Source organism: Cyclopterus lumpus, chromosome 19, assembly GCF_009769545.1.
Source record: "Cyclopterus lumpus isolate fCycLum1 chromosome 19, fCycLum1.pri, whole genome shotgun sequence".
Taxonomy (NCBI): Eukaryota; Metazoa; Chordata; class Actinopteri; order Perciformes; family Cyclopteridae; genus Cyclopterus; species Cyclopterus lumpus.
Window position 1 is genome coordinate 12,969,482 of NC_046984.1, and position 130,272 is coordinate 13,099,753.

At 41.5% G+C, this 130,272-nt stretch overlaps 4 protein-coding genes across 6 annotated transcripts; 1 reads left to right on the forward strand and 3 right to left on the reverse strand.

Moving 5' to 3' along the window:
- Window positions 1-4,930: 4,930 nt before the first annotated feature.
- si:zfos-911d5.4 lies at window positions 4,931-20,532 on the reverse strand. The gene is made up of 7 exons (XM_034558880.1): window positions 20,350-20,532; window positions 19,919-20,049; window positions 19,247-19,347; window positions 18,230-18,378; window positions 16,797-17,025; window positions 16,006-16,226; window positions 4,931-6,351 (listed from the first exon to the last, which is right to left on the reverse strand). Exons 2-7 carry the CDS (start codon window positions 20,035-20,037, stop codon window positions 6,184-6,186), a joined length of 987 nt encoding a protein of 328 aa, XP_034414771.1. The 5' UTR covers window positions 20,038-20,049; window positions 20,350-20,532; the 3' UTR covers window positions 4,931-6,183.
- Window positions 20,533-35,722: 15,190 nt separating this feature from the next.
- LOC117748995 (G-protein coupled receptor 26-like) lies at window positions 35,723-39,676 on the forward strand. The gene is made up of 3 exons (XM_034559169.1): window positions 35,723-36,390; window positions 37,033-37,146; window positions 39,448-39,676. Exons 1-3 carry the CDS (start codon window positions 35,723-35,725, stop codon window positions 39,674-39,676), a joined length of 1,011 nt encoding a protein of 336 aa, XP_034415060.1.
- An 8,448-nt stretch (window positions 39,677-48,124) lies between these two features.
- cpxm2 (carboxypeptidase X (M14 family), member 2) lies at window positions 48,125-69,652 on the reverse strand. Its single transcript, XM_034558894.1, has 14 exons — window positions 69,388-69,652; window positions 67,791-67,892; window positions 64,199-64,308; window positions 62,569-62,708; window positions 59,103-59,187; window positions 57,953-58,103; window positions 56,033-56,121; window positions 53,650-53,773; window positions 53,145-53,341; window positions 52,112-52,291; window positions 50,828-51,125; window positions 50,386-50,525; window positions 49,771-49,870; window positions 48,125-48,375 (listed from the first exon to the last, which is right to left on the reverse strand). Exons 1-14 carry the CDS (start codon window positions 69,650-69,652, stop codon window positions 48,125-48,127), a joined length of 2,232 nt encoding a protein of 743 aa, XP_034414785.1.
- Window positions 69,653-78,847: 9,195 nt separating this feature from the next.
- On the reverse strand, window positions 78,848-108,747 carry LOC117749243 (carbohydrate sulfotransferase 15-like). 3 transcript variants are annotated; one of them, XM_034559536.1, is made up of 9 exons: window positions 108,520-108,730; window positions 103,202-103,265; window positions 90,793-91,396; window positions 89,134-89,473; window positions 85,513-85,656; window positions 82,216-82,372; window positions 81,517-81,673; window positions 80,100-80,247; window positions 78,977-79,428 (listed from the first exon to the last, which is right to left on the reverse strand). In XM_034559536.1, the coding sequence occupies exons 3-9, from the start codon at window positions 91,231-91,233 to the stop codon at window positions 79,229-79,231; spliced, it is 1,587 nt and encodes a 528-aa protein (XP_034415427.1). In that variant the 5' UTR covers window positions 91,234-91,396; window positions 103,202-103,265; window positions 108,520-108,730; the 3' UTR covers window positions 78,977-79,228. The 3 variants fall into 3 exon arrangements, with proteins under 3 accessions (XP_034415426.1, XP_034415427.1, XP_034415428.1); XM_034559535.1 differs by lacking the exon at window positions 103,202-103,265 and having other exon boundaries at window positions 78,848-79,428; window positions 108,520-108,747; XM_034559537.1 differs by lacking the exons at window positions 103,202-103,265; window positions 108,520-108,730 and adding an exon at window positions 91,491-91,536.
- Between the last annotated feature and the right edge of the window lie 21,525 nt (window positions 108,748-130,272).

A 130,272-nucleotide genomic window follows, 5' to 3' on the forward strand; every position in this document is an offset into this window, starting at 1 on the left:
AGACACTGTGCTCTCATGGCAGCACTCTCTGCTTTTGTGTAGGTCGCTGTCGGTTGAGTATTGATTGAGAACTATATGAAATATAGGCTGTAATTTGAGTTCATCTTTTTTTTAAATTACCTTAAGGAAAAGCAACTTTTCCCGCATGATATTCTGTCTTTGAATCAGGCGTTCACGATCCGAACGGACGTGCACACTCGTCTGCATTGGTGGAAAAGGAAGGCCCTCTCTGAAATGACCTTTGACCTGTGACTCCTGTCATTAGCCAGATCCTCTAAAGCCTGAAAACGGAGCAAATAGGAGACGCAAAAACCTAGTTTTTGCTTAGACCACATTCATTACAATATGCTGAAAGGCTGAACACAATGATGCCAAAAATAAACTGCCTACCATCAGCTTAATTACTATATTTATAAAACGTATCCAAAATGTATTTACAAAGACCCATGATGAATGCAGTGAAAAGGTTACATCCTCCAACGTCCCAGAAATTGCTTCATGAGAACATTGAATAGGAGAGTTCCATATTACTATTAGTTAATGTTTGTACTGGAAATGTTTGTTTAAACTCCAACCTGTGGTTAAGCAGGGAAAAATCGATGTTATTGAAATTTAAAATACATTTGTCATTTCCTAAGTGCATTCTGTCTGAGTGATCAGTGACTGCAGTGCATTACAGAGTCAAATCAATGACGCACAAAAAGAGGTGCTTTCATAAACAGCTTTTGATTATTGGACATTATTAACTTTTCTGAATTCAGTGGAGTGAAACGCTGTGCTGTCCCATCAAATGCAGATTAAACGAACTAATGTGAATACAGTGATCAATGCATTCATCTCGTGATGTTTCTGTGCGTAGAGCGGCAATGCACTGAGAAGCCCCGGCTCTAATTCATCATCGTCCACACATTATATTATTATTGATGGCCCTTGCCTTGGGCTAGTGCATTTGTTTTTCAGATTTGTGACAGGCGGCAGAATGCTGGATGGAGGTTTTATTCTGCAGCGGTGCCAGCAGCGTTGCACACAGCTCGCTCTTATTTATCTATTGATCATCATACCTCCCAATAATCTGGCGCCTGACACATTTGACAACATTATGTGGAACAGGTCAGAGGACAGTGCTAATGAAACTCAATGATGGATGTTGTTATCCGCCACATTAACCTTGCTGATGGTTGTCACGGACAGCACGTTCACGCACACTGTGACCATGCAGAGTCTGCTAAAATAAAAAGCCTTCATTGAGGCGGACCAGAGGCATGTATGCGTGAAAGAAATGAAAACTCCATATTTTTACAATTAAATATAACATTAGTTTTTCAGCCAGCATGCATGTCAAAAGATGTCTAAAATAAGGGTAGATAGCATTTAAATGTGTGAAGCAAGTCTTACAAGATGACATTGTCACTGAGAAACATTCATTTGTTTTAAAAATTGGAAAAAGGCTTTAACCTTTAAACTTCCACCTGCAAATCACCCCTTACTGGGAGGGAGCTTCTATAGTTTAAAAATAAGTCTTGGAAATGGGAAAAACTAAATTGTTTTGGGGCATGAAAAGAGCAAGAACAGGCTCCTTTTGAAATACATTTCAATATATCTTACTACAGAATTTAAGGTTAATTTGAGCTCAATAGCAAATAGTCAACAAAACAGCACAATGAAGAATTAAACCACACACGAACGTCATCTCTGCAATTCATACAAACAAGATAAAGGTGAGTGGATATTTTCCACATCTGATTTTTTGTTAAACAGTCTTAGAAAGCAGGTAGAAAATTACATTGTCAAAAAAAAAAAAAAAATCACATTCTGTGCGAGCACTGAGTGAAGTCATAAGAGAGGTCTGTAACACCGGGAGTGAAGTGAGCTGTATGACTGTGAAAGCGCTGCTCCGCTCCTCTCCACTCCATCCATCCCCGCCTGGCTAATGTATCCCTCTCAATAGCCGGGGACAAGGGAGAAAAGACTGCCTGTGTGAAGCACAAAAAGCTCCACCGCCACCACGTTCCCCACAGTAATTGGCAAGGAAGCTTCATTTCATTCACTCCTCTGTGTCTTTTGTTGTCCTGTAGGTTTTTACAAGTGTGCTGCCTTTGAGGGTTGTTTAAAGACTGGCTAATTTCTGCAGCCCCTGCCTGTTGCTACCATGTGCCCATTTAGTTATTTTTTTGTGGATATGCACAATTTAAAAAAATTGTTGGACACTGAAGTGTATTAATAACTCTGCAGCATTTAATAGAGTCTTGATGATACTTTTGAGTACCCTACTTAATTTTGAACATCTGCAAGAGAAAAACATTTAATCTCTTCTGAGTCCTGCTGCTTTCACACTCGCTTTGTTGCTGTTCAGTAAAGTAGCGGTCACAGAATAAAGGGTTTGTGGGCATTGTCTCCTTTCATCACCACATTGTAGTAGTTGTATAAAAACCCGGAAAATGGGGCTGGTAGTTATGTTTTCACCACAATTACACTTTATCCTGTCATAAAGTGCATAAAATAAAGTCCTATGTTACATCGGTGGATTTTTTCTCTTCATAAGCACTCTTAACCCTCTGATTCATCAGCTTTATATGAATACATGGTGCAAAGAAAGGTCTATTGGCTTATTCGCTTTTTCCGGTGTAATTCAGTCACTATGTAATTTTGTCACAGATCCTGTACTTATGTTACATGTTCACCGCAGTTTATACAGCTGTAACAACCACACTAGTGGTTCCCGACCTGTGCGTTTGACCTCTGAATGTAAAGTCATGTAAACCCCTTATCACAGGTTGTATATGTTGTGAGAATCGAATAGTGATGTTCACTTCTCAGTTTGTTTAATTTGAAACACTTTTGGAAGACTGAATGGGTTAAAATGTAAGTATTTTACCAATATAAAAATAATCGAAGTGAGTTAAAATAAGAGCAGTGTCCTGACCCCAGAGGTCAGTAACTGTTGGTGGGTCAACAGTCCTTGACTTTTTCTTTCTTTTTTTGTGAGATGTCTTTAAAACTATTGGATGAATTGTCATGCTACATTCATTGGGGCGTTGAGGTCTCCTTCAGGACTCAGGATGAACTGTAAATTTGTCCGTCTGGTTTATGATCAATTACCTGAAGTAATGATATTCCCATTATACTCAGCTATACTTTGTGTTAGTGCTGATTAGAAAATGTCAGCATGCTAATGAACTAAACTCAGATGGTGAGAACAGTAAACAAACCTGCTAAACATCCATAGGCCTATGTTAGTATTGTCATTGTTAGCATGTCACACCCATAGAAATAAAATAAGAGTAGAACAGACATTCCTATTCCAGGTGTAACGAGTGAAGCATTTAAGTAGGGTGGAAATAACAAGCTAACTAGCGGCTAGCTAGTCATTTCCACCATGCTTCAATGCTACACTGGTTAGAGAAGATGAGTCAAACAGCAGGTTTGTGTCACTCCTGGCTTCTCCGGAGATACAAGCTAGTTTATTAGCCGGACATCTGTCTTCGGCGCTGCGTCCGCTCTCTTTCGGGCGAGCAGCCCCACTGAGGTGTTGTCACCGTAACAACTACAATTACCATTATGTTTTGTACTCGTAAATGACCACGTAAAGCATATCTGGTCCACTCCTATTTCTATGCTAAAACTAAAGCTATCTGTACGGCTAGATACCAGGGCTTAAGGAGAAAATATTTTTTTTTTTTAAACAAATTTGGATGAACTGACCCTTTAAGCTAGAGTAATGGTGTCACAGTTCTAATAAGGATAAATATGTTTGTAAAACTTGAAGCTGCGGTAGCTGCTGTGATTGTGATTGTTAACTGCTGAATATTAATGCACTTACAGTTCGAATGCATTTTGCTGTTCTGTTCACATTGTGTTTATGTGAGGGCACAATCAGAGCCAAGAGTCATTCCTAACTGTTCCCCCACTTACAGTAAACACAACTTTTCCTGTGGGGTCAGACTCTCAGTACAACACAATCTCATCTCTAGGGCCCTTTACAGATGAAACAGGCTTGCATCTCAGACAAATATTACATTTAAAAAGAGTGTATTGACCTCCATCTGATCAGAACCTTTGAGCTAGTCAAGCTGAAGAACCAACACAAGATGGGGGCTCACATAATACGGTCATGCAGATTTTAAGCATCTGCGTTCAAGCAGGTGAAAGGAAGTGTTTCAAACCATTTTTGATGTCCTCGAGTACTGACCCGTATGAATGCAGCACTGTGGTGCAGGATTTCCAACTAAATGGCTGTGGTTGAGACGGTGGCTCGTTCCTTCGCATATGTCATTTGAGAGGGATCTGTCCTTTATACCCAGGCTGCTCTACAGTTGCATGTCCTGTACAAAGGAAAGGTCAAACCAGTCACCTGACCTGACAACCCTGTGGACCGTGCCAAACGGCGAGAGGTCAAAGTTGCACACCTGGTCTTATTGCAGGGTCAAGACATTTACTTCTTCGCTTCCTGGATGTACCAGCTCTCTAAGTCTTCCTATACGTCAAAACATGTAACTTACAGATGGTCAGAACAACTGTAGAATACATGACGCACATGTTTACTGCAAAGGAAAACATATTTACAATTGATTCTATTGTGCTATAGATTCACCAAACTCGATATCCGGGAGGATTTTCCAATTAAACAGAACCAGCATTGATTCAGTTTCCAGAGGAATTGCATCCTGGGATCACTTTACCTTGTTACCTTGTCGCACTATGTTCTGGTCTGATCACCATGTCCATTTCCGCTCTGCTTCCCCTCCCTCTCGCCACCACGCTGCCTAACAGAGTTCGCTTTGTTCCCGTGACCAGTCATCCGTTCCTAATATCCAGACTGTTACCGTGCGGGAGACGCGCTGCATGCTTTCAAAGAGCAGTGAGCTGTTGATGGATGCCAAATGAAGCTTTGAAGAAACCTCCAGTGACTTTGAATAAGGAGCATTAAATCATCAAAGATTGTTTATTATGACGCCCAGATAGTACAAATACATGTAAACATAAAAACACCTGAGGATACCATGACAACCATGCTTTATTCAATCAACTCTTCAAGTAAAAAAAATTAAATAAAAACATTCATATTAACCTGCATGAATCCACCACTCAGAATTGTATCTAGCAATATCTAAAAACCCTTCTAATCCCAGATTGTCTGATATAGTCAATATGTTTTGTGGAAAAAACAGTTCCTGAAGAACTATTAGAACTTCAATTTCAATATCCAAAGGCAATAAGCAGACCACTTTTACATTCAAACATATTGTTGACCAATATCTGAACACAACCAGAGTCAAAAAAATATGCACTTACAAATGCAAACAGAACAGTGCTGTTTGTGCAATATGTCCCTCAGGTAAAACAGTAAACAGACATTTAAAAAGCTTGAGTACAGTGTAATGATGTTTCAGGTAGAGAGATGCCATGCAACGAGATACTATCAACACAGAGAGCTCCTTCTATTGCATTAAGCTAAAGGCACTGATGCCTCGATGTAAATAACTTCATTTTGGCCGCTACCAGGCAAAGAAAATACAATTGCTAGCTGTTAGCGCAGCTGTGTAAGCCTGGTAACTGATGGAAAGTGACTCAGACAGTTATGAATGCCGCGGGGTGGCTGCGCCTGTGCGCTCTTGAATATGTTATCATCTCCTCCGTGCGGTGGAGCATATTAATAAAGCACCTCACAGTTACACTTTCTAAACAGACCGTAAATCAGTGGCCATTAAACCCATAGAGGCAGCAATCGTACTACTAGGGGCCACCAGCTTTTAACCGCCACAATTAACACATTAAACACTTCAATCCGGAACTGATGTGACACAATCAGCTAGCATAATGATTAATTAATGGCTAGTGTAAAGTGTGGGCCAGCCCTAGAAATTCAAAACAAGAGAAAGTTAATCAGTTTAATTGTCTGAAACCGTTTTCATTAACATAATATTGCCACTGAGGATCGCAGAATCAGTCAAATTGGCATCTTTCATTTATTTTTTTTCTATAAATGCTCACCTAAAAACATTCAGAACTTGTGTTTTTAGTACAATATGACAAATTGCAAACAGAGGCACTCAGTAAAAACGTGAGTGGGTTTAAGCTAAAATAGGAGTTTTCTTTCATCTGCATACTTGTAATTTAGAATGCTTCCTGTCCCCGCACAGCCACGTTGTGATGGCTTCCCTCTTTATTGACTGACACACGCCGTCAGTTGCTGAGTAAGATGCTGTGAATGGTGTTTGCTGGGATTTTGGCATCTGCTTCCTCCCCGCTGACCCTGAAGATCACAGCAGTGTTGGAGGGGATGGTTGTGGAGGCGTTCAGGGATTTACCCAGCCAGCCCTGAGATCCACGCTTGTACATTTTAACCGTTACCTGCAGAGTAGGACAGGAAGAAGTCAACAGGTGATACAGAAAATTAAGATTATAAAGTTAATTGTTATACAGAAGTGGCTAAAAAAACAGGGGGCTGTTCTTGGATATTCAGGGGTTTTGCTGGGGTCAAGACCCTGAAGGAGACCTCCTGACCTCTGCCAGGAGCTAAGCAGACGCTCATGACTTTCACATTTGACCTCTACATGGACAAGCTGTTGCTTTGTCTGTGGGCTTGTAGACTGAAGATTGGTACAAACACATTGATTGTGACTTGTTGGAACAGGGACAGGGTTTAATAATGGGTAAAATAAAAACATCTGTCAAACTAGAGGTTCATTGATTTGATGATTTTCAGGTAAAAGATGTCAAGGCATCCACAACATCACAGGACTACATTTGGTAAACACCATTTGATTACCGTTGATTTAACAGCCTTTAAATGACTAAATTACGGTATGTATTTTTGTAGGAAAATGACTCAAATGATAAGCAATTTTCTTATTTATTTGGGGGGGGTCCATTCCAGTTTAATGTACTGTATTTAGTTTTCCACCAAATGTATTACAGGTTAAAACAAATAACTTCTCCTTTTATTGGAAGATAATACTTGCACAAAGATCCTCCTGAGGAACCAATTAGACATCCATTGAAATGGATTTTGTATTTTTTTTATGTGATATTTTTCACGACGTTGCTAAAACATTGCGCAACTCTTTTGGAAAGGTGATCCAGACGTCTTTTTGAATAAGAATAAATACTAAATTAATCCTGTTCTCACTGTGAGCTTTTTTAATTCCCCTCCACATCTTGAAAGGAGTCACATATTTCTTGATTTTCTACAGGTTGTAGGCCATAATACACTTTAACATTACATCAATACTGCCTGTTATGTTTGAGCTTGACAATAGAAGCCATAACTAGATTTAGACATGCAGGTAATTGAACCACATCCATTTCAAAAAGAATGCCTCGCTGCATCTCTTGTTTGGCTGCATTTACAGGGGATAACAGAATATTACAGTGCCTTTTCACAGTTCCATTTTCTTTCACTTTAGCATTAGGCAATTTTTCAATTATTTATTTTTTTCCATGTTCTTTCATCCCCGGCTCTCCATAATGTCTGGGCCTTTTAGTTAATGGTAGCGACAGTCAGAGCCTAGTATATCGGCCCTTGTCCATTTTGCAGGTCATTGTGGAAGCCCAATAGGCCTTTTATTACACCGACATCAAAAGGCAGATAAGCATTAGAGGTGGGGAGAATACCCTGCACTAGATATGTTCCCTCTTTCCTTTGTCTGCTATTGAAAGTGATCATTTTAATAGTGAAGAGGTTGGTGAGCTTTGGGGCTGATGGGAAGTGCGACACCCCTGACGGCCTACGAATATGAGCAAGTCGATAACACAACACGAGCACACAGCACGCCCTCAACACCTGCACACTCTTGCTGCTAACCTAATTATCTGCAACAAAAGCCACGGCCATTTCAGACACACATCTTTCCACCATTTACTTACTTATTACTGCGCATTAAAACAGGGAGAAAGCGAGAAAAAAAAATGTAACAATTGTGTCTTATATTGCAGCCATGGAGCCATGGCCGAATGCCACATGGCTTGTATTACAATAGCATCAGACACTTCAGAATGAGTGTCTTTTAATTTAGGATGCATGAAAAAATAGCGTCATGACAGCTGGTGGCAGAGAGGCGCATAAACCAACACAAAGACATCACAGAGGAATTATTCTAACAAATCACAGACACACCTAATAGTTGGTAATCTGCATTTATGTCATTTAATGGAACTAAAGTTGAGTACTTCCATCTTTGTGGCACAGATAAACTACTGTTTTTGCATCATATTCAAACTATTCACTTCATATGTCAAGATCAGCACAAGAGGCTACGACACATTCATACTGTCTATGTGGGAAAGCTTCCCATAAGCTTTTACCTCCATGAAGGCTGAACAATTCTCTAAATATTAGTTTAATTAAAGAAAATGTTCTAGATCCTGATTTGCTTTGGAATATGCATCGGAGCATGCCGATTGGCTGGTGGCCCACCGTAGTATTGAGAATATTGCGTTTTTGTACAAGGATGATTTGTGGATGAATTGGATTCATCCCCATTTAAATTGATCCTTTAGCAATGGCCAAAAGGGCAGAATACAATCAAACTGCAGTTTACTACGAGCATATTACATCTCATTTAGTTACAATTGCACAATGCACTCAATAGTTACAGTTTGCACAAATGTGTAAAGAACTCCTCGTCAAAACGATATAGAATCAAAAGAAAAAAAGTATATAACATTTTTTTAGGCTGAAGTTAAGATGTAAAATGAACCAAAACATCGAATGCCAATCAGAAACGCTACAAGGAAATACCGTATAAGTTGAAATCAAAAGAATTGATCGCGCGGTGCCGCATACAGGAAGGAAGCATGCAGCTGTCTTTGGCAAAAGCTCAAAGAGGAGAGTTCTGTGTGGTCTAGACAACCTGCCTGCCAGGTGTGTCAGGTACAGTAGCTGTCACTGCATGTTAACCTCTCCGCCACTCGAGGCAAGTGTCTGAGGGTAAAGACGATACTGTATTTAAATTACAGTAGAATAACAGTGTAAAGGTGTTTTTTTTTAAAAGCCCTGCAACCTGCATCCTACACTTAAATGTAGCATGTCACAGCTGCACATCCATCAACCAGACAATAGATCAATAGTTGCTAAAAAATATTGTCTCCCTTTTGAGTGTGAAATGTCCACAAGTGTTTGAGAATCATTACCATTTCAAGCACAGACAGGCCTGAATGTGTGTGTGTGTAACACTTAATGGTGAGGACAGGACCCTTGGGGCTAAGGTTGGGTGTCACACAAAGGGCTAAGAGCTCACCTAACGGAGTCTACCCCTGATCCGCCTCTCACTTTCGGTGTCGGGGGAGTGGTGTGAATGACATCACTCCTCACATTTCAATGAGACAAACTCTGTCTTCTTATTTACCGTCTGCTAACAGTCCTAAATCCTGCCTCTGGTTCACTGCTCACCTCTTACCCTCTAGAACTCAAGACGACAGCTCCTTCGAACATCTCCTACCAAACAGCTGATAGGGGTCTCACCGGTTCATCTTCTACCTGTGGGGATGTTCACGGCACGGATTCTCAACCAATTTGGTTCCAGAAATCCCAAAAGACTTATTTTAATTAGAAAATAAAACCAATAAAACTTGCATCGTGGACTTCGTGACATTATTTGAGATTCTAGAGGTCTGACAAACGTGAATAATGTGAGGAGCTGTGTAATTGGGCAGGGACGTGTCACCACCTGTGTGTATTGCCATTCACAAAGTTCAGATTCCTCCCGTGATAAAGTCAAAGAATCCCAGCGGGGTATCAGTCAGCAGGGGCCGTTACCTGGAGCCATGGGTGCCGTGTTTCAGGTGAACTCTGAGTGAGCGTAACGCCACACCAGCTTCAGACGACGGGCTCTTTGTTCCACGCCGTGTCTCACCAGACACAGATGGGGAGGAACACCGAGCAGCACACCTCTAGCGCAGCAAACATCTTTGTCGCCGCGCCAAATGCGACGGGAGCAACCCAAAGTGGTGGTGGTGGTTTTGGATGTATTTAATGAGGCAATTAGGTAAACTACTGTGTGGTTTGGCTCACTGGGTGAATACATTAACAACCTGCTGGGAGAGGTGTGAATAACTGGATTATCCGCAATTAGATGACGATAGATTCTACAAGACAGACGTTTTTTTTCTTTCTTTTTTCAATTCAATATGATTCATGATTGTTTTATAATTGATAACTTATGCATCAGTGCAAAGAACACATTTGTGCAGCCCCTACATGCTTAAATGTGAAGAGGCGGTTTAAAAAGAAAAAATGTAATCAAAGTAAATAATAATCTTCAAATTACTTGTTTTGACCACACGATCAAAAGCAGCAGGTATTCATTTTATAATGATATAAAACAGAGAAAAACAGGAAATTCTCACATTTATGAATCTGAAACCAGCGAATGTTTGGCATTGTTCCTTGATAAAATACTTCACTGGTTAATTGGAATCAAATAACGCTGTCGAATCGTTTTCTGTTTTTATTTGTTTGTAATTTATTTATTTATCAACGAAGCGTTTCAGTGCTAGAGGAAAGTAAATTAAACCCCAGAAAGGTATCAGTCCAATGCATCTTGTTTGAAGAATCACTCCAATACCTCCTGCATGAAATACTCAAACATCAACATTGAGCTCCGGATGTGGACCATTCATTAAGATACCTAAACGTTGGTTTGGTGACATTACCGACAACGTCAATAACTACATTTGTCCAAAGTCGTGAGCGCAAAACGTTGGTTAAGTTCTGAATAGCTACGTCTCAGCTTCCAACCAACCTGCCTCAGCTAACAGGAAGCCATTAGACTGTCGGCAATAACCATTTCCATCCATTCACCCATCTCAGACTTTATTTCCATCCACATAAGTGCATTTTCTGCAAGAGGTTCAAATATGAATCCCCCTTCTTTTTCTCTTCAATGGGTCTGGTTGTCTGGCTGACTTGAGAGGGCACAATCTATGACTGATTTAATTTACTCTTTACGAACATCTCTAACAGCATTACCCCCAGAGCATACACTGACTGCCCCCATCTGACTCCATTAACTCCCAAATCAGGTTTAAAGACCATATTGATGCCGTTCGTTATTAAGGGTGATTATCAAAACAACAGACAATGGGCCAAAGTGTCTGTTAACTAGTTTATCCATAATTTCACATAACTGTAACAGATGGCAAGGCTGTCAATTACATACTGTATCTGCTGCACACACAGCGGCCACACACTGTCTGCATATGCGGCGCATTAGCCCTCACATTAAAAGAACGATAGTCTGCTCACAGGTGGTCAGAGGAAATGGAAACTGTGCTCGCAAAAGAAAACGATGATATTTTATTATCAATGAGAAAACTGTGAGAACTTGGCAATTACAAGCTGGCGTTTTTTTAGATGTCAAAAGAGGGTCTTTCTGTTTAATAATAATAAAATAGAATAAAGTCAAAGATAGAAATGTTGCCGTTCAGTCCACTTCACCACCTTTATTCTCCTCAATTAACGAGAATGGCTTTTGAAACTGTAATTAAGTGTCTCTGCTCCACTCGGCCTCTTCATTATTCATGAATCCCTATTGATCATATCTTACAACCTATACTGTGGGGACCACTGTAATATCCTGAATCCTCAAAACAAATAGCAGAGCTTCGCGAGTTAAAATTAACATCTCGGCCGGTGACCAAAGAAAAGTCTCCATTAGATACTAAATCTAGCTTTTGATGCTAAATTGGATGATGTCAGAGAATCATTAAAAAGCAAAAATCTTGTATGACACCTCTTAAATACATCATAGCAAAGGTCTGGGCAATAATTAAATATGATCCTTTATTGAGCTCCAGTGGAGCCATATTAGAAGGCTATGATCATATCATCACGGTTGCAATTAACGATTATTTCATTCCCAGTTAATCTGCACATTATTTTTTTAATTAATAGTTTTGTCAATAAAATGTTGCCCCTGTATATATTGTAAACATGCTTACTGCTGCTACCAAGAAATTTCACCGTGGCGAAAAAATAAATTATATCTAATCTAATCTAAAATAGAGAAAAAGGCATATCACAGTTTCCAAGAGCCCAAAGTGATGTCGTCAAACTGCTTGTTTTATCCAAAGAGTATGAAAAACTCAAAGATATTCAGTTTACTGTCATGTATGACAAAGAGAGGCATCTGATACTCACGTTTGACAAGATTGTACAAGAGAATATCTATTGAAAAAATATTGTACATAACTTCTTATGATATAAAATAACTTCTTATGATATCATTTCATTGACCGCAAAAAATATCTCGGTACATACATACAAGATTTATGGGCATCACAGATAATATACAGTACACTACAGTATGTATTGCACAACCACAGCTCATTCCACATTCAAATAAATTACTTTGTAATGAATATTAATGGCTTGGAGCTTTATTTTAAACATGTATTCAAATTTACTGAATCTCAATCTCCACCTGTGTTAAGTAGGAATGTGTAAAACATGAACTCTACTGGATGCTGTTTAACTAAATTAACAAAAGAGCACTTGAAGAGCCCTCAAACATGACTGGTGTTGCATGCTGGGTGATGAATTTGGAGGAAACACATCGAGTCATCTTCAAATTGACAGATGCAGAATCTCTCCACGGGACTCTTCACAGAGTCATAGTGCTCGAGTGAAAAAATAGATTTTTACCAAGTTTAATCACACGCTATTACAAGGCAGCTTTTATCATTGCCTTCCACGGTATAAGTGCTGGTGTCTTCACTAGTTTATTACGGACACTTGTGAATCTGCAGCACCCTTCTCATGTGTAATTGCATGGTTAGCTTTCCTCTGTAGCTTCCCACACACACACACACACACACACACACACACACACACTCTGGTGCAAATTATTTCCAATTCCAGTTTCCTTTCGAGAGCAATGCGGCAATTACAGAAATCTGAACATCCTGGTAATTTCGCCACAATTTTCCTTGTTGTTGAAAAAGGAGATCTTTTCTCTCTCTGAGAAATCCTTCGGGAATTATTTTCTTTCGTACAGAAATAATCGTACACCATTTGGGTCATTGTAATGAACCCGATGAACACTGAACTCTGAGGGACTGACAATCTGATAAAGTGCACCCGCTCGGTAAAACAAACTTTTAAGCATCCTTTTACTTGGTTCCCGTCTAGTAACTGAAAATACATATGTCTGTGTTGTTTCTATGGTCCAACGGGCTTTTAGAGAAATTACCGGCACTGCCACGTCCATGTAGTCATTTGTTTAGTAAATTACATTTCATACAGCATACAAAAGGATTCTGCCATAAATGTGAATGATTATTACAAATGCTTTATAAGCAACAGAAATGGGTGCTGCATATATTTTCTTTTAATGGGTAAATACTTTTTTTTTTCTCTACATCAAAAAGCTGCCGCGGCTGCCAATATGATCTGTTTAGACAGCAGAATTCGCAGGCTTTGTAAATGGCCAGCTCCTGGCCTTTTGTGTGCCTCCATTCATTATCACCACAAAGCGGTTGATGTCTCCCCTCTCTGCCTTTTCTATGCTAAGCACCGGGCGCACGGTAGACTGTCCATTACAGGCCTGTGACGCGTGCTGCCTGGGAGATGGCCAAAGGGAGAGAAATGTCAGCGTGGAGTTAAATTAACAAGCTGCATCTGTGCGGAATCTGTAGAAAGACAGAAAGACGAGATGTATCTACGGTAACCGAAGTCAGATTTTTTGTTAGCCGAGACGTTGGCAGTGAATTGGCAGCCTTTCGCCTGGTGGCTTCTCGTCTATTAATCAGCTGACATGGCGGCGTAGTCAAGTTACGCTCGTAGGAACTCAATTGTTGTTTCTCAGCTATGCAATTACGAGACACTCTATAGGCTGACCGATAGTAAGGAGACGTTTTTTTCATTAAACACGGGGGCTCAACTTCTACTCCTCCTCAATAAACTGGATTATATAAACTGGCAAAAAGAAGTCATGAAGCAGTCAAATTTCAGAAGAGGAGACGACATGAAGATGAACAACATACATAACCTGCACTTTAAATTATGGCATGGATAGATCTTTAGCACGCTCTCTCTCTCTAACACACACACGCACACGCACACGCACACACACACACACACACACACACACACACACACACACACACACACACACACAACGTAATTACCCCTCAATCCATACAAATTGAATGAAGCCAGACCCGTGGTCTAAGAATATAGACCATAATTAATAAATTACAGCCACTCTACTCAATCATTCTCCACTTTGGGGACATGTAGACATCCCATTCTCCGCAGAGTAATCGACTGAGCCCACAAAAAACACACCTAGTGCCTCCACGGTGGCTTTGTGGATGCATCTGGTGCCACCTCTTACAACCAAACAGATGCCTGAGTGAAACCGTGGCTCATATCGCAGATCTTCTGTCCTGTGTGTTTACAAGTAACAAATCAAAAGCATGCATTATTTCTGGGCTCTGAAAATACGCCTGGGGGAGATATCAAGTTTCTTTGCTACCCCCAAAGCTTCCCCTCGCAGCTGCTGCACACGAGCAGAGATACCTTCTTCTTTTTTTTTTTGTCTAAAGCGTGGGTGACAGTCATGGAGTCCAAAAGAGCAAATGTTAAGTTGTGTACTAATCCAAGGGGAAAATCTATTTCTCCTTGTGGTTATTGCAGCTAAATGCTTGGAATCTGATAACGGGAACCACATATACACGCCTGCCTGTTGTATTTGAACATGCTAAGTTGGGTAACAGAATATTCACCATATATTTATTCTCCAAGTCACATTTCTTTGTGATACATGGGGCGGGGATTCGCCTCCATTTACAAATATTTCTTTGAAAATAATATATTTAGTTGTCACCGTGTGTGTCCCCTTGGGCTGGAAAAGGGCCCGCTGGAGACTGTCTAATGATTGTTGGGTCATGTATCAAATACACAGCAGCTGGAGGCGAGAGTACATACGGTCTGGATGTTTGGGGTGGGGGTGTGAACTAAAGCCAGAGTGAAGCCTGAAAGGGAAAAACCTGGAGTGTTTTGGAGGGTGGGTGTGAAATCTGTAATGGATGCTGAGCAGGGGTCGTACCCACCGGACCCTAATAGCTCTGACCTTTGTCTGTGTAATAATTACTTCTTTCAACTAATTTGTCTAACAAGCAGCACCCTCGCACAAGCAAATACAATTCGATGGTTGTGTGTGATTTCAGGTAAAAAATAACTCTCATTTTGTGTAAATATCATCAACCACTGCAACACTTACATTTATTCCAACATTGACAGATAAGATTACCTTTCATGCCACCTGAGGAGACAACGTGTAACCAATTAGCCAAATCATTACCTTCCAATAACATAAACAATCATTATCAACCGATCATTGAATGTGAATAAGCTCCAATGATGCTTATTCACATTCAATGGCTGTGCAATTGCCTTGATTCAATCGAGTGAGCTAATGAGTACCTTGCAGGCAGGCAGAGCTTAAGGTAGTAATTAACTCGAGGAGTGTTAATTGGAAATTATCTGAGAGTGGACGAGTGTGAAACATGATTTGTAAACAGTATCAGCTTTTCCTAGATTGTTTTTTTTTCTTAAAGACCACTCCACGTCTAATTGCTTCACTTCTCAATAAATACATATCAATAGCTTGATAATTATTGAATAAAAAAAAGTGGAAAAACTTGGAACATTTTTTTAATCGAATATCTCTTGAACAAAATCGTATTGTAAACAGAAATGTAATGAGTATACAGAAATAACGTGACCATTTTTGAAATAAAAAATGCCCCTAATTGTTTTCAAATAACTAAAATTGCTGTGGTGTTCTGCAACCTTAATCAAACATGTGTTTTTCCAGTTCCCAGAACAAGAGGGGAATGCCTGAAAACTGAGTGAGACGGTCATAAAGTACTACTGCCACCTGCTGGTCTTCAGATTCTTGTCGGCCTTTACATTGATATTTGACACCGTTGACACAGCATTCAAACAAGCCCTTTACAGACTGTACCTCTGGTCCTGGAGGCTCTTCGGAGTGCACTGACCTGAGGAGCGTGTCCCAGCAGGGCCCACAGCGAATCGGCTGACAGGGTCTTGACTCTGGAAAACTCGAGCGTTTCTGTCTCCTGTCGGTTGAGAGCGATGTACTGGCAGCCCTGGAAGTCTCCTTTCAGCTGCTCGCCACAGTGCAGACTCACCACATCCCACGTCCCCACCCTCCTCAGGACTTCCCGCACGGACTCCATCTGCCTGTACGACAGACGACCTGCAGGACGAAAAAAAAGAAAAAAAAGAAAAAGCATTAAGAAAAAAGGCGACCTGTCAGAATTAAGTACATTACATACATACAGTAAAGAATGCATGAAACGTGTCACGTTGTTGAGTCCTTTTATCAATTTAAAACATTTGCAAGGTCAGTAAGATTCTTATAATTTTTGGAGTACTTTTGGGGCATTTCATGTCTTTTTAGAGAGTTGCAGGAGAGATGATAGGAAATGAGTGGAGGGAGAGATGGGATGACATCCAACAAAGATCTTCAGTCAAATTCAATTTGGGGCTGTTGCAATCAGCTCATTGGCCGTTTCAAAATCTCATTATGAAACAAGACATAATCAAGCCGACAACTGCACTAGAATAGAGAGAAACAACACTGATAATTGAATGTTTTTTTAAACAAGGGGGTAATCATTGAACACATGTTGAACTTTTCTTTATACTAGTGCAGCAGTCTGTTTCATTCAGTCTATTTTTTTAAACAAGCACTTGCAGATTTCCTCAGTTCAGATCAATTGAATCCATCCAAGTATTAATGTTTCTATTTTATAGAACCGCTCACCAGAGAGCCAGGATGGAGTCAGTGCATCTGACATCCAGGCCATGTAGCCCTCCCTTAAGGATTGGAGGAAGTCGTCTGTCTGGCCGTGAGAGATCAGCTCCCTCCTCTTCCTCAGCTCCTCATCGAGCTCGCAGTCTGGAGAGAGGAAGACAACCCTGGGGAAGAAGAGGCTTTGGCGCACAGACACTCCGCTCTTCTTCAAATGGCCGCATAAGTTAGCGGTCTTGGTCTAGAGGAGAAGGATTTAGGGATGCAAGTAGTGATAGTTAGTTTTGGATTAATCATTTAGTCCACAGTTCAGGAAACATTGAACAGGGCCATCACAATCAATATTCTTTGCAACAAATTCAAATGTGTCTGTACGTCAAGAAGTAGCGCTACTGATAGCTAGCATTGGATGTCTGGTCACATTTGTAGTCTTGTTTATTACATTTAAATGATAACTTATCCGGTTATAGACTGTATTTTGAAGGCAAAGTTTAACATTTATCATTTGAGAAGTTTTGATTATTTTTGTTGAATGTAAAGCTGGTATTTTAGAAAAAGCACGTTTTTATACTCGAAGGAAAATGTGTAAAAAAAAGCATTGTTTTGGTTTCACGCAGCCATTTGACATGTCATTGCAGGGTGAACACAGGTCATTAATAACATTAACTATGGCACTATGGCTATGTATTGTGCATCATATTAGCCTGTAGGTCTTCAAATAGCTTGTTTATCCCAACATGGATAATCAATTAATAGACAAATCAATGAATCGGTTGATGTTTCAGCATTGGGAGTTTTTTCAAAACATATGTGTCACATGTGCTAACGTTCACACAGAATCCCTCTGTGATAAACAGTTATTTAATGACATAAAAGAAACACAAATGCAGACGTCCACTTTCGATTTCTAAAAAAAGGACCCACTTAAAAGAAATTATACAAATTTAAATTGGCCCAGACGGTGAATCTATATCTGCTTTGTGTAGAATAATCAAGTTAATATGTCCGATTCAAGCTGAACTATTTGAACAATGCAGTGTGTGTTTGCCATCAGACTCTTCTGTCAAGCTCCCAGTCCAAACTGAGAATCTATAGAGATGGAAATGAATGACTCCTGACAGACCCAGGCACATAGGGTGACAGCTGTGTTTAGGCACCTGCCTGCTTTCACCCCCCTTTTCTGAACATAATTGTGGCCTTTCAAATGAAGAGCGACCACTCAGGAAGTTTGGGAAGCCCCGTTGTAGTGTTTGAAATTTCCATATAAATTGTTATGGTGACTCAGGATCTCTTCACCCCGGCTGGAGTTCAGATGAAAACAATGTCCTGGATAACTGATTGGACCTTGGACACAAGAGTGCCAGACAGTTTGACATTTAGGTTTTCATGATGGTATTTCAACATTTCAGCTAAATGTGTCTTTTTATTATTATTTATTTTTGTACCATGATAGCTTTGAGGGGATCTTCAATCTGCTCAATGCAGGTATTGGTAAAGTGTTGGTCCTCTTCCTTCACTTGCAGGTGCCAGTTCTGTTTGTGAGCGGACACTGTGCCTCTCCAGGGTTTTACATCGATGCAGAAGATCCCCTGGCCTTTCAGTAAAAAGAAGAACGCATTAGTGAAGATTTATTGAGTCAGAATAATAGTGGAATACCACAGATACTGTCGCTAACTCTGTACGCAAGACCTCAAATGGATGAAATCCTCCATCACAGTTCATTTTATAAATCACATTAGCTCTATGTATTGTGATCTAAAAAAATGTCTGTAAATGTATTTGCTAAACTATTTATGAATATATAAATACTTGTATTGTAATACCTCAAATACATAAGGGAATATATAAGATTGAGATCACTATTGGTGCTTTTGTAACACTTTCAGACAAATCTGTAATGTCAATATGAAGACATTTTGACATGTCACAGTAGGAAATAATACAACTATGGCTGACTGAATTCAATTTAGCACCTTTAGCTTGATAGTGCTGGTATTCTTCACGCTGTCTCACGGTCAGACAGGCACGGCTTACGGTCTTTGATAGGCCCTTTTCACAGCAGCCATTTTGACATGTCATCGCAGGGTAAACACAGGATTTTTTTTTTTGTCACAGCCATTTCAACTGAGCCAGCACGCACATGCAGGGCGCTGGTCCTTAAAGCCAACAGGGCCTTAATTAATGTTATTAGTTACACCTGTGTTAACCCTGCCGTGAAAAGGGCCTGGAGAAGGAAGCCATCGTTAATGTTATCAGTAACACCTGTGCGTCTCCTGCTGTGACAAGAGCAGGTCTGCAGTAACTTTGCCTTAAAGACCTGGAAAACACTGATGTTTAAGGTATAGCTCAATATTATGACAACCAACGTTGAGGTAATATTCAACCCTACTCCCAGAAATCTGTATTCAATAGACTTACTGCGCAGATTGTTCATGAAATGCCATTTTATTCTAGATGCCAACCTGTGAGGATAACAATGTTGATGTCATCTTTGGCGGTCTTAAGCTGGTCACGGATACGTAGATGGCTGTAGACGTCTTCCGTTCTCAGCCCGGTGAGTTTCCTAGAGAAAGAATTATGTATGAAAAAGTATAATAATAAAAAAAGTTCATAAAATTCCATATGAGGTATTTTGTGCAAAAGAACACTTCAGATGGTGCATGAATTGACTTCATGTTGGCCACCTGAGGGCAGTGGCGTAAGCTGCAAACACAACATTTACATAATAGAAAGTTGCTACAACGAACGTGTTTGCATGTCCAGCAGACGCAAAGAAACATAAGCATTCACTTGGAGTTGTGTTTCTGTCCATCACACTAATATAAGTCCAGTATTCATTCTCCTGTTCGCTCCATTTTAGTCTCCACCAATTCCTAAAGGTAAGCTTCTAGTTCTTTAGCTGCTAAGTGTTATCCAGCTAGTCGATTACTTTGTCCGTCTGTCGTTTGGGAAGGCGGTGTACATGCATGCAGACTTATCCGAGCTGTTTTTCGGGGAAAAAAAAAACAACTTTGAGTAGTAAAATGATGAAGTGTTGGCTGTAAAAACACACCAATGAGCTGAAAGACGCTGTAGAGCTCATAGGAACTGCAGAGTGAGGTGAACATTCTCTGTGGGGTTCATCTGTTGCGTACCTGACACGATGTATAAAGTCAGGTAGTGTTGGTGTCTGATGTGGACTTTGTCTTTGAGCATTTTCTGACGCTTTGGTGCTGAGATGAAACTGTGTCAACAGGCTTCCAAGCTGAGGCATTCTAGTCTTTATCTGGGTGGGGGAAAAAACCAAACTTTTAAACTCACGAAGCAGTTTGATTAAAAGACAACATTCAGCAAGACAACAACATTACTGAGAAATGCATTCATAGCGTCAACATTGTGGCTTCTCTCCAGAAAATGGTATCAACATGGTGTTTAGACAATACTGAACATGTTGTTCCAGCCAAATCCAACTAGTTATATATAGATATAACAAAACCAATGTAGAACACTAACTGCCACATTCAAGAGAGAACAAAGAGCAAAAATACAAGTCTGGCACGAGCTCTGAAACCAAAACAATACATACTGATTGAGTCTCGCCGTTCAAGAGGAAAAACGAAGGGATTCAGCTCGACATTTTCGAGGGGGTTAACGTCTAGTCTGCGGGTCTCTTTGCAACTGCTGAGCCACGTAACTCTATCCAAGAAAGCGGTTTCGCAATGCCACCGCCCTCTACTCTCCAGCACGTCCAAATGTTCCTGGAAGACGTAAACAACATACCACGTGGGCCACATGCAGCATCGGATTTCGCACACGGGGACATGACGTCAGGACACATCACTTAGTCCTGCAGTGTTTGCGTGATGCATTTAGGAAACCATTCCTGTTATTTTAATGTGACGTGCTTTGGACTGAGGATCTGCTGTGGTGGAAGAAATGTACAACACCACAGTGGGAAGAAAACATGTCATACTGAAATGTGTATTTACATACATTTATTAGTTATACAAGTATTTGTGATTGTACTCAAAAGTACCCTACTTAATGTGATGAAGGGGTTTAGTCATGCTGTCTGATGAAAACCTTGTATCTGCAGCTGAGAAAACAATGCAAGTTAATTTAGTAGCTGTTCTGGGGCCTTTCCATCATATCACATGATCTTCATCAGCAGATGGCGTTTTCTCAGTTGTCATGGAATTATAGAATAGTCCTTTTAGAAATTGCAATTTAATAATGAACTTTGAACCTGAGCTCAAATCAACAATATGTTTTTTTTAAAATTAAATCATTAAATCAGTGGCTCGTACAGATTGAAACAAGTCTGACGTCAAAGTGAATACAAAACTGGACAGTTGAAACCAACAGCAATAGTTAAGCTTAGAGTCTGCAACGTAACTTCGTAGCTGTCAAGTGATGGAGTATAACCTATACATTATGAGGTAAAATGTAATCGTATGCTGAAGCCAGTACCTTTTTTGAATTGTTTTTAGTCTCGTAGAGATGATGTAGGCTAGTTACCTCCCACCTGCGCTGATAACAAGTGAAAATGGAATTCATTGTGGTCCTAGCGAATATAACAAATAAGAATATAAATCCTTGGGGAACATAATGCAAGTTATGCATTCTTAGTTCCTTGCAGACGATCTGCAATGTGTGCCTCGACAAACTATTGGGACTGAAATATGGATAAGTCATATTGATGTTTCTCAGTCTGGCCTTAAAAGAGAAATGTGGAATCATTCAGAGAGCTATCCTGTAAAGTTGGATCAACATGCATTGTAATACAACAAACTAAATCCAAGGTAGATGATTATTTCTTTGGATATAGCTTTACAAAACGTACGTGAAATTAAGGAATACAGTTATTTAGAGCTAACCCTTAAGAGTACAAAGAGTATCACAATGTTGTAGAGAAGTTTATCCCAGTTGGCTGGAAAAAAAGATGTTGCCTTTCATAGCTTATGGGAGAATACTAATGAAATGTATTGCATATTGTGTTGTTTTTTCCCCCCAGCTCATAGATGCTGTATGTAAGGATTTCCTTGCACATCCTGAATGGCATGAGCCTACTGAGAGGATATTACAAAAGTGATGAAGAATATTTAATGCAGCAGTAAATACACACGGAAAATCTCAATGTGGTGATAAACAATATCCGGATAGCACAACATACCATGAAAGAGCTTAATATCAAGAGCAGATAGCCAAATCAGCTCATATGGGCTCAATGGAAGCCAATAAACAGAGGCACTCTGCCTCCTGACCTTCACTTCTGGTTGAGATCAGGGCGATAAAAGCAGGCGCAACCTCAATAAAACCCATACAATGGAGTAAAATAAATAGATATTAAATTAAAGCAGAGGCAATACTGGCTGAACTGCTGCAGGAATCTGAGAACAAAAGCTTCCTTGTGCTGTTTAATATTGTCTACAATCACCGCCTCATGATACGTTTCAAATCATTTTCATCTCTTGCCTTCACATATCAACACATATAATCAGTTTGTATTGGAACTTGCAAATGACTTGTGTGTGTTTTAGATATTAAATGTGCTTCGTGCTCCCAGTTTGGCCTTTTCGGTTGGAGTTAATATCAAATTCATAATCTGTCTCATCACTGACTGTCCACCGACGAGGAGTTCATGGTGTCAAACATGCGCACGAGGGCATGTTTGTCTGCCACAAACTTTACACTGGCTGCATGTTTTGTTCTTTTAGGCATTATGCTCATGAAAAAAACATGACGTATTTCACAGATGAATTGGCAACAGCTTATTTTCTAATTATACATACTGCTGCTGCAAGAGCCATATGGTCTTCAGCCTTTTGTCATGGGCTGAAATACAGGCCTACTTCAGGTCCACCGCATGCTTCAAGTGGCTCCCGAAGCCTTGCATCTACCATTGCGTTAATGTTGTTTTCACCTAATGCACCTGAAGAGCTCCACTGTGTGTTTGATGAGTTGCTGAGAGTTTTCAGGTCCCCTCTAAGGAGTAAATAGGCATCAGAGTTCATACTTAGTAGAAAGTAACAAGCAGGTTCTGGAGAATGATAGTGGTAGGAATTTTATGTATTTGTCAGAATTGCACTGCTAGTACAAGCAGACGATATTCAGTTTCTTGTACAGCTTAAATCTTCTTCTTTTTTTAATAGATAATTTTTCACACTGGTGATATTTCCATTTTCAATCCTTCAAATCCAATATCTCATTTGCAGAAGTAATGGCTACATGACATGGCTGATGCTCTGCTCACTAATTTTTGCTCATTTCCTTTGAATTATTAATATGAGATTCTCCATATGCTCTCAGAGGATTCTTGTCTCTTCCTTTCGGAGAGAATTAGCATTTTACAGTGAAGAGTATAAAGAGCTTAACTGCTCCAATCAAAGCGAGTGATTTAAATCCTGGCTAATCAAGAAGTGTAATAGGGGTTACAGCTGCAGATAACCTGAAGTACATGGTCTGAAAATGTTCCTGGGTCTCAATCACCTGTATAATGATGACCATTTCACCTGAAAATGCATCGGTGCTGAAAAAAGGGATTCAGAATATTACTCTGAGATAACCCATTTAGGGGTGTTTTTTGATGAATATGAAATAACTAACAAAACTGAATAACTAATAATTCCACTGATGTGGTAAAAACAGTTAACTTGGGCTCAAAAATGAAGCGTGGAAAAACGGTTTTTGTATTGACCCCGGAGAGCCTTCATTGTGACTGGCCTGCCTCAGTAATTAGCCGTGTTGTATGAAGAGGTAATTTTTATGCTAAAGTTTAATTGTTCAATTATCACTGGATGTGAGAGGAGGCCTTGATGCCATTTCATCATGTTTCAAAATAATGTTGAACCCCTCGTGCTGCATATTGTAATAGTTGGCAATTACAGAAAGAGCCCTCTAACTAAGTTGATTGATGCAGGCTGGCCCCGCTCAAAGGCCTTTGCTACCTGCCGCGTGCAGTCGTTGGCAGTCAAGAGGTGGTCCAATCCACCTGCAAAGAACCAGCCGCTGGAAGAGCGCCTCGACTTCTTGCCGATGGCATAAACACCAACTGTGTAAGTACTGAGGAGGACAACATGTTAAAACAACATTATTACAAAAGAAACTAGAGATTAGTTGAGCATTTATTGGAGGAAAATAACCTTACATTTAGGTCTTCAGGCTGTAAACGCATAGAGGAATTAGTTCACATGAATGAGCATTTTTTATGAAGTTTTCAATAACATCTTTGCTGCCTATAGTCCTCAACTTTGCATTTCACCCTGGGAAGTTTGTTAATGTTATCTGAAAGTAGTTTTTATTGAGGCTAAAATGTAGGGTTGGGTTTTGGTTCAGTTACTATATTTATGACCATAGTGACCTCTCAAGGAAAACTAACAAAAGATAAAGATGTTTGTATTGTTACTCAAAAAAAAACATTATTTCGGTGTGTCCATCTATCCATCCATACATACATCTATGCTCTTTAACAATTACTATGAAGAAGCCTAGTGTTGCCATCTACAGGCTGCAATAAAAGGCATCACTGAGTCTATCACAAAGCCTCAGAGCTCAAGAGGTGTAAAGCAGTATTAAATATTAATACCCTAATTGACTGTACAGAACAGGAGCCATAGGTAATAAAGCAACAGAAATGATAAAGAAATAATAAAATGGTTAAAGAGATATTCTGTTGGACACAGACTTGCATCTGATATATGCTGCATGTAATCTAGGCTTGACGGGAGGTATATAAATAAGAAATAAAAAGGTGTCTCTATTTGGGATGCATGTCGTAAATGTAATACATTTATCATGTAGTTACAGCTCCACAATCAGTTACTGATGACCAATGATTATGGTCCATTTCATGCTTTTCAAGGGCCCAGATGGGAATCCCGGAGACAAAAGGGGCCCCTTCACTCTCACCCGGCAGCTTTTCAAGATTCTCATTAGCGTTGTAAATTGAACCATGTGTGTCCAATTTGTAATTACAGCCTCCTAGAAAATGAGGGGCGACGCAATGCATTCAATAGAGAAAATGTCTACTCTATTAAAGGCCACTTAGTTCTCAACAACATATGAAGTGAGAGCAACAACAAATCTTATTAACGTTGCTCGTGCACAATTGTAGTTCTTTATTACATGTAAACTTAAGAGATGATAAAAAGCGGTCTTTGTGAAGATAGTTACGTAACAATACAAAGTTACGGTAAGACCAAGCAACTTTACAGAAATACAGTGCTTCAAGACTCGATGTAAAAAAATTCAACAAGCTTACACATTAATTATTGAATGGATTAATTAACCACAATGAACAACATTTAGTTTATGCGATGCCCAGGACCACGTGAACTGACTGAACCCTGCCTGCTTTGGTGGTGACGCTCGGCTAGACCCTCTTGGAGCTCATGCTAATGTGGTTGTGTGACTCAGGGGACATGTTGCGCAATCTTTGAGGTTAAAGCATCCCTTATTTTGGCAGCTCAGGTGAGGGGTGAGGATCATTTAGGAAATGTATGAGTAGCTCTACAGTGCAATTCAAAGTGCTTTACATAAGGTTAATAAATACATTAGAATATCATTTAAAAGCACAATTGGAAAAATATATATTTAAATAGAATAAACTTAGATGATTAATTTCTTCTTTATGTTTCCATTGGCCGTCTTTTCTTTTATTTGAAACATATACTTGATTTGTCTAACTCAGACTGCTGGTTATTCTCATTTTAGCATTTGGCTAAACTCAGGAATGCATTTTAACACTGAACTGCAGATTAAGTCCCTGATCACTTACATTGGAGAGATTCCTTTCCAGCCAGTATATGAATAACAATGTGAATAAATTGATCCTGTTCCAAACATCAACTAATGATCTGAGATCAGATTGAAGAGAGATAACTAATAATGAATTCATTTCCCAGGGAACAGGAGGACTTCTGTGTGAATTTATACCTCACTGGGTATTCAGATCCAGATAATTATTAAGTTATTATCAAAAAATAACTGTGTGTGATTGGTTGAGTCATACGCGTTTTCTGGTTAAATAACAGCAGTTTGAGCTCAGGGTTATATGACAATCTTTCATTTTCATTTAGGTGATGAAACACTAAACACATTCTTCTTCACATGAACAACATATGGCAGGGACAGACCCTTTGATGAGTGATTTGTAAAACCAGAGGTATAACAACAGGTATTTTCCACTCTCCCCAAACAGAAAATGTCCCTTTCATGTTCCTCCAACTTGCTACTCACAATCTGAAACAAGGGAGCAATTGTGCTTGTCACCAAACAATGGCATTTTTTCTTTCTTTCACTCTGTAAATTCCCCATATCAACCCTACACAGATGAGCAATTTGTCTGTCATGAGGTCTGGGCCATTGACCCACTCTGGCCCTATTTCCCTGACAACGCTGTTATTAGCGGTAAGCCGAGCCAGTGGCAAATGAATCCGCCCACTGTTCAGGAAGCCAGGGCCCTTTTCAGCGATTAATTTGATAAATATATTAATTATGAATCTGGATGACAGTACAATCAGATCGTCAGGCTTCCAGACTTGGCCTTTGTGATAAGTCTGCTTTGAGATTGGGTCTCCTCGGGTTTCAGGAGCTGTCATCCCCGGGGCTCAGCCTCTTATCGGCGCCTGACCCATTCACTGGGTAATTTCCTGTGTGTTGTAATTAAATGGAGGCTTTCTGATTGCAAGTGACTCTCTTTAAGAGGTGCTTCTTGGGTTTCAGGTGAAAGGGATATTCAATGGTCTGGCTGTCTCGCTTGCTCTCTGCAGGACGCGTACCTTTAATGCGTCGGCTTTAATGTCGAAATATTGTTGATTCATGCGGAAGAAGAGCCTCCTCAGATCCTGTTTGATGTCCGTCTGTCTGCGTATAATCCAACACACACATGAGTAAAACTGGTTGGTTTCATCAATATTGATTTCATTTGTTGTTTGTTGCTGGCCTGCAGGTTAACTTGGCACAAAACCATTTCAACTTTCTCTGTTTACTGGTATGCTGGGATTTTCTTGCCACTGTTGAGAAGCTGTTGACAGTAGATTATGGCTATTTATTGTAGGTGCTGACTCTGCCTGTCCATCTCTGCTTGTATACTGTTACATAACTGGCAGACGGACATCCTGAGCCCGCTGAGGGTCCTGCAGCAGCACCAAATACAGAACTGTCTGGATTTCTTTGATTTATTTTTTCCCAATGGTTCACCAATGTAGATGACAAAAATGTATTCTTATAAAGTTCTAAAGTTTCTGTTAAAGCTGTACTGTAAAGTTTGGGTCTTTTTTTATACTTTACTTCAGGAATACAGGAGTTAACACACATTTACATTTGCTTCCATAGGATGTTGCTCATACTTATAGCATTTCTACCATGTTTATTTATTTTATAGTGAAAGATTGTGGAGAACCTGATGACAATCTCATCTTTGGTCAAAATAAAACAAGTATAGGGCTATAGAGGGAAAACTCAAATGTACACACGTTAACTGTGTAATATTGTTCTATTTTAATATTAGTAAAATCCATATTCTCATGAGTTGGATCCAATAAAAGCTTGAATTAGCTCTGCTGCGCTGCCTCTGGAGGCACAAAAGGTTCCCCTGCCGCCCTTTCATTTCGAGGCCTATAATTAAAATCAAGTTTTTTCATATGCCCGCTGAGCGCCATTAATTCAGAGAGCGGGAGCCATTATGGAGCTTGTGGCTCCCGGGGTAGCACTGGAGAAGAGGTGGGGTAGTGGCTTTTCCACATTAATGGCCGATGTGTGTGCCTGCTGGTAATCTCAACAAGGAGTGAAGTGGCTTCTTCCCAGCTGCAGAAGCAGGACAATGGCTCCCAAAACACTGAAGAGATTAAATGGAGTTTTGTCTTGGGCCCTTTACTCTGACCTGTGACATTTAAAAGTGGGCTCACCTTTACTTACCATTACTTTGTCTATCAAATCAGGAATATTTGTCTATTTTAAACCACTTTTCAGAAGCAGATGCATTTTATTTTATGAAGGATCCAGTGTCTTTGTGAAAATAGGGAAAATATTGTTGTAATAATCTTCCAGCTTGTTAGACAGCACATGGCTGAAAGTCTGATCTGTAGGTCACAATATATCACAATAATTCTGATATCCATGACAAGCAGACATGCAATTTACAAATGCTACCCAAGGAGGTGTGGACTATCAATAGCAGGAATATGATAAAGTACATACAAACTGCACTGACCTTGCTTTGCCACAAGGAGGAACCACTGTTTTAATGTTGCTGCAATCGTAGTCCATTGCCCAATCATGGAATAACAGATCAACTGAGGCTTTGCGTCTGTTTGTAATACTGCCGTGTTTCAGTAGGTGGCAGGAGTGCATGGTTTAATGACTGGACATCAGTGATTTCTAAGCTGTTGAGCAGGATTTTATATACATAATAAGACTTGTAAACAAGGTGAGATAATGAGACATAATAACAAGGAAATGCAGCCTGTTCTGGTGGTAAATTTAAAAAACATGTTGTGTATTGTTAGCTCCTTCACATTCCGTTTTAGAAACTTAATACAGTTCATCGTTGAGGAATCTCAGAGCCTCATATATTTCACCATAAGAAACCTTAATGATGTTTACATCACTGCAGACTGCTGGATAGGGGTCACCGGAGGTTAATTGCAGCCTCCTGCGAGCTACTGTAGATGGAGCTTCATGCAAACAGGAAAAAAAAAGAAATACACTCTGATATTCATGAACTGTCATCATGCTTATATGAAATTAATTTTCTGATGCCAAAATCTACTGTCATCTCCTTGTTGCATTCTGTTCATGCTGGCTATGATAAGCCGGAAATAAAAGAATAATTGCGCATTAGCGTTTGTAATTAAGGTTCCTCTCAAAGGTGAATAGAACTCTAATGGACATTTTCTGGGATTTATTAAATGACTGAAATCAAATTAGAGGAGTAAATTAATCCTTGCAGTGAATTAGATCAGTGAATGAGAAAATTGACTTTTCAACACAAAGCATGGGATAAGTAGGCCGGGTTGGTACACAGTGGGTTGTTGAGCTCATACGATTAACAAGGATGGATGGAAACCACTTGTGTTTAACCAAAGATGTCCACATGTGCTACATTTACATGTAGGTGGGGGGGGGGGGGGCATCCAGAAAAAAATCCACAGGAGCAAATTATTATCATCCCTGTTTTACAGGCATTCCCACAACACGCCGAGGAAATCGTTTTGCAGTGAAGCACAAAGTAATGCATTTCAGAAAGATCCCGTTTTTCTTGAGTGCACCACAGCATGCCAGCGTACTGTTTAACATACTACTTAAGATTGATGATGATAAAGATACATCTAAAAAGAACAGATCAATATCAGTTTAAGTGCATGAGTATTTTCACTCCTTTAATTAGCGATGTTAGTTTTCTTCTTTTTTTTTTAGTTCAAGCAGCAATAGTGGAGCAGAGGCCAGCACGGACTTCGGCTCTGGAAAATATGAAACAAGTCTGGATCAGTAAACATTGTAAACCATTGTCTCCATTAGTGACAGGAAACCCATTTGACAGTGGTAGGGTCCAGATGAACAATAGTAGAACAATGTACAGGGTTTTATTTCTAACGCCGCAATTCACATTGTTTTTACATTTTTTATTTTTATTATCTTTTCAGGAAAAATCTGAGTAATCATGCTGCTGGTGTCAGTCTATGCAACATGTTTTCACCCCCATCCACCACATCCACCCCACTAGTGTCAGTTTTGGATGCGTTTCTCTGTAGTGTCTTTTCAAAATAAACCTCTGTATTAATGGGCAGCAAGACCACTTATTATGTCTAGGAAAATATCAATGCTTCATTTAGTTTTGTATGGGACATGAACAGGGGTTTCCTCAGTAAGAGTCCTGTGTTAGTTTGACTCATCCACCAGCCCTGTGTGGACTTTGTTGCTCTTTATACTTTATATGTTTGTATTTGACGAGTTGGGAGTAAGACCAGGTTGATTTATTGCATGTTATTTCTTTTCTTTTATTCAGTCAACATATCAGTATGAAGTTATGTTTTCAAGTATAATAAAGGTTCCCTGTTTGACATTAAATATTATTTTGTATTTTAAATGTGTTTTTCTTAATAACTTGTGTGCTGTCTATTCAATCTCACTGAGGCGCTCCACCCAACGGAGCAATATCTGTATTCCTGTGCAATGCTAAACTTTATGGATTCTTTGGATGCCTGCCTTTACTGTCTATGGAACAGGTTTCTGTTATAGTTCATTGGTTGCTGACTAACATAAATCACATAATCTCAGACAGTAGACACAACCGGTCTATTAGCAAACACAATTCCCCTCTTCAAATGACTGTTTTTGAATCACAAAATGATCTAACGGGTGTCGGGAAGAAAGATTTTATTTACTACTTCAGTGTAGAGGAAAAATGTAATCAAGCAAAAAAAAAAATTGTGCATTTCAATACAGTGAAAGCATGTACATTGGAAAGATTCTAAACAATTTAATCCCCCGCTATATGTTTATCTAAACGTCATTAAATCCAAACACGTCTATGTCAAGTCTGACAGGTGATACTTTGGAGGAGAATTGCTTATGAGAAGATCAAAACATTGCAGATTATGTTTGCTTTCAGCTGTTTGGTGCAAAGAACATCAGATAATGATACTGTGAACCCATCTGTGAAATAAACAGATGAAAGACAGAAAGCCTCACATTTGGGTTGCTATATGAACTGGATTTATGCCTTCAAGGGTGAATGTGCAAAAACATATTTCATATTGTAATGTGGTGCAAATCCCTCCAGTTTCAAACTCAGGGGCCCTTTTTCTTTTGTCAACATCGACCAAAAATACAGCTCTTTCCTATGAGGTTCAACAGTTTTACATAATTGCACTACATCTGACTCCATTCTACAGAAGCTGAAGAGATATATTTGCATAACACTGGCCAGCTACAGATATAATTGCATAACGATGGCCGAAGAGCAAAAATTAACTTTTTTGAGAATACTTTAGAATGCTATTTTAAGGCTAACCAATACATAATACAAAAGAAGAAGAAAAATAGTGCAGATAGGAGGTTCATCCCACTTTTCCTGGATAATTTTGCAGATAGGAGGTTTTGCGATCCAAATATTAACAAAGAGTCTAAAATATATATTTATCAGTATAAAACACTAAAATCCTGTTAAACTAAACTCCTTTGCTTTTGCACTCGAGACCGTTGCCTATTTGCAGCTTTGAGCATGTTGTCACATTGCCTTAAATTAATTCCTTAATGAAAAGGAGCTTGCACTCCATCGCCCAGTGCCTAACAGTTTTCAGATTTATTAATTACTGATGGCGAGCTCAGGCCTCGACATCACCACAGCTAATGTGAAACGACGGGGGCTTCAGACTGTTCAGGGGGGCTTCGGTGGTGGACGTCAGCCTCTCAGGGAGGCTTTTCTAACCATACTCATAGTGTTACGTTGTTACATGATGGGATTATTGTTCCTGTAGTATATTGATGTGGCTGGTCGAGGTGGAGCTAATTGGAAGTCATTCTGGATCATGCATTATAATATACAAGACGATGTGGCTTGAAAGCAAAGTCTTTATCTGTATTGTCACTATAGAGTAATATTTCTATTTAAAGGGACATCAAATGGAAATACTGCCCAAAAAGGAGTAGAAAAGTAGTGTAGTTAGGTTTAGTTTTTATTTATAAAGCACTTTTCATACAAGAGATGGAAGTGCTTAAGTCTTAAGTGCTTAAAAAAAAAAAAATGAATGCCACACATTCAAACATGGGCATTTGTTTAGAATTAAAAGAAACTGAAATGAAAAACAAACCATTAAGAATAATAAAACAATTATAGAATTAGTAAGAATAACTAATAAGAATAAGAATTAGAACAACGTTATAAGACAAATTAAATGCATATTTTTTTTAAATGTTCGTGTTTATGGTATTCCATCATTTTGGAGCATTAAAAAAAGATAAACATAAGCAGAGATGTATAATTGATACTTTTGTGCTCAGCTATGTTAGCAGACTGCTCGTGGTAGTTTAATACCAGCTTCAGAAAATGATCCATTGATCCAGCAACTTTGGACAACCTTTTTGGCACTGTATGTGGTTTTTTTACACCGACATGCGAGTGGACACACCGACTGTTCTGCATCAAACGGGTTGCCGTGGTGATGACTGAGCCAGGGGGATAAGGAAGCTGGCATTTCAGCATTAATGTTAGCAGCGTCAACATCTTCCCCTCACTTGCAGGTTGTCATTTCACTGTTTAAATATAAAGTGAGTGAGTCTTCACCTGTGTGACCTTTATGACCTTTATAAGACCGCTGGGCTTCCAGTCAGCTCATACATTATGTGTGCACTCTTCTGAGTTACATAACTTGTATTCTCAAATTACCAATTGATTTTCACCAAGTTCTAAAGTAAGTTCCTCTCCGCTCAACATACACACCGTGTGTGTCAAAACGTGAGCTAAAGCACACATCTATAGGTTTAAAATGTACGCAAGATTGCCAATCTGAGGGAGGCCAAGTGTGGAATTTGAACTGGCAGATAATTCCAATCACAGAGAAAAGGAGGAGTGCTGCAGGCTTTCTCTCATCCTGCAGTCTCTCACATTTAAATCCTGCACTTGTTAAATCTTCTGACAAGACGTATTATCGTCAAAGTGCAGTCCTGCAGATTTCGAACACAAACATTTTAGGTGGTACAACCATCCATATTTACACACTTAGGAGACGACAATCGATGGTAAGAGTCTTTCACCGTGGATTCAAATGTTGTTCAGAGGTGAGCTGTGCTGACCCCTCCCTTCCACTAGGGGTCTGGGTCCGGTTTGCTTTGTGGTTCGTCTTTCAGGCTGCTCATCAGCTGATGAGCCACAGCTCAGCTGCTATAAAGATGCAACACCTTGACTGGCTGGCTGCTCTCCTGTGGTCAACACTGCAGCTTATTGTTTTTAGTTTGTTTAAGTTAGTTGTGCTATTCTTTAAATAAATGCCTATTTATCGCTTTTAACTCGTCTGGTCTCCCATCCATGTTGCAGTCTCTGAGCCGGAGTGTGACAGAGCGATCATTGAAGGTGGAAAACGTAAATAATGAAAATATTGTTAGTTGCAGCTCTAAAGTCAACTTGTAAAGAAACAAACCGCCACCTACGACACCCACATATATACATATATCACAATATATACAAACTTTCAATGCACTTGAACGATCTAATCTCATCTCTTAAACATTTTGTGATGGACGGATGAGGAAATCAGTTAGGGGAAATGTCTATTTACCTGGATTGACTTCATTAATGTTTTCCCCCTACGTGCTCGGCCAACTTCAGACAAAGGAGATTGTAAGATTTGTTCAAAGCTCCGGGTCCCGTGGCCGCAGGAAATTCAGGATTCAATGAGTTAAAGTTTAACAATATTTAATGGAAAAGATAATTAACATGTAGCGTTCACGACCGTGGGGCCAGAAAGGAGAAACTCTCCAGCTCTCTGGGCTGTCTCGAGTCCTCCAGTCCAGTAGAACCATGTCTCCCCAGAACAAATGCTCGGTATGGTCATGCAAATGAATTCACACCTATGGGTTAGTTCTATTGGTCAGTTCAAAGGATGCCGCCGTTCTGTTCGCTAAGCTAATTAGTAAATGGGGTCAAAGTGCACACATCCGGTCAGGGACCGGAAGTTCCCCGTCACAATAAAACCTACTATCCTGCCTTCAGAATAAAAGCAACATATCAGGTTTCAATCGGCATCCATTTTAACTATTGTCTAAACAATAAAACATTAATTCTCATGCATCATACAGTTAATCATTACATTTGTCTTTAACAAACAGAATAATAAAACAGTGATCCTCTCTTATGTTTCATAATACATTCCTCCAGAATATTCCTCATAATATCCCCAATTAATTATCATAACTTTCTTTATGTATTAATTTAAAACATAACCTCTCTTATTTACATGTGCAAGTATATATAAAATTCACTACAACTCAACAAGATGCTGCGCAGTATTCATTCAAGGTGATATCACCTGAGGACAGGGGGCATCAAAGCCCATGTGTCCACCTCCAGTCAGGCCTCATTTACTGATGAGACATAATGCTCTCCTCCAATTAAGCCTCTTTCAGGTGGAATATTTTGGAGGAGGACATTTTGCATCTTTGAAAAACAACATCAAAAGCTATTTCCATACCCTTCTGTCTAATGTGGCATGCTGCTTAATGGGGATGTTTGCTTTGTTCTGACTGATGCATCTCTAACAAAAACACTTATTGTGAGGAAAACCTGCCAGCTAGAGCAACGCAATCCATCACAAGTACAATACCCTCGCCCAAACACCTCCATATCACCCAAAGATATATTTTTAGAAAATCTTTTTTCTTCTTCTCACAAACGTTATTGTCTGTGGAGCTGGCATTTGATTATTAAAAGAATAATTAAAGTGATGCCTGGCAAACAAGCTGCTCTTGTGTATGAGATCAACTGGTGGCTCTGTGCTGATAAGGCCTCTGAACTGACAGGAGAGAGCTGCACAAGCAGCTGCATGACAGTGCTCTGTGCCTTTCTCCAAAGGCTATGTAATGCTGGTGAAGGCATCCATCAGAGCCAAAGCCTCACTCTGGGCAAAGATGGTGCTGCATTTCAGCGTAATAACACCCAGCAGCAGGCAGGGTTGTCTGTGCTTCCCCTGCAGCCGCCTTCTCTTTGCATCAGGAGCAAACATTAAGCCCATATCCACAGAAACCATTACGGGATTCATTTCAATGAGCCACCGTTTTCTCTCCTGTTCCCCTTTTGCCACCTCGGAAAGAATGAAGAGAACACGGTGGCCTCCATAGTGTCACATCTCCAGTCAAAAGCAATGTGCATGCATGAAGCAGTAACAATAACTCTCCACCCACACACTCTCACTCTGACAACACCCCCCACCCCCCTTATCCTCCACCTCACCCTGCTCCAGTGCCTTCAGTGTGGCTCACGTGCAGCAGCACACTCCGATGGGCACCACGTTTCACGGGAAAGATTCTCCACACTCGAGTCCAGAGGGGCACCAGAGTGTGGGGGCGTCATCCGGCTTCCAGAAGAACGGAAGATGTTGCTCCTTATCAATCTGATGAAGCAGACTTAATTTGTAGAGATATTTGAGCACACACGAGGTTTGATTTCAAAATGAATGTCTGATTAAATACTTTTTTTTTCTCTCTTCATATTTGAATTTAAATATTTGCTTTTCAACAGGATATCACGTGACAGTTTTCTTTACCGGAATATGTTGCCTGTATGTTGTCGACTGTCATTGCAGCTTCTCCCTTGAACATAAATAAAGGAGAACATGAAAAGAATCCCTTTGAACACAACAAACAACGGTGGCATAATTGAATGCGCTTGAAATTAATGTTAACATATTAATGACAAATCGTGTTCCAAGTTAAAAAAAAGAAGAAAGTAATTTACTGTTAATTAAATCTATTTGCAAGTTCGGTTTGTGTGTGGGAATCAGTGCAATTCCCCTTTTCTAGTAGAAATCCCCACGTGTGCACGTTCTTTGTGTGCCACTGTTTCTCAGAGGAGACGGGGGAGAGATCAAGTAGCCCACACACTGTGCAGTGTGCGCGGAGGGGTGATGCCTCGGGAGCGCATCACAGGACGACAAAACCCCCACTGCAACACGCAGTGCCAGAGTAGAGCCGCTTTGGCACGATAGCTGGTTGTTGTAGGGAACACGGGGGAGCTCCTCTCTCCGAAGCGCCGCACATATACTTCTCATCATGCCGGAATCCTGCTGATCATCTTTGCTGGTTTGTAGAGGAGAGGAGAGAAAAAAAGGGGAACTCCGCCGGTGGAGAGATCTGGGGATGCATGCACACGGTTATGGGTGATTAATGCCGTTCTTCTGCAGCCGCAAAACAAGACTGGATATGCGCACAAAAAGTGGAGATAAGTGAGTTTCGGGGCCCACAGGATGGACACTGCGGAGGTGATCCTCTCTGTGTTGGTGGTTGTGATTATCATCGTGTCGTTGCTCTCCAACGTCCTGGTGCTGATCTGCTTTCTGTACAACCCGGAGATCCGCAAGCAGGTCCCCGGTCTGTTCAACCTCAACCTCACCTTCTGCAACTTGTTGCTCACCGTGTCCAACATGCCGCTCACTTTGGTGGGACTTGTCAGTGAGGCTCAGCCGGGGGGAGACGCCTTCTGCCAGATCGTGGGCTTCCTGGAGACCTTCCTGTCCACCAACTCGATGCTGAGCATGGCAGCGCTGAGCATCGACAGGTGGATCGCCGTGGTGTTCCCCCTGAGGTATCACTCCAAAATGCGCCACAAAGACGCGGTGTTGGTGCTCGGGTACACGTGGGCGCACTCCATGTCCTTCTCCACGGTGGCCACCTGCTTCTCTTGGGTGGGATACCACCGGCTTTACGCGTCCTGCACCCTGTCCAACCCGAGGGCGAGCAGTCGGACCCAGTTTGTCATCTTCACCGTCTTTTTCCACTCCTTCACATTTTTCCTATCTTTTATAGTGCTGTGTGTCACATACCTCAAAGTGCTTAAAGTGGCAAGGTTTCACTGTAAGCGGATCGACGTCATTACAATGCAAACTTTGGTGTTGCTGGTGGATATACACCCCAGGTGAGCGCCTTTATTGTTTCTATTTTTATTTCTCCGTCATACTACCCAATATCAATCTGTACTGCATCTTCACATTGTGCAGATAAGAAGATTTCAAGATGAAAGAGAGCATTTAGAAAAAAAGAACAAAGGGTACAAATCAACCCTGTGATCAAAAAGGCGAGAACAAACTATTGTCCCCCTGGAGCAGTATGAGTATAGTTGGAGCCATAGTTCCTTTTTATATTGATTTTAAAGAAATGTTACATTTAATGATGCGTTACCATCTTTGCACTGATGTGTGTCCTCAGTATTCAGAAGGAATGCAAAATCTGATTATATTGAAATGCTCTGAGGAGCAATTTATAGTGTGTGTGTGTGTGTGTGTGTGTGTGTGTGTGTGTGTGTGTGGGCAGGGGGGTTACACTGTAGATTACTGTCTATAAGGTGCATGCTGGAGCTCTTCCCTGCCTGTCTCAACTCACACTGATGACCTACATTTAATTAAATATTACTCAAAGTATGTGCGTCATTGTGACATCACAGAAGTGGGGATCCACAATAAAAACAGGAGTGCACCCACTCCTTCTGTAGCCGTCTTTTAAGATATCTCTAGAGACACTTGGTGGTCTTTCCTCAATGTGTGTCACTTGTTGTTTCCAGCGTTCGCCAGCGTTGCCTGGAGGAGCAGAAGAGGAGACGACAGAGAGCGTCAAGAAAGATCAGCACCTTCATCGGCACTTTCATGCTGTGCTTCGCTCCCTATGTGATCACAAGGTGAGAGAGAGACCCTCGCAGGCGGGAGAGGGAAACCACGCTGGCACACTGTGCCGTACGCAGCCCTTTTGTTCTGTTGGTATCCCCCAAACCTCCCTCCTCTGCTGCCACCCCCACCCACCTACCACCACTTCCTCCTCCTCCTTTCTGCCCCCTCACTCTCCTCACTGGTCAGAGTTGGAAGATGAGATTGGCTGACCTTGTGATAAGTAATATGCCCCTGCTCTGCTGTTGCTGCTGCATTAGCACGTAAAAAGAAAAATTCTCCTCAAGCTCGTCGGGTGCATCAGTTAGTCAGGTGGAATCCACGAAAATCAATCACTGAAAGGAGAAGCTGTGACATGAGGCCAATAGGGTGTGAGACACATAAGTGATGTACGACTGGACATTGTTTATAGATTCATGCAACGGATGTGAAAACATACATAATATGTAGAGGAAATAAACCTAAGAGACAACATCCAAGATACATGAAGATAACATAAGGCTGTATAAGACCTCAACTGCAGTTCTCCCCAATTACATACAAAAAATGGTTTAATGTCTAACTTTTCTTCTCATTTTTTTCACCTCGCTTCAAACAGTTTTACAAAGAATAAATAGTCCCTCAATATCCGCGGTAACAGGCACACCGTTTTCAGAAGATGTTGTTTCAATATTGTCAGCGCCTCAAAATAAATTACATTCTCCCACCATTGTATTTGAGTGGAGGCAGACATCTTAGAGAAAGGAAGGCATATCTCTAAACCTGGACTCATAAAACCAGATTAGTCTGCATGGCTGGGTACCAATAGGCAAGCAAGTTTTTGATTAAATCAAATATTGCTATGCCCTAAACCCATATTACATAGCACTTGAAAATTTAGATTACATACTATTTTGGACATTTTGAAGACAAAAAGTCAAAACACGTTGTTCAAAACAACAAAGTTGTTCAATATACTGTACTTTTGACCTCTACACTAACTCTATAATGATACCTAATACTCATCATCACAGTTATAGCAAATATTAACATGACATTGCTTTATATTAACAGGAAATGACCCAATATGTGCAACTTCAGATATCCATCGAATTACAACTTTAGATCTGGTTTTAGGATACTTTATTTTTCCCTTTTCCAGGACACACTAAAAACAGGCTTGGAATTAGTTATACTCTGGACTATTTGTTTTGTAATTTAGGTTAACTCTTTATGTAATAATGTTAAAAGATGAAGATGAAGACTGGATGACTGTAAAGTAGGATATATGAATTAATCCAAAAGTATTTTGCTCTCTGAGTTTTATCTTGTAAATATCTTTCATTAAAATGGAAGAAGCTGGAATAAAAAAATACAATAAAACCACGTTTAAATATTGAGTTTTGTATGCACTGACAATCTGTTGTGTGTGAGTAAACTGTCAGTAATGAATAACCATAACAGCACTGTACAAGCTCTCATTCTACAAATGACAGTGTACTAATTACAATCTGCATATATATTATGCCAAAAGCTCTGATGCCCATTTGTTGTCAGGGTCATCCTGTGAATAGTAAAAGCCCGCTGTGCGCCGTGGCAGCTGACTCAACCTGCTGTTTGCTCTGGTGCTGCGGAGGATATTGGCAAATGCCAATGATGGCTGCTGGCCCATATAAGGCCAGTGCTAATGTGCTGACAGAACTTGATTGTGGGCAGAGTCCTCATACACAGTGCAAGGGAAGAGGATCAGCCATTGTTATTTTTTCTTTTTACATGTTATGACACCATGTGTGGTGAAAGCACCAATTTGTTGTCTTTATGAGTCACTTTGTGATGCAGACAAAAATCAAAGCTCATTATGTAACTTTTAAAATAAAATATACAGTATTTGTAGCATTAAAGTGTACCCCCCTGGAAGAACTCACTGTCCTCTGTGCTTCATGGTTTTCTGCTTAGCCCTGTATAATACTGTATTAAATAACAATCAGAGTTAATTGGCTGCTTTCCAGACACTCGTTTCTGCAGACAGGTCTGTTTTATTGTTCCAGTGGCTCTGCCTTTCTCTTTTTCTGACATTTAAGCCGCTGGCTGCAGCTGAGAAAAAAGTAGCCTCACGCTGTTAATCCACACGCATGAGAGAAGGAGGGCGATACATGTAGTTTCACTTGACTGCTGCCTACATTTTAACTTTAACAATAACTTAAGACAGAGTCTTGCAAATGTATTTCTATTTCAGCATAACAAGAGTAGGGCATGCACGCCGTTTCAAGCGTGTTGACTTGCCTCCCCCCTGCTCTTTGCCTCTCTCACTACCCTCTCTATATGCTTGGCTGCAGGATTGTGGAGTTATTTCCAGCGGTGCCTATCAACCCCCACTGGGGAATTGTCTCCAAGTGCTTGACTTACAGCAAGGCGGCCTGCGACCCCTTCGTGTACTCCCTGCTCCGACACCAGTACAAGAAGACTTGCACCGACATCATCAACAGGCTGCTGAAGCGTAGCTCCTTGAACGCATCGGGGCGTGGGCACGAGACCCAAGTACACAGCATACCCGCTGCAGAGTGACAGGGGCCGAGTGTCGACCCGGCAACTGTCAGGGAAATATGAGGCGGATTTATCTTCAATGAAGAAGAGAACTAATATTGTTTTGTTTTTTCTTGTCCACGTCTGCTTGATTTTGGTCTGGCAAGCCAAAAAACGTGACTACAGACAAGGGCAAGTCCTTGTACAGGAATATCACTGTGCTTGCATACTGAGTTCCCAGAACAGCAGATCAGTGCAGTGAGCTTGAGAGGACAATAAGCAACGGCAGATTTCACATCCACCTGGAGAGACAGATGTGCTCACCCGAGAAGAACGGCCAGTTCCTAGCCTCAATATGGAATCTTTCAGTCTGATAAAAGATACACAGTTATTATTTGTACATTACTCTGGTTTATAGTCATATTATATTTTTTTTTTAAACAAAAAGGATAGGAAATGGCCGTATGTCTGTTTTATTCCGTGCAAAGTTTTTGCACGTGACACATGTTCATAATGTATGTAGCACTGAAAACTAACCAAAACGTGTCCGTCCCCAAATTGTATTACAGATGAAAACATACAGCAGACCTGCACATTGAGGCTCAGGTTATTTCAGACTCGATGGGGTTAAAACACACTCCCAATTTAACACATTTAAAGTCATTTTATTTTTGTATGTTTGGGGTAAAACACACTCCCAATTTAACACATTTAAAGTCATTTTATTTTTGTAGTAGAATTGCCTTTTGTAGTGTAAGAGCCATTGAAGGATAAAAAAAAAAAAGCAAAAAAAGCAAGAGTATATGTCTTTCTGTGTTTCACGTGCGTAAAAACATTGCCATCATTTTAAAGAAAGAAATATAGGCCTTCTAACCGGCTGCCTTTGCCGTCAAGTGGAGCGTGATCGACTGTACTCGGCCCGGTTTGTGCTCACGGAGAGGAGTAACTCTCTTTCTCACGGAAAAGAAAATGTTTAATTTCCTTCACTTAGCAGAGTGATCACATGGAAACTAATGGCATCATGTGATGTATGATAGCAATGAAATAGTCTCTGCCTTCTGTTATATTTACAATCTTTTTAGGAAATATGTATCCGTTTCTTTTAATGAGATGGATATCTATAATAGGATCTTACTCTCACTTTGAATAGATAGATACTATCTATGATTATTTAGTACCTGTATTGCTTGTACAGTGAAGTCCAGGTCTTTAAGAAGAAGCCCAAGAGCCCTCTTGACTGACATTGTGTGATCTGTTGTACCTATTATATTCTTTTTTTGTTCTGTATCAGAAGACAGGCAGCTCTGTATCAGAGGGCTTTAGACTGGGCTTCACTTGTTATAGAGGTGACGTTGCTGTAGAAGCCGTAGTTATGTCATGGTGGATACACAATGTCTTTAGATGGAACGTGAAGTGAGATACTGTATGTATCACACGGTACCAATCTGATCAACGATGCCCAGTGAGCCAAGTATTAGTAGCTGCAGTACATTTTTTTCTGACAAGATAAGGGAAGATAGATACAAATATTGATGTAATTAAATAATTGATGACTTTTTGCGTTTATTTTGAGTTAACAGATCTGAGGATCTATGACAATACAGAGAAGAAATGGTTGTCTTGGATATATGATGCATTGAAAAGTACTGTATGACACTCCAAGACAGCTGATGCCTTAACTTCTGTAATATATAATGGTTTGGAATGTTGTCATTCACAATGTTATATGAATATTTTGAACAATATAAATGTATAGATGGGGTTAATTATTGCCTTATTCACGTCTGTTCATCTAGAATCTGTATTTCTGTACCCTCAAGTTGCTTACCATCGTCATTCTCGCTGATGTTTTGCACTAATGTAGAGTAGTGATTTTTCTCACATGATTATTTGGTGAAAAACTAAACATGAAACAATATAGTATGTGGAGAGATTTAGATAAATGACAACGTGAAAAATATTTTTGTGTCTTTTTGATATACGTACACGTAATTTATGACGACGCTGTATCCGATTGAGTGTTACAGAATGTGCTGCTTCACATAGAAATTAAGCTTGAACTGTTGTGGATGGTCTCAGTGAATTGAGTGTAATATACCTCATTTTGTTATGGTAACTGAGTTGACTGCCGAAGTGTTTTGTTATGCATTTCCTTATTTATTAAACCACTGGCTCGATGCTGCTGCTGCTGCTGCTGCAGATGGCTGAGATGACAAACAGTTCATGGCATGATGAGGAAGACTGCTGTTTCCATCTTTGAATAAGAAGATGAGAATATTTGGTTTTGATGGTGGTGATGGACATTTTTAAAATCTTAAATTTAGACGACTTAATATGGTTTTAAGTTATGCACCTCGGGTTCTGGTAGAGCTCTAAAATGGATCACTTGAAATCAAAGTAATTCTGTGAGCAACTACATCTCACATGATGCTTTGACACCATGGAATATGTTGTTGTTGTTGTTGTTGTTGAATACTAACCAATAATTGTTTTACTTCTTTGGCTTACTTATTCTTACAATGAAGGCAGTAAGTTTGCTTTTTATCAAATCAGTGTTTCCCCTAAAAATAAATTGCGCTGGTTATTTTCACTGTAGTGCAGTAATTTATCACCCAAATTACAATGCAGTGGTGTTTTGTCTGTGTTTTTAATAGTATTTAGACAGCAGTGGAGCTATGGCACTTAATAAATTCAATACAAAAAAAAATACAGCTTAACCAGTTGGTGAAGAGTGGAAACTGCTCGCCTGCATCGCAACCAGTGATAAATCCGTGTCGCAATCACGTCTTTAAGAAACAACGGGAAGGGTTTGGCAAGAGTGTGTCAGCTTCTGTCCGCAGCAACTCGGATGGTTTCCACCTGCAATCAGTGTGAGCCAGAGGGAAGCGATGTTTCTGTTCACTCGTCGCGCAGGTGGTAATGAAACAACATCAGTGGCTGGGTGAGTTGGCCACGTCTGAGATTCTGTCTACCGCTTCACACCCTAGGAGTCTGTGATTATCTTCAGGTGGGTGGTACTGGCCGTAACGCACGGCTTAATCACGGTTGGCCTCAACCCACTCTGCCAAATGACCCCCTCTGAGTGAGAAATAAACCACAACTCCAAGTGAAAAGTGGACACCTCGCTCTTTAAAACAAGGGAATGTTTTCTCTTCATAACCTTTTTGACTTCGTAGCAGGAATCAAAAGAGCTTCAAAGCTGTGAAAGTCTGAATCTCCAGCACATTATACTTTTTCACCTGGAATCTAAAGCGATACTCCTGCTGGTTTAGTCCAGTGATGCATTGAAGATGAATTTTCCTCCCAAGTGTGTGAACGTAAAAATGACACTTTTATCCAAGTCATTGGTGAAATAGCATAGAAGAACATCTATTTTGACAGGCACAGGTAAAATGACAAAAACAGGCCATGAAAAGGCCAAAGAATGCATGTTGTGTTTGTTGGATTATTTTCTGCTGCAAACATATTACAAATAAAAGACTGAATGAAGACTATGAATGCTGATTTGTGTCATTCAAACAGCAAAAAAAAAAAACAACAGACCTCACCTTGGCTTTTGCCTCCACACATAAACATGTCGGTGAATTTGTTGAGGAATTGTGATGGAGCATCCAGCCTGACTATGTGCTACAAATACATCAATAAACAAAAAAGCATGTGGTGCTCATTATCCCATGTGTACTCTAGTTTCTCTCCCATATGTCACCATATGCTTTCTGTTTGATGCTGCTCCAAAATGTCACTATACTTCCACCAAGTAGGTTTATTTGTTTGGTTTTGTTTGTGTTTTGTTGTGTTTCACAATCTAAATGATGATCTTTTTTTGAAGTTTTCAAGGCAACATCCTACAATCCTCTGCGCAGCAGATGTAAGAGAAAGAGTTCAGGGTGCCACGTTACGAGGAAACAGCCCGTCCTGATTGAACGCCTCTCGTTGGCTCCTCTGCTGTGTTTGTGCTTTCTTTCTCCAGGGCTGAAGGCCTGATTGGGGATTAATCAGTGGCATTGGATACACCTGGGCCCGGTGTGCCCCGTGCATGAAAGCTTAAACAGCAGAAGTCTTTTGTGAATCGATCTCCTCTCGCCACATATCTGGTGTTATGGCTTTTGGTGTCGTTGCTGTGCTTTTTTTTACAGCACTACATCCACTCTCTATACGACTGAATCGACAGATTCCTCCTCACCATTCATTTGACCTGTGTTGACTTACCTTTTGGTTAATAAGTCCCTTTATTTGTTAAGTATACCTGTGTCTCAGACTGTGATAATGCACAGTGCACACAGAACAGTTAATACTTTGTGAGGAGGGGGATGCAGTAGATACTAAAAGTAAAAACAGAAGGTATGGGATTTGGAAACCAACCAGGGAGTGATTCCAAATTTGTGAAAAAAAGGGTTTACTGGTGTTTGGCAAAGACACAATAATTGCTCCCTGTCCCACTGAGCTCAAATCTAATTAGTGATGCTAACTCTAAACACCTGTGATTTGGGCAGAGAGCTAATCAGCACAGAGCGCAAACACCTGCGTGAGTGTGCAGCTAAGGCTTTTTAATACATCTGGATAGATATCCGGATTACGGTTTTCTATCTTTTGTGCCACATGTCGTGCACCTTTTCACAAAACGTGAATGACAGGCGCATACATCAGCTGTGAGGGATCCTAACAATTTGATGGTATTTCAAGATATTTGCATGTGTAATACATAATTATGCTATGAGGATAGTAATATTTAGTTTTACAACTAAATATTACCAAGACGACCTCTCATGCTGCAGCATCCAGCTGTTGCTCGTTACCGAAACCGTTTAACAGGACTGCCTCTCATCTTCCCTGTTTTTCACTCACGCTGTGCGCACACTCCTGATCTGCCTGCGTCACACCAGCAGGCAGCAACAGAGTTACTGGTGCTTTTTGTCATCACTAATGAGGATTTGTTGTAGAGTTTCATCAACCACTTGACAGGTCCACAGAGTAAGCACATACTTAGCATTTGCATCTTGATAAATGCAATTTTCACCAGTTAAAAAAAAAAGAAAAGTGTCCGGTTAACTATTTGCACGGTCCTCTCCTTAACCTTGTTCACACATATTAAAGGATAATTCTGTTTACTTCAAGTAAGCATTTGTCTCCAATCGGCATCAAGTAAGTCCAGCTACAAGTGTGGTTTTAGTGTGACGACACAGAGGCGACTGTTCTAAACAACAATACGTGCATCCCAAAGAGATTAACGTTGATTCTACAATTGCATCAGTTCTATCAGAATTGGGGAGTTTGAATTCACTGAAATAAGAGCAAAGACTGTCACTGAGGGCTTTTCTTCGATGGAAAATAGGTTTTTGACTTTGTCCTCACTGGTTTTGGCAAGACTTTGATAGACAGATGGTTTATCCAATCACCTGCAGAGTATTTCTTGAAAGCCATTTGCCCTTTTCCAAACAGTTTCTAATGACGGCTTCTCAGAGGCTTTCATGTAAACAAACCATCTGGTGTGTCAAGTTACTTAATTGTATCCACTCTAGCAGCACGGCCCTGGATATCTTAGCAACAATTGGGTGGATTGCAATGAAATGTTGTCATTTTGACATTCATGGTCCCGGGAAGATAAAGTCTTGTGACTTTAATGATCCTTAAACGTTGCCTCTAGCGCCACCATGAGGTCGACATTAGTGTTTTGTGGAATAACAACTATTAGATGGACTGCTTTGGAATGGTTGTGCTTCATTGGCAAATGCTATAGGAAGAAAAATCGAACACAGTATATTATGTTGCTAAACCTCAATAACCTTTCAACTTCAACCCTCCCCTTGCTGATCTGGTTGTCGTCTTTGATGTCCATCGAGCCAGCAGAGAGTCTAATCCGTCTCAGAGGCTTCAGAGCCGCGGAGGGGCGAGAGATTAAGAGCTGGTTTACCAACGCTGCATGGCGACTCACTGTGATGTCCAGGCCGGCACTCTCAACGCTTCAAAGGCTGGACCAACTTCTGAAGAAGCATTGGCCTTTCAACCGCTGGCAAGGTCGGCTGGTGCCTGTGTCTTCCCACACATCTTCACAGTATCACAGCTGCGGGCCACAGCGGCTATACTGCACACCCTGCCCTGCACACTGTACCCCCCCCCCCCCCCCCCCCCCCTTCTCAACCACCCCACTACGGTCCACACCCTCCGTAACTCACTGGGATTGTGTGTTAACCATATGGGAGAAGTTTGGATCGGTACAAGTTCTTACTATTAATGAACGTCACCTCTAATTAATGGTCAACCCTACATTTTGTCAGTAAATGTAGGGCTTGTTTTTACCCCCAAACAGTAAATTATTAAGATTAAGTCTTGAGTATTGACCATAGCTTACAATGTCAGACACCTTTTGAATCGTTTAAACGTCTCACATCTGGTTCCTCAAGCACGACTACAACCTCTTCTCTGCATTGCAGGGAAATTCTATATTTCACTCGTTATATTAAAATAGCTTCTGTGAAAAAGGTGTGGGAGGTCACAGGTGTGTAGCTGATCAGTGCCAGTTGCTCATCTTTTAGCTCTACAGCTTTCTAAACAGGCTGACCGGGTTATATGTTTTGAATGCTCAGTTCTCACAGCCCCCCCGTGGAAGTCAAGTCAACATCGGTGCACCATTTGAAAGTTGGAGACTTCAACCTCTGCAGCGGCCACACAGAGACTCTGATCTCCATTGTTTTTCCTCTTTTATATTTTTGTTCTGATCACTTTACTTTTAAGCCATTTAGATTGTATTTCTTTTCTCAAAATACCGTGTCTGGATCCTCTGTTTTCATGAAACCTCCGTTCTACAGTTAATACAACATATACATTTCAAGTCATTGGTTTTAACACAGAGCTGCAAAAAGCATTGTAATATTAACAAGCTCTGACATGTCATACTCCCCAGTGCTCTGAGGTGATGACAGGTGTGTGATCCTCTGATCAATAACCTTCGGAGGAGGAGATGTGAGGTTGAGGTCCTCCTATAATTGCATACTGGCCAGAGAGGAAGGAGGAAGGCTGCATGGTGTTGTTGTCAGAATAAGCCAGTGATCCATGAAAGCCCCAGCAGAGCTCAGATAATTGGAGCCTTTCCACCTCGAAAGTCCCAAGATACGATTTCACTGCAGACATCAAATGAGAGGATGCTTAAAATTCGCCACAGTGATTACAAAATGAAATGAAGTTTGTTTTCCATTTGGGATGTTCAATCAAGCAGGAGCGAATGTAAAATCACAGGTAATTTCTAAATATTAATCGTATACCATTTAATCACTCGCTAGTGCAAATGCTTCAACTTTATTCATCAATTTAGAGCCTTTGATTCCTGGTCATTTCGATGTGGAATATCACGTCCAAACGGAGAGAATTATATTTTCCCTTCTAGACCTACTGTAGATGTTCCTGTATGTGTCAGTTGATTCATTTAGTTTTACTTTTAATTTGATGTAATATTCTATTTATTTTTATTTTAAAACTCTATTTAATATTTGTCACCATTGTTTTTACAATTTCTAGACATTTTACACCGATGCTTTAGTTTATGGGCCGTAAAATATTTTCATACATTTGTTCATTTGTAATTGGAAACAATATTCTCCATATTTTTTTGCCATACATTTATAATTAATGTATTTATTTTAATTTGTTACACTTTTCTCTATAAATTGTAACAAATTCCAAAACAAATTTTACATTTAAAAATATATAGCATTACCAACCCTTTTGATATGCTTTAAGCTCCATCAAAGGTGCAAAAAGCTTGATAGATACCATGACTAAAATTCACACACTTCCACATGAGCAATTAACCAATTTCCATTTGTGCAAACATATCTTTATTTGATACATTTTCAAAAGCAAAGTGTATAAAAAAACAAATGACACACAAATGGTCACTGAGTCCACACGTTTTTTGAAAGAAACCAACAGTTGTACAAGTGCAAGGCAATAAAGCTTTTGTAATGGTTTACATAACTGTGTTACATAAGTTAATGAGTATGTACATAATGAAAGTCATAGCCATTCCTTACTGTGGTTACAATTAGATGCTAAAACAGATTCCTTATCCGTAACTTGTATTTCAGTTTTCTTATGTGATTAGATTCTGTTAGTATTTATAGTTGATGTCACAAGGAATGGTGGTAGATATCTTAATAATAATATAATATAATATATAATAATATTAATTGAAAAATGGGGTCATGAACATAAACTTAGCCTTTTACGGAGTTCAGTGGATATGAAGAAAAGTTGAGATGAGATCAGTCAAAACAGAGAGAGCTTATGCCTGGGGGGGGGGAAATAACAAACTAAAACCAAACAGAAAGACAAATAAAGCATCCCATTTAAATTAATCCACATTTTCAATCCCACTAATTCCACTGACGGCACTCTGTATCAATCTGACGGGCGTCCAAACCCAGGCTTGGAGTTGACCTCAGTTGGATCAGAGCAGATGTTTGTTTTTAAATCTTCCTCATACAGTCATTGTGTTCACAGGCGCCTCACTCTGGACCTGCGAGCTTTGAGCTGCCTGACTGGCAATCTGATTGGCTGCTTGTTGAATCTTTCCATTATTTCTTTGATTCGTGACAGGTTAGTGCGTCCGATGATGAAATCGCACCTGGTGGCGCCCATCTCGTAGCCCACCTCGCACTTCTTACTGGCGAGGCTGTAGCCTTCAGCTCTGGCTCTCACTCTGTACTCTCCCGGGTTCAGCAAGCGCCAGTAATCGCCATCAGAAGCTGAAAACACACAGAAAACAAATAATTTGGCATTTATGTGTGTAGTGACTTGTTAGTTGGGGTGTTGCATGCTCAAACTAGAAAGCTGCACTCAGTAGAGTGCATATCCAGGTGTGTCTGAGGTCACATTTAGTGGTTAGGTAGGAAGTCCAGACACCCAAAAGTATAGACACAAGCACTGAAAGAGTTTTTCGACATTATAATGATTAGTGGAGCAGCAGCAATATGCAAATGTTGTCCTACAAAGCTAAATGTTAAGCAGTGGCTTCATCTAAAGGCTCAAATAAAAGTTGGAGAGTTCTCTGTGTTCTACTTTTGTGAAGGGAGGTGCTCTACATTCCTGCCTAGATTGTTAAAAATAGCTCTGCTTTGTCATGTTGGATTTTCTTTGTCTCTTTGTGCTTGATGCTGGCTTTATGTAACCTGGGGCGTGCTTGTGGTGTATTTTTAACCTTTGACAAATTCACAAAAATGACAGCGTTGCTTTTTTCCGGTCATCCAAATACCCGCCTGACACATCTGAGACAAATGAAATATGATGGCATGTCTGTCTCTGATGCTCATCTGTACTCGATCCAAACAGTTACACGTGGACATCTACGCTCACATTGCTCACATTACTCACATACGGATGGCAGAAGGGAATCTAATTGTTTCCTGAAATGCGTCGATATAAAATGCTAATGAGCTCATTAGTTCTCAGTCTGTTAAAACGTCTTTCAGATATGAATGTGCACGAGTAGCATCCAGGCTTTCTCAGTGAATACAGTTGTTTCATCCAGATGGGAGAACAACTGATGTGCACTTTGAAGGTGTTTACACTTCCAAAGCAAATTCAAAGCAGCTGAAAAGGTAACCATTTTCAAAAATAAATAGTCGAACATCTTTCCTGACTGCAACTAAGTCTGCAAAAATTAAATAGTGGCTTGTACTTCCAGGAATAATAATGTCTAATGTCCTTTTGGACTTTCGATTTCACGCTCTAAGTACAACACTTCTCGGCTTTGAATGCTGCCCTTTTAGGCATCAGCAGAGATTGCCTGAAGGAGCCACGATCGATTGTCAAACGCAGAGCAGGAATTACTATGAATTGAGTCAGACTCCAGCCGGCTCCAGCTGCTTTAGATCAAGCAGTTTGTTCCATGTTACAATGGAATACTATCTTACTGTAAGAGTGACTCATTCCTGAGGAATAATGTGAAGAGACGGTCCTTCTGTTCTCCCACTTTAATTAAAATGTCTAGGCTTACTCACATAAAATGTAAAGAATGAAGGTAAACATATCCACATGCTGCAATAAACAACATTTCTTTTGCATTGGTTGCTCACTCGAATGAAACATTACATTAACAGTTTAAATCCTACATGAGAATCAGTTGAAATGTGATGTTGTACCTGTGCGAATATCATGACTGATGCCCTCCACAGAGATGATGGCATTAGCTATTCCGCGACCTTGCAGGTCCCTCACCACACCTTTGATCCCACGATGCACCTGCACATGAACAAGACACGGCCCATGCAGCCAGGTGTGAATCATGTTCCAAGTTGACCCCATCAAAGTCCACTTCATAATTTAATACAATGTATATTACACGACGTGATGACATGATGTATAATGGATGATCTTCAGTTCAACAGAACTGTGAAGCATGCTTTTCCTCCTCAACCAGCGTCAATATTTAAATAAAAGCTAGTGTCCAAACATAGGGCCCGATCTTCTGAAGAGAGAATATAATATATAATATATAAGTACAATGCAGCCACATTTTGGCTGAATTTGGAGGACAAACTTTTGCAACCCTCAGTATCCTCGGCTTTTACTGCACATTTCAGAGATTGTTTAAATTGTACATTAACAATTCAGTATGTGTAGACTGTGTGACCGTAAAAATACTTTAGGGAGAGGAATAACAGGAACACATTGAATTGTGTTTATGTGCGTGCGGCCTGGTTGCGTGCAGGAAGGCTTCCGTGTGTGACTTTGTGATTCGGCAGTCTGCCTCCTACCTGCTCCATGAAGACAAGAAGAGACTCGCGGTTGTTCTCCCACTCCTCAGGCAGTTCGCTCTCATGAGGGAACTTGTCGCAGCCCACAAACATCGACAACTCAAAGCAGTTGGTGTGCAAAAAGCTGAAATCGTTCATACCTGCCAAGAGAGAGAGAGAGAGAGAGAAACACATCTGAAGGACAGCGACAACTGCGGTCCACATTTTTTATTTTATTGGAAAGAGGTCGTGCTGTTATTAAAGCCTATTTTTGTTTCTCTGCCTTTTTGAATTCATACACGATGCTTCAAACTAAAACCTGGAAGCTTTAAAACCAAAGGGGGTTCAGGACTGAATATGCAAACGTGATAAAAAAAAAGCTCAGAGCTGAGCAGAGAAATCCTGCATAACACAATGTCAGCAGCATCAGTGAGAAAACACCCGGGCAGCTATGAACACTAACTGCCAGCCGCAGTGTGCCAGGACGCTCCGTTGATGGTGCCGTCCTCCTTGGCAAAATCTTTTGTGTGGCAGACCCTTTGGTTGGCGGTCGTCATCAGGCGGTGGGTGGACGCGTAGGAGAAGGCCAGCCAGCGGAAGACGTTGTCATCCGGGGTGGGGGTCTGCTCCCTGGCCACCCCTCGGGATCGAGTTTTGTCATATGGGAAGGTCACCACCAGCTCCCCTCCCTGGATGTTACCGCCCAGCACAAAGGGCATCTTCTCCATCCATGCGATCAGGGCCCGCGTCTCCACGGCAACCTACAGCGGGGACACACGGGAGAGGGGAGGATAATGTAATTCATGCAATCATCTCAGCGCGGTGATTGCTAAATGAACTCCCCTCACTGAAAACAATTTAATTTCAGTGTGCTCTCAAGAGGGAGCGATAGAGCTGTTCACACACTCCCATGCTGAGAACTGATTTCACTAATATACATTCTGAAAAGTAAACACATTTGTTGCTGCTGTTTGGACTTAAGAATTAAACCAGCCCTCCTATCTCCAAGCGCTGGCGGTGGCCATGTCAGTGAGGGCGAGCGCGGATGGGGATCCCGGCTCCGCAGCTGCAGCAGCTATTCTGCAGGTTTTCGCGTGACTCACTCGCGGCTCCCGGTAACGTCAGAGCTCCAGTGATGATGAGCTTTTAATAGATTGCTGGGTTTATTTTAGCTCGCCGCCTCTTCGTCACAAATAGCTGATGCATCTGCGTCTCCCAAAATAGATTTAGCGCTTGTATGCCCACGAGGCTGTTTCATCCTTTTCAAGATGCAGATGGCCTTTATGTGGGAAATGTGTTTGTTAAACTGGAGGAAGTGCAGGACAAGGACACGGAGTCAAGTTGTCACCTTTTCGGAGGTAAAGTCACTGGAAACTGGATGGCGTTCACATTAATAATAATAATAATAATAATGATAATAATAATAATAATGCATTGAATTTATATAGTGCTTTTCATGATACTCAAAGACACTTCACATAATTATAACATCCTAAAAGCTAAAAATAAATAAGAATAACTAAAATACAGGTAAAACAAATAGGGACTTTCTCAGTCGCTCGCATCCTAATAAATAAAAATAATAAAAACAATCACACATTATTAAAGATGAGTTTGCAGCCTACAGATTTTGGTCAGATATATGGTATTTCTCTTTGTAATCTGATAATTCCATGCAAGGAATTCCCTGTAAGGATGCTGAAATATACACATTAAAGAAGTTCAAAATACAGTGGATCGCACTCACTGAGGCATTTCTGGACAAGTACCACTCTGGGATGGGCACATGGTGGTTGAACATTTTGCGAGGGATCCACTTCTTGGCCTCGCCTTCCCACAGTATGGAGTTGAGATCGGGGAAGTTGTGGTGAATGTCTATTCCGTCACTGCTCCATCGACCCAGAGACCAGCCACTGAGCTCCGAGCCCTGGGCAGAAGAACACGAAAAAACGGACCAAATGTGAGGGAAAGACAGAGAAAATGATAGTTAGGTTATCATCACACTTTGCCTCCCTGCTATCACAACTCATCCACAAAAAGCTACTGAACTGTGTCGCTATGCAGAGTGGGTGCAGCAAGACCTTTTACATGAGAGAGTCTCAATGTACTTTTAAAAATAGCGTAATGAAGATGTATTCATCGAATTGGCCATAATAAAATGTGATTATTTAATTGTTTTATATTTTACTCGATTATCATTATTAACTTTTTTTTTGGTTCATGTGTGTTTGTTCTTGTTTTGTTGTTTTTCATTCTTGTCTTAATTGTATGTCTTTGTATTGCGTAATGTTATTACTGTTGAAAAATGTAAATAAAATAAGCAGTTAAAAAACTTAATTATTTGAACTGAAAAACATATAACAAATATGCCACTAAGAATAGTCTCATCTCTTTTAATGTACATAACAATGTCAGTACACACAAGGAGTGTGAATAGTTTGCATTCGCACATCAGTTCACTAAATTACATGATGCCATTCACAATAAAGATAACAAGCACTGTCAGATTTTTCCTTGACCTATTTTTGGTTCAGAAATATTGTGCCTTTCATCAAGCAGGCGTGCATCTGATTTACATTGTTTTAATTTTTAAAATGTTGTATTTTACAGCAAAACAGCCAGCCCATGTCCACTTATGTTCACTTATATAACACTTGCATTGTTCATCAGGGCATTTTATTTATTCCACCTGATTATTCAGACCAATTTCCCAAAAGATAGGCCGGCGCGTTATGAGGTCACTAATGGAAATAAATGGTCGCTTGGTCTTGCAGACCTACCATTTCAAAGGCCTTCTCGTACCCATCGGGGTTGATAGAAGGCAACAGATGGATTCTGGTCTCTTCCACCAGGTGACGTATCCGCTGGTTGCCAGACAGATACTCCAAACACATGAACTGCATCAGCAGGAGGAGCAGCTCTCGTCCCAGCACCTCATTACCATGGGAACCTGCTGTGTAACGAAACTCTGGTTCACCTGGTCAACAGGTTCACACGAAGAAAGAGGGGGATTATGTATGCAATTACTGCAACTACACTTACGTGAGAAAGAGGAAAACACTCAGTGGGACGTCTCTGATGTTGTTATTATTATCACCGCCAGGAGAATCGCTCGCACGTGTGAGTGTGTGTGTGTGTGTGTGTGTGTGTGTGTGTGTGTGTGTGTGTGTGTTTGTGAGTGAGTGTGCACCTCTGTGTCCGTCCACGGCTAATCTCCCTCACCCTTTCTAAAAACATGTAGCTATGGGTAAACGCACACAGCTGCCTCAGATACAGTATACTCACCAACTTCATGTTCTCCCGGGTTGTCAGAAATCTCTATGGCGTACAGCTTGAGGCCACTGTGGCTCTTTCCTATGTTATAGATCCGGGTGATGTTGGGGCACATTTCATTGACCACCTTCATAAGCTGTGGAAGGTAAATAATGAAGCATCAGCTCTTGATAAATAATACAAATCATGTTTTTGGATTCAACTGTTGGACACTCAGTGAGGATTATTTAATGTTAAAGCATCACTTCAAGGTGCAAAAGGAACATTTAGCGACTAATACTGTCCCCCTTTCCTTATGTGAAACCATGGATACAGGAACGTATTTTCCTCAATGCGCTTATTACTATGATCAATAGAGTCCTGCACGAACACACAATTTCATGACAAAGTTTGAGAAGTTTGGGTATTTTTAGGAAAAGGTGATGTCAAATACTTCCATTCACCAATCAGGATTTGAATCTGAATCTGATGATGGTTGGTGGGTTGTTTGGTTATTGTTGAATTAATAATATCGAGAGATGCTTTCTTTTTTTAACTTTTGGCTGTTGCCTATTTAATAATGAATATCACATTAAAGCTTAACACTTGATGCCAAGTTTTCAAGTATTTTAATTGGTGGACCTACTACTTGAATTGACAGGAACTTGTTATTGGACATTTCAAAAACAATATCGCCAGTGCGGTGTCAGAGACCTTAATTAATAAAACTGGAGAAGGAAGGAAAAGCAGTCGAGGTAATTAGCAAGACAGGCTTGTGGAAAAGCTGATTAAAATGGCAACAACTAATCATTTACCCACGTGGGCATGAGTGGAGACACAAAGAGGAAGTGCAGCAGGGAGAAAAACTAACAAGCTGTTAGGAAATATGTGTTTACTTGCTCTTCCAGCTGCTGCAGAAGCCATTAACCAGTAAGGAGTAATGGGGCTTTAATTAAGTGGTTGAATTTGGACTTTTCCAACCAAGCTAATCATTGAACAAACATCTGGTCGTGTTCATAAAACAAAGCATTACAAGTCCGCCGTGACATTTTTGCTTCTGGTTTAATAAAGCATTCCCTTGATGCATTTACTTTGAGTGTATTGACCAGGATCAATAGAGAGCACACTGTCTGGCGGTGTTTTTACATACGCTATCTTCACTTCATCACCACTAAGTAGTTAGTACATTTTCAGGCTTCATCCAGCATCTGGATTTATTATAAGATAATAAAAGTGATGAATTACAGCCAATATATCCACCATCGCATCGAGCGAGCAGAAAGCTGACGGAACTGGAGATGTAACACGAGGGCGGCCCAGGGTCTGACGCACGTCCATTTCGTGTTATGCCCAGGAATCTTATTTGAGTCTTATCGACGTCCCTTTTTACATTCATGGCCCAAAGGTCAATAGCGAGAGGCAGCCATGGCGCTGCTCAGGCCATTGGAAATAATGGGTTTAAGAGCGCAGTGGTTCTGTTGTCTTGTTCTGTGTGAAAGACTCTTTCGCTGTGAGCCACTGGCTCATCAGTCGCCATGTTGAGAGCCATTGAGAGACAATAGATATGCTGTGAATTTAAATGTAGCCCCTTTTAAACTAATGTTGTCATTGAAAATACGTTTCTTGACGTGCCATGGTATTTTAATAAAGCCTTAAACTATATCCACGCTCTGACAATACCAGTATCCCCAAGGCTACTACAGTGACATTCAGTCGTGATCTAACAAAAGGACAGTCCTTAAGCAATATGAGAGACATTTTTTCACTTCTCTCATGGGGCATGCACTTTATTTGATAAGCCACAATGGGCTATTTCCACTTTGAGGTTCTGGCACATAACCTGCATGGAGAAAAGAAATGTCAAGAATGAAAAAGCTGTAGGAATTTTAAAAATAGTCCTTTTTTTGTGAGGGTCTACTGTGGTTGGACACCCTGTGTGAGACACATTAGCCTCCAAAGAAAGAAAGATTTAAAACAGTCAAAAAAAACAGTAAAACAGTCAATTCATTACATTTTATTCCTGGCATTTCCTAGCTGTCACACCAGAACAAAGAAGCTTTACAGTGAGCCTTAAGTTCAGAGCATTAATTGGAATAATAACAGCAGTTTGGGACTCCTGTCGTCAACTGTTTAGCACATGGGGAGCAGCTACATTACAGACGATTGCGAATTCACAGCACTTGTACCTTCGCAAACCACTTAGTCATAGTGTAAGCTGTGACAGATACAGCTGTCCTCCTTCTCACTACAAACGGGCTACTGTTCATGACAACGATATGAATAAGTAATGACATAAGCCAGGAGATGTTAATGCATGGCTGGCAGCGCTCACTTCATTTGTTACCGTTACCACGCCCTGGTGTCTTTGAATAAGCAGGCGGCTTATAGCTGTTGTTTTCTGTTCACTGTGACTCACCTGCCTCATTTCTTTGTAGCTGTGGTGTCTGAAGTCCAAGTCGTCTGTTGTGATGACTTCATTGCGTCTGTGGTAATAATTATTGGGATCTGTGGGCAGGCAGAAAAACAACAAGAAAAGGAGGTGGATGAGTTGTATTTTATTTGCAAATGATCAAGGGTGTTAGATTGAAACTATAAATGTTGTCTTTCCTCCAGTTTAGATTCAGTCCAGACAAATTACAAATCTGTTTTACCTCCATTGATATTATAGAGCCATGCAGAAAGATTTGGTATATTGTCCCAGGGTTTTAAGATTACCTGCTGCCACATCAACACAAAGGCAATTATGTTATTTCAGTTTGTAATGCTCCTGGCACTCGAGTTACACATTAATATCTCAACAGCAACCTGTCTTTGCAGAAACAATGTCCCAGATACTGTGGATAATCTCAGTAGAAGAGCTGTTTGGGGGGTCAATTATTTCACTAGAAAATGTTCTTGTCAATATTCTCCCCAAATCTCAGCACATAAAACAAAAACTATTTTAATTGCAAGATACCAGTAGAGGGAAGTGGGGCAGTTTTGTGTTTTGAAATCGACTTTAATACAGTTGATTTGCTTCCCATTTCCTACTGGCAGTCATCGTAGTCTTTTTTGAACCATGAGGTCAGTCTTTCCCTAACCATAACCAAATGTTCATTGTACCTGTTTTCCTACAAAATGAGTGCCCATATGCATGTTTTCAAACACGGGCCAAAAAATATGCGATAGATTCCTTTCTCATTGCCAGTAGACGAGAATGCCTTTTTTATTCTTCTTTTTCTGATGTTTCACACTCAACTTCACGAACAGGAAACCAGCAACACGGGAACAATGTTGCAGTTCCATCAGTTACTTATTCAGTCTCTCTTTTCATTTGAATGAAGTGCGTTGAACAATGATAAACGAGGTCAAATTGCTGTTGTCTGACTGGAATCTGGTAGCTTTGATGAGATCATATTAAGTGTATGTTTTGTATAAATTATAACAATCTTCCAGTTGATTATTTATTGTGTATTAACTTTAAAGCGTGTGAATGCTGATCATAATATTTCCGACTGAAGACAAAAGCAAGATGTAACCTGGTGTTTGGAAACATTGGGAAAGGAGCTTTTTATGTTGACAAAGGTAATTTTAACCGAAATCATGAACTTTCTCTAACTTTCTAACTCTAACTATTTGGTTTACCAAGATCTAACCAATCCATAATCATTGCAGTGGTCGATCAGTCTCTCTGTAGTCTCATATCCTGTATCATCCAGACAGTGGCAGGAATAATAATAATAATAATAATAATGCATTGAATTCATATAGCACTTTTCATGATACATAAAGACACTTCACATAATTATAACATCCTAAAAGCTAAAAATAAATAAATAAGAATAACTAAAATACAGGTAAAACAAATAAAACAAATAGGGACTTTCTGAGTCGCTCGGACCCTAATAAAAAACAAACATTACATTACATTACATGTCATTTAGCTGACACTTTTATCCAAAGTGACTTACAATAAGTGCATTAAACCATGAGTCCAATTTCTTCAATAACGTTAAACTACAAAGTGCTATCAGTAAGAGCCATTTAAGTGCTACTAAAGTGTTAAACTACAAAGTGCTCTCTTCTAAAGTGTTAAACTACAAAGTGCTATCAGTAAGAGACATTTAAGTGCTACTAAAGTGTTAAACTACAAAGTGCTCTCTTCTAAAGTGTTAAACTACAAAGTGCTATCAGTAAGAGCCATTTAAGTGCTACTAAAGTGCTACTACAGCGCTACCTTCCCTATTCAAGGTATAGTCGAAAAAGATGTGTTTTTACAATCACACATTAAAAGCAGTTCTGAACAGGTGGGTTTTGAATCATTCATGCGTCTGCTTTGTCCATACAAACCCGTCACCTGGCATAGGACAGCCAAGGATCTCCACTCTCATGCAGATGTTGCCGTTGTGAAACCAGGATTGAGGGTTGACTCGGATGTATCGGCCGACCACCGGCGCTGGGAAGATGTTCCGTACCGGGATCTCTTTTTCCCTATTGCCGGTGAAGATCTACTGAGGCAAGCACATTTCTCCAGTCGGTGAATAAAGGATTTTTAGGATTTTGTTTGTAAAGTGAAACTCAGTTGAATTTCATTCATTTGTTTGTTTTTCATGCACAATGCCTTTTAATCAACAGGCTGGAAATGAGACAAATGAAACCTACAATGTATTTTATTGTACCTGACTGGATGTTAAAAGACAACGTAAAATAATCTAATCAAATGAATTAGTCACTGTGTATGAAGGACAGTAGATTATACATTAAAGGAATAACCAGGACCAATAAATGAAAAATGCTATAACTCTAAAGCAAACACACACGTTCATCCACCTGTAGAACATGATTAAACCTTGATACTCCTGGGTTATTATTGTAAATTGGATCACCCTCTGTTATATTTCTTCTCTGCACCTTTTGGCATTTTGCAAGACAAACAATGCACTTGGCATTTGACATAAAAGGTGTGCGAGTGGGTGAGCGGGGAGCTTGTAGACTGAATTACCGCGGGGACATTATCTCCCACATCTACGACGTCACCAGCCAAGGGAGTGTATAGTTACACCAAAATGTCATTAACTGGGACTTGAACAGCCTCGATATGATCTTCCTCTAAAATATAATCTGATTTGCATGTCTATTGATAATAGGATTATTAATACTGTTATTATTTTACTGGCTTAATTGCTGCTCTTGTTTGTTTTTTTATACAATAAATGCCTGTATTTGGTTTCCATCTATTCAATTAGAAGTGCCGCGACGTAACTCTGACGATGAGCCATGATGAGGTTCCCATCTGCTTGAGGATCATCAGTATTTACTACTGCCTCCAAGCTCATTAAGCTTGGAAATAAGCAAAGATCTACATTATCCTCTGTAATTGCTATCAGGCAACAGAGATTTTTTTTCTATTACGTTCCAGTCAACAAGAGACAGACAAAAACGAGACTCCTCATGGAGTTAGTGTATAAAGAGTAATAATGCTTTTAGATGTCACGATTGTGACTTACCAAGTCATCTGAGCCGTTCTTCAGCGTTATCCAGGTGTGAGAGTCGTTGCTCACCATGACCTTGTACGAGGTCACCCAATCGCTCCTGTCAGCGTGAGGAAAAGAAGAAATATCCCATCAGGCTGAATCCAATGCAAATGAGGTGAACTGTGAGGAAGTCGCTCAGCACACGTCCAGACACGCTTCATTCTTACGGGGCGAATGTCTGTTTAAAAATAGCACAACTGGAGAGGAAGTCAAATAATGTTTATTAGAATTGTCACTTGAGCCTGATATCGCTTAAAGTTTTGGAACAAGACCAAAAGGGAATTGTGTCATGCAGATGTTTTATTTTTTATTTTAACTGGGTCGAGAACTGTATTATTTATGTGACTGATGCTATTGAGAATTCAAACCAGCCATAATATCAGTTAATGTTAAATGAATGGCTTGACATTTTGTGTAATGCACTTGCTTGCTCTGTTGCCAAAGAGTGTGATGAGAAGATTGATACCACTCTCAAGTCTGTACGCTAAAGATAACACTACCCTGCTGCCTTTGAGCTGAGCTTAACACAAACACTGTACGCAGCTCACCTGGCTTTGTCCAAATAATAATGATTAAAAACCTACAAGCACCTCTAAAGCTCTTTTTTGTAATCTGTACACAAGCTGAATTGTAAAAAAGGACAAGCTGAAGTTGCACGCTGTATATTTTGTGCCGGACACATTGACTTTCTGGAGGCTCTGCCGGTTGCCTGGCAACCTCACGATGAAGACAAGACACCAATATTATCTTACTTTAGTCAAGAAAGGAAAGAAAAGTGTGTTATTTCCCAAAAGTCAGATTATTCTTTTTACCAGTAGCCATTTACATCATCAAATTTAAAGTGCTGATGACGTTGAAGTGCATTTAAATAAATCCAGACGCAGATTTACTAAATTACTTAACAGACCATGCATTGCTTTGGATGTTTTAGCCAATCACAGCTGCAAACCACGTTAGTGTGTTTTAGCCATTTTAAACAATTTCCCCTACCTTTACAGTCATCCATTGGCTTCCATCAATTTCCGTACAGTACAAAAAACTATTGTTCCACCTTTAAAACTTGTGTGAGACAGAGCTCTACCAGTGTGAGCAGGATGTAGGTTGACTGTGACTCCCGTGCTGGATGAAGACATCAGCGCTGAGCTGGTGCAGCTGTGTAAGAATTCCCAGTTCTGCTAATTAAAGCACTGTTAGAGACAGAAGCCCCCGAGCTGGCATCGCAGACAGTTACATGCCCTACAGAGCTAATTGCGGGGGAAAGTCTGTCTGAAGCTGGCGGGCTGGAGGCCTTGAAGGAAAATTACAAACACAGCCTGATAAAGTATCTCCCCTTGCTCTCTAACTACACGCCAGTTTCCAGAAGTCGGTGCTCACCCTTTCCAATTAAAAAGCACAAAGGCCAAAAGTTGTCAAATATTATTACAGCGCAAAGTCACAGTACAGTAGATGGTAGGGGGAAATAATTCCCTACCATCTACCTACCGTTTTATTGGTGAATATAGGACCCTGGTTAAATGCAATACTTTTAGCTTATCGCTTTATTGTTGCCAATTCCTTTTATTAAAAGGTATTACCAAGACGGGTGCCTCTTTCTTAGCTACCCCAAAGCCATGAACAAAATACAATGTAGGCCACAAGCTCTCCGTAACGAAACACACACACGCACACACACACACACACACACTGTTTTTGTAACCATTGATTCTGGGTACTTTTGGGCACTCTGGAAAAGTGTTAGCCTTGTTGTGTCTAACGACTGGGTGAACAATAACCATGTTTTAGTTTGGGGAAATAACACATCAAAACAAACCATTGTCTTGGGTACATACTGGCTAAAATGTGATTTTTAGTGGGAAGCGTGTCCGAAAAGGTGACATCCATATTTTAACTTTGCCTTAAAAACAGTACTAAGATAACGTACACTCTGGTACAGTAATTGAAGTCATAGGGATGCGTAGTCAGATTGTAATTTTAGAGAAAATATATATTTTTTTTAATTGTATACTCAGACTGAGACAAAATGTACTCATGAGCTGAGGCAGTGGGAGGTGAGACTATACACATTGCTTTGTATAAATTGCCATGGAGACTGGATGGTACTATAATTAATACCTTAATGAACTTCACAGTCGCCGTGGGCAGCGCACAGCAGATTCATCACATGTCTGCAAACACTGTAAATATAATTCAAATGTATAGTTTAAAATAATCCCTACTTGTTATATCGCTCTTTTAGTTCAGGTCACCTGAGTGTGATGAACAAGCTCACAGTGCAGTGCAATCTTTTTTTCTCCTGTGTTATTTTTTATAATGGAGTGACCTTTTCAGAGATGAAAGACGGAAGCTGTACTCAAATGAAACTCATAAATCCTTAATCCCACAGTGAGGGGATCAGAAAAGACGTGTGAAAAGGGCAAACACCAGTAAAAGTTTAGCGCCATGTGAACAAAAGTCCAAAGTAACATTTTCCAGTTGGGTTTACAGGAAAATCCAAGAGTCATTTAGAGTTCTGGAGCGAGTATTGCAGTCTGTCTACTTCCAGTTTTTATTTCCAATGGTTAATTTGAAACTTGTACCATATGTCATTTTATTTTCGGCCATATGGCTCTATGGGCCGACCACTTCGCTCTAGAATCTAGATCAACATTAACTCAAAACTATTGGATGGATTGGCACGCAATGTTGTACAAACATTATTGCACTATTGAGGAAGAACCCTCCCGACTTTGGTGACCCTCCAATGCGACCCTCAAGAGGGATCTTTGGTTTTAAATGAAATGTCTATTGGATGGATTGCCATGAAAAACTGGTGCGGACATTCATGGCCCATTGGTCTCAGCCGTATACTTTGTGTTTGGTGCTAATGACCAATTGTTATCATGCTAACATACTGATGATGTATGTTTTGTCAAACGTTGGCACGTTAGCATCGTCATTGTGACCATTTTAGCAAGCTGACGTTAGCATTTATCTCAAGGCACCGCCTCACAGCGCTGCTAGCCGTTTTTGTACAAACTTTATGACGCCAACTTGTGCTTGGAATGGACTCCTGATCTAAGATCAGAGATGTCGCAATGCAGGTTATTAAAGCAACATGGGTTTCATGCATATCATATACATTTAAAAAAATATATTTTTCTTTAAAAATACTTTCCTTTGAGCCTTCTCATATATGTACGATAGGGATCTATAATAAATGTGCGGGATTTTAAGCTATGTGAGAGGTTTTCTTTCCGAAAATGAATGTCCTCTGATGGTTTTAAACATCCTTCAAACAGACATCACCAGATATCACCAGGATTTAAGGCAATTTTGAGAACCGGCATAATATCCGTCCCTTACGATTATCGTTAGCTTGGACCAGAAAATCCTCAACCTCAAAATCCTCAACCTCGACCATCTGCAACTCTCCCCGAATGTCTGCTCGGTTCCTACTCACGACCAGAGGGAGCTTCGGCCTTGTGTGACGACTCCTGTGAACTTTGTCAGCCTCCTGGCGTCCACCTCGAACCACTGCAGCGGGTCATCTCTCCCGGCGCACCAGGCCCCATCATAGAGGTCATCTTCATAAAGGCCAGCCTGCAGGCCAGAAACAGCCGTGAGGGTGCATAATTTTAGTCCAGATGCCCGCGTGGAAACGCATACACACACAGTCCGTGGTGGGTGCAACACACCGGCTGGTCGTGCTGGTCGACTCCGCTTGGGTGGTTTTTGTTACGTATATTGAGCTGAGCTGTGCTGAGGTGTTTAGATTTGATCCTCTGAATCTGAAATATTCTGTCCAGGTAAGAATCAGTAGATACATGATGAAGAAAACATATTGAGTGAACATTTTTATAAGAGAGTTCCAGGCTCCAGGAGAGGCGGGCTCATACCTAATTGGAGGGGTTTTGACACCTGCTCGGTTCAATAATGAAATTGTATACCCAGAAGAAAATAGTTTAAATCATACTTACACGTATATATATATCCCAAATCATAAGTAGTGTAGGATGAAAGAAAAGAAAACAATACACATTTTTAAAATTGTAATAGCAATAATGAGAAGCACGTTCCAACCTTTTAAAAAGTATGTGTTTAGCTGCTTTGAAAAAAAAAGCAGCAATCTAGACTAGCAAAAATGCAAGTCTAGATTTATTGTTTAATGATTTGTGAGATTTGCACATCAATTTGTCTGCCAAGGAGGATCTGTTTTATGTTCTGTTTGTCTGTCAGAGAGCAGAACATCGGATTAAAAAGAGACATTGAGAATGGAACAAGTTTATTACTTCTGGTGCCAATCCAGGTGCTGACCCAGAAGCATTACTTCTTAAAATATGTCACAAATATCCTATAAATCTGTCACGCTATTTGTTTTTGCTGCAGGATAAGGATGCTTTTTTTAAACTTTCGAAAAATATTACAATTATTACATTTTTAGAGGGCATTCAGTCTAGAATTTCAAGTGTTCAAGTTTTACTGCGAGGATGAATCTCCTCGAAAACTTTAAATTTGTCACAGAACTTTTGATGTCTGTAATATCAACACACACACACACACAGAGACGCCACACAACAATTCCTTTGTTTTGTGGGTTTCCTGAAGCCTAATGCCTTGTCTTGTGTTGTGTTGTGATGTGTGGACTAAGAGCATGTGTGTGTGTGCTTCATTAATTGCTAGCAGTGCAGCCTGCACACATGCCAATGCCCTCAAAGCACAGCTCGCACTAACAGGAAATACATCTGCTCTCAAATACTAATCCGTTCTATTAGGTTTGGGGATGCGGCCCTGGTTTCATGACATATTACTTTCTCTGTTGATCAGCTTTCGGAGTATTAAAAATCCATATTTTACCGAGCAAAAGCCATCCTCTTTCCATGGAGCTTGAACGTGAACCTAAACTGATCCTGAAATTAAAAGATGCTATCTCTGGATCATATTTCATTTGTATTGCTGCTCAGTGGGGGGAGAAAAATGACACTTCCACGTTGGCTTCGAGGAAATGGTGGGATTTCTCAGGATACAATGCGGGCCGAGCCCCCTTCTGCTAGGCTTTCCCAAAATACCAACACTTTACATTCCTGTCTCACCTGAATGTTAAGACGACCTCTGTGCGCTCCAAGGCCGTAGCGTTTTGTAGTTGAAGCATGAAGCTGGAAGTCATCAATCTTCACTGTCTCCAGTCCCATTGGAGGGCATTCTGGGTAACAAGAATGACAAATTGGCTTGTGACGGTAATGTTATGTATCACGTGTTGCTTTGCTCCAGGATCATTGCTTTCTGGAGCTTCTCACTCCTTGAATCAGCAGTAATGAGCAATTTAGACTTTTTTTTAACTCAAATGTGTGACACAACAGACATTATGAGCAATAAACAGTTTCATTTAGATAATGTGAAAAGCCCAAATTAGAGCAGAACGTGATTGTTATAATAGCGTTTCTTCATTCTCCATCCGAAACAACACAAACACACAATGCAATCTCTTTACACCATGGAGTTATGTTATCAAGCTTTAAAGTGAGGTCTCTTTTGTAGCTATAATTTGATCACCTGTAGGAGAGAAATAAAGAATGAAGAAATCATCAAGTGCATGAACATTTCACACTTCTGTCTGTCAACTAATTGCTGTGCATTTGAAGGAAATGGAGTTGACACGTGTCAATCTTCATGGATGATGAATGACTGTATGCTAAGCACATTTCCTTTTTGTGATTTTGCAATGCACACCTTTCACAGCCATCTAACTGCACCGTGAGTACATGATTAAATTGTCAAAATGACTCAAGCAGTTTCATGAAAGAGAGAAAATGGGAAATTGCAGCAGCGAACCTGTCGAGCATGTTCAAAGACGTCTGTAAAAAAGATATGTAATTAGATCAGAGGAAGAAATTTCAATGTCAGAAAGGTTTTGGATAACTAAGAGGCATATTCTCATATTACCTGCCAACTGCATGGTTTTTTTTTTAGCCTGTCCCATTAGCAGAAATTGGATAAGCTGACAGGTCAAAATCAAAAGAAGTTGTGCAAAAATACCTTTTGCACAACGTAGTTCCCTTGGAGCACTCCAGCTTATATTAAATAGCTCTTCCGACAGATAGATACAAAATAAATTAAAGTAGCAGAGGAGGATGTATACTGCCATTAAGTTTGTTGTGTGGTTCAAGCTCCAAAAAAATACATCCTATAGGATGTATTTTAAAAAAGCATTATGGGAAATGTATACATTTCCCATAATGCTTTTTTCCACGCCCCTCTGGTTTAAAACAGAGGCATTCTGTCTCCAAGCACAAACAGAAATAACCCTGATGACATCGCTATGACCTCATCAGGAATTTTGAGGGTTATTTTCACAGACTTCTCAGACTTGTTTCTACTTCCGGATCACATGTTCATTACTGTAGATGATGATACTCGACTTTACTGTGCAGGTTTCCTCACAGTCCACGAGTAATCCAGGCTGCATTGAGTCCAACAGTTTGTATCCAACAGTTTGTATCTTTACGGCAATTAGCAGTAAAATAAATGACTAATCATTTTGCAATCAACCCCTTTGAGTATGGCAATTATCCAGTAACACATGCTGATGCCACTGCAACGGGTTGGCAGGTATGCAGCCACCTTCATGGCCTTTATTTGAGAGGAATCCAGTCTTTAAAAGCTGCACCTCACTTCACTGCTGGAAGGAGTTCATTTGAACAAATGCCTTGTTTGAAAGTGATTGCAGCCCCTGAGTCAGTGTTCACAAAATAGAGCTCTTGGCTCATCTTTTACACTACAATGAATATCAAAAGCAGTGAGCGTCCAATGAGCAGATATAGGTTGATGTGTAAAATCAGACCATGTGTGTTTCGGTTTGCAAGACGTCAACCCAGGGATCACAGAGCTAGAATATCAGAGCAAGAATTTCCGATTGGCTGCCGGTATGTTTTTTTACATGCAGCATATGCTGCACATGTTGCTGTCACACAGCCAGGACTGACTTTGCAAAAAGCTCTCCCAAAAGTTTGACAGGCACAAAGAAGACACAAATACTTTTTTTTTTTTTGTGGTGTTAGGCTCTTACAAGATTAATGCATGTGAATTTGGAAATATTCTGAAGTTGATATACATTGCAAAGCCAGAAGATGGCTTAGCTGTTTCAGCAGCCTGGTATGTCTGAGACACGCTGAAGCCCGGCAAACACATGAATCAGGATTTATAAGACGCCACAAAGAGGATCGGCATCCACAATCCACACATGAGATCATTTATGTTCGGTGCATGAATGAAACATAGCTTGAGAGCAAATTTGATTTCTGCTGTAAAACTGAAGCATACAAGTTTTTTTAACAACCACTGGTTAGACCAGTTAGCATAGTATTCACAGTAACTCTATAGAGCAACACGTGTTGATCACGTGTGACCCTGTATTCCTACATACAAAACCCACTCTCACGCCGCAGGCTTTCTGTAAGGAGCCAACATATAAGGGACATCTTGGACTTCGAAGCAGCCCAAAAGATAAAGGTTAAAGTGAGACCAGGAAACGTTTGCTGAACTGTGACCTCTGAGGCCACAAAGGACAATTGTGGGATTACAGCACTAAAAAGTCACTTTAAAAGAAAATCATTTAATCATGTAACTCACTGTGACATACTTTACTCATTAAACATAAAACTATGCACTTCTTTTGTGCTATTCAGCTGCACACACTCATCCTCTGCTGTGATATCTGAGTGCAAACATGTTGTTTCAACACATGTTAGACTGAATAACAAATGAACATCTGTTCAATAAAAACTCTGAAAGTCCTCGTTGGTCTAAGACCCCGGATTTATTAATTCCCTATTGCTAAACAATTTCTCAAACTGATGCAGCTCTTGATATATAGACATAAGTACATGATTTTCTTAAGGTTACATAAATCAGCTGGAGATGCTGAAACAGATTTGGAAAAAAGATTTGTGTTGAGTCACAGTTTCAGCCGTGAAAAAAAAGATGTGTGGAGCCTGAGCCTTCCAGATCTCGACTGTTTGCTGTTCTTTGTGGAGTTCCCATTTTCCAACAAGCAAAAATATCAAACTTTATGCTCCCATTCCAAACTTTCTGTCTGTCTTGGTAGGTTTCTTAGCTTCAACATAAACACATCAATTCACAGTTGGCCACCACAGCCTTTCTTAACCTTTGAGAATTATTAAATACAGCTTCCCATTGAGCTAAAAATGTCTGACAAATAAGTCCAATAAGGGCAATATCACAACGTTCAGGGCTGTGGAAAGTCTGAGGTCAAAGCACATGTGTTTCGCCCTAAATCACGCTCTCAGTTGAGCGAGTTTAATCTGTCATCCGACATGACAGGAAGGCTACAGGGGCATCCTGGCTTCAGTTTAGCAAATATATCGTGATCCATGGAAACCAAACACAATGCTTCATAGGCAAAGAAGACATCCATGCCTCTGTGGCTTGACTCCACTTCTGAGAGCCGCGTCTTATATTGCCAGACTTTTTTCTCTCAGGGAAAATATGCTCCCTGTAACACTCTTCCCCTTTCCAAAAAAATATGTGTCATTTCTGAGAGAGTTTGTTTCTTTTCTCCCATCCTAACGGCTACTGTTAAAGCGGGGAAATGGAGGCACGGTGAATATTTATGACATCATGAATTTCCTATAACAAGCGAGAGAGCGTCAGCGGTTGTTCGCTCACCTTCTTTTATCGGGTTGTATTGACCGTCTCCTTCTGAGATGCTGTTTGGGGTTTTCAGAGCGCTCTTATTGTTCTTCTCTGCCTTTTTGTTGGCTGTCCTCACTAAGGAAGGAAGGAAGGAAATGACATTAATGCAGGAACAGAAATACAAGTTTTTCCATTATTAAAAGGGGCTTGGCGAGGTCCATTCACCTATAAAACTGCTGATATATTGTTGAGAGAAAGAGAGTGTAGACCCAGAAAAATAAAAGCTTTGGTTGGATTCAGTCCAACACATTTGGATAGATTCAGGATTTGGTTCTGAACCAAGGGAATTAGAAAATATTGAACTCTCGTGCTCCTTACATTCAGTTACAGTATGTTTCTCATTAAAGATCTTTAAGGTGATCTGTACAAGAGGCAGGATGGAGGTGTGTGCTTTCTATGTGAGCGTCTCATTCTGGGGACAGGTTCAATGCTCAGCTCCAGGCTGCATATGTGGTGCAGTGCAAAAGATTTAAAAGGCTTTGAGATATGATCATTTAAATGTTGGTGAGATACAGGCAATATTCAAGGCGATTTACGGTACATACAATATAAGTAATTGTATTAAAAAAATATATATATATATATATATATATATTTAAAATTACAATTAAGTACCTTTAAGCATTGCAATCATTTGTGAGCATTTGTATTTTTGTTAATATGATGCTGTGTGATCAGTTAAAAAAATAAACCAGACAACTCTATATTTCACTGATTTCATATTTCTGCTCAAGTCCCACCTGCAGCAGGTATCCCTGCTGAGACACGTGAAGCCAAGATGCCTGAAACATGAGGTCACTGTCGACACAGCTGCTCTATATTATCTGCCACCAACCAATACAAAAGCCCTCACGTCTGTTCCTGTCCTCCAATCACCTGGCAGGATCTCAAACATACCTACAAACCTGCTTCTGCATGTGCTGGGAGTCCCATATGGAGCCGCACATGTCTGTGTGGGCTGTAACAGAACAGCGCTGCTTTGGGGGAAAGAAAACGTGGCTATGCCATGTGTTCTGGCACCTTCATGTAACGCCGCCCTGACCTCTGCCGTGGGTGAGGCTGTTAGTCCCGCTGCTGTGGAGAAACATTCCTCTGATCTAGGTGGGGTTGGGGGGGGGTTAAGGAGGAAGACTACCTGAGGAGACCATTGTTATTGTTTTGTTTTTTCCTCTGCACATCGCCATGTGAATTGAATTCAGCTGCTCCTCTGAAGTCTGCAGCGTGTTGGTTGAGAAAACGTAACCTTCAAATATAAATCAACCTGCAACTTTTGATGTGTTGTCGTTTTCAGCCTTAAAGTCAACTGGAAGGTTAAATGTCACTTTAAAAGCATCAGATGATGCAAAAAGCCACAGAAGCAGGTGTTATTTTTACTGTTTGGTTCCAAAGCATATCCATAGTTTTTTCAGAACTTTAGTTTTCTAACTAAACTCTTATAAAGACTTTAATAGAGCACAATTGCTTCATTTAGTGAAGGACTTCTCGAAAGAAAAATTGTTTTACTCCTACTACGAGTCGCTGAAGCCAGATTTACTGAAGTTGTCATCTAAAAAGAGGGCAGTTCTTTTACCTGATTTTGCATCAGCGGTAGTTTCACCCGTCTGCCTGCCGCTGCCTGCCTTTCCCTTGGGGACTTTCTTGGTGGGGTGCTCATGCCTGTCAGGTGTCGAGGCCACAGGCTTCTCCGGCACTTGCACCTGGTTGTACTGCTCTCTTGTCAGCAGCTCCTGCATGTAGTAATCCTCATCCTCGCCGGCAGAGGTGAGGTCTGCAAGTCCCACGATCAGTCCCAGCAGAGCCAGGGGGGTCAGGAGGCTGAGGCGCTGTCTTGTCATGACCCGGGGGATTATCTCCGGCTGTGAGTCCCGATGCCGTCTCCAGAGGAGCCTGCTGCTGCTGCGGTTCTGCGTCCCATCAACTGCTCTCTTTCCTCCCCCTTTCCCACTCCAACGCGGGAGAGTTCACAAAGTTCTCTGAGCGCTCCAAGTCACTGACGAAAGCAGCGCCTACGGAGCAGGAGATGAGGGAGAGGAGAAGGAGACAGGCAGTACAGTTCTCTCCTTTAGATGCTGGCAGGTGACTAAAAACAAACCATGTTTTCTTTCTTTTAGATTTAAACCAGTCCAGGCTACGGACACATTGCAGTTATTGTATTGGTGTGTGTTGAAGTGAAATAAGGGTAGAGGTCTCTCTGGGAAACATACATTGACACATTCAGGATCTGCTTTCATCTCCATCTCCTCCCACTCTGTCTAGGGCAGGCTTTAACCAGAGGAAAGTTTCTTCTTTCCTGCGGGGGAATCAACTCGGGGGGCTTGAACTGCTCTTAACCAGTTTGCAATTTTGTGTCCAAAGGAAAAGCAGAGGCGAGTTTCCTGATCCAAGCAGGGGTGTGTTTTGAAGTCCAAACTGGCAAAACAAAAAGCACTCCCCAACCAACAGTAGCAGTCATCTTTCCCGGAGAGTTTAGTAAAAAACACACTCATTGCGTTGAATGCCGTCTCACACAACATGATATCCCTTTACTGGGAAAGCTAATTAACTTGTTGCTCCTCTTCAAGCTGCCTCATTTGCTGAAGCTGTTCTAGTTTCCGCCAAGCCGTGTTTGGACTCTGTAGTAATTTACACCTTAACAAGCTGCTGGAATAGATCGGAACAAACTCTCTGTGGAACGTCCGTCCAACTGGATGCCCCGTGTGTCACACCTCATCTTGTCAGTGCAGTCTGTTCCCCTCTCTCTCTCTCTCTCTCTCGCTCTCTCACTCACACACACACACATAAATACATGACTGCGGGAGCTGATTGAGCCTCACTTTCACAAGAAGACAAAAACAAGCCCAAAGCCAACACACTCCTGATTGAAACCATATTTTCAGCTACAACAATTTTATATTTAAGATAGATGAAGGATCCCAAATGTGTTACATTTGGCATTTAAGTATAGCGTTTGGAGTTATTTCTAATGAGAGACTATGAAGTCTACCCTCGGGCTTAACATATTTAGTCAAAGGGAGAAGTGGGATTCCACAAAACATTTGCACACCTAATAAGTACAGTTCCTGACATTTAGTCCACCTGAGGCAAGACACACTCAGGCAAAGGTAATAATCCCTTAACAAGCCCGGTGCCCCGCATGGATGCTGCCCAATTGAAATGCACTGCTTCATTACATGTAACTGATGTGGATAGACATTGCATACAGAGAACTCTGAATAGGTTGTATGGAAATCAGACTTTACACCTGAGACTGATCGCTTTAGAATGGTGCTAAAAGAGGCCCTTGCGGAAGGCTGAACCGGATCTGGAGTGGGTGGACAGCTCAAGGGTGGAAGAGTCTATGCTCGACTGGCAAAGTGCTTGGCCAGCTAGGCAGTGCATTCGCCGGTCGCCCACACCTCATCTCGACAACAGCCATCCTAAACTGTCTGGGTGGAAGAATGAGGGAGGAAACGTAAAGGAGCGAAACGCAGAAGGCAGCCAAGAGAGCTGTAGCATTTCTACCTGCAAAGGCTTTTAGACGTGAAATATTCTCCGTCCCTGCACATGTTGAGACCGCCGCAGCTCCCAGAGTCAGGTTCCTCTACATGCATGATGACACTGAGGCAGATCTGCTTCACGGGGGAGAGATTGATGTGTGGCGTTGCAAAGGATTTACAGACCTGTCTGTTCACCACCATTTGGAGGCGGTGATGTGACAGATTGTGTGTTGTGGACACCGACCAACCACCAAGCACCGACTGGGTTCTGTTCATTTTTAAGTGCTATTTCACCAGATGTTTAACTCCCATTCTCAAATCAGTTCAGTTGTCCAAATTGGCCTTCACATTACAAAATATAGCCACTAGGCAGCTGTTACTTTCTCAAAGGGATCTTCAAGAATGTTGCTTATTCTTTGATTAATTGTTTTTCAAAGAGAATTTTTTCAACCCGAGAATTTTCCTGCTCTTCCTTTTTATTTTGTGTAATGTTCTTGTTGTTGTTTCCTTTTGTTTGCGTTGCAATGTTGTTTTGATAATTGCTCTATAAATTAATTACTGCTGCTGTTGTCAATGTACCCCCAATAACTGCTTATCGCAAAGAGAAATATGCACAATATTTCTCTTACACCTTCAGCGAGAGTGATCTATGCCACTGCACACATGGATTCTACAGAGTAAACTGTATTTTTGAAGTTAATTAGGCACGGTCAACATTTATTAAAGCCTGACGTGTTTTCCTCAACTTGCTGTCTATGACTGTCAGAAGGTCTGCATTCAAATACCTTCTGCAGTCGGAAGCTTACCCGGCTGTGGAGGCAGTGATGTTGTGACAATAGCTGTCTTTCTCAGTGAAGAACACCAAAGGTGGGAGAGTGATGGCTCCTGCCTCTCTCCATAATCTCTTATGGGGGGAAAATCCTGGGCTGAATTCTCATTAATTGGATGTCAGGGCCCAGAGTGACAGGCTGGAGGCTCAGTGGCCAACTGTTTTTGCACCTTGTCATGGATGAAAAACGTGTGGGGGGGGGGGACTCGATGGAGACAGAGAATGTGAGGGTGGAAAGAATGATGTATGATGGTTTTGTACTGTTAGGCGGGACATGATAAGGCAAACCCTGACAAAAAAAATGCAAAACCACACACTGACTATCCATCCATCCATCCATCCATCCATTTTCAATACCGCTTATCCTCATTAGGGTCGCGGGGGCACTGGAGCCTATCCCAGCTGACATAGGGCGAAGGCAGGGGACACCCTGGACAGGCCGCCAGTCCATCGAGGGCACATGTAGGGACATACAACCATTCACTCTCACATTCACACCTATGGGCAATTTAGAGATCAATTAACCTGCAGCATGTCTTTGGACTGTGGGAGGAAGCCGGAGAGCCCGGAGAGAACCCACGCTGCCACGGGGAGAACATGCAAACTCCACACAGAAGGACCGCTCCGACCGGGAATTGAACCCGCGGCCCTCTTGCTGTGAGGCGACAGTGCTAGCCACTACACCACCGTATGCTTTTTAAATGTAATATGAATTCAAGTCAGTAATAGGCCCACAGTTGCTTCCAAATGTGGAGTTTTCTTTTCTTGTGGCTTTTTTTTACACGAGGGGAGATTCTGATTAATATGTGCAATCTCACACATTCTGTGCACACGCAGACACAATTGTACGCATGCAAACACCTTCTGTGATCATCCATCAAACATAACCTTGAGTGTGTCAAACTGGCTTGTGGCCAAAATGTCTAAGGATTTTTATTGAGGACGAACAGGTGCACCCCTGGGTGTTCCACCGTTCTTCCCGAGACGTTGGAGCGGTTGCAATCACATTATTCTCTATGTTATGGATTTTTTAAACACATAAACTAAATTTATATCTGCATAATTCTAGTGGTAGTCACTTTTACACTTGGTTAAATTCTTTCTGTGAATATTTCTGATCACAGAAGGAAGTAAAAGGCTGGTGTTTGGAGCTTAGCAGCACGTCTTCTGTGTCCATGGAAACCATGTGAAACGTGGAAATGGTTAAATTTGCTCGACCGGCACACGCACACAGTGCAGTATGCCCTGAGTCCTGAAGTCTGTGTCAGCTTAAGCTTTCCTGGTGTTCTTCTTGGAACTCACAACCGTATTATTTTTTTTTTGTACCAGCCTAGTGAAAGAAATAAGCCATTTGTTATTGGTTTGAATATATTCAATATATCACATGTTGTAGCAGGGTCGCACCACGTTGCAGTCAGGTGGGGATATTTATATTATGGTGTCCAGCACTCAAGTTGATTTCAGATGTTTTGAAGCAGGTTCAGTTGATCCAATTTCAATAGATGTTTGTTTGAGGAAATTGTACAGTTGATCCTGATTAGTTCAGCACAGTGACGCTTTTCATTCCTCTGTTTTTGTAATGACCACACAGCCGATTTAAACCTGATATTTTGTGAAAAATACAGTTATGTCACCATTTCTACTAAAGAGAGAGAAAAAAAAAAAAACCCGATGAGGAATGACTGTATGATATATGGAGAGGATGTTTGAGTCATATGACGTGTAACTTGTGTATGCATGGTTATTCAAAGAGTCCTTACAGCCTGTGTTTTCACGCTAAGGCTCGTGCCATATGATGCACCATAGCGTAGGAAGAGATGAATATGGAAGCCAGTTGCCCGTACAAGATGGGAACCTTACACTTACACTCAAATATCCAACAAAGTAAAGCTGCTTTAATCAATATATAAAAAATTGATCACATGACTATATATATATATATATATATATATATATATATATATATATATATGCAAAAGGAGTCTCAACTTAAAAAAGGTGAAAAGTACGGTATGATAGTGTTGTGTTTACAGCTTGTTTCTGCTGCTTCTTATTGGCCAAAGTAAAAGACTATACTGGCTGAAAACCAATAATCTGTCAAAGTTACTTAAAAAATGTCTTATTAAATGTTTTCACCGGTATGTGAATAATAGCTTTTCATCATGCACAGTAAGTTGTTTATGCAGGCGAATAGAGACAACAAGTACTTAGACCTCTGTCTTTTACACTGGATATGACCTGTTTTTATGGTTTTCTACTTTCTAAATTGTCTCTCTCCATTTATAGCAATATTTCGTAATCCCTGCAGAAACTATTTATTGTGTCACAGTCCTTCAAGATTGTTTAATGCGTTGTTATTACATGCGTTGAACATACTGACATTCATTATTATTATAGTAAAATATAATCCCCTTTGAAGACCTTTCCCCACCTCAAGCTGCTCGATAACAGTCAGTCAGTTTCACTCCTCGGTGGCCTGGATACGACGAGTTCTTTCAGCACACACTCAGTTTCCTCACAGAAAACGCTCCCTTCCTGAACACCTGTGTTTCTAATTCTTTGTCCACATTCAATGGGACATGTTCCAGCTGAATGTGACTGAAAAAGACCAGATGTTCGCATTTTATAACAGTGGCAGTTTTTTAATATGAATGGCAAGAGAATTCTGAACTTGCGTATGAGCACAATCAAACTGTAATAAAAGTTGATGCCACATTGAATTGTGTGTCCTTTATTGCCACGTTGTTGTTTTCTTTGCTGCACAAAACGTGTCGGGCCTCTTCGCCCGCATTGTCTCGGGGGGGGGGGGAGGGAAGTAGAAATAATTACCAAAAGAATCGTTAATCCACTGATGACAAAATTAAAGGGAGTGTTAATCTCCAAGTATTTCATGAAATGCAGCATCAAGGGTTTGATAATACAGCTGTTTTCAGGATCTCGACAGCAGTGGTGCACATTCTACGGCCCTGTGCAGGACATCTGGTCGTTCAGCTGCTGCAAGGAGACGGTCCGCCCAGTTACAGATGTAACCACATTAGAGTTATGTACTGGCCTTGTTGGGAAATGCTTGGCTGTATTCTTAGGTGGGAGTTAATGCAGAGCAACGACCCCGGATCCATTAGACCTTGTTGAACAATGACAAAACTGCAAGGGCGCAAGAGGCCACAACAAAACCTGATTAGAAACATCTGGTTTAGCACATCCTCCTTTGTTCAGGGGTTGGTCTGATAAAAATAGCTGAATTGATTAATTCAGCCATATGGAGACTTGCCAGGATTAAACAGAACCGTTCGGACAATAAGCGAGTTTATGAGGTTTGAGGTATTTCTAAAGATCTTGGCTGCCCGTGACTTTGGAGGTATAGCCAAACAGATTTTTTAAAAGAGCCTAAATGGGCAACAATCTTTCCAAGTAAAATGCCCCACTGCCCAAAAACATAAAAATAACTGTAAGAAGTTTGACAATTCTATCACATTGGCAGTGTGGAAAGAAGCAGTCATCACTAGCTATGCCAGGATCATTTCAATTTGTATAAGTATATGTGTCCAATACAGATACAACTTCATAGCACTGCATATCACAAACAGATGTATTGGGATGACCATTTAATGTCCCACAAATGTGAGAGAACTGACGAGGTCTCGCAGGATCCTACAGCTTAATATTCTAAACTTACTTTTGGACTGCGTGTAATACACAAGAGAATAATTGCTCTGTTCCTAATTCTCTCGAACAAATCTCACCCAGTTTCAAGTGTCTGTTTGTTTCTTGCATTCCTCGCCTGCTCGTTCATCAGCGGCCTCACACAGCCTCTTCAAATATAACTGGCCGGCTATCAGAGCACACCATGATGGATGAGCAAATGTTTGTTGCATAAACTTGTGCGTCCAAATCTTTTGTTCTTGTTTTCTCGAGACGCTCTCCATTAAACAGTGACCACAGTTGAGACACAGAGCCGTGTTAAAAAATATTTGTTTAATTAATGTTGGTGGTCTTGGACAGCATTTTCTTCCCTCGCTGTCATGGTCAAAAGGTCCTAAACTTTGGGAAATAACTGAGCGGACAAAACATCCCTCACATTAAAAGGTCAGCCACCACAATGGAATTAAAGATGTATCGGACAGAGGGCTGAAGTACAATAAGAAGGAAGAGCAGTTAAGAGAAACTTGATGAGGATCAAAGAGAGAGCGAGAGAGAGAGAGAGAGAGGCCCTCTTGGCCAAAGCCTGCAGCTTCAAAGCTTATCCAAACTGACAGAGGACAAATGGACCTGGGGACAAAGTTTCTCCAGCATCCTGTTGTGAATCCCATAAATGTGGTCTTGATGTGACGCCCTACATTACAGGTTCAGGGACGGCATCGCCACGCTGTCGACATCCAGACGTCTTCTTTCAAGGATGGAGGACCTGTACAGGAACAAGGACGACAGAGCCGACTACTGAGAAAGGAGGTGGCGGTATAGCTTACGGGTGAGTGCATATCACTGGTGTCATTAGATCAATAACTCCTGTTTTATTAGCACCTCATAGTGTTTCTGTTGTTGTTGTTGTTGTTGAAGTGAAAATGAAATTGTATCTCTAACCATAGGAGAGGTTTGGCGTCATTTATTTTTTAACTTTTTGTCAACAAATTCCATGACAGGACCAAAACTATCTATGTGAAGTGCTTTAAATTATGAATTATTCGGCTTACTTGTGTTTTCTTTTTGGTTTTTGGTTTTTATAGAGCATGCTTTGTGAATTTTCCATCCTGTGGATTTATGATGATGAATACAGTTTATCTTTCTTGTATTGTTGTTGTCCCCCCTCCCCCCCAAACGGGGGTTTCATTGGCTCACTGTAAATCAGGGTAATGCTGTGTGAGCAATAGGGATAATATGTAAACATGGTTGCTGTCCTGCTTACGGTCCCATTTCAGTTCATTCATACCCCACTAAGCAATAGAGAATATCTTTAATTGAAAATTTGAGGTTTAGATGACACTTAGGTTCCCTATCTATAAAATAATGTAATCTGCTGCACTCAATAGCGTTAAAATCCACGCGTAAACTAATTTCCATGTACTCGTGGTCATCTGATTTTTGTATGAAATAGTTGGTGCTATCTCTGCAGAGGTCACTTGTTTTAGCATGTTGCTGCGTGTGAGATGTTCCGCTGGATTTTGATTGATCTCAATCTACAATAATTGGAGTGTTTTGTTGGGGAATAGTGACACTGCCCAGTCTGCACGTTGAATATGAATATAGGTTTAGTACACTTCTCTCATAATCCCTGCTGCGCTGCTCTTGTCCGGCTCTTTTGCAAACTCTGCACACACTTCCTGCTTTTGCTCATATAGCATTTCATAAGCTCCACCTCCACCCCGACATCCACGTGTTGGCCCTGAGCTGAAGTTCTCTGGGGTGAAGTGTATCATCCATCAGCACTCCTCAGTGTCTCCTTGTGGGATGTGGCCGGGGCTCATATCAACTCAAATATCAACTCTGCTAGCATTATAAATCTGTTCCACGTGAGCTGGTGGACTGAATTATTATTTTGTCTGCTGATACCGTATGAAAAACACATGTGTCATTTCCTTTGACAACACAATGCAAAGGAATGCAACAATAATGGGATCTTTTGGGTAAATGTTTGTCTAAAAGAATCTCTGGAGTCTTCTGTGGCCGTAGTTGTCCAGTTTCCTGTCAGCCATTGTATTCGGATACAGCTCATACTTGGACGAGCGAAGCGTTCATAATGTTTGTGAGTTCTCAGGAAATTGAAGTTGGTTGGAGGCTCTCGTTGAAGCTGGAACCTCTTCAGCCTTCCAACTCCAAACAAAACATGCAAATTACTTGCAGTTGCTTCCCCCCCCCCCCCCTTTCTTCTAGGAGGAAGTCGTTAAAGCTGCTGGCATTTTGAGATCTTACAGTGAAAGAGCTAATGGGGTCACACATTTATTCAATCTGTGTGATTGCAAGTTTCTGATCATTTTTGCAAAGAAGTTTTTTCCAGTGGCGTTTTTGTTTTGAAGTTTGGGGAGGATGGCTCAGAGACAATCGGAGAAGAGATACACGGCATGATGCTTTGTGTTTTTAAAGAACACTAAATCGTCTGGAAGTTGATTCGAGATCAATTGTGCTGCTATTTCTAAAAGACCATGTTTTAACTGTGTATTGGGAAGCATCTTCTGCCCTCTGGTGTAGAAAAAGTGTATGTTCCAACTTCAGTATTTCTGTATGTCAAAGTATAATTTCTCCTCAATTTAAAACGTTCAGCAGTGCTTGGCATGAAATGTTTGTTGATTTGTTCTCTGTTTTATTTCACGCGTGTTACTAATTGGTATTTATTCATTGTTCCTGACACCCATTCAACAGAGGGAGAGGACATTGTTATGAAGGCGTGATCAGAGTCATGGCTGCCTTTCAGCTACTGGACTCACTCCACTACGGTCAGAAAATAATATTTCTCATTTAGATTTCCCTTTAAATGTATTTGATATTATAATACAACATATTAATTTCTGAAGTTTGCATTCGATGTCTTTTATTTTTAACTTTTGGTCTGCTGTTGGTCTCAGCGTCAATAGCGTTGGATGGGGCCAATGTTAATGGTAATGTTGTGTGATTTCCAGTAGAGGGTGCTGTTGTTTCACTAAACTTTTCAGTTCTGTGAGACAAATAATTTTTTTAATTAATCAAACAACTTAAAAAAGAAAAGAAAAAAGGAACAACACAGGACTCTGGTTCAATATCTTCGAATTCACTATTTAATTTTGTACATCTGGTCACAAAAAAAAACAATCAAGACTTGCTGACATCTCTTTCTCTCCTGTATTCATTCATTCTCTCTCTCTCTCTCTCTCTCTCTCTCTCTCTCTCTCTCTCTCTCTCTCTCTCTCTCTCTCTCTCTCTCTCTCTCTCTCTCTCTCTCTCTCTCTCACACACACACTAAATCCCCAAACTCTCTTGTGCTATTTTCTATCTTTGATTCATCTCTGCTTTTATAACTTAGAAAATAATTTATATAAAAAGACATTGATTTCCATGGGCACTTGAGAGCTCAAATGAAGGGGCTGGCCGACACATCAGTGGTTTCTCAAACTGAAGTAAAAGGGTAGGCGGGTCGTTCAGTGTTTCGAGTTGTTCTCCCAGAAGAAAGAGTCATTCCGCAGCACTTTGGCCAATTTCTCATTGAACGGCATGTAGAAATCCCGCAGGATCTCTTTAGTGATGGGCAGCATGGGGCCCAGGTTTTTGTCAGCCGGCCTCCTGGTATTTGATGCCGGACTTCTTGTGATCTCTGACTCTTTTTCTTTCGTCAGAGGCCCTGTAAAACACACACACACACACACACACAAACACTTCTTTCACATGCCTCCTTCCTGGGCCACTTTGCAGCACTGAACAAATGGAACAACAACACAGTTAAAGGACTCTACTCTGTCACTGTGTGTCGGCCGTGCTCTGAGCAGGAGATTTGACGCTCTGGGAGATAATCGCATCTCGGCTGGTGTTGGCAGCTCTTTGAAGAGCTCAGTCTGAGCTTTGGGGCAACTCAACTGTGGGATGAACTAGTGAGACAAGGGGGCTTCCAGACTAGAGGGCAAGACTGCATTATGACTGCAGAACACAAACACTGGCCTGTTACTTAAGTTAAAGCAATCTAGTGTATAGCCCAAGGACAGGTTGACAATAAAAGTACTGTATAGAAGGTGTAAGAAAGCCCAGAACTTTATCTGAGGGACATTTCATTTTATGTGCTAAGCTAGTCGGCTACACACGAGCCAGGCACTTTAAAATGAACAGGATTTTCAAATGTAGTACATGCACTGCTCTTTGTTAACACGCTAGACACGAGAATTCTCTAATTACCTCCCGTGAGTACTTTTAACTACATGCAGACATGACTTTTCACATATCCCTACTTCTATTGATCAGAGTCATCAGAGGGAATGATTACAGGCCAGGATCGCATGTGGGGATGTGCTGCTTACTCACCCAGGTTAAGGAAGTCAAAGACTTTGTGCATGGTGTATTTCCTGTTCGAGGCATGGTCTTCCAACCTCAGGACCAGAATCTGTTCCCTGCTGAAGACGGTCAGCCAGTCCATTAAGTACACAATGTACAGGCCAACCTGCAACCTGACCTGAGGACACACGACGGGAGAATCAATGGGAGATAACCAAGCTCTATCAAAGAAACGTCTCCCCCCCCCCCCCCCCCCCCCCCCCGTCCCCCGTCCCTTCCTCCGTCAGTGGAAGGGCACTGGGTTGTATGCATGGGTTAAACTTATTTTAAGTGGATGAACAGGGAAGGGAGGGGAAGACCGAAGGAGGGAATACCACCAGCATGCTCTTTCATCTTCCCCTTGCGTATGGCTGGGTGACGCAAAGCACCGTGTGGGCATGTGAACAAGTGCTGGTATCGTGTGGTGTGTGTTTGTGTGTGTGGGATTTGAGAAAGATGAGTTTTCGTCTAGGATCAGAAACCTGCATCACCACCTGCCAGTGGACCAGATACTCACTTCCATAATGTTATCGGATTTTGTTTCACCCCATTCTTGTGATCCTTTCAAGCATACGTTTTCAAAAAATCACAACATTACAAAGTTCCAGTCTCTCAAAAGTGAGGGTGTGTTGCTGTTCTCTGTTTTTATATCACAAGTTGAATATCTCTGGATTTGACTGAAAATCCCCCCAAAAAATGTCACCCAACTTGTGACGGGTGTTTCTCAAAATATATCTTAAACAATCCCCCAAAAATAAATGTTCCACTAATCTTTTCCGAGATTTCACAATCGCGTTTTGCAGGTAGCTTAATTGCCTAAAAATGTCTTTTTTACACACGTGGCTTCTTTCATGGTCTCATAACTCTGAAGATGGATGGACAATTAGGACAGAGGCGGAGTGAGTAGGCTGTGAAGCTAGTCGATGGCAGCTGGAGAGGAGGACCTCTAGTACAAGGCACTCTGGAGGGGGAGCAACAAGAGGACGGTCTCCTCCTCCCCCTGCCAGTCTGCCTCAACGCACTGTGGGGAAAGCTGGTCGGGGGCCCGACACCGGGGCCGAGCGCCGCCTGACACTAAGACTTGGTCTTTTTTGTGAGTAAGAAGCAAGTCCACACACCACTGGTAAACTTGGTTTTCCAACACAAAGAGAGGCTCTCTAGACGCTGCCCCCCCCCCCCCCTCCCCCCCCGTTCAACAGTGTTGCCAATCCCTTTCATAAAGTCCGCACTGCGAGCTTTCGCATGTGCTAATGAAGTGGCGATTCCACTCCATCTGTCTTTTTCACTCCCTTTTTGTTCTATTTCTTTATTCCCGACAGCTAATACGCCTGGGCGGGCGCTAAATTGCGGCCCTTTGCGGGGGGGAGGGCCACGAGACGAAAGCAGGAGGGAGGGGGCGCGCACTCACTGGCATGGCGTTGTTGACGGTCGTGTTGTACACACAGGAGCGCATTGTGTACTCCGTAAGGCACCCTTCGAATAACTGCAGCGACTCTGACACCTTCTCGTGGAAGTCCTCCGCAGACTTGTTGGAGATACCGAAGTACAGGTAGTCCGAGTAGAGCCTGCAAGACAACGGAGATGCTCTGTGTTCAAAATGTGAACCCGAAACCATTGAAGTGATCCAACATTGGGTATTCTACATGGGATCACTTTTACATAGAATTGAATGAGCAACACTCAAAGTAAGTGGTCATTAAATCCAGCTCAAGGATCCGGCTGGAGATATTAACGATTGCATGATATGGAAACACACATTGACCCTGAGAATATATTTTATGGCAACATAAATAATAATTTTGAGTACTAATAAACAGTTTAATAGAAAATCAATGTTAAAGTAATACCAGCAGGCATTCAGCAGTGGGTTTTTCCGCGACTCTGATAAAGGCATCATAATGAAACAGTGTGACAGCCTGACAAAAAGGCAACGCAGCATCTGGGACAGCAGGTCTTTTGTTTCCTATAAACATGAAAAGTATCTGTCTGTATCTGCAGTGTAAACAGCTATGATGGAGGCACAAAGGTTAGCGGTGTGCGAGTCAGAGCTGTGTCTGCATCGTTACTGGTATGCGGTGGGAGGCAGTAACACAGAGATTACTTTCACCTTTCCACCGGGTCCCTGAGCATGATGATGAAGCGGGCATCGGGCTGCAGGGCGTGGACAAAGTCCTGGATGAGGAAGGGAGGCTCTCCCTCTGTGGTGTTGTCATAGAAATACACCCAGGCGTTGTTATCCCACATGGTGGACGCGCTGGCTTCTCCTGCAACATACACCCCACAGCGGTTCAAATAAAACAATGCACACAATACAATTATGAGACGAAAGGAAACACACACAGACATTGTGATTGTCTTTCTCATTGGTGTTGCATTTGATGCGTGTAGTTGAGTACGCAAGGCTCTCTGCTTCTGTTTCTTTTGTAGATGTTCACAGTCTTTACAAGGCAGTGGATTGGTTTAAACCACAATTAACTTAACGTAAAAAATTGCCAAATATGTCTTGGATGCAGCTTCTTGAATGTGAGGATTTGCTTGTTTGTCTCTGTTTTATTATAATATTGTGAATTGAACATCTTTTGGGTTTCCGACTTCTGGTCAGACGTCATCTTTGGCTCTGCCACGCTACCATGTTCGACATTTTATAGGCTAGTGAATAAATAAATAATAGATCAATCAAGAAAATAATTACCAGATTTTGATAATGAAGATAGTTGTTGATTTAAGCCAATTTCCAAATTAATTTTATGTCCTTGTGCATTGAAAAAAAAACTTGTTTCCAGCTTTAAATAGACACTGTAATTGTAGTTTATAGGAAACAAGACACTTTTGTGACATTGACAGTACATATAATGTGGTTAATTATGATTATGCGCCAAAACTCCCTCAATTTAGGATGGGATATTTTTTAACATCCAATATTTTTGTTTTATTTTTTTATCAGATTTGCACTAATTTTTGTATTCGTTATGAACCGATAAATTCCCCAATCAGTGTCTTCTCAAAATAACAAATTAATAATCAATAGATGAATGTCCGATTGTTTCAACTTACTACGTATAATTCACTTTTGAATCAAGGCTGGAACTAACAGACAAGTCAATGAAACCAAAGATTCTGAAGAAAGAGCAAAAACAAAACAGAAAAAGCTGCGAGTAAAATTGTGATAAGACCACGGCGGTGCTGGTGCTCACAACGACTCAGAGGACGTCGCTTCTCAAACAATTTGCGAGCAGAAACTTTATCAGGCTGCGTCGATATCCAGGATTCATTAGACTGTCTGTGCCTTCATTATCCTCTTATCTGTGACGTGAAGCCGTGATGTATTTGCAGGGGAAACACAACACAGGCCTTATCTGATGATAGCCAGGGCCTATTTTCTGTGATGACAACGGTGAGACTGAAACAGGATCGCTGCTAATGCTGTCGTGCTTGAAATAATACACACTGGTTCAGGTCTATTTAAAGGTCTCAGTGTCCATTTAAAAAGGGCTGATTTTGCCCCATGGGGAGAAGCCGTAATGGGGCAAACAAATGGCGCAGCCAGACCGGTATGCCTCTGGTCTTGGCCGGCGGTTGAAGAGAGTAGGAAGCCCAAGATCCTGGTCACAGACCTGCACCTTGCTGGGCTCTCCCAGGGCATGGTGTGAATACTGAGTGGGGCTTTGGCCCACTCCCCCTCCTTTTTTACAATAATTATTTATTTAAAGAGGGGAAACAAAACAGATCGGCACGCTAAGCTGCGCTCAATGCACCAACTCAGTCCAGTCTGATAAAAGGCTATTGGCGGAAAAAACTTGAAATCAGTTTTTCTTTGCAGTCGACTGCACGTGCTTGGAGATTGTGCTTGGATGACGGAAGAAGACACAGACGGATGGAAGCAGAGGTGCTGCAAGCAGGATATGCAAATAGAGGACGGACGTTTGAAAGACTTCTCCACCCCACTGCGGATATTATTGCTGTCCTGACCTCCACACACACACACACACACACACACACACACACACACACACACACAAAACAACGATTCCTTTTATACGGCACTTCAGTGAAGTGGCTAAGCGAAGCAGAAGGAAGTCCAGTATTATAAAGCTGTGAGGGGTTGAGTCACCGGCTCTCGCCTGAGTGAGAGTGGCTGCTACGAAGCAGCTCCGTGCTTCGGCCTCACTACCTGCTGCTTTAATAGCAGCTTTGTAATATTGCAGACGAGATTACAAGCAAAGTACCAGGCAAGTGACAAGGTGACAGGTCTCCCCGAGCCAAATGCGATTGGCTGTAGCCCGAGGACGGCCCGCGTTCCTTGTACAGATCACAATGGCAAAAACATGACCCGAGTGACTAATACGATGCAGCAGAGGGAGGCGGCTCAAGCTGTCCTCCTGACATGATGTTTGACAAAACAGGAAGGTAGAGATTACACAGAAATGTTTGTGCAACCAAAAACTGCCCGGAGATCTGATTAGAGAGACGGTAGGCCGTGTTTTACACGCCGTCAGTCGTATCGCGTTCTCTTATCTTCCAAATAACGCGCTGATGCTTCAGATAGTCATTCTGAAATATATCCGAGGTGCTTTATATCGTGATCTAGACTTAAGGAAGTTGCTCAGTAGCGTGTCATGTGCCAATCCAAAAGGGTTGCTGAGTTTCACGCGGCGCTTCGCTTTGCTTGACTGGTGTGAAAAGCTGCGTTTGATGTTTAGTTTGCTGGGTTCAGTTAATCTTAAGACTATTGTAGAAATACAAATAATAAAAAAATTATTAGGAGATGGTTGATTTGTAAGGCTGGTGGAGTCTCAGCTTGTCTTTATACCAATTCCCACAGGCACTGGAATTGAGGTCTCGAAGAAGTTCCACAGAAAACCCTTCTTTCTATAAATTGCATTCACATTTTCGTCCATAGAAAAGGAATTTGATTGTCTTAATTTGAGTAAATAGTAATCCATTAAAATATGCCAAGATTTGCCCTGATTGAGATGCTTAGCCAGGACTTTGGACTACATTCATAATAAATCCCTGGAGACGCAGACTTCATCAGTTTTGTATTTAAACCGTGTAAACTAGTGCCCTTGATGGGATGGAAAGTATCAAAGTGGATAGCTAGTCTTTTTAAAGGGGGAATACCAGAGTCTATAAACACAGCACACAAAGTGACACAACCCTTTTGGTCAGCAGATACAGCAGATACAGCAGTTCCTGTGACTCATTATCATTAATGGCCAGTCCAATAGTTTCTACATTACAGATCCTGTGGCTGTGACCTTTGCACGCCTTGTTTTCAGTTGCTTTAAAGTGATTTATTTGTGTTTCAAGCTAACCCTCTGGCCATTGGTTACAATATGGAAAGAAAAGTGCATACATCTGATGCTGACATGCTCACAGGAAACTGAATTAGCTATGTGCTTACCTATGATGATGTTAGGTTGGCCGGGGCTTCCACTGGTATTTACTGTGAGGTTTCCCTGGATTTGGTAAGCAGCCTGATCGAACAAGTCCAGGTAGTCCTCCACTGGGTATCGATCATGAAAGCCCTCGCTTAGACGGATGATACCTGGGGGAGGAAGAACATCCTCTTAGAGTACATATACATCTCTAGTGCATGTTCACTTTTGATGGCAAGTCATCTAACATCTTTTTTTTGAGGCTACAAAATCATCAATATTAGACATAGTTTGGGTGAGAATCTGTAGCACTGAGATGTGCTACACTGTGTGTATCCATCACGCATGTCTTTTTGGTGTTCACTCCAAAAGAGGCCATTAGGGCTCCTGTGTTGTCTCGACTGCGGGGTGAGCAAATGAAATCCAAGTTCCAATCCAAATTCAGCAGGAGTGTTGCACCCTGTTCAATGTTCCAATTAAGGGACGATGAGAAGTGTGTGCTTTAAATCGAGGACTAGAAAATGTGTTTTTTCATCCGTGCTGTTGTGGTCTGCAGCATAATTACAATTTACCAGGCGATTGTGGGGATTCAGAGTCGGCTTTAGGAGTATCCATGCAGCATTAGGATAATGAGGTAGCTCAGGCGTCTGTTACTTTCAGTGACGCTTTGATGGTGTGGCAGTAAACACCGTTCTCTAGCTAGCAAGAAAACATGATTAGTAAACTCTTTACTAATCCAGATTGTTTACACTTTTCAGGGCTTTGTTTTCATGTCTTTTCATCTGCTTTTTAATATGAATGAAGCTTCATACTATTTTCAAAATGCCCGTGTTTTCTTGACGGGCGCTTTTAACGGCAGGCACATCTTCTGAGATTCAAACCGCTCCTCTCAGGAAGTGATGTCACCTTTTCACTGAATGGGAGGAGCGGAGCCTCGAGGCGAATGAAATAAATAAATACAAAACAAGACCATTTGAATTCTAAGTGTTCTCAAAGGACGTCTTAAGAGAAAAGTGCTGATCGTCGGCACATCGCTCCAAGTGCAACACTGGAAGGGAGAGCGCGAAAGAAGGAAAGTGGCAGCAAAGATGAAAGCATGAATGAGGGGGGAGGGGGCAATAAATGAGAGGGACCTATGTCCTTGGGATACAGCTGCATTTGCTGCTACGCAACATCACAGGCTGCAAAAGAAAAAACACAAACACAAGGCAGACGAATTAAGGCAAACTACTCATCCACATCTCGCAGCGTTATGGGGTTCAACTCATTATCAACTCAAACTGAATATCTCGTTAAAATAAGTATCGCATGCAGACTGATCAATCCAGCAGTTAGGTTTCTGTTAGTCTCAGAGAGATTAGTGGCATAGTCAGCAACTGGATGAACTTCAAAAGGATCATTTTGGCTACACGACGATTAGTTTAAGCCTCTTTTTGATTGCTGCAGTGAGAATTTTGATAACATTTTCAGAACATGTGGCCAATACTGTATGTAGCTCCCTTAACAAGTACTATGCCCCCCCCCCTCCCCCACCGGGTGAAATTATTAAAATCATTAAGAATTGTTTGAACAGACAGCTCCAGGCAAAACAAAATGTATGTATCAGTCAGCGCCACGCAGAAGAATAAGTCCTCCTCGGTGAGAAATTACCATTAAAAATCACGCTGCACTGATGTGATAATGCAGCTGCTGTTCTTAAAAGAGAATTAGATTATCTACACGCTACCCGCGTCTTTCAACTCAGTATAAAGTCATCGAATCTGCTTCTGATTTCATAATCAGCACTGACTTTGAACAGATCGGGGCCTTACAGTTTAACTGCTGCTCTTCTATTTTTTTCCACACACTGACTCACACTCCTGATGCCTTCATGCGTCTTGAGCTGCTGAAGATGCTCCATTATTCATGAGTCGTAATGGCTGTTTTTAAAGTTATAAACGAAAACAAAACGCATGATTGGTGTTGAGAATAATGATTTGCCTCCTTTTCGGAATGTAGAATCTCAGTTTCGTTAAAAAGTGTTACGGCTTTGTTAGACACTAATTAGAGACTGGAGACTAGACTTAAGGCTTTTTTGTGTGTGTGTGTGTGTCATTAGATAAAAGTCACCAAATCAAGTGCAACAAAGCATCCGCAAGATACGGGAGGGGTTGGTTTTAAATACAGAGGGTTTTCAGCTCAACCAAATACAGTCGCACTCCCAGATCTCGCATTGGCTTTTATTCCCATCTGTGGTGGTGTGGTGGATTCTTTTAACATCACAGATGCACACATGGTGAAGCAAACGCAATATGGCATCCACACATTTAGATGACAGAAGTGCCATTCGACCAGATGTCGGCTGCGAGGCAGCTCGTACCTCTCCGCGCACAGTTTGAGGGTTTATCTCTTTGTTTGGGAAAATACCACCTGTTCAAACTCCTCGTAAGCCAACAGTGTAAGCCAGGATTGTGGCAGTAGGTCGTGTGTGTGTGTGTGTGTGTGTGTGTGTAAGTGTTTGTAAAAAATAAGAAACAGCTCCGTAATAAAATAAAATAGAATGATTCGCTGTGTAATAATTAAATGCATGATTGCTCTGTTACTCTTTTGAATGAGAACTCAAATCAACGGTGTTAGAGCAGCCAGAAAGGTGTCAAATAAAGCAAGACCTGTACGCTGAGCAGAGTTTATCGTGGTAAGATATGTTGCAAGTGTATTCGAGAGCAGGAAACAGTGCGCCAGGTGGGTTCAAAGTGTGCCAGGAGGCGTCGTGTGCTGTATTCTCCACGTGCTCCTTTCAAGTCCCTTCCACCACAGAGACAAATCTATGTCACCGAAGACGGAGAAGAGCAGTTAGTCTTTCTGCATATCGTCCCAGTTGAGCCGTTAATGAGCACCGCCGCCGCACAAGCTCAGCCATCTGCATGCATGTATCACGATGGGGGAAGCGGCGCCGGTAAGATGTGATACGATGATGGCGTAAACGGGAAAAGACTCAGCAATTCGAGATGTTGACTGTACGAGGCAATGGAGTGGTTGAACACACCGTCAGAGCTGTACATCTGTGGGCCGACAGCTCTCAGGTAGAACATAAACAGTTTCATTCTTTATTCTCATGCACAGCACAAAATGGTTGTTGAATATTCATTTCTTGGCTAATTGCATTGGGGAGATTGAACTGCGTGCATCGGAGATACTTAATTCATGTCACATGCAGGGCTCACAACCAGCTATAGGTTTCACATTATTCAAGAAATTCTAATTGCGGGTGCAGTTTTTGGTATATCTGATAAAGCAGAACTGTCAGTTTGACAGAGCGTGAAATTGTCAGTCAGTATCCAAAGGACTTTTGCCACAATTAACTACTGAAATGTATATAAATTATGGAATTTGGTTACTACAATCCACACATCTTCACAATACGATGACAGCAAGTATACAGGAGATTAATTATGCTTATAAAAAAAGACAGGTTTTGCCTTTGAGGCTGAGACCCCTTCAAACGCCTGTCACCGAGTGCTTTTCTGAAGCCCCCCTGAGGCATGGCTCTAGCGAAATGATGGTCTGTAAGGGGCCACGTTTCACACTTTAAATGCTCTCGGGCTTTCATTATTGTATACCAGCCTGAAGGCCTCAGCCACAACAAATTATAGTTTTTCTTTACTCACCGAACCTCTTGCGGGTCCACCAGTGTGGCTCTTTGAAAGTGGTGAACTTGACGTCCGGGTGCAGCCTCAGTCTGTCGTACAGGTCCGTCGTGCCACACTTTGGTTGGCCGATGATATAGAAATATGGAAGGCACCGCATGCGGTAGAGTTTCCCATCGCGGTGATACAAGTGTTCTCGGAAAGTGTTCCTCAAGTGCTGAAACACTGTCCGGAAGCGCCTCGAATAGCGCGCATACAAGTTTGTCCTGTAAGGGTCCGAGGTGATATTCCCAGTATATTCCTCATACCAGCATGGGTTCTTGACACCAGGCAGGAATTTACGTGGGATTGCAGAAAACATCTGGAAAAGCAAAGAAAGCGGTCGGAATTAAGTCGCCGTACTTTCCGACCGCATTCAAACCATTTCAGACAAAGCCAGCTGTAACCCTTGAGATCCTCACTGATAAATAAATACCTTCCAGTCATTTCCCAGACTCATTAAAAGGAACAATTTAATTATTACAGGGCAGTGTTTTGGCAGGTGTAGGCAAACACTTTCTGTGTGGGGATCCAGCTGCACGTTCGTGACACGTTGGAGCAGGAGGATACAATCTCTGGGGGGGCAGAGGGTTGGCAGAGATGCATAGACACAAGTGAGTGCACATATGAATGCATATATAGTGCAGTATTTAGGAACTGGACATTTCTGTTGTTGTTTTATACACAGTCCTCCAGGAGAGAGAGTTTTTTTTTATATTTGGTGTAAATTCATTCGCATATAAAGACTGTCTGAACTTTAAGGCTGTATTCTAGGAAAACTATATGGAAATAAAAAGTGAACCTGTCGTAGTACTTTCACACCTGCACTGAGCAAAGCTGATTCATCCTCAAACGTAGAAGTGAGGCGACACACACATTTCCGACAGTCTTTTTCTTTTCACATATTTTCACGAGTGTTTTTTAGTGATCCACCAAAAGGCCTTTGCTTCCCTCACTCCCCCACCGCCTGTGAGACACAAATACTTTGAGGACAAGTAATGCCGGCGCCATCCACAGACGTGGTATTGATTGTCCCGTGGCCACACTCTCCTTTTCATTAACTGGTTCAATAAGAAATTAGTTATGTTGCAAATTAGCCCGAGCGCAAGCCATTATCATTAGGATTAACAATTAATTGAACCAGGCTTTGAGGTGAAACGGACACTGAGAGAAAGCCACAAGACCAATGTGTTGGAAGTGGGATGACTTTGAGCTTTAAATCCCTTGCGCGAAAAAATTGGAAGAGACATGTGCAATTATCTGGGCTGACATGAAGTGTTATACAAGGCTTTAGCAGTTTTTTTTATCTCTTTATGAATTAAATTAGAAACTACAACCAGTGGGGAATTGCAACAATGTTTCTGTATTGAACCCGGTGTAGGCAGCTTGTAGGCATGAATACTGATTTGAGTCACCTTTTCACTTAGCATTTAATTAGGCTTCGAGACACATCTCAGATTGTCAATTAAAAGAGAGATCAATATCAAGCCGGTACTTGTTTGTATTATGACTAAAATGGAGAGATAACATGTACACTGTAAAACAATGAGGTATTCATTACGGAAAGCAATCTGATAACAAAATCTATTTTTTTGTAATTGAATTTACATCCTTAAGATATATTAGGATGGATATACTCACATGGGGTTCACTGGTAACCAGTGCTTTGAGCTCTGGGAGCTGTCGACTGCTGCGAAACTCCACTTTGGATGTGATGGACTTCACCACCAGCTTGATATGTGCGTAGTCCTTGACTGAGGAGAGGTTGAAGGCAAAAGGTCCCGGGCTGACCAGGCTGCTGAAGTGGTAGGGGGAAGGGGTGAGGAGGAGACCCTTCTTGTCACCTGTCAGAATGTACGAAGCCATGATGAGGAACATGACGGCCAGGCCGAACAGGAAGCTGTAGAGACGGATCTTGCGGAAGCAGCCCAGCGTGCTCCAGCGCCTCGGCAGCTCCCGCTTCACCTCCAGGACGGCAAACAGGTTCATGGGCGTGTCGTCCACCTGCAGGAGCAACGGCCTCTTGCGGTAGTCGTCCACTGCGGAGCCCAGCAGACTGTATTTGTAGTCCATCTGCGTCATGGTGTCGACAGCCTGCAGGGTCCCAGGTATCACGGCTCAGACACAGGGGGGCGTTACGGAGCAGGATCCAGCAGGACAGGAGGTTTTGGGATGGTGGAACGGCTGACAGTTGATGTCCATGATGGGTTGTGGAGAACAGCCCACCTCATCCACTGACGCCTGCCTATAGTAAGAGGAAAAAGACAGTCAGCTTACATTGACTCATTGTTTCATAACTGAGCTGACTCAACAAATGAAAAAGAAACCTTTCCACCCACACTAGTCTGTGTAGCTGAGGCTTCCTGTTTCTCATTCCATTCACAATATCTGAAAAAAGCTTATTATATTATTCCAGAAGTTTTATTGATGCAAGACTGTGACAAAGAATCAACTGATCAAATGCTGACTCGCATTCGAGTCTCTGCTCCATTTGGGAACCAGTTCTTTCCATTTTCGAGGGAGGGAAATGTACATGTCATACCTCAAGAGCATGTTATCACATCCCTAAGGCTCAGAAGGTCCCAATGAAAAAGTAATGCCACTTTGTGAAAGCAGTCCAACGGTAAGACAGATGAAGGGAATTTCTCTTAAACCTCTTTGCTTCCGCAGTTCTGGCAACATACGATGATGGGAATACGTCTGGTCTGAATATTGACCAATTAGATGAAATGCCACTAAGAAGTAACTTACTTGTCATCCTGTAAACCATGTCTTGGAAAATGTGATTTTTTTATTGTGATTATTAATTTCACAACTATTGCGTTTCGCAAGGTTTAAACCAATTCCACTGACTTCCGCCTACACTTCCTGTTTTAATCAAACAGCACAGCAACACCCTCCCCAACCTCACAGTCCATCCTCCCACCCTCCCTGTGCAACAGTCACAATGTGTAAGGAGTGATAAGGACGTCAGGGCGAGGGATGCATTCAGCCTAGAAACGAGTGTCAGGCTCTCCTGGGGAGAGACACAAATATAAGAGAGACCCGGCATGGACCAGAGAAGGGATTATATTATCAGGAAATGGTATTCGTCACTGTATCAACGGTCGCCCACAGATAAAAGGAGGGCCAATGTCTAAAGGGTGAAAGAATTGGGGATCTTTAATGATAATGCTCCTGCAGGAGCAACGTGTGGTTTTATCCTTGAGGCTTTCTGATTGGCTGGAGGTGAGCCAACACGATGGCGGTGAATACAATACAGCATGATGACAAACAGCCAGCAGAACCGAGGGTCGAGGATCCTTTTTTTTTTCAAAGGATCCGTGAGATGTACGGGAATACGGCTGAAGCCTCGAAACTGCATGGATACAGGCACGGGGTTGACATATTTTATATCTGCATTCATCACAAGATGAGGGCCTTATGGAAGTGAGTCACCGCTCCGCCTCACGGCTGCTGATATTGTCTGCCAGCCACCACCACCGCCCATCGCTCACTACCATCCGCACAACTCTGTATTCATGGAGCTGGCGGCAGAGCTGATAAGAGGGTGGCTGGAGAGCGCCTGCCTCCCTGCTCAAGCAATGCCATTTACCCACCGGCTGGGCCCTCCGCGTCACCCCACAGCAACTGTCTCTCCAGGAGACAGGTGGAGAAATAACAAGCCACGCTCTCAATAGAATGACTGCCAGTCCTCAAGAAGTTGTCTGGCCACATTGTGAGTGAATAGGAGAGTTGGAGAGTGACGGCTTCAGTGCAAGAAGCTGTTTTTGGAGCAGGATTGTGTTTAGCGAAAAAATAAATATATATATATATATATATATATATATACACACATAAATATATATAAATATATACACACATATATATATATTTATGTGTGTATATATTTATATATATATATATATGTGTGTGTATATATATATATATGTGTGTGTATATATATATATATATATATATATATATATATATGTGTGTGTATATATACATATATGTGTGTGTATATATATATGTATGAGTAATGGGTTTTAAATGACATTATTAAATTAATTAATTGATTAGATAATTAAACTTGTAATTTAAAACCCATCGCTTGTCTTAGATAAATGTTCACCACAACAAGTTAATGTTTTGCGTGTTATTTAAAATAGTCTGTAGGGTCCCCTTTCAACAACCAACATTTTTTCCAAAGTGATGAAAGCTCCAAAAAGACTGAGAGGTTTTCTTTGAACAGAAATGTAATTACTGCAGGTCAGATGTCCTGTTTCATCACAGATATGTAATCAAATCGTTAAAAGTAGGATAGCATTTTCAGGATTGCACTTCAGTAATAAGCCCACTGTTTGCCATTGATGAACATATGCGCTCATCTGTAGTCGTCAGGCCATTAGCACTTATTGACTGTGTGTGTCCTTCGTCAAGGCTGAAGTCAATGAGGTGCTTGTGCTCAATGCTATTTAAAATAGGGGGAAGGAAGAAAAGCGCGTGAGAGAGAGAGAGAGAAGTTGGAGAGAAAGGAAAAAGAGACCGTGGCATTGATGAGAGAATGTCACCCTCAAGGGAACTCGCATCTAAATCAATCAGACACTTACTGTAGCAGTGGGCGACTGGCAGCTTGACAGTTCTGCTCTATTCATAAAGCAAATGCGTTGCTCCTGTCCATCAAACATGATGAAACAGCTTAACTAAAACAGAAATATGGCTGAAGGGCAGTGGACAAAGAGGACAAAGAGGACACAAGGTTGCGTCATTTACCTTTTATGCTGCCAAACCTTCAAATAATAGTAAAAAAAAGTATTGTTTTTAACATTTTCCCCGTTGAAGACGGGAGCAGATCTGCTGGAAGCGTATTGCTAGCTTCCCAATAGAAGGAGCCGAGCATTGGTTTTGTCTTTGTTGACTTATTAGTTTATTTTAGTTTTTTCTATTTAGTTTTAAATTGTTTCTATATCTCACCAAACCAGCCTGAAAAGTTAGTCTGATGTTTAAAAAAAAAAAAAAAAAAACGGGTTAAGATTACTCCGACATCTGTGTTCTTCCTACAGCCCTCGACTTATTAGTAAAGAAACCTATCACGGTTTGGCCATCAAGATTATAATAATATAGAATTGTTTAAGACAAGCAAGCAAAACAAATGATGGAGGAGGTTTTTTTACAAACCAGCAGCTCAAACGCTGTTGTTATTGCTGATTTATCACTGAACTATTAATTAAGCCTTAAGGAACAATATAAGGTACACATTATAAACCCTTTTATAAAGCATGCTTCATTACAAGCTGTGTGGTGCAACTATCACAGACTCGGGGAAGTCTGCAAGTCAGAAATTTCCAAGTAAGTGTCATCTGACTGCAGAGATCAAACACATTGACCACACGGATAACTCAAATTCATAATGAATGTAATTAACTTCAGAGACACTGGCATCCGTGGTAATGGTCTGCACGCTGTGCTGATACCTCCCTCGCTGTGTGGTGCAAATGGAATATTGCCAGGGCCTTAATAACTGATCAGAGGGAGACCTCTCTGTGCTGTCTACCCTGTCATTCAGAGACGGATCAGTGAAACGGGCAATCAGGCAGATTTGTTTAAAGTCCGCCGGTCTACTCCGCTCCTAGCTGTCCATCTCCGCTCTGGAAAATCCAACCAGGCCCCCACACTGGCAGCTAATTGCCGTCCTCTTGTGTACATTTTCTTCTCCTGCTGAACAATTCCTTTTCTTTGTGTTTATCGCTGTCGGATTGATCATTTGGCGAGAAGAAAAAATAGCTGGACAGATTGGTCTTTTGTTGTACCTCTAAAAAAAAAAGAACAAAAAAAAAAAGAGCATAAATCTAAATCTATTGTTGTTCACCGCCATTAATTCATCTGTTGTCGCAAAATCACATTTCAAATTGGTTATGTTACGGCTTCTTCTCGTGCTGTGGACGTGACAATTCGCTTTCTTTGGCATCGATTGCGGAGACAAACATATTGGCCTCACCTTGCAAGGTAAGAATAGTGTTCTCCTTTTCCTATTCTGCCCATGACTTGTGGTCACATTCCACAGGACGGTAAATGCTCTCAGATAATAGGAATGACAGAACACACTCCACAGCCCTTAAATCATTCATTCCTCAAACCACAGTGACGCATGACCATTATACCCGGCTGGAGAAGCAGTCTGTGCACTGGAGAGCACACTGTCCTACTTCTTAGGATCACTGGTATTTCTGATGGGCCCCTGAAATGTTTTTCAAATCCTTTTTTGTTTGAATTCAAAGAAAAGCACCAGCTCACTCAGGCTACATGGAAGTTGTTGCTCCATATCACAGAATATTGTTAAGATATCTTAGTGATCCCCACAGACCTCCCTCTGTTGTTGTCTTCCTCTTCGGCTGCTGGAGAAGATTAAAATGACTTTTTCTTTTATTGAATATAACGCTAACTCATTTACAGTGGATCTCGGATATTTCCTGCTCGTTTTCTTTTTTCGAAATATGGTGCAGGAAACTGTCGACGACAGTGTAAGACAATTTTCCTCAATATATGTGTCCGTCTTCAGAGGACCAGAAAACATATGTCATATATATATATGAGTATATTTTATTGTTCTTAGATGTGAACATGGCATATTAGTTAACAGAGCATGACAAGCTTATTCTTGACTTATCTGCTGGAGCAACAGGCAGCTGAGAGATGGATGACTTAAAAAGCAGTGGAAAGCTACATGAGGTTTCCCACAGAGTTGATGAGTTCAAGCAAGCCTGATCCCTATGACAACAAAGAGTTATTGAAAAATTACTCTGTAGATGCACAGTATGCATTGCAAAAGTATGAGGCACCGAGATAGGCCTGTCACAGCAATACTATATTGACTTATCATGCAATATATACACAGGACCTTGATCATTTTGATGATTTAGCATACAATACATGGACAAGACCTCAATTTTATATATATATATATATAATAATATTTTTTTTTCTGTCCGGGATATTGCCCGTTGTATTTGCATGCTTGTTTGTTTACATAAGAAGGTCACCAATCATTTTAGCCAGCATGATGACAGAATAAACGGCAGCCTTTTCCCTACATTTATAACATAGTGTATTGCAATTATTTCTGGGACTATATATAGTATATATATATACTATATATACAAAATTGGCTATCGTGCCAGCCAGCGATACATTGTGCAGGTGTGTAAAGTGAGTGTGACAGTGTTGCTTCCTCCCTATAGACACAAACATGGACATTTCCCCATATACTCTATGTCTGAAACTCATTAATTCAAGTAATATGTGCACAGCATAAACAACAATCTGCTCCTCACTTGCCTTCACGACCACATCGTCAGAGAAAACGAGACAAAGCAAGCGAGCTCTGTAATTTAGCTACGTTCTAGGTGTACAAACTGATGTACAAACTGACGTGGACTGAAAGGCTTGTGATGAAGAGACTCGGGAGACCTTGAGGACAGAATATAGCAGAGTCCTTGTGTGCAGCTGCCCAGGAGGACTCTCGACCTATTCTCACTGACTGGTTTCAACCACCCACCGTAATACTGAAAAAGCAGTTTGTCATTCAGGAACAAGCCCGTCTGAAAAGCCATTTCCCCTTCATGACCAATTACAGATCGTCCACAGCAAGTGTGCAACAAAAAAACATCACCTGAAGAATCGAGTAAACTACTAATGACTTCAGAGTGTAAGCAAAAGAGCAGTACTGCCTGCATCCTCGAGCAGTTTACCTTTTATGGCTTTTTCTACTCATGATCTGACTGTAAAAGCCAATACTAGCTGAAGGGCTGTAAACTATTGGTCTCTTCTGAGAAACAATCTGCTCATCCTCTCTGCCGTGACCCCTTAACATTTTCGAAAGACGGGAAGTGGATTTTGGTTGCCGTCCACCAAAAACACAGGAAGTAGCGTCGGGCGAGAGAGTGATAGGAGCGGTCAGAAGGAAGAACAAAGAGGGTGTCATCGCTGTGTCAGCTGGAGGAAGATGTTTTTCCACCAGGCCACTCACAATAATTAAAGTTCAGCATGAGGCCATCGCAAGGGTGGTACAGCAGCCATGGGACGGAGCCTGACACGTGACACTGAAGCAACCTTGTGATTGGTGGGCTGGTGATAAATAGCTGCTGATGACACTAACACGGCCTGCTCCAGTGTCAAGGCTATTTTAATTTGCAGGGGGGATGTTAAAGGGACAAGAGCTCTCTCCATTTTTGTTGATTGTATTGGTTTTAACTGATTTCAAAGATGTAATCCTTGAGATTTCAGTCCTGGATGATTTGGCGAGACCTGTGGTTACCGTGCTACCAGCCAAAGTGGTTTAACACTACAGCAAACACTCCGTGAGCCTCGACTGTCTCCGAAGAGCAACAGAACGCCAGCTGGTGTATCGGTTTACAGTGAAACCAAACAATCTGGACACCGTCAAATTGGCTAGTTGGAGGTGTGTTTGTCACCTGCAACGCTTCATCTTACAGCTCGCTGGAGCTGCTTCTTGTTCTATTATTAAAAAAATTGAAACAAGTTAGAATATGACCACTATCTGGTTTTGTAGACTGTTTTCTAAGAATAAATACATTGCGTTTCCTGTGGCTGCTTCACAGTAAAAGTCACTGTGTTCTTCGAGAATGTGAACGCTTTAATGTGAAGCAGCTGCAGTGGGGAATGTTGGGTTTACATTAGAAGTAATTTAATCTGAATTCAGCACAGGATTGGCAGACTCCACCACAACCAAAAAGGTAACTACTATATAGAGTTGTAAATAGTATCAAATCTGGGGTTTGATTTTGTTTAAATCTCAAAAAAGAAAACATAGATGTCTTTGTCTCCCACACAAGCATAAGATATGTTTCCTGCCACAAGAAAATATACTTGACTTAACTTTAAAGTTAATTAGGTCGTCTTGTGCTTCAAGTAACAGACATCAATTTCAATCATCTAAATAAATACTTGTAATAAATGCATGATAAAAAATGGAAAATGATGAGCCTTATCTATAAAGTTTCCATTTAAATAAATGAAATAAATTGGAAAAGGCATCAAGCAAGAACCAAAGCAAGCTTCTGAGGGGTGAAACATCTGGAAATAGGATTGCATTGGGCTACAATGTACAACAAAGCTCAGGGATAATAAAGCGAGCAGGAGCCCTATGACCTGTCAAATATGCCACTTCCATCTTCAGAGGCCCCGGGGGCTGGCAGCCCCATCTCATCATGTAAATCGCAAGCATGTAACACAAGCAGGAAAGAGAAGAGCAGCATCCACTGTGGCTCAGAGTGGATTCATTCGTCATATTGTCCAGGGAGAAGTCTTCCATCACATTCCGTCAGATCACACACACTGTTGACCAAAGATCAGAATCTAATCTCCAGGAAGTCAGGCAGCGCCCCCCAGCGCCCCCCGGGAGACCAGAGGACCTGACCGTGACCCGACCGAGGAGCCGGCAGGTCAAATTATCAACACAGCCTTTGGGACACTTTCGCTGCTGCGGAGGGGTGGCCTCTGCCCTGGATTCATAACTGATGCTCAGCTGGGATCTCAGACGGAGTCCCAGTTCAGCACATTCCTTATCTTTTATTCATTATTTTAATTTCACTGGCAGCCTCCCACAGCCTGGGCTCCTTCTGAGGTGGATGAGTGCTTACGATTGTGTCATTAAAAAGCGCAGAAAACAATGGCTGCTCCTTTTTAAATTATTGATTCCGGTGATGGATATGTTATGAAGCACGTGGGGTGCTCTGGTCTCTACGCAGAACACACACAATGATGCTAAATTGGGACTTGGAACTCTAATGTAGAGATTAGAGGAAAGGTGAAAGGCCATGTGTACTTTACATCAAATTATGCATGAACAATTGTAATTCTAATAGAAGAAGTGCATTTCCAACACAATAAACAATCAAGGATTTATTGTGTGAAATGAAAAGGAGCTTCAGGTTTGAGGGGCATATGTAAAACAGTGCTGTGTTAGCACAGCAGCTTCCGATGAATAATGTATCAGCACCAACTTGGATGTGATGTGTCTGTAACTTATTATCTAACTTCAGAAAATGTACACTGATGAATTCAAATAATTCTGGAGACTTCCGCGTGTGTATTTTCATATTTTTAAGTCGTTGGGGGTTTTGGGGGCTAAGTGAACGTGAAGTCGTGAAATATCACTTCCGATACTTGGGCTCTCAGCGTTGCGTAGGAGGACTGGATGTTTTTTGAGATTTGTGAAGTATGTGCCAATCGTATACACATCCCCGAAAGGTCCATTTCTCGTGTTTTTAAATTGCCAATAATGTGGGTGGCAGCCTGAAACATTTATATCGAGCACCACTAACAACTCGGCATCAGAACTGTTTTCCTATGGAGGTGGATAAAAAATTAAAAAAACGCTTCCCACAAACAGTCCAACGCACAAGCGAAAGTGTCGATTCGTGATCGAAAGCGTGATTCAAGAACAATTGAGATGAAACCGTCGATGCTAGAAGGTGTCCCTTTACCTTCTCTTACTTTTCATTTGTTGTGAACACTCTACCTGCACCTGCTCCCCTCCTCGCTCTCTTCACGAGACCTGACGGGTAGTCTCTCTACATGTGGACCAAAGTTCAATCCACTCTTAATCTTATTTTTGACAAGAAGCAGACAGAGCTGGGGGGAAAGCGGTTGGTAATTAATCCAATGGAAATGTTTACTGTTTCCAGTGGAATGCCTCTGAACCCACAGTGCAGCATAAATGGCTCAGATCCAAATCGGCTTACAGAAAACTTAAGGGAAAGACCGTAACACTTGTATAGGAAGAAGACAGAAATGTCGTGGTTAAATCTTTCAAAGCTATATTTATACCAATAAAAACATACTGCAGTTATAGGGTATTTTTTCATCAACATGTTGTTTTGCCCCTTGACACTCTTGATAGTAGGACACATCTGTGAACACTATTCTATTCTCTGCACTTAAAGTTAGTAAACCGCCACTAAAATGTGCCTTTTATGGCACATCTGTGCAACATCTAAATAAAGTATGTACCTCGGTAAACTTAATGGAGCTATCATAAGAGCCAATAAAGTCGAGAAATTGGAAACATAGATCCAAGTGCTCTGGATGTGTGTTTCCAACGGAAGCTGAGAACAAAAGAGCCAAAAAAACATCAAACATAAGTGGCTGATCCTGGAAAAAAGCATCTAATTTTGTTTCCGCTTGTCTATTCTGTTTCCATTTTGTGACCCCTTAGATTCATCTGGCAGCCCACTGGTGGTACTGCCCCCCCCCCCCCCCTCCCCCAGGTTGGAAACCACTTTATAAACGCATTCAGAAACTTGTGGAAAAGGTGTTCTTAGCTCAAAGGAGACGCAGTTTTGACTTCTTCTGATTGGTTTTCGGAAGGTTATTGCGAAAGCTTTTTATCACAAAGATAAAAAATTAAATGGAGAAACGAAAATGTGATCGAAGAGGTTTTCACTCGACAGTGCTGTCATTATTCCGAGTGGTGACTTATTTTTCAGGGGATCTAGCTCGGGAAATTCAATTAAATCATAAGTTAATTGTTTTAAATCTATCACACTTAAGGCTAATTAGCAAACAGTTTACAGCTTGTTAGCATTCAACAGTGTGATTCCATGAAATCCTCTGAAGTATACGTGTGCCTACTACACTGTAGAGGTGTCGCGAGTCTTTATCATTGACTAATGTTCCTCACATTAATCAGAATGAAGGGGACACGTGGGATGTTTTCGTGTTTTTTGTAATTCATTGCATTCAGTAGACCGATATATTTACTTGGATGATGATGATGATGATGATGATGATGATGATGATGATGACGGTGACGATGACGGTACCAAGGAGTCATATAAGCTGAAGTCACTAAGGGCTGGACGGCCAAGTAACTCAGAAGAGTTCCTTTATTAAATCAAATGAGAGTTGAGCGAAACTTTCTTTCCAGTTGAGCTGTGCCTCTGCTTTTTCTCAAACACAAATGTGTTTACTCGTGACAAAAGCTGGAGGAAAACTTGGAGTATCTCCCAAAATAAAAGCAAAAACATCATCTTTGTCCATTTCCTGCAGCTGTGAGGATCCAGGAGTAATTACGCTTTTTCTTTATGAAGATATACTTAGAGACTACATTTGTATCTGTGACTATGTGACGACGAGGAGACGCACCAGCGCTGTGGTGTTGTCAGAGCGCCTTCTGGTTTGGTCTTTAATTCCCTGCTTCCTTGAGGTTCTGCAGGAAACGTGTAGGAATCCTGTGCAGCAGCGTTTCACACTTAGTTGGTTTCATCTCTCAACCGCGCTGAGCCTCCTGCCAGATATGGGATATGTGCACCGATTGAGTGTTAGCCTGCGACTGCCAAGAAAACGTGTGAATTAACAAAACGTAGGCTCTGACTGAGTCGGCTGGCTTACTGCTCCGTCGCTTGGGAGTGGGCCTGATGCAAACCGTTTTAGGGAGGCTACTCGAGGGCATCCCAGTGGATCCATAATATTAACTTGGCCTGTGGATTTTCAATTTATAAGTTGCTGCGCTTTATCTTCCTCCCGCTGCATTATACATGCGACTCCACAATAACGAAGGCTTGGACAAATTCTCCGGGCTTAACGGACAGGCAGGCAGGTTAATTCCCTCAAATTAAGGGCGCGCATTAAAGAGGTCTCCTCTTTAACGCGGAGGATTAATTGAAAGGCTTCTTCATTTTTTTTATTGTTACCAATATGTTCCACCTTTTGAGTGTGAGGTTTAGCATAAATCACAATAATACACCTGCTCTGTTCAGTATGCTCTAAAAGGAGATTGTAGCAACAAAAAACAAGAAAAACAGTTCAATCACGACTCCACCGGCTTGGCCACGTCCTGATAAATGAAGGGAGGGTGATAGATGTTCTAACTACAACAACACATCCATCTTGCAAAGTGTAAAAAAAAAATACTCTCTGGTTTGCCAAAAGTTCATACTGGCAGCAGCTGCCTGCACAGATATAAAACTCCAGCTCCAAATTAACTCGGCAAGGATAATCCCACGAAATGATAGCTGCAGCGATGAAAATAACATTTGTACAAATTCCCCGGTCCAGGTCAGAGTGTGGCCCCCTCGCTGCCAAAGGCCGGGAAAACACAGCTCAGCAGGTGCGTCTGACGCTTCTGCCGGACATTTCGAGGCTGTCTGGTAAACGGAACTCAATGTTGACCTTTGAACTCAAACCGACGTGCAGCTAGGTGGCAAGTGCATGCAAGTTTGTTGTGTTTACCAGTCTGAACTAGTTAATATGTTGCCTTCTTGCTGTGGTTTAATTTGCCCGGGGGGGCGCTGCTGCATGTACTTACAATCCCCGACTAAACGCTACGTCCGGCTACAATACTTGCAGTAGGTAGGAAGATGGAGTAAATATAAATGTAACTTGTCTGCGGTTCAGTGATGCCATGAAATTATCAGGCGCAATCTCAATGGTTTGTAGGTCATTAAAAAAAAAAGTAAACCCCACAGTGTAGTGAGAAATGGCCGTGACGTTGAAAGGTTTCACAGTAGCTCATTTAAAAAGGAGTTGCCGAAGGTAATTGGAAAATGAACACATCTCTCCCCGGCGCTGTATATTGTTGAGGTCCCCACAGCTCTGTGTTGAGGCCCATTAGAGGGACATCTGGAAGACAGATACTGTCTACACACACACACACACACACACACACACACACAACCACTAATATGGGGTCCTCCTGCTAACCTAAGGGATTCCATGGCAACATGAAAGTATCCATGATCAAAGGGCAGCGTAAATATAGATTTTAAAAACTGAATCATTGTTCATTGTTGTTTTAAAATCAATAATACAGAAATGTGGATGCTCTCTGCAATTACATTTTTTTTATTAAATCGACAGCTAATTTACTTTCCTCCACATTTTTCTTTCCTTCGTACCAGAAGCTTTTATGAGTTAAACATGCCTCATTTAACAACACGCCAATCGTTACAAAACCAATTCATATGAGCGTTTTCTGATCTGCCGTCAACTTGAACTACTTGGTTATGGTTGGGGAAAGATGAAGGTCTGAAGGCTGAAAGAAACTAACCTTGACTGTTGGTAGGAATTCCACCCGACCGTCTATCCAACCTCGTCCATTATGAACCGTCTTGCTGCAGGAAAAAACACCGTTGGGGGCATGTGGGAGTGAATATCAGTTTTAATTAGGGGTTGTCAAAGTCTTACACAGCTGTTTGGTAAGATGTGACTGAGTTATGACTGAGAAGGAATATGAATTTGGACGCAAATTGCAGCAATTGGGTGCAAAGAGTTTTAAAGTAATTGCCCTCCACCTCAAGCAACATAGTTATGATGAACCTCACGTCTCTCCCTCCGTGCCCCCTCTCCATCTCTCCTGCACCTCCCTGGGGGGGGGGGGGGGGGGGGGGGGGTCTCAAAACCTGCTCCTCTAAAGAAAGTAAAATTAAAATAAGAAAATATTCTGCGACAGCCAAAAGCAATTTAGCTTAACTATTATTGTTTCCCACCCATTTCAATGCTAATAATGAAGAGATAAGACCAGTTGTGTATTTAGTAAACAGGATTGTTTTTACGTAATTATAAACACAATTTTCTCTGCATAAGTAATATTATGCCCACACCACACAGGGCTACAGCACAACTGGGTGCAGATGGTGAGGGAAATAGAAGCCAGTTTGGTTACCCATGCGTCATTAATACAAGCTATGACAACCCCCCCCCCCCCCCTCCAGCCCTTGTCAGCAGCACACAGCAACTCTTGGATGCCAGATTTACCTTTTTACTCAGCACCCCAAAGTCCCGCGCATTGTCTCGTGTTATTGCAGAAAAGTGTCCAATAGATATGTAAGTATCCCACTCGCATGCTTTTTCACATCACGTGTTGCAATTATTGCTTTATATACAGGATTATTTGTCTTATTGTGCAATGTTATGGACCACCCGCCAAGACAAATGTCTTGTATGTGCAACATACTTGGCAATAAATGGTTCTGATAAAATAAATAATGTGTATCTTTTTAATTGCGACTTTACACAGAAACAAAATCACAGGAGAAAACGTCACCGTGGGGAGTTGAAAATGTAACATGTTTGCATCTGAACGAGGCTTGAATTCATAAGCAGATGTTTATGTGTGATTCTTCTGACTTATAAATGTCTCAAGCGTTGCATATAATGACAGTAAGCCCACTTAAAATGACTCTTAAAGACTATAGACCTTAGCGTCTATGAAAAGACAGAATTGAAGCATGCAAGATGCCCCCTTGTTTACTAGAGCCAATAACACAGCAGGGGGGGGAAAAAGATAAAAACTTCTGTGCGAGTCATTCACGTGATAGAGCAGATTAATGTCTGTCAGCACGTTAGCGTAATCACTGCAAGCTCATCAATCACAATGACAAATAGCCTCGGACCGCTGCTTAAGTCAGACAGCATCTTCTGGAATGGTTGCTCCTTCACAGCCACATAAATCCTGCCCGCTGATCCACTGCTCTCATCCGGAATACATAACATAACTTCATCGGTGGATCCATCCATCACCGGTCTCCTGCACGCGCCATTATTTTTCAAAGTCCAACTTCTGCACTTGAGCACAGTCGGAAAGGCAGCCGGATGCCGTCTCCCCCCCGACAGATCATCATTCAGTCTAAAACTGGAGCCTGCTGTCACTGTAACGCCAGCTCACAGACACAGCAGCCTGTCTATGAAACATTTATGCAACAAAGGGTTACTGGTGAAGGCAGTGAAGCTAAAGATGGCATCTTTACGAGCTGACATGTTTTGATAGGCTGCTGAGCGGCCCGGGACTCAACTTTAAATAGACACGCGGAAACAAAACAGCATCTGACAGTCGGTTTGTTAATGTTGATGCAAAAACTCAATCTGCATACTGATGAGGACAGATGTGCAGTGTTCAGTTGATGCGAAATATATTCTCGCGCGAGTAGTCCCTGTCATGTGCTAGCGTTTCCTGCATACGCATGGTTGAGGGTCCAAATGAGCCCGGTGGCCCAGAGGAGCCCCATCGACCGGATCACTGCGGCCCCTGGTGCGTACTTGACACTAACCTTACTGTAGCAGTGACTGAAATAAAAGACCCCTTAAAAGAGAGGTAAAATGCTTCATTTGAGAAACACAGAATGCTGCTTCAGGCTCTCAGGCTGAAAAAGGAGATGTATCCAACAGAAAGGGGGTGGGGTGGGGGGGATGTTGGAGTTATCAGAGCAAGGCAAGAATGTGTGAGTCACTGGGAAAACAAGGGAATCGCAGGGCATCAGGGGACTGGTCAGAGGTTTTGAGGTTCATTGAGAGACATTGAGGTTCTGGGACAGTAAGAGGTCCCGTTTGGTGCAACATGTCCAAGCATGCAAAAGACAAAGTGGAGCAAAAGGAAGTTAGCAGCAAGTCGGTGCCACACAGTGTTTATCATTGCTTCAGGTTTCTAGTTGTTTTAGATGAAATCATAACGCAGCCAGCGCTTTGAGTGAATAGTAATCTATTTCCAAAGGGGCACATTTCCGTTCCTCTTGAAAGTGAAAACTGTACGAAAGAGCAACAGCCTGTTAAATCTGTGCGACGGCAGCGAGCGCAGGATGACATGTACAATTCACAGGAAAGTATTTATTTGGATCCACGAATGTCTCAGCTAATAAAAGCACAACGTTCACTAAGACACTCTACCACTGTAACAACATTGCAACACGAAAGGTCAAATATTGCCAGCCAATTCCCGGAAGCGCCGCCCCAAAACTACAAAAGATACAGCTCTGAAGTAGCACTTCATACTGGACTCCACTAATCCAGTCTGTTGTTCTACATTTGTGCGAACACGAGGATATGATGTATCACTGTCGCTGTCTAATGACCTCTGCGTATATCTGAAAAGGGCAACAACGTTTTGCTTCCACATTCTCCCCAGCGTGCATGATGAAGTGACTTTAAAAAGGACATTTGAATTGAATTCCCCAAGGTCCCCTCAGCCATTTCCGATTGAATTCCCTTCATAAATCCGAAGATGTCCATAACAAAGGCATTCCCTCTTTGTCTGTACATTAATAATTATTCTGCAGCTGCATGGTCCATGACTGAAAGAGCATCACTGGAATCTCAAATGAAAACCAATGATGGAACAAATGTCAATCTAAAAGCTGCATTTCCCGCTGTGATCACATTTACATGTAATCAAAGTGTGGCTGAAAGACGAGAAACATATCTCGCCTTTTTCCTAATTGATTATAGAGGAATTATGAGACGCATATCCTGTAATTCATTCATAGTATGGTGTCTCTTTATTAAGTTGCACAAAGTCCTGTTTCACATGCAGATTTGATGCCGCGTGACAGCGCGATTCATTGTTTATTTGACTCTGTGAGCTCTTTTGAAATGAAATGCCTCATCAAAACGACGTTTAACGCCTGAGTCTAAATCATAAGCGAGCGGCCGGAAATATTACAGCGCAACTTATTCCGGGCGGAGTAATTCCTCAAAGTGCTTCAGTCACTTCCACTGAAATCCGCGGTTGGGTGAAAAAAAAAAAAAAAAACAGAGTGGCTGCCGGTCGCGACATTTAAATCATCCTAATCATCCGTCCCACTCGCTGTATCGTAATATAGAGGGGAGGGGATGACGCGACGCCTCCGTTCAGCTTCCCACGCGGACACCGTGTCCACTTGTAAGCACACGCTGTTCATTGTGAAATGTATATGCTTTATAAGTCTAAGTGCTTTTTAGTGCGACACGTGTACTTAGTATTTTCTTCTCATGGTTAATAACAGATTGCTGCTTAATGTCACATAAAGGTGTCCTGGTTCTCTCTCCATGTTAAAAGTCCCAACACCAACATATTCAGTCCGTCCTGCACATTTGAGAAGCTGCAGAGAACAGAGTGCGTCGATGTTACTCTTGATAAATCACTCAGACATTTCAATTAGATCTAATCGATTATCTGCTCCAGCGCCTACTGCTCTTGGAGACTTTTGTGCATTTGCATCCCATCTGCCTGCTTTTTCCTTCCGTTATAATATCCCTCGTGGTTATAATGTGCTGGCCATCGGTGCGTAATTCAAAGACCGAGTATGGTTAAAGCCCCCCTTTTGTGCTACTGGGCACATTAACTCGTGCAACTTGAAAGCAATGAGGGGAAGTGGGAGGACGTTAACGTGACGTGATGCACCCTGAGGGCATATGTCTTAACCATTAAACCAAAACTTATCAACCCTCCCATGAATCCATACTGCATCGGCGTATGTATGTAAGTCACGATGCATTTCAATGAGTCCCATGCTTTAAATGTAAGAGGCAATTAGGGATGTTGTGGAGTGAACTGTGGGACGTTTAATTAGAAGGTGCTTTAATAGCTCCTCGGGTCCTGAACGCACCATACTTCATCTCATCTAATGATCTGGACATCGGGATCTATATGAGGTGTGTGTGTGTGTGTGTGTGTGCGCGTGCGTGTGTCTGTGTGTGTGCGTGCGCGTGCGTGTGCATGTGCGTGTGTGTGCAACCACCTAAAACTCTGTTTTTGCTTATTTTTTTACCCGCAACACGTCTCTCTTGTGCACACGTGGTGATCCATTTGGCCAGCATTCCCAGTCGGTCCGTTCGCCCCGCGGCGGCATGTGGTCCGTGTCCGTGTCTCAGGTATCGGACAAAGAGAAGAGAGGACCATTCCGTCCCTCTCGAGGACTCCCCTTGCTCTCATTGGTCAGCGGGAGATCCTTTTGTTTTTGGCTCTCACGGCAGACGAGCGGAGCCACGCGCCTCATGAATGGAAGCCCCTCCAAAAAACATATTTTCTCGCACAATCGCAAAGAAAACGCGACAAAATATCAGATTCATGCACCGATGATTTTCTTTTTTTCCGACAGTCGCCTAATTGACATTATTATTGATGTTGTTATGATATTCTTCCACGAAACGAGTGTCTACACGCCGTTAACTGCACAAGCAGCAGCTCTTCTCTCCCACGTTCAAGCAAACTGAGTCAACTCTGGAGATTAGAATACATAGTGACCCATTCATTCTCTACGGGCGGCGGGCGCCTCTCCGCTGAAAGGAGCCCGTTATATCGGCGATGTCTCCGGTTGTATACAGGGCACGCACAGTCAAATCACACCCCCACCCCCCACCACCCAAACAAATTTAAAAAAAAACTTTTTTTCCCATTTCGGCACCCACTCGCTTCCGAGACTTGAAAAACCCGGGGACATGAACTTCACCGGCTCGGAACAGATGAGTACAATAACATATTGGAAAACAAAAAAAAATATATATATATTTTTTTTTAATAAAAAATTCATTGACTAAAATCCCGAATACACAAGGATAAATAAACATGTAAAACAGAGAAATAAATGTGTGAAATAAAAAAATTAAAAAACCTACCATGAGTTTCTTCTTGCAGCGCTCACGCGACCACCCGGATCAAACAACTTCACATTGCCGGCTCGGATATTTCCGTTCCGGTCACCGGTCACGGGATTAATGGCATTTGTAAATCCGTGTAATTATTATTTCTTTCCTCGGCTGTGCGGTTCCACGTGAACAAGTTGTGGACTATCTTCGCGGTGACAGCCGCTCTCTCCCTCCTGCTTCTCTCTCCAGCTCTGATATGAACGGTGGGAGTCAGCCTCTCTCTCTCTCTCTCTCTCTCTCTCTCTCTCTCTCTCTCTCTCTCTCTCTCTCTCTCTCTCTCTCTCTCTCTCTCTCTCTCTCTCTCTCTCTCTCCCTAATGGTGGTGGGGCAAGGGTGAGGGGGCAGCAACAATGGGAGGGAGCAGGGGTCCCCGAATAAGAACTATGACACCAAAATGAACAGGAAATCCCCGACTAGAATGTATTAGACATTCACACAATTAAAGGGTCACTAGCTGGGATAGGCTCCAGCACCCCCGCGACCCTAATGAGGATAAGCGGTATTGAAAATGGATGGATGGATGTATACAAATACACATTTTCATGCACTTACCCTGAATTGTATATATCGGTTTCAGATATCTGACTCATTAGAGGTGAATGTAGTGTAATGTGCGGTGCTCACAGCAGAGCTATTGACAGATTGCACTTAAAAAAATAATAATAATAATCAAGAGACGTCCCAGTGGCCTTTAGTGGTTACATGCGCATGCCATATTCACCAGTTGGATTCCTGCCAGGGAGCTTTGTTGCGTGTCATATCACTCCTCTAATTAAAGATAGATGAATAAATCAAAAGCCAGAAAGAGTGCCCTCTCATAATTCACTCAGATCTTAATTGTTCGTACTAAACCCTTTGAACATACACATGTTATGCATGCTGTAAGAAGACTTTCGTCACATACAACCTCACACATAAAACAGAGAAAAGGTTTGACAAGCATGTCAAGATGATCAGGTTAGAGACCGCTCTAATTCCATGAAACTGTGGATTCTGACAAGTTACTGTTCAATTAAAAAAAGAAACTTTAATTACTATTTTTCTTGCTGTCAAAAAATCCCATGAAAAGGCCAAAGCTAATGACTAACAGTGTGTTATTACATCTCTCAAGACATACCCTCTCCCGCGGCTCTTCGCGTACACATTACATGATTTACTGAAACTAAACACACATCTGCAGGGCGCGAATGAGAAAATATGCCTTTTTTCTAATCTGCGTGAACCGGCTCCCCTTTTTAAAGCTCACCATTGACTGCAACTCTCTTTAAGTCCTGCGCCAAACACACGACAGACACTCTGTCGTCACAAAATGAATACAGAAACACCGTCACATATTATTGCCCATGCACGTCTCCACTGGACCAGCGTTGTATTATTGTGCTGCTCTGTCCTCTCAGAGTCTGTGGAGGGGTTGGTTAAGGGTGGGGGAGGGGAGCGTGGACACCAAGACAGCTGCTGCTCACTGGCTGGTTATTCAGACCATTAAGGCAAAGGAGGATTAATAGGAGGCCACATTATGTCTGTACGTTGGTTAGGTTTCCTTTGCCCTTGCGCTGAGTTAATGATGTCTACGTTATTAATGCTGCGGCTCGATATTGGAGAATTTAGAGCACAACAAGGTGTTTGCCTCCAAGACAAAGGAATGAAGCGGGGAAAACCAAAAGCAGATCATTTTCCATTCATTTCAGCAGACAGACCACCAAGTCCTGTGCGATGAAGTCCTGCAGGGAGAGGGAAGCATGTGGAACAGAGATGTGGGAGATGATTCATGGTGACGGATCCGGACGCATCGAGCAGCTCGAACCGCGCTGGAGCCACATGCGGCCGTGGGTTCTCTCTGCGAGGGGCGGATTCGCAAAACTGGGAAATGTGATGTTTCATATTGTGTTTCTATGGCGCACGCCACGGGTCCGTTGCTGCAGTCGCCGAGTCAATTATCGCCATCATCATCATCATCATCGTGGCGGGCATCAGCACGGTTCCCATTAAGCCTTCAGTTGCTGTTTTCCATAGTTTCAAAGGCCTCCGACAGCCGTTATTGCCAGTATGTATTTTCCTTTATTGCAATAGCCCAAGGGGGGGTTATAGATTTTCAAGAATTTCATCTTCTCACAAAAGGAATTTGTGTGATCGCCTGCTGTATATCTCAACCGAGGAGGATCGCAATCCAAAGAACTAGTAACACAGCTTCTAAGTATTCATCTTCAAAGCTTCTGATGAACAACCCAGATGATGATGATGATGATGATGATGGTGGTGGCGATGAAGTGTAATGACTGGTTGTCTCCTTGGCAAGTCATCCAGAGCACATGAGTCACCGAGTGGGCCCCACGTCTGCAGGCAGACGTGCCTCTCAGCCCCGGCCCGTCTCTGCCTCTGTCTCTATTAGAGCCCGCTGGAAGTCACTGGAAAGGAAACAAATGTGAAGACGTTGCTGCCATTGTTTGTTTTGTCTCTCTGTGTGTTCTGAGCCAAGAAAATTGCATACCCGCATTTGTTTGGTGTGTTTCATCACACACATTAGGAAGGCGGCGCACGCGCCTGTGTGTGTGTATGTGTATGTGTGTGTGTGTGTGTGTGTGTGTGTGTACGCTTGCTCTTGAGGCCCTTGTGTCAGTTCTTTTGTTTTTTCACCTTTGAGCCAATTCCTCTGAAATGAATTACCAGATATTTGAACCAGGACCTTAGTTGATTTGGTTTGATGGTGGCATTCAGTTGCTTGTTTCATCGCACACATTCCAGTATTGCTTTCTCAACAAAAAGAAAAACGGCATGCCAAAGATCAAAGTGCGAATATTTGGCAGTGGGCATGACATTCTTCACTCACCTGATGCATTACTGTAACAATCAATTCAGTGTCATCGCTGCACAGTATTGCTGGTCAGAGAATCCAACTCGTAATGTGGCACTTTTCCACTATACACTAAACCGATTTTTAAGCCTCCAAACGGGATCAAAGAACCACAAAATAGTCGACATTTTGTCAGGTTTCATATGTCCTAGGATGCCAGAAGAAATCAAACTGAAAAACTTTTATATTGGAATCAAGACTTTATTGTGTCGGGTTGATTCCCTGTAATTAACTCATTTGAGTCCATTTGAGTCACATCCATTACAGGATTTGCAATATTTAAATGTCTATCCCACCTGGATGTAGAGGAGGAAACTGCATACGGGTGAAAGCCACAAGAAGAGGGGTATTTCCATGAACAGCACACTACTAACTCCAACACAGTCTTTGAGCCTTTAGTGTTCTGTATAATGGAAAGAGTTGTAGCAAAGAACCGAGCAGGACAGTCAAATGAGATTATAAATAATAGCTTTTACATGCAGCTTTTAGGGGGGAGGGGGGGGGGGGGAGGTTAAAGACGTCTGATTAAATCATATTGGAGATTTCTTAGAGAAGAGCTGACCTTGTGTTTTATTCACCGTCTGTGTGTTTCCGATACTTCTGGTCATGACAAGGGGATGAGAGGTCTCTATTTTCTCCTTTGTGAAACTGAATTGGTTGCCAAGTCTGGTTTCACCTCCCTGAAGCTGAGGTGGTTATTCCAGCCCGAGTATTGCTCATCTCTTTCATTCCATGTTGCGTATGTCGAGTCTGAAAGGTGATTACAATCTGACTCGTATGACATTTGTAAAAGATATTCAGCGCCGATGTTTGGGCTGAACAAAGATCATGGAATGCAATTTCGGACATGAGAATGGCATTATTCCTGTTTACCTGATAACATTTGATAAATGTCATGAAACATAAACATACATATTACTGTATTTAGACAATAAGACGCGATAGTTTCAGAAATGACTGTCCCCAATTTTTCATCCCATCTTTACCAATAAAACCCCAAATCTTTAAAATGAGCAACTTTTTCTGAACTTTAAAGCGATTGTGTTTGTATCGTGATTTGTATTTTTCATAGTGTCAACAATTCTCATGAAAAATCCCAAACCTATCGAAGCGTTCATTTCTCTCAATACTTTCCAACTTCGCTACCTCGTCTGTGGCTCTCGGCCTCAAGCTGATTCATTCCCGCAAAAGATGAAACTCTTTAAAATCACGCGCGTAGTTTTAATATATTTAATCAGTTTTCGCTACAAGAGCCACTCTTTCAGTACAATATCTGCGACAAAAACACAAATAATATTTTTTTGTATGGTTGTATTTAGGAAATCACAACGCTTGATCAAGGTAAAAGAGTTTGGCCTCGATAGATTATTTTCAGATGTATCAAACTGATTGTAATAATTGCTGAAAAAAAAAAAAAAATGATGGATGCGATACATTGAGACGCACCGATAGCCGCTGTGCCCGTGAGGATTCACGCCTCTCTTGGTTGGCCGGCTCATTTCAGTAGATATCTCTGCAACACAACACACAGACTTCTTCACATTCTGTTGATAATGTTAGTTCATTTTTGAATGTTTTTAACTCGCATAATTACTTTTCCTTTGACACACAGCAGGCTAAATTTACCTCCATCGCTGGATGTTTTTTTCCTCAGGCTTTAGGGGTCCCTCCAAGTCTAGATGACTAAAGATGACCTGTGTCCTTATCATCATTATCATTATTATATGTATTAATCTGCCGTATTCTCTGTAATATATTTTCCTCAACAGTCCCCAGACTCCACCGAGAACAGTGCCGCCTCAGCACTTCCGCAAAAACGTGGGTCTTTCGATCGAAGCTGCCACACTCCATCGTCTTCGTCATACCTCTTTACACGACGGCGGATGAATGGAAGAATTTTAAATGTTCCGTTGCAATACTCAATAGAATGAATAAACCTGCGTCGCGCATCGACTAAGCCGTGCTCAAAGAGTCGTTGGAGGGGAAACGGCAGAGAAATACACATTTGATTTATGAGGGCCTGCTTGTGTTTGCGGTTGCTTCTTGTGGGAAAGGTTTTTTTCTTGGAGAGCTCGCGTCTCTGGAGGAAGCCAATAGAGCCGAATCCCAGAGTGCCGGACAGGATGCCATACATCAGCTTGCTAGGCAGGGTCACCGCCCATTTTCCCATCGTAGTGCACATTTTCCACACATATATATACAATCTCCCATACCTAAAAAGGTAAACAACACAATATAATGTAACAAACAAAAATGCCAAATATGTTATTTTTATAGCACCTATGTGGAGATGTGTTGCTTTTCTCTATTGTAAATCGAATTTCTTTGGGTATTGGACAATTGGAATTTAAAGACATCACATTGGGATTTGGTTAATTACGATGGATTTATGTAATTGTATAAGCTAAACAAAGCCGTCTAATTGCGAGATTACTCCCTAAAGAAAGTAAGTATTTGTTGCAGCCCGAAGGCACAGTATCCTTATTGTTTAACGTCTCATGCAGGCCCACACACAACTTTTCAAAACCAAACACTGTGCCGAAACACGTCATCACCCTGAATGTGTTTCTTTGCTTTAAAATGAATTAATGATGACGAGGCTTTGTGCTGTTCACATATCGCAGAGAAGCGATATGTGAACACAGACCGACGTATTCAACTGGCTTCAGAAGTTCAGTGAATAGAAGTCTAATTGTCAGCGTTTTAACCTTGGAAATCCATCTCTTTCACCATTTTAATTGTGCGTTAGCTGAAAGCATTGAAAGAACATTTTCAGTTTCCAAAGCGTATAGACTGTAGTCAGTCAGAGAGCTCCAGGGATGGAATGGATTACTAATAACCAAATGTATAACTTTTACCCTCAGATATTATTTGAAAAGCTCCCCCTGCATTTACAATGCTCCTTGGCTGTTTCCGTGGTTACAAATGCATACATTTTCTGCAAGCGTTGCTGGTTTCGTCACATATTATTGTCATATCCACCAATAATTGGCAACAGAGTTTTTGCTAATGGAAAGTTAATGGCAAAGTCGGTTCTGTAGGTTGATGCCAGAATATATTATAGAAACGTGATTTCACAGGAAATGTTCACATTTCCACGTACTTGTGAACAAACACAAAGAAATTCTTCCTCCATACTTATTGTCTTCCTGAGGAACATTTTAAACATGCCTAATGCCAGGAAACAAACCTCATTGGTTTGGGACTGAAGGTTTTTAATGAGCCGACAAAGGAATTCAAATAGCAGCCGAGACTCGAACGTGAACCGAAAGATGGCTGCAGGTGAACAGAACATACATATCGTTTGCTCCCATTTCCATTTCATCCTGCTTCAATGGCATTGTCGTGTAAATAAACGGTGGACTCTTAGAGGATCATAATGAAGTAATTTTGACAAAGTAATGGAAACCTGTCAATCAAATCGTTTTTTAATTCTCCTTCATCGGTTCAGTATTTCTTGCCTGGTTTTGACAGGCAACAAACAGCAAATGCAGACACAGCTCGAGGAGTATATTTTTGTGATGTTTATGTTTTGAAGTGAGGGGGTGGGGGGGTGGGGGGGGGGAGACCACATCGAGGCGTTTGAAGTGATGCCGAGTTGTGAACGCTACGTGTGCCAGAGCGTGGATGCGCGTTCTTTTTTTCAGGGTGTGTTTCAGGGTGTGCACACTGGGGATCACATTTCCTCTGCTTCACGAGAAACAGTTTGATGGCGTATCTGGTTTTGATATCTTCGCCTGTTTCATATCCCTATCCTGCTATGAATGAATACGAGCCTGAATTCATGCCCAGAGGAGGTGCGCACTTTGTCGTGTGCGGCTTTAGCTCCAAAGTCACGTTTTCATTGTGCGATTGTTGTCTTTCCCCGAGAGGAACAGAATAGTGAGTCAATTACAAATGTTTTTGTTCAGTGGCAATATAGCTGTGTGGCTATTTCCACCAATCAATCACCGTTTCCATGCAAATAACAGTGATTAAAGCTGATTTCACGGGCAAAAGACCTCTTCTGTGTTCCGGTCACAGATCAAAACGGAGATAATTGGTTTAACGCAAAAAGATTTGCACGTTGCGTCGCAGGATTTACAGCCGCATGATGACTGCGCGGCCTTCACACGTAACCGTGGAGCAATTAACATTGTCCTGGAGGATAAACATCCTGCGGGATGCCTCTCTGAACATAGATACCCCAGCAGCGCGGCTAACAGCAGCCATTTCATTTAAACTCACGGCCTGATAGTGAGGAACCCAAATTGGATTTTTTTTTTTCTTGATCACAAGAGCTTTTCAAAGACCATAAGGTCATAACGCCGGGGAATGTCTCGTGAAAAATGTAATATGGAGATTGAATATGAAGATAACTTCCATTACAAAGCACTATGTGTGTATTTAAGGGGAACAGCAAGCTATTATATGTCTAAATGATAAGTGAAGTGAGAGAAAGTCTGAGTCTATTGTGCACAGCAGCACATAAAAATAAGTTTTTTATATAAAAGGGACATTGGTGCTTATCGGGGAGCGAAAAAGTTAACTTTTATTTTGTCTTTTGTTAAACAAAGAAGATTTTTAACACAATATAAGTGCCGATACAGGAGTTGATTGAAACCGTTTTATATTTAAGGTAATTTTCATTATAGCAATCATGATTATGTATTTAGGTCAATATTGGGCGAAAAAAGTGAAAACTCTTCCAATTGCATGACTAATAGACCAAAACCGTGACATACTCAGTTTACAACTATATAAAAATAAGAAATGCAGCAAGTTGAAATAAGCAAATGTTGGACATTGTTTCTTAATTTAAGTTTTCTGTCAATCAAAACAACTAATCGCTTCATTGTTTTACCTCTCGCTGGAACAATGAACACACTTCATAGTTCAAATTGGGTATTTAAATCAAACATGCCAAGACAAGTGAAAAGTGTCTGGGGTCAGCGGGGTGACAGACAGTATTCATGGAGCCATGTGCTGTAACTTTAGATTAAAAGCAGACGGCCTGTTTAATGAAAGTTTAATGAAGTCCAGAGGTTCACGATTCGAGAAAAAGCAGCCATTCATATTCAAGAGCCAAAGTCAACCTCTGTGCAACAGATTAAATGATCGAATTGCAGTCGAAATACATTTTGCTGGACTTAAGTTATATGGGGCCTGTCAAATGCTGATCTATTAAATTAGAGAGACACACGGCTCATCTGTGTAATCCAGAAATTGGAGCTGAATTGTTTTCTGTGCCTCTTCTCGGTTGTAAAAATGGAAAAAAAAGAGTGATGTTGTGTGACTGGGCTCCACTCTACTGGTCAGGAGTGGTGGGAACACAGGTGAGTAAATCTGCATCAGCGGTTGGCTGAGTCAAAATGGCTGTGAGGCTGATGGTGGTGGAGATTAATTGAATGGCCGGTGTCCAGGTCGCTGTCTGTCTACGTGGCTGTGTGGCTGCTCGTCCCGTTTCCCAAGCTGCGATCTGTCAATCGCAGAGACAGCTGCTCCGTGCGGGTGCCAACCTGTGTTCCTCTGCCAAGGGGGTGACTTCACATCCTCCACGAACACTGAGACCCATTCATTCACAACAGGGGGAATACATATCGAGCAGAAGGGATGGGAGGATCGGCCTTAAGATTTAAGAAAAAAAAGAGGGCAAGGCAATGGAAAGTGGACACAGCGAATCCATCACAAAAACATTGGCAAAAATACTTCATATGCTCACTTGCACCTGTAATACGGAGAATACTGGATAGCAAGGCCATACTAAGGAATTCATGCATATCTGACATTAATTGATTAATTGTTCAGTCTTCTCACAATCTCAGAGAATAGTGGAAAGTGGCCGTCGCGTATTAAATATATATATATATAGATTTTTTTCAACTAACGGTTTGAAACCTACATATATTTATGTCACACAGACTGCTTAACTATTGTATTTAATAGTTAATCAATTAATAGTGTTGGCACTTTGATTTCCTGATTTCCTTAGTTACGTTTTTTGGGGTCAAAAGATATGAATCACAGCGGAAGTTCAGTCGGAGACAACGACCTCTGACAGATGCGGCTCCCCTGGGGATGATAATTAAAGAACGGCTCAATATAGCAACCGCCGCAGGGTGTTATTTGGGCTTCTTGTCATCCTGCCATCTTCACGACTTGTCTTGTTTCATTCTGGACGTTTTTTGCTTTATTTCAAATCGGAGCGTGTAATGCGGTGATTCTTGATTTTATGAATCTAGTACTCAGAACTGGCTGCAACCTTCAAATAGATGTTCCCATACACTGTCCCAACAACACCCACAAATCTCCTCTCCCTCTCCCCCTCCCACACACACACACACATACACACACACACACACACACACACCTCGTCTCTACTGAGCATTATTGTGATGGCTTGCTGTTTCACACTCATTCAGGTGTTGTTGTAGCAGCAGCACTCACAGCAGCAGCACAGTCTGCTGACTCAAACAGACATGGGCACATGTCCAAGGTCATCATTACCCTCCAGGCTGCTGTTTACAAAACACAGATTATTGCATACTTCCTGCTATGATTATTTTTTGCCATTATCTCCCACATTTTCTTAATGCTCCCCCTGTAACGGTGCAAATCCGGTTTTCAAGTAGCTTTTCTTGAAGTTGTTTTTACATGCAATTCTTAATCTAAAAAAAATAAAAATAAACTCACCTCGATGGAAACGCTTCATATACGTAGATAAAGAGACAATGTCTGACTTGGAGTCGCCAAACACATTTCCGCAAACATCAATTTAAAGGGGAAGGACAAGGACATTTTCTAAGAAATCCCTGTCACCATGTTCAGGCTGCAGTTGAGACGGTTCAGTTATGTTCAAGCATACATTTGTGCCATTTGGGAGAATTAACTAATTTAATCAAGGAATAGTTTGAACTTGAGAGCATTTGCTGATTTACTCCCTGGCTGAGAGTCCGATCAATATCCCTCATGTCTGCTAAGCTACCGCCTCTACAACTCATATTTAGCAGACAGATATGAGAGTGGTATCAAATTAACGCTTGGAAACAAGGCCAAAATTATTCCTTAAAAATTGTGATCCATATTTTCTATTGCGCAATCCTTAACAACACATTGTTGTACTGCGCTACATTGTCACACCCCTGTTACCATTTTTCCTCTTTCATTTCTACGCCCCTTGTTTCATCCCTTTGTCATTTTCCAAACTCCCGCATGTGTATGCGAAGCCAATCGGATTCCCGACGCTCAATTTCTTTTCATAGCTCTGAGCCGGGAGAGTCCTTTCAACCAATTAGCGCAGACAGCAAGAGCCTCCAACATGAGTTGGGAGGAGGGCATGTAAAAAAGATTTACAGCTTTGAGTGCCAAATCCACCCTCACGTCTTATCTCAAACCCCCGGGGCTTTGGCCACCATACAGCGGAGCCAAAGGCTTTATTGCCGGATAATGGCCGGTCCGAGCTGCTTTCATGGGGGAACAGTGGGATGATGCCTGCTGTGTCTGACTGTGAGAAACTGGGGCATAAAGTTCAAAGTGGGCTCAGCTCCGCGTCCCTCAACACACGCAGAGTGCGCTCAAACTCCCCACTGCTGCCTCACATTTTCCAATGCGAGAGTGACTCCGTTTACAGATATACGTGCACGTTTAAAGCGGTGTGTCAGCACTTCAGGTTTTAAGCCAGGTCATTATTTCACCACTGATATTACTCCGATTAAATTTGGTGAATTGCGTTCCAAACTGAAACCACATCTGTTACTCGCCGCTTCCTCTGCGCTGTTCCCCTCTTTTGTTTTTCGTCCGTTTATCTCTAAATATCTCTAAACCAAAACTGCAGTCTTAAAAGATGAGCATAGACGCACTCTCATTTGACACAGTCGACAGGAGTTATATCCCACAATTTGTTGAGAGCAAATTATAGTACAAGCATGTGACCCAATGTATCTCATGAGAAGTAGATTTTAAAAGACATTTTTGAACTCTTATTGAGGAGCCAAGCTGACTAAGCATACAGTGAATTCTTATCCTGAGTGGTTGCAAAGGCCAAGCGGAAGCAAACTACTTCAGTAAGTAATTAGCCGTGTAGTTATTCATTAAGAAGGCGGAGGAGTAATACCCTGAATGATTAGCGTGACGCGCAAAGGTAATAAAGAATTCTTTGCTGTCATTGGTCGTGAACCGGCGGCAAGTGGCTAAAGGAGACTCCTGAAGCGCCATCACGCCAAACACTGGTACGCCTTTCCCTTCGCGGTGGTGACGTGAAGTCACGCGACTGTGGTGTAGTCTGTCCATAGCTTAATGTCCTAAATGGTCATTTTTGTAAGGTTTATCTTGCTGAACAAAACCTGTAAGTATCAGAAACATGTGTTTGCCTCATCCCTGCAGCACTATTATTATATATATTATTATTCAGACTCTTCAGGTGCAACAATTAAAAATAATACAGTTCCAAATTAGGGCTGATAGGGCACATTTCTAAATAAAAAGGTGTCATAATAGCCTCAGCGATGACAAATATTATAGTAGAAATAACAATAAACTTTATTTAAATTGCAACTTTCACACAAGATAAAAAGACTAACATCATTTGAACTAAGAGAAGATGCATTTGAAAATGGAAGCGCAGTTCATAAAAGTCCATTACGCCCAGTCGGATGGCATGCTTTCCTTCGATGGAGAACATTAGAGTGGGATCGATCTGCATTTTGTGCTGCAGCGGCCCCATTATGGTGTATTACTGGAAATATCATCTCGACCGGACCGGACCGCATGTAAACCTGCGAAGGACTCTCCTGCCTGTCACTGGGATTTCTGTTATAAGAAGATGTGGACTTGAGCATTTTCATGTTTTCTTAATGTGGAAAGTATGAAGGCAACATTCCACTGGAAACTGCTTTCTGGTCAGCGCCGATGTCCTCTTATGTCGCCAAGTTTTTTAAGCAGTCAGTACATAATGTCTCGGAACATCGACGCAGAGTTTTCCTGCCCGAAAGGTCAGTGTTGTGTTGTGCTGCTGTTACGCAACTCGTGCAATTTCCTAAAAAACAAAGTCGTTGAATGTGACATTCTTCATGAATCCAGTTAGCGCGTTCTTCTCCTTCTGCTCGGCTTGTTTTTCGCAAATGTGGACAATGTGATGTTAACCCCTCATCACGTTCTGGCTGTGATGGAGCGGTCCAATGCCATACACGTGATTTTCTCGCATCTTTGCATATAGTTCAATGAGTCCTCTCAAGATTGTTAATGCAACCCGAGGCGTACAAGCACTGAAAGTGGGTTCAGGTTTGCTTGCTGTAGTGCCCACCTGCCTCATGTAGAATAATCGGCCGAAGAAATCTCTGTCAAAGTAAAGGTTTGAGGGACGATAAATCGACGAAGGAGATACCAGGATCAAAAGAAGCTTCCACAAAGCCCCAGGTAGGTCTCTGCATGCGAGCTGATAAAGAGCGCGATTCTTTTACACTTGCAACCTCCGCTCATGAATATTCACGAGGATGCATCCTTAATTGTGGCTGATCCCTTGCGTTTGCTTATTCCATTTATAGCTAAATATCACACACGGGATTGATGATCTCTGACCTTTAAAAAAACTATCATCTATCAGCCTCGCACTCCTAACCTGAAATATGTAATCAAACATGTGCTTTGATGAATGATGCAGCCTAAATGAACTCAAGGGTCGTTTTTTTTTTTTTTTTTACGCAACAGAGCCACTCAAGCGAGCCCTTTTTTTAATAATTCTTCAGATGTTGCTGCGCACCTTAAATGAACACTACAAGATGCTCCTCGGCGCTGCTTTTCATTTGAGTGGTTTCATCTCAAAAGGGGAACGCGGGGATAAATGTTGCATTACATTCTTACTGCATACATGCTCCAGAATCATACTAAAAAGTGTCCATTTGTATTCAGCAAAGAGCCAACCAGCATGCTTTTCTGTCCTAAAAGCCTGGTGCAGAGGACTGGAGGCACATTTACATCCACCAAATGTTGGCACATTTTCAATTTGATAAACAAATTGAAAACAAAATGATTCGCCGTATTGGAAAAAGAGAATGCAATAAAAGCTTCTGTAGACATGTTTTTGAGTAAGCTCTGATGTTGCAGTCCCCGCCTCTTCTTCTTCCTCGAACAAAGTGTTCATGCTCCACTTGATGGCCGTTCGCTGTCAGCCAAACCTTGAAGTATTACGACAAAACAAACCAAACAACAGCTTTCATTGGGAGTCATGTTTTCACTCTTCATACTGGACATATTAGTGTTAGGTCTTTGTTGTGCTTTAATACATCTTCTGCTTTAATAACGTTGTTGGCAAGAGGACAGTCAGTTACGTCAGGTCAGTAATGTTCCTTTTTCTCAACTTTAGGCTGATTGAGTTTTGGGCTTTTTTTTAATTTATTTTCGAGCATTTCAGCCCTTTTCTGGGTCTGAACTAATGCTGGCAAAAAGCGCTGCTGTAAAGCTCTCCAGCATGGCCGCTGCTCACACACCTCCAGCCGACAGAGGCAGTTGCTATTATTGAAGGCAGACGCTCGGAGAGACCTCCACCTCACACATGATTGTTTTTTAGCCCAGGAGGTTAGATAGAGGCATTACGGGCTGGATCCCTCTGGGGAAGCACCAATGAGCTTTACGACTGCTACCTCCTCTAGCAAACTCAAAAAGTAAATTGATATTTATTTTTCAAAACCAGACTAGAAGCAACTCATTGGCTTTATAACCCAAACTGGCACTGTGGATCTGCTTCACCTATTGAGCACCTGAACTATTTGATTGAAATTGTGACCTGTGGAGACAATAACAAATCACTTTTTGGGGAGAGATGTCATCAGATATGAAGAGGGTGGCATCACTATACAAAAATCCCTTTTAGACAGTACTCTAGACATGTATGTGCTCTCTTTGTTGATTCTACCAAATGTAAATATGATTACCTAAGGAAATGCACACATGTATACCGTGAGTCAGCTTAAGCTTATGGTATTAAGGACTTTAGCAGGGATAATGTGTGACAAGCTGATTTCCATTCATCCTAATGTACACATCAGCATTCAAGAGCAACGTGTAATTGTGTATTCAATATTTAAAGCTTCATAAAAGCATTACATTTGCTGTTTTTCTGAAATGGATACCAAAACGATTTAATGCACCAAATGGAACGGAGATATCGTGCAGCTTAGCATACAGCTGCAAAAAAATTACAGCTTACCGACTCTGAATTTAAATAGTGCTGTTTAACCTCATTTTGCACGTTTCCTCTTTCGGTTATGGTAAATGTGAGGAGCTGCATCAGCTCAGTGCCACTGGGGCTGTTAACAGCACAGGGCATCTCCAAGGTCTGGGTGCTGATGGAGAGTTGACATGGGGTCGTCTATTTATTGCAGTCATACGCATCAAACCACGAGCACTTTGTGAATGCTGAGTCAGGAGTTGTGATGTAGGCTTGATGCTAATGTGTGAAGATGAAATTCATACTTGAGGCAGGATTCTAACCCCAGGACAAAATGGAGGGGGGAAACAATGTTGCTGCAGAAAGGATGGTGTTAAAAGGAGAAGTTGGTTCCTTTACGTCATCATGCCTGTGAAAATAGATGTCCTCCATTGTTTTGGAGGGAGATAATGAAGTGCACAAAATTAGCCCTGATGATGACATCACAGGTTACAAAATGTATAACAGAAAGCATGTGTAACAAACATGGAGCTGTAACGATGTGAATTTACAAGGCAGGGGAAGTCTCACAAAATAGGGTATTGAGTTGCATTGTGGGAAATGTAGGATTCTGCATTTTTGCACTTTGACCCAAGCAAGGAAAAGTCTAGATATCCTGGCCGGGTCGCATAGTTTAAATTATGTTCGTCTTCCAACTTTTGGGAGGTGAACTTTTGTGCAAAATGAAATATGAATTACCTTATTTAAGTTAATTGTCAAGAAAAAATGCCACTTCTCAAATATTAGAATGCGCTGACTTTCCCTGCTTTGAAATCATTTTAAATGAATCCAGGCTGTGGAAGACCGAGCATTTTTCACATAATATACACTGGACCATTAATCAATTAATCAAAATATAATAAAGAGATTAACCAATATTGAAAATACTCATTAGTTACAGATGGCTGGTAAAGTCATAAAGCTTCGGGTAACCAGGAAAAAACATGAATAACGTCAGGCACGGAAATTTATTTCAAGCGCTCCTGCAAAAACGCAAGCATCAACCAGGGGAAAATTGAAAATGCTAATGAATTCTTTGTTTATTGTGCGTCTTCTCTTCACACCCAACATACAAGTACAGGGAGGTGGAGAGAGTCTCTAACCAAAACTGTGCAAAAGCTTGATTTAAGAGGCGCTGGACATTTACACTATCATATTATTAACCGGATATCAATTGATACATTTTCTTCTTCCAAAAAATCACATTCACAGGTTATTGCCGGTATATCGCGAAATCCCTAACTGGGTTATTCTCGATTCACATGCTCGATTGGCTGCCCTCCGTTTTTTCCCCTACCTTCATGAAAGTGCCCCCTGTGGCCCCTGCCGCTGCCTCTCCAGACATGTGAGCTGTGGACCTGGCCCACCAGCCGATGTGCTGCCCAACAATGTGCAAACATGAAAAGGCACATCAGGGTAATTGGTTGCTCTCCCAGCGCGCGTTGCTCAGCATAATCAGCGTCTCGCTGCTTCACGGGAGCATGCATGTCCAAAGAGGTGTAAGGAGAGGAAGGAAGAGGAGGAGGAGGGAGGGAAGGAAGGAAGGAAGGAGGCGATGAGAGCGCTGGCTTTCACTGTCAGCAGCACAGGGAATGAGCCAAGAATGCTGTAGGAAATGTTCCAGCTGGCTAGATATTATAGGCGCTGTCTGAAAAGTCCCCAAACACCATCACACACAAGGGTCACGGAGCCCGGACCACCATGCCACTCTGAGCCCACTGTGCGCCCCAATAAAACTATTCCACCTCTCTGCTCCCAATATCTGTGCACGGCGAAACATCCACCTCCTTATGGTCCCTGCAAGTGGAAAAAAAAAATAAAAAATGTTCAGACTGAATTTTCGATGTTTATTAGTTATGGATTTTGCAGCTGGTTAAAGGTTATTGCCGAGTGTATGAAGCAGGTGTTTTGCAGCCCTGGGTCTATTCTGCGGTTGTGGATACGATGCTTAGACTGGGATAGACTCTTTATTTAGGCGTGGATCAGTGGACTGGAGTGGATTGTCAAGAAAATTGCCTGCACATGGATGGATTGATTACATTTTTCTTTCCACTAGTGGAAAATCTGGCAGGGACGTGTATCCATAATATCAACAAAGAGATGGCATAATCCAAACAGGCTCTATGGAATGCTGTCTAAATATAGTGTTGATATGCTCCTATGTTTACAATAGTGGGAATTTCTGTTATTGGCTCATACCGCCAGTTTATCTGCTCAGGCCACATCATTATCTCGGCTTCCAGCACTTCTGATTCCTTCCACACTTAAAACAGCAATTGCCTCTGCGGCCTGGTTTGGGTTTTTATCGCTCACTCGCTTGCAAGTCCCACAGCGCTTTTGTTTGCACAACTCTTCACGTAATGATTCATTAGATGGCTGACTTCAACAGGCTGTAAACATATACTTAGGCTCACCCAGGTTAGTGATGGAGACAACGGCATGTTGTGTCTCATTCTGATGTTTTCAAAAATGTTTTCAAAAAAAGAAGCCGCACAGCGTTTCCTCTCAAAGAAATTGTAAATGTGAGAGTTAAAAATGTAACTGGCGACGTGTATTGTTGAAGTTGCAGCCCACGTGTCTTTCATGATATAATAATTCCCTTTGGGCCTTCGATTGTGCATGCTGTTCAAAGTCTCGTCTAAAATGTAGAAAAGATGGTTGACGTGTGTGTGTGTGTGTGTGTGTGTGTGTGTTTGTGTCTCTCTCTCTGGAGTTTTGATGTTCCTCTGCTTGTGTCTCTGAACTTCTAGCATCAAGGTGACTCGAGGTCACATCTTTGATGTTGTCGACCGTCAGTCATTGTTTCCTGTAGGCATTTAGTTGGCATGGTTCCAAATTGTGTCTTAAAGCTACAGGCTTCCCCGTGGACAAGGTTGGAGAGGCTAAACCTGTTAGATAAGTGGAAGGGGGCAAAGGCTGCATTAAAAATCCACAGCATTTCGGCTGGAGTTGAGCCCATATAGCCGCGGGCTAAAAGGATCCTGTTTCCAAAGCCGGAAAAATCTTATTTGACAACCTTACGGGAGTAAATCATTCAATGAGAAGTCAGAGACTTTTCAATTGAGTTTTTAAGACTTCTTCACACACACACAAGTAACAGTCATGTCCATGTGCAAGTGCCAAGACCCACTCATAGTACAATAAGAGCTGTGTTTGTGCACTTTTAATATTCGACAGCCTGCGATGGACCCCTGTGGGGCAGCATTATACACGTGTCTCCCTCCTAACTATTTTAAGCGTTTTCCAACAGTCCGTACATACTGCTAAATATAGGCTTGTCTGTTACTATGGACTTGGCAGGAGCTCCAAACAGTCAGAGCACTGTGCAACGAGGCCGCAGGAATTTCTGATGTTGTAATATGAAAAACGGGGGCCTCTCATGGATGTAAACTCTGGGTAGGCCTGTCACCAAGGTGCAGCCGAGCTGAGTGGAAAAGCAAACTTCTCACAGATTTCACGGGGCCAGAGGAAAATTGCAGATGGAATCGTGGCACCTCCGCGGAGCTAGAGGGTGAGACGGTTACACTTTCATATTTCAGTGTGGTTCCTATCGTCTGATGATGTTTTTGAAGCCAGAGGACATCATCATGGTTGCACACACAAATCAGATTTCGGGAGGTGGAGTGGCAGTATAAACATTTTGAAGGCATTAAATTGGCAAATGTAAATGTTTTAAATCGGTTTTCTTTTTGTGGGAATGATGTGTACATATTTCCCCCACTTTTTCCCCCCTCTATTTTTCTACTTTCTTTCTCTTCCCCTTTGTGTGTGCCGGCTCATGCAACATAATTGTACGGCCATTTTGGCCCAAAAAAAGAAAAGTTTAAAAAAAACAATTGACTTTGCAAGAGACCATACGAGTTGAATAAAAGATCTGATTTTCGAGAAAAACTTGGTTGTAACATCTGAAATTAAATCTATATTAAATATTCATGACTAAGTAAGCAACTGTCAAAGTTAAAGTTCGGCAAAAAACATCCTTAGGTATGTTTAACACTCAAACTTGGCAAACCGATAAAAGCAAAGACTAAAAAAATGCAGAAGTGTCTCTCGTGAGAAAGAACCAACGCTGTTGTAACCTTGGCAGAGAATAGTACGGTTTCATGTCGGAGCTTAGGAGGCTGATTGAGAAAACAGGTTTCCAGGCACTTTAAAGAACATTTAATACTGTAACATCCACAGGAGCCGAAGCTTCTCATATTTCGAGTCAGGTTTCAAATTATCATGTAACTGTCTGCATGAAGAGCCGAATACCTGCAGAGCAACAATTAACTGTCCACGGAGTGTTTCTGTGTGCATTATCACCTCAGAGTTGCTCTGTGTACAGTAAAAAGTCCACGTTCGAGACTTCACGATGTAAAACCTTCCTGTTCAGCTCATGTTTTATTCATGCTCTGGATTTCTTCTTCTTCTTCTTCTTTGTTGCTTCGCAGTTGAACAGAATAATGCATTTCAATGTTTTGCCATCAAACATGTACTGCGGTGCTGACGGTGTTGCAGATGCTCATTAGGAAAGGCCTTCAACCCTGGTGGGCTATTTAGAGTGAAAGCTATAGCGTGGCACCATGACGACCTAACGACGGCAAGGTGGTTCGAGCCGTGTGTGTGTGTGTGTGTGTTGCTTTCAAGTCGTGGTAATGAACTCAAATCCGTCTTCCCCTCTCGGTGTCACTCCCACCTCTATAAAGGTGATAGCATGATATGACTTTTCTGTTTAATTTGTGAGCGGCTCTGACTTGATGATTCAGTTTGCCTGGTGATGGCTGCCCTCCTCACAGAGTCCCTCCTTCATTATTGACACAGGAATGCTGTTTGCCGACCACCTCACCACCCATGATGACTCATACTGAGCTGAACTCTCTTCTATTCATCACTTCACACCGACCATCCTGCCCAGCTCTACTTTTCATTGCTGCTGACCTACTTTGCACACACAGTGACGTCCGTAAGAATTTGGACAGAAAGACACATTCCGTTGTTTTGTCTCCGTACTCCAGCATAATAGATTTTAAATAAAATCTACAGCTGACATAAAGATCTGACACTTGATGCATCTTTTAATGACCTCTCATGATACTTACATGATACATTTTTTACCTCCCCATACCAATTTTGATACATAAACATGCATAGTGTGTACAGATCTGATATCAGTGTGTTTAAAAACAGATATATAACTCATGTGCAGTACTAATGGGGCAGGATGATATATGATATATGATGCATTGTGACATGAAAGCGTGATATCAGAGTCACGTACTTGCCGATACCTTATCCAGTATTTCAGTCTGGCATTTCAGATTATCATATTGCAACAACTCTTCTTCTGATACTGATATTGAGAGTTTATCTGATGCTTTATTTCAACTCCAAATTCAACAAAAATTCAAATTGTGAAACAATCGTAACTGGATGCCGTGATGGTATACAAACTGATAATGAACGACAATATAATTACATAAGTAAAAAAATAAGTAAAGAAATATTGAAAATACTACACATCAATACATTTAAAATGTCTTTGCATACATATGTATCATAAATCAGGGGTCAACGTAACCATGCCATTTATTTGTTTGAATGTTTTCGGCAGTAAGTCTTCTTTTCTTCTTTGTGGTCTTCTACTTTGCCATTTTACCCTCACTTTCATCGTTTCACTTATAATCCAATCCGGAGCCAGAACAGCACACCATGCGTGGATGTCTTAATACGTAGCAGCTGCATTGAAAGGAACCACAAACAGATAATTATTTGGCCATGACTGAAGCACAATAATTGCTCTCCACAGTTATCTGGAGGGTTTTAGATAAAAGTGAGTACCTTGAAGTTTCCATCGCATGGATTTGCTCACTCATTGAGTCCCATACACGCACACACTCATCCTGACTTTTGCCTCTTCCAGGTGAGTCTGACTGAGGCTAGTCATCGCCCTTGTCTCATCCCATCACTTGGCCAGACACTGTCTCTCTGACAGCCTCATCAACCACACAATGAAGAGACAAGAGAGCCTGGGGCTGAAGGAGGACTTCAACATAACAACATGGCATAACAACATAGCTGGGGATAATGGGAACATGTACATCATGCAGGTCATTAAAAAGTGTCCCTGTGAAACGTAGAAATGCATACTAATGTGATGATTGAATCGCTGCTGTATTAACCCACAAAGAGCCTCAGTTTTAAACACAAAGGAGACTGTTGGAGGTCAGCTGCTGGGTGCCGGCAGACAGTGCTCACTTCATGGCTGATGATGATTGCCTCCATAAATAATGTCAGTGTTTGGGGATGAACTAAATGCAATATTCATGTCCTGAGGCATCTGGAAGGCAACACAGATTCCTTCTTGGAAGAAAAAAAAACGCACAAACTCTCTTTGAGCAAAACTTATTTCGTGAAACAGCTGTATCGGTCACTTAGTCAATGGTGTCAGCATAAGTGAAAGACTCAGAAGTAAATAAATGTAGCAGCGAATGACAGTCACAATAAACCTTCTCTATTTGTCTTCAACCTCTCATTTATACTCTTCTTTTTCTTCTCGTCAAAACAAACAATCTATTTTCCTGCCACTCTAATGGTGCTTCGGGACGACGAGGCAGATTCACAAAGACAAACAGCTCCCGTTTGAATCTGCTGCGTCTGTGACGGATCTGCCAGTATTGTAATGTACACACACTCATATATGCAAATGCATTTTTCAAATCCTGTCGCATCTTTCTTCCCACGCTATACTCTCTTTTGGAGAGCTGTTCGCGTTTTATAGTGTGTTGAATATGAGACTCGGGGGTTGTTCCTAAAGGTTTCCTGAAGTAAAAAACGAAGCCGCCGCGAAATCTCCTCAGCAGTCGTCCTGGGATTGTTCAATAAAAGAAATACCCTCTCCGCGATAAAGGCTGCCATATTCCACAGATGGCTGCATCTACATTTATGTGAAGAACGTTACGACTACCATCAACATGCACAAATCGCATTTTCAAGTCATTTGAGTCAAGTCTTGAGACGAAGCCATGCCAGATCTCAGTCTCAATATTTAGAGAAGAGTTAAGTAATTTAAGAAAAGTCAGGTTTCAAGAAACCAGAGGCAACTCCAAGTCAAGTCTTTAGTCGTTCAATACAAATCTCAGTCGATTCTAAACTCCAGTCTTTTGAAACAAGTCCAGGTGAATTCATAAACTGATCGATCAATGTGGTCTAAGACCTCTATAGTCAATTTGTGTTTTTTTAATGTTTTTTTCATGCTGCATCGCTTATTACCAAGAAAACTTATGAGCACACAGTATTTAAAGTGGTGATTTTGTGTGATTCTTTGTGGAGAAAATCTATTTTACAGATCAAATGATCTAATTGGTTTGCTGCGTATTCGTCGACTAAGAACTTATTTGGCCGAGGACGGTCCATAGTCATTTTTGTTGAAGCCTGGCTTAAATCCAAGTCGCAGATCTGGAGCTCTGCTGAGTTCAAACACATTAGCAGAGAAATCACTTTGCTCGTTTTACATTTAAAATCACGTCGCCAACTCCTAAAGCTCACCCCTCCACGTAAAAAAAATAAATAATATTGGCAATTACTGTGGGATGATTGGACGTTTGCAGATGTCCCCATGTGGACTACTGCAGTACATCAGGTTGGAGAGATTCAGATATGGAGGAGAAATCATCATTGAGATTTAAAAAGGAAGAAGAAGAAATGAACA

What these genes read in the sequence shown, in the direction of transcription:
- si:zfos-911d5.4 (XM_034558880.1), bottom strand. Translation starts at nt 20,037, where the DNA reads ATGCCTCAGCTTGGAAGCCTGTTGACACAGTTTCATCTCAGCACCAAA. An exon ending in GACTCCATCCTGGCTCTCTG is followed by an intron (nt 16,227 to 16,796) that starts GTGAGCGGTTCT and finishes TTCGTCCTGCAG; the next exon opens with GTCGTCTGTCGTACAGGCAG. An exon ending in TGCTGGGACACGCTCCTCAG is followed by an intron (nt 6,352 to 16,005) that starts GTCAGTGCACTC and finishes CCTACTCTGCAG; the next exon opens with GTAACGGTTAAAATGTACAA.
- LOC117748995 (XM_034559169.1), top strand. Translation starts at nt 35,723, where the DNA reads ATGGACACTGCGGAGGTGATCCTCTCTGTGTTGGTGGTTGTGATTATC. An exon ending in CTGGTGGATATACACCCCAG is followed by an intron (nt 36,391 to 37,032) that starts GTGAGCGCCTTT and finishes TGTTGTTTCCAG; the next exon opens with CGTTCGCCAGCGTTGCCTGG. An exon ending in GCTCCCTATGTGATCACAAG is followed by an intron (nt 37,147 to 39,447) that starts GTGAGAGAGAGA and finishes GCTTGGCTGCAG; the next exon opens with GATTGTGGAGTTATTTCCAG.
- cpxm2 (XM_034558894.1), bottom strand. Translation starts at nt 69,652, where the DNA reads ATGACAAGACAGCGCCTCAGCCTCCTGACCCCCCTGGCTCTGCTGGGA. An exon ending in TACCGCTGATGCAAAATCAG is followed by an intron (nt 67,893 to 69,387) that starts GTAAAAGAACTG and finishes TTCCTTCCTTAG; the next exon opens with TGAGGACAGCCAACAAAAAG. An exon ending in GGCCGAAGCTCCCTCTGGTC is followed by an intron (nt 59,188 to 62,568) that starts GTGAGTAGGAAC and finishes TCACGCTGACAG; the next exon opens with GAGCGATTGGGTGACCTCGT.
- LOC117749243 (XM_034559535.1), bottom strand. Translation starts at nt 91,233, where the DNA reads ATGACGCAGATGGACTACAAATACAGTCTGCTGGGCTCCGCAGTGGAC. An exon ending in GTGGACCCGCAAGAGGTTCG is followed by an intron (nt 85,657 to 89,133) that starts GTGAGTAAAGAA and finishes TTCCTCCCCCAG; the next exon opens with GTATCATCCGTCTAAGCGAG. An exon ending in CTCAGGGACCCGGTGGAAAG is followed by an intron (nt 81,674 to 82,215) that starts GTGAAAGTAATC and finishes GTTGTCTTGCAG; the next exon opens with GCTCTACTCGGACTACCTGT.